Source organism: Natator depressus, chromosome 16, assembly GCF_965152275.1.
Source record: "Natator depressus isolate rNatDep1 chromosome 16, rNatDep2.hap1, whole genome shotgun sequence".
Classification (NCBI taxonomy): domain Eukaryota; kingdom Metazoa; phylum Chordata; order Testudines; family Cheloniidae; genus Natator; species Natator depressus.
The window spans coordinates 20,105,355-20,227,250 of record NC_134249.1 but is presented as its reverse complement, the minus strand read 5'-3'; the positions used below and the strand labels follow the sequence as shown (position 1 = coordinate 20,227,250).

Here is a 121,896-nt window from a genome sequence, read left to right as displayed (position 1 = left end):
CTTCTGGCCTGGGAATCTATGAAATGTTCAGGCTTGAAATTCCTCGACACTCTGGAACCAGAGGTTCAAATCATTGTGGAGTCAGCTCAGCTTTCCTCCTTTATGAGGTAGTTAACAGCATGGGATTTGATTTATTTGGGAGTGGCTCTTTCAAATGAGACCTCGGAAACTGAGGGTATGTCTACACTTAATACATGACAGCTGCCCCACTGTAATGTTTCGGGGTAGGCTCTCGCTACAGCGACAGGGAGGGTTCTCCCGTTGCTGTAGTTAATCCACCTCCCCAAGAAGCAGTAGCTAGGTTGAAGGAGGGATTCTTCTGTTGAGTGGCGCATCTACACCGAGGTTAGGCCGACATAGTTCCATCTCTCCGGCTGGTGGATTTTTCACACCCCTGAGAGAAGTAGCTATGCCAATGTAAGTTTTGGGTGTAGACTAGCCCTTAGGAACTCTCTACTAATGATCCCATTGCCCTTTTCAGAAGAGGAGAGGTTTGTCCCCAGTGTTCTTAGCCAAAATATCACTGTCCATGTTTGCATAGCGTGGTGTATGCTGGTTAGTCGCCTCCCTCTATCCCAGAAGCAGCTGCGTTTCATTGGCGCTGGATGGCTTGTGAAGTGCTGTGGGATCCTTTGGATGGGAAAGGGCTATGGAAATGTAAGATGTTGTTTCACTTATTCTTGTAATTAATCACAAAGACTCGGTATGGTAGCCTGAACATTTTCTGCAATAAGTACTGTGGAGTCCTTATTGCTCCTAAGGGATGCATTACAGATTCCTCTGCTATTTCATCAGTATGGAGGAAGCATTGCATGGGCAGCTTCTTGCTAGACATACTGCAAATATTTGGAAGAGACCCAGACAGTACTTTATATATAGATGTGTACAGACATATATAGATATGTATACACACACCCACACACTCTTCCCAAGCATTTGTTTGGGCAACAGAGTAGAAACGTCAATGTTCCAAGAGTTAACATGCTTATCTGATTTAGTAGTAGTTTCCAGTTATTGTAATAAATTAGGTTTCTATTTACATTCAGGTACTTTGGGACTTCACAGTTGCATTAAGAACAATACAGAGTTCTTATTGAAAAAGAAGAATTAAAATAACTGTCTTAAAGATCTAAACACAACATAATAGTCATGTTTGCTTTTTTGGTGAGGTTAGTTCACTGAATTTCATAGTGTTGGTTTCATTTTCAGTTCAAGGCTACGTTCTCACTTAACGAAGGATTTAGATTTCTTTTCAACTTCTTTACAATATCTACATTAGCAGCCCCACTTGTGGCCTTTTCCAGATGCACTCTGTTTTGGGTGTGAAGTGTAAAGCATTTTGCATTATTCAACACCATAGGGTTTGTTTTTTTCCCAATAGCCCATATATAACTAAAAGCAGCTATCCACCACTCACTCTTAGCTATCTTGTCTACCAAAAAGTTCTCCTAAAATCTAACCTTTGGGGTCAAGAGGGATTATTTTTCCAGTGGGAGAATTAAGAAAGCAGTTGAAGTTTCCATATAAGAAGCTGTTTAAAACATCTTCCCAGCTCTTCCCTCTTTAGGCCCTGATGTCGTAGCGGGGTCCTCATAATAGCACAGCTCAGGTAAGAGACCTCCTGTACAGATTTCACTGCAAGGTCAGGGCTTTACGCAGTAAAAGTCCCCTCCTACAGACCTTGCTCAGGCAAAACCTCCAACAAAGCCAATGGGAGTTTTGCCTGAATAAAAGCCTCCAGTAGCATTTCCTACTGGCCCAATCCAACTTCCACTGAAATCTTTATTGACTTCAACAAGAACTGGATTGGGCCTTAGTTACACAAACAATGTATTAAGAAGGCACCAGTGTTTCATTTGGAGATGCAGGATTTTCACGCAGCCCTCAGGTATTGATGAGGAGCAGATGTCAGGTCAGGCACGCTGGGGAGTTTGTCCACAACAATTCTACTGACACATGGCAAAAACATCATGTTCAAGTTTTAGTAAAATCTAGACGCCCATGAGCATCATTTATTGCAAATCAGTTTACCAAAAAATACATCATTTTTGCAAACTACAACTTTGCAGGTAGATAACTTTATTACAGAAGATTTTTTCGTAAACTACATTCTAGTTTATAAAACAGAGGAAGACAACACCACTTGATGTTTAAATCACTCATATTAGGGATGTCACAATACCGATGCTCCGTAAATGTTTACTAAGAGATGAGCACACAAGGGACTGCAGAAAGCCTTGTGCTTTTGAGAAATTTTAATCATATTTGGTTTCTAACTAAAAGGGATCAGGAATCTCTCCCTTTTCTTAGGTTTCCTTGATTGACTGCATTTTAGGTGAGTGAATGTCCTGTATGTAAGCATAGTGTTTGCTTTCCTTTCGCAGTCAATGAGTAAGCAATATTCTGACACCTCTAATAAGCATGATGTACTTAAGACTTGTTCATTTAGATTTTTGAAACAAAATCCACCTTTTAAAAAGAAAAAACTTATTTACAAACATTAAATCTGCCATAGGCTTATACTATATTTTATATGGTTGTCTCCCCCCACCTCCACAAAAGAGTGCGCACCAATATAAACCCGATGCATCACTCCAGACTAGCAAGAATCAAATGTCACCATTTAAACACATGGGCTCAGCAGTCCAGTTTCTGTCTGTGTCTCCTAATTTCTGCCCTCCTGGTAGAATAGGTCAGGGCTACAGCCGAACCTGACCTCTTAAGTTGCAAACCCAAAAGTTCAGCGTTTCAAAACCAGCTTGAATGTTATGGATTGATAGTAGACTGTGGTTGGGCCTTGTAATGCTCTGTTAACTTTCATTCAAGTTGGTTTCCAGTAACTGACAAATGCCTCCTTCAAAATAGGACGGGCCACCCTTAAATGAAGGATGTGTCTAAAAGTCCAACTCCTAGCATTTTTATTGTTTAAATTGTTATTCAGTCAATTGCAGAAAAACCCCGAGAAACCCTTCAGCACTGACTCCATAGCTATGGGTTTTCAACAGATTTGGCAAATGTTCTGTTTCTTTAGGCAGCAACAATGTTATGTAGATTTTTTATTTATTTTATTTTTTTTTAGCTTAGAACCTATCACAGGTCTGTAATCCTGATTTTTTTTTTGATATAGACAGCATTTAAATATATATAAAAAAGAAAGAACAAGAATTTCTATGTATTAAGATAAATGTACAACTATATAATACTGAAATTTTAAACAAAGATTCATGACTAGTACCATAAAATGTCCTCAGATAACACCCAAGAAAACATTTTAAAGTACATTTCAAAAATCGATTCATGCTTAATTTATAATTTTTTCAAGGGGTGACATTTGTAGCTAATTCTCCCCCCTTCCCCTCCCATTTTTTCTGGGTTTGAAAGCAAAATAAAATAAAAAAAATAAAATAAAAAAAAATCAATAAATAAATGGCATTTCAGAATCACGAATCTTTGCTTATAACTTTACAAAAAGAACCCCAACCCCTATCAAGTCAACATATTAAAAAACACCCCAAAAACAAAAAAAAAAATTTCTATAAAAGATCTAATAGTTTTTAATTCCTTGGCGCGCAACTGAAGTGTCTCATTTTGAGTTCTTAACAATAGAACATATAAATAAAAAGGCAGTGTTTTCATGTAAAATAAAAAGTACATAAATAAATACTAAAAAAAGATTAAACATTGTATTCTTATTTTGTATAAAAAACATAAAAAGGGATCCTTCAGTCAAAACAGTGTCCTTAGAAGAAGTTTTTAAAAGATGATCCTAAGTCCCACTGTGTCAATGTCTCTGAAACACCTTCTTTACTTGAAGGCTTCTGGGATGTGTCCTATCTGTGACTGCATACTCGTGGGAGGGCTGGAGATTCCCTCTGACCAATCAGATATGTTGGAATGAGGTGACGAGCTGGACCATTGGTCCGGTGACTCCGGAGAAGGTGTTAAGAAAGGGTGGTCTGGCACCTGAAGCTGGTGATTGGGTGTATTGTCCAAGGGGGAGGAGTAACTGTGTTGAGAGGGTGGAGTTAAAAACTGGGTGGTGGTCATGGGTTGCGTGAGGGAGGATGGTAGAGACGTTGATAGGATCTGGGTCTCTTGAGGCAAAATAGTGTGCACTGTCATGGTAGTGCTGCTCACCTGCTGCATGTCTGACTGGTTTAGCTCGTTACCGAGGAAATTTTGGCTAATGTGGGCGTTGGTGTTTGAGCTGGTATTGTGATGCTGCTGCTGCAGATTTTGCTGTTGCAGCTGCTGCTGCAAATTCTGCTGCTGTTGGATCTGTTGCAACTGCTGGGCCTGCATCAGATGTGGCTGGGAGGCCAGCCTTGTATTCGGCATGGGCTGGTAGCTCATCATCTGAGACAAGGTAGTGGTGGGCATGCCGTTGTGCAGGGAGGTCATCATGCCATGCTGAAGGGCTTGGGTTTGCTGGTGAGCCCCGGGCTGGATGTTGTTTCTCATTGGATTATATTGGTTCTGGACCATCCCATTCTGCAGCCTTGTTAGCCAGTCGCACTGCCCGGTCAGGCTGGCCGCTCCGCCTACGGTGAAATTCATCGGTGCACTGCTCATGACTGCGCTGGGGCTGGATACGGGAAGGTGAGAGAGACGCGGGGGCACTGAATCGAAGGCCATCCTGCTGGAGCTGCCCATCACCATATCCTGCTTTCCCGCCATGTTAAGATGGTTGATACTCATGTGGGCATCAGGCATGCCTGGCAGGTGATTCAGAGGCATGGAAGGGGACTGCTGAAACGGAGAGGTCATCAATGGAGGAGAAGCAACATCCGACAGGTACCCATGGGGTGACTCCAGGGAGTCGACTGGTGACAGCACGCTAGAGCTATCTAGAAGGCACCCTTTCCCATCCTGCGATTTTTTCCTCCTGGCTTTGATGTCTTTGGAATCTTTGCTATTGCAGCTCAGGCCCTTGGTACTTGGCTTCCTAGCTTTCTTCCCCTGGACGTTGGGTTTCAGGTTGCCGATGTAACTGCTGGGAGAGCAGAGTGGAGGAGACAGGGTGGGCGCCCCCAGAGGACCATTATGCAGTGGAGGGCTCCGTACCAGGTTATACTCGTCCAGCAGCCGCACAATGTCGTGGTGCATGCGTTCCTGCGCAATGTCCCGCGGGAGCCGGTCCATGTGATCTGTTATGTCACGGTTCGCAAAGTGATCCAGGAGGACTTTGGCAGTTTCGTAGCTCCCTTCTCTGGCTGCAAGAAACAACGGCGTCTCCTCCTAGAAACACGGGGGAGACAGTTTGTTTTAAAACCCCAAAGCTAACAGATTTCTCAAGCTGGTCCAATCCTGTTTTTATTTCAGATGTGAAGACATCACTCTTAATTAGGAAGCTCAGCAGCTGCACAAATAATTGCTAGGTTCATAAGTTCATGGAGTTCAACTTCATGCAAAGGTAAGGGGCAGTCTCACTTCCTTGCATAGCTTCTCTCTCCCCTGGCACAAGTGCTCAGGAGAAAGGCTGCTGGGGAGGCACAGTGGGGACAATACTCATGGGAAAGCTGGGCTCCAGCTAGTTACAGAACTGGGTTGAATCCTAGGCTGGGGGAGTTTTCGGTTACCCCTTTTTTGGTAAGGTCCAGGGAAAGACCTTGCTGAATGCCTCTGTGTTTGAATTCTGTGAGTTACCTCATCCATATCCAATATTAACCCGCTAACCACATGTGACCTTCACCTAAACAGCACAGTGAAGTGAAGTGAGCAAACACACACTTGTTATTTCCTCCTAATCCAACAGCACACAAGTCACTAACACTGCATACAGGGCCAACCCTTGGGCTCCGTATTCAAGCCAACTCCCATCCACTTCAGCTGGAGTAACAATCAGATGCGAACCTCACCATCTGGCAGCCAGGGTTACATTTTAGGCAAAAATGAGCCTCGGATTGACTTGTGCAAGGGAAATAATTGCCTTGCACCTGCTAGCCCTGTAGATCCATCCCTACCTTATTGTTCTGCATGTCTTTATTGGCACCGTTCTTCAGCAGCACCACGGCAGCTTCTACGTTATTCACAGCAGCTGCCCAGTGCAGTGCTGATTTGCCTGGGGAAGAAGGTGACATACAGCCTGCATTAGTCAGCAGTTAGAACAACAACAAATATTCCCTGCCTTCAGCACCTCATACAGCGGTGTGCGTTTTAGCAGGCTGCCATACCTAGGTCATCCACTGCATTGACATCTGCGTGGCAATTGATCAGATCCTCCAGCATGCCCTCCACAGCCAAGCGAGCTGCCAGGATCAGCGGCGTGGTCCCATCGTGCATGCGGGCATCCAAATCGGTCGCTCTGTTCCTAATCAGGATCTGCCCATAAAGAGACGAATGCATGGAAAACCCCCAACATTAGGAGAAAGACAGTGGATATTTCAGCGAGGTGTCCACATAACAAAACCCACCAGCCCTCTTGCTGGGAGCCGCTACAGAGAGATCAAGGTCTGGAAGGGGTTGTGAAGGATCAATTCCCCCTCTCTCTTGCCTAGAGTTGGTCCCTGCAGGCCAGGAGTGGCTCATATAAGCGGGGTAGCACTGGGGAGGCTTGCACAGTACCTGCTCTGTGACTAAAGAGGCGGCTTCAAGTCGCCAAGGCTTACATCATTGTACCTTTCCACGGCACTAAATGTTGGGTCAAATGCTAAAATCCTTACTCAGCAAAATTCTCATTGACATCAATAATGACTTGGCTGATTAAGGCCAGGATGGAGACTTTGGTATATGTTCAATTAACAGGGGCCACAAAACTGACTCCCAGTGGCCCTTTACTCTATAGGAAAGGACCACAGTAGGAAAGGTTGCTAGCTAAGGTTGATGTACCTGGAAGACTCCTTGAGCATCAGCTGACACAGCTGCATGGAGGGGCGTCCTGCCCATGTTGTCCTGGATGTTTGCATCTGCACTGGCCTCCAGCAGGCGTTTGGCAGCATCGGAGCGAGAATACCTTGCGGCCAGGTGGAGTGCCGTCTCGCCGGTTCGGTCTGTCTGGTTGTGCAAGCTGGCACCCTGGTAAATGAAATCCGAGATGACAGCGGGAGCATCCTCCTCCTCTTCGCTGTTGCCAGTCTCCAGTCCTCCTCCACTGCACGAAGCGATCATGAGCGGGGTGAATCCGTCTGGAAAACACAGAGCGACCCCATGAACAGCGAGGGACTCTTTGCCCTTCTGTAATGGGCGATTCCAGGGAGACCTTCTGACTTGCAGGGGCTACTTGTTTTCCTGGCACATCAAGCTCTGGTTCCTATGTACTTCCTGACATCAGAAACTAACACCCTTCCTCTGATTTTGGTCTGAAATTATTCCTCATTCAGTAGCTTCTCACCACTCACTGGCTTCCCTATGTTGTCTGCTGTCTTGGATTCAACTCTCCAAAGCATTTCAGGGCACGGTTTACATGGAAGACACTATGCGGAATACGGCTGCACTGTACTGCAGTTTAAAAGCTTTCCGTATTTGGTTGTGGAACAGTCTCCCAAGGGAAGTGGATGAAGCTCTGATGCTTGGGATAGTTAGAACCTGACTAGACAAGAAAACACTTGTAAACATCCTATAGGGATCAATCCTGCACTGGCAGGGAGATGAACGGCATGATCTAATGGGTATCTTCCCCCAACTCTAACCTCTTTGATTCTCTGACTTCCCTCTCTGTGGTTAAATCAGGAGAGATTTATGGAAAACAAAATGCCACAAAGGCAAATCTCCTTAAATCATACAAAACAGTAGCAATGCAGCATGGAAGGACTTCTCGGCGGGGCACTTCTGCGTTAGGTTACACGAAGACTGACGTGTAAATGGCAGCACAGCAATAGGCACATTAGAAATGCGACTAGATAGATATTCTTGCACTGTTCAATTGCAGAAAGAGAATGAGGATTATAGATTAAATTATGCAAGCATCAGAGCAAAGGATTCTCCCTTACCAGGACCTCGAACGTTGACATCCATACAATCTGCATCAATTTCACCTTGCGGTGGGGTGGGTGCCATGGAAGAGATGCGCAGGTCGGCTGCATCTAGGTGCTGTTGAGTCCACTGCCTGTGATCTGTCTGATCATCCGTGTCTGGCAGCATCGCCTGCTCCTCAAACTAAGAAAGGACAAAAGGAAGCTGAAAGTCAGACCTCAAGGAAAAGGCAAGAGAAGATATAAAAAAGCAGAGCTGAAATGAAAAGCTCTGTAAGACTCAAAGCTACATTTACATCACACACAGGTTGAAAAGGAGCCTTCAGAAGTTGTGATCAGCATGGTATGGAACCCTAAAAGCAAACCCTTGTGTTATGTCTCGTAGCACTGTTCACCTTACTAATGAAATAGCTCACTGCAAGCACAGTGTGCTAATGTTACCCTTAGCTTACCCTGAACTTCTTAGTGTCCAAGGTTTCTTCATCACCCCATTCATTCTGGTTGTCATCCATCAAGGTGCCATCAGAAGCATTTTTCAGGGGTCTTTAAAAAAAAAAAAAAAAAAAAGAAAGAAAAACTCAAGTAATTGGTTCTTTTGCAAAAACTGAGAGGCAATGGATCACATGCTCTACATGCACAAAACTAAATGAAGAAATACCTGGCAATTTACAGAACATTAAAAATCCCCCCAAAGCTAGGGTATTGTTCCCCCCTTGCAAAACCCTGAAAACTCTTCATAACCGTTTCCCCGGCTGTATCAGATCAAGCACTCAAGGAGAGAGCTTTAAAGGTTCTGGGAGAGTAGCACTGTCATTAGTAGCTGCACTCCACAGCATTTAACCGGTTAACAGTAAGATTACTCACTTCAGTCCCACGGAGTCCTCCCCAAGTGGTTCTCGTCGCTTCTTCTTGCTTGACTCTGTCACTTTGAAGCCTTCTGGGAACCAGAGCTGCCCATGCTCCCTGCGCCGCTTTCGAGATACCACTACTCCCACTCCAATGAAAGCAAGCAAGACCAGTGCAGCCACCACCACATACATAGGATACAACTGGGAGTTCCTCTGGGGCTCAGCTGTTTCACCTAAAAAAGAGCAGGGCGCATGGAGACACAGACATTAAGCTGCATATCAAACTGGTGATGGAGCACAAATGAAGTGAAATTAGTTAATAGAGGTACCTATGGCTGATCTAAATCATCCCCCAAAATAAGGTCATTTTATACGCTATTAATCAGAATTGCAAACTATCAGCAAATTCTCCTCTGCACAAGCCAGCTGCATCAGGAGACAGCTTTACTTTTTTCTCCTTTAAGGAAAAGGATTAGCAAACTTCAAATCACTGCGCTCTCATTGAGCTGTTAAGACAAAAGGATTCAGGGGGATTTCGAAGATACAAACTCCAGCTCCTCACATGTCACTGATTGATTGGAGATGGGTGTTTTTTTCCCCCTTTTTTAGCTGTAATGATTTTAAAATAAACCCAAACTAAGCAAAATAAAAAAAAAAACAAAACAGAATTAGTTTATTAATGTAGATTTAAAATCCACAAAGATTCAAGGTTATTAAAGCCGAACTGTCTCTGGATATAGCATTCTGAGCTCGGCTGGCTGATAATTGGATCACGGATGTGGGCTGGAAAGTTTCAATCACCTCCAATCTCAATCCCTTCTGCAGCTGCCAGGTAAACTTACTTTTAACGGCTTCTATTTTGTAGGGGATGTTCAGGTTACCAAGCGAGGCCAAGGCACCCAGGAAAGCCGCCACATCAGTTGCACTCTGAAAGCATTGCGAGGAGGACTGGATACACTGGCGGTTGTCGATCTCCAAGTATACGATGGATCTGTATGGAAGGAGAGCAAATGGAAATAGAGAACAATGATCAAACTGAAGGAGAGTCAAGACCTAGGTCTGTTCTCCCCATAACCCCACATCAGGGTAGATTAAGATGGTGGAAACAGACTTGTTTACTTATGCATGGCCCAAACCTGCAGACCTAAATTAGGCAAAGCCCCTGCTAATGTCAATTGGAGTTTTACCTGTGTAAGGACTGTAGGATTTAGCCCCAAGTCTATTTGTCAGCTGTTCAGTAACACAGGAATGTCTTTCCTTAGCAACGAAAGAAGTCACACAAACACGAGCAGGTAATAAATAACAATAGTACTTGGGGCCTGAATCGCTTTTCACACCAGTTTTACCCCATCGTATTCGCCACTGATTTTAGTGAAGGGACTCCTGACTTCCACTGCTCTGAGCAGGAGAAGAACTGAGCCCTTTGTAGCTATTCAGCACAAGTGTCTCAAAAGCACCTTACAACTTTGCAGTAATTGAGACTCATAACAGACCTCGACAGTCAGGAAACCAAGGCTTAACTAAGTGACTACCTAAAATAACAAGAGCCAACCTAGTTCTGACTGCCAGTCCCACCCCCCGAGCGTGGCTCCTAGCCAACACCTGGGACTCCATTAGCCATGTCAATTGTAGCCACTGTTCCCTCTAAACTGTGCGCGTGCACACAGATCCTAAACCCCGTGCACACGGTGAAACATCGCGTGCACAAAAATTTGCACAGAAGAAATTTTTTGCGCACACGGCCTGTCACAAATTAGAGGGAACACTGGTTGTAGCACTATTTTAAAAAATTTAATTCCAAACCATAAAGCAGCATTGACATCCCCTTCCCAACTTTTCTTGCATAAGAAATTCAGTCCCAGTACATATTTAAAACCAACATCTTGGTAAAATTCTCCATCCTGCAGCATTTTCCTTAGAGCAGGTTATTAATATCAATAGGGTACAGTAACTGCTGTTCAATGAAAGCCTTTTCTCTGCCCCCTCACCCTCTGATATCCATCTGATCCAGCTCTCTCCGCTGCCTTTCACCAACACGCGATGAGAGGGATGTCTTTATTGTGTTGAAGACAGCGCTGGGCATGTCTGACCAGTTCTCCGTCGACCTCTTGATGTGGTGCTTTTTCAGCTCCTCTTCATTGCCGTAGTATGGGAAGATCATGTACTCTCCCTTGGGGTTCTTCTTGAAGACCACATTGGTGTGAAGGACGCGGCTGAGCTCCCGGAGGAAGTTGAAGGAGTTGTTCTTCAGGTTCTCTGGGGTTATCAGGACCACCACTACCAAAGTGCCATCTGCAAGTTTCTCAGGCATGTTGTTGGCACAGTCCAGACCATCCCATTCACACTCAGCGTTGTTACACCCCTGATCGCAGTGACCATCTGAAAAGTGATCTTTACAGTACTGGTCATACAGAGGACTAGGGAGAAGGAAAAGAAAGGGGAAAGGATTAATTACACCAACAGCCACTCTTATTATCCATCTATTAGTATAGTAGTAGGAGTTTCAAGGACTTCTCTCCTGTAACAACAACACTGCTCACCCTGACATATCCTAAATTGCTGTATAAAGAGGGGAATCACTTTATGCAACACTGAAAAGCAACCACTTCTGGGGTGAAACATGGCAGTTATTAAACTATAGGTAGGAATTTAGGACAGAATGTGAAGACAATTACTTTGACCCAGGGAAGCTGAGAGAGGCAGAATACAATTACTCAAAACAGAGTTTGTCCAGGAACCGGAGATCAAATCCGTACAATTGCAAAAGAATTCTCAGTAAAAGCCAGCAAGTATTTGGCGGATCTTCTGAAAGTTGGTGCCATCAGCAGCACACCGGCAGGATGGCTTCAGTATCGGCCCACATGCTCAGGATCCAACTGATCGCCATAGTTGGAGTTGGGAGGGAATTTTCCCCCAGGTCAGATTGACAGAGACCCTGGGGGGTTTTCGCCTTCCTCTGCAGCATGGGGCACGGATCACTTGCAGGTTTAAACTAGTGTAAATGGTGCATTCTCTGTAACTTGAAGTCTTTAAATCATGATTTGAGGACTTCAGTAACTCAGCCAGAGATTAGGGGTCCATTACAGGAGTGGATGGGTAAGGTTCTGTGGCCTGCAATGTGCAGGAGGTCAGACTAGATGATCCTGATGGGCCCTTCTGACCTTAAAGTCTGTGAGTGCCGCCCATTGTAACATGAGCGCCACTTCCTATAGAATCCTGGCGATTTCTTGCTGATCTCCCACTAAGCACTAACAGTGCCAAACTCAACAAGGCACTGCTACCTATTGAGAAGAGTTCACCAAAGTGGTGAATTTCTATACAGGATGCTCCATCAGCAGAGATGCCTGAAAGGGAGCCAACAGGGGTGTAACATAATGGGGTAAGTAAGTCAAAGAAGGGCCAAACCCAGGAAGTTGCTGATCACCTACAACTCCCAGTGAAGTCAGTGGACGTTGAGGTTGCTCAGGATTTGGCCCCACCTGATATAAAATAGCATCTGGAGAAGCAAAACAACCAACCAAAGTTCCGCCGATAATCAGCAGAAAAGACCCTGGCTTTGAAGGGACAGCAATGGGGAGGAGGTTGCTTACTTGCATTGCCCTTCCACCTTCTGGCAGTCAAAGCCATCGTACAGACACCCAGCGTTGTTGCACTGCGAATCGCACTTCCCGTCGTTGAAGTACTTCCAGCACTGCAGCGACTGGGAGCAGTTCTTCCAGGGGTCGTTGAAGTTGAGGGAACAGTCCCCTCCATCCCAGCCGCAGGCATGGTTGTTGCACTTCCCATCGCAGATCTTGTTGCCAGCGAAACCCGCGCAAACGGGTATCTCACATTTCTCTTCAATTTTGGGTGGGGTGATGTCCTGGCCGACGCCTCCCCGGAAATCGAAATCCAGGATGTGGCAGTACAGGCCATTGAAATTTGCAGGGCAATTGCACTGGTAATATGGGGGAGCATCACTGAAGTATTCACAGGTGCCCCCGTTGTAACATGGGTTTGAATTGCAAGGGCTGCTGACGGGGTGCTGGCAGTCTGGCCCCGTGAAGGCAGGATCACACATGCACTTGGAGCTCTTGTGGATGGAGATGCAGGTGCCGCCGTTCAGGCAGTGCAGGTTCCCACAGGTGCGCGAGTCGTTTTCACAAGTGGCGCCGACAAAACCCTGGGGAGACAAGAGCCAGGGAGGCAGAGTTAGTGTCTCTGATGTTGCAGCCATCAGCCTTGTGAAGCACGGATCAGGAGGAACCAACTGATAGGGAGACAGTGAAAGCAGAAGAGCAGTGACCTAGCCAGGCTGGTTTTGTGCCCAGTTCTGTGTTAGACACTCAATTTTCTCATCATCATTATGGCCAGCCTGGCCACAGCTCTAGAACAATAACTGTAATGTCCTTTAGTAAATTACAGTCTAAGGGAGTTTGGTGCTTAAATCCCATTGAAAGCAATTGGGAATCAGGCACCTAACTATTATCAAAAATAATAAATCAGAAGTAGAGCCTTAACATTTACCTTGAAATTAAACATGGGGAAAAAATCTAGACGCTCCTCTACCATGCGATCATCCACCTCCAACCAAAGCAGGTCCTTCCCCATAGGATATTTTCTAGCGCTCCATCCAGTCCAGCTTTAAATGACCCATATATCAGAGCTTCCACCATCTCCACTGGGAGCCTCTTCCACAGTCCTAGCAGATCACACTGCTGGGCACTGTTCTCTTGATACTCAGCCAAAACCTCTTTCTGCTTGACATCCCCCTCTTGCTCCTCGTTAGGATAATAGATGGCATTCTCCCACTTTGGCTCACCTGCCCCAATTCCTCTCTCTCTCTGCCACGGTCACGGCCTGCACATGCTCACACCTGGCTACCACAGTCCCCTTGCTTTAATCACTCCCTGCAGCCCCCTAACCATTTGGGGCCAGACTGTAAGCAGTTACTGTCACATGTGGAGTCCCATGAACTGCAGTGGGATTTGTGAATAAGGGGCTCACAACCTGGCCCCTTTGGTCTGAGCTCCCTCCAACGTCCGGATTTGGAGGGTCCGCGTGATGTACTAGGACTCAGATTTTTAGGCCACATGGGACCATTAGATCCCCTAGCTTGCCCTCCTAGGAGCATGGGGCAGAAATGTTGGGTGAAACCTGGAAGGAGTTAGATACGTACCGGGGGGCATTTACAGATGAAGCCCCGGCCAGTGTTGCTAGCAACTGCACACGTTCCACCGTTCCTGCAGGGTTTGCCCTTACAGCCATCCACCACGGTATCACAGCGACGGCCTGTGGGGAGGGGGGCGGGGAGGAGAAAGGAGGCACCCATGAGCGTGACGTGTTACCAGCAGCCTCAGGGTCCTTCACGGGCTGGATGGGAAAGGCTTGCTCACCTGCATACCCCTGCCTGCACTCGCACTTGTAATCGTTGACACGCTGCACGCAGTTCTGGGTCCCCCGCGCATCACAGGGGTTGGACAGACATTCATTGACGTCCCCCTCGCAGCGCTCCCCCACGAAGCCAGGTGGGCAGATGCAGCTGTAGCCGCCCACTCGGTCTGTGCATTTGCCGTTGTTAAAGCACTTGGGCCCCAGAGTGACGGGATCAAAGAAAGGGCTGCAATCATCAACGTTGATTTCACAGTGCACCCCTGGGGACAGATGGGGCAGGGGGAACAGCCCATGTTTAGTCTGAATTTTTTTTTGTTTTGCCCTAGCTCTGGTCATGGACCAGGATCCCATTGTGCTGGGTGCTGAACAAACCCAGAACCAAAAGACAAGGGGCTTACAAGCTAAGTATAGGACAAGAGATGCAGACAGACAGATTGATGGGGGAGTGCAAGGAAACCATGAGGCAATATTGGTCAGCATGGCAGGCACTGGTCTCTGCTGATCATGTAAGACACTAACAGGGCAGCCAGATGGCGTCCCCCTCTGCAGCGTGAGTAGCTGCTTGCCAACCTCCCCTCCAGCCATTTCAGTGGGAGTTGAGGACACCTGGTCTCTGGCAGGAGGTGACCAGTAGCGTTACAAGACCACTTGAGCTCCTTGATGGCTGGGCTAACAAGCTAATGTAATCCAATATTCCTGCAGCTGCTTGCACCATTAAGACCAGCGTGCATACACAGGAGCTAATGAGCACATACTAAGGATTTCTGCACTCAGAAAAGTATTCCCCATTAATTTACCTTGAGTCCCTCTGGGGCAAGAGCATTTGTAGGTATTGATGAGATCGATGCAGGTTCCTCCATTCTGGCATGGGTGAGACAGGCACTCATTGATCTCCTCTGAGCAGTTAACTCCGTGATAGCCAGCAACACACTGCAACAGAAGAACAAGGGGAACCATTAGTTACATTCACTCTGATAATGAACCTGTTCAGTTCTAGTCTCGGGTTCCTATGCTGTTCCCATCACTGAGGTATCCAAGTGCCTAATCTCTTCCTTCAGTGGTCATGTGGGGGCTATTCTAGCCCTGATTAAAGGCCAGGATGTCCAAAGCATGGGCTAAACACTGCTTCCCCTCTCTCCCCAGCAATACCCGTGCCTCACTATTGCAAATGCAATCTACTGCATTTTATGCAACCCGGAGGCAGCCCAGTTGCCAATGAGGCAGTGTGGTTTGGAAGACGTTTGGACAGCTTTGTTTTTAGAAAGAAGGAAAATAATTAGCACTTAAAAAGCACCTGCCATCTGTGGATCTCAAAGCACGCTACCAACACAAATGGGTTATGCACAGGCAATGCCATTAATCCCACTTCACAGATGGAGAAGAGTGAGGCACAGAGAAGCCAAGTGTCTTGTCCGAAGCTGTAGAGTCAGGAGTAGAACCCAAGAGTCCCGTCTCCCAGCCCTTTGCTCTAACTGCTAAGCCCCACATGCTCCCCCTGAGTGCTGCTGACCGCAGGTAGTCTGGCAGCCAGCCAGCATACCTCACAGGAGTAGCCTCCCAGGTAGTCCGTGCATGTAGCTCCATTCTGGCAGGGGTTCGGGGAGCACTCGTCCACCTGCTCTTCACAGTAGCTGCCGGTGTAGCCGGCCTGGCAGCGGCAGAAGTGCGTGTTGCCTGTATCCACGCAGAGGCCGGAGTTCCTGCACAGGTGTGCCACGTCGACACCTGGGAGAGCACAAGGCCGGGGAGCAGACAGTGAAGCATACTACAAGGCCAGCGATGCATGGGCACATTTGTGCAAAATGGGCCTGTAAAGGGGAGGCTGCTCTTCGAGAAAAGCACCCCCATAGGGCACTATTAGAAGTGCCAGGTCTTGGCCCACGCTCTGGCTTCTTTGTGTCTCTCCGGTGATCTCTGGCCAGGACAGCAGCCACTGGGAGTTGTTCTGAGTCAATGTAAATCACAGCAGCCCTGAGGCTGCTTTAACTTGTGCCAGGGGCTGAACTAGCCCCCAGCAGCGCTAGGAATCAGGGAAGAGCAATGGAGGTGTACAGCCACCTTTGTCCCCGTTTCCTGGACCCAGTGCCAAACAGAGCTTGGCCCTTCCTTGGAAATCTGACCCTAAACCTCCATGAATTCACCAGGCCCCAGGGCGCTATTGCACAAAAGACAGCACTGAGAGCAGACGTTACCTTGCTGCTTCGCAGCCACATCACAGGATACGCTGGGGACGTCACAATACAGGCCCGTCCACCCGCTGTTGCACTCGCAGCGGTACAGGTTGTTGGTCTGCCAGCACTTGCCTCCGTTTTTGCAGGGAGAGGAGTCACACCAGCGCACCAGATTCTGGGGAGAGAAGAAGGAAGTTCATACTTTGCTTGAATGGAAAGGATTGTGCAGGACATAGCAAGTAGGGGAGAAATGAGACCTCTGGATCTGGGGTGCTGAGCTGCAGTGAACTTGGGGCAGATCCTCCGTTGGTGTAAAGTGGCAATCCTTCCATGGTGCTACGTGAGGATCTGGCCTCATGTGATTAATGGGCTGATTGTTCTTTACCTGACAGTTGAGGCCGGTGTAGCCCTGCGGACAGGTGCACTTGTAGGTCCCATAGCTGTCCTGGCAGGTGCCCCCATTCAAGCACGGCTTGGAGTCGCATTCGTTGATGTCATGCTCACAGTAGCTGCCCGTGAAGCCCGGTGGGCACACGCAGGTGAAGGTATTGATGCCGTCCACGCAGGTTCCCCCATTAAAACAGGAGCTGGAAGGTGGGAAAACAAACATTGCTTCCCAGTAAACAATAGTGACTATTGTAATGGCGTTCTCCATCCATGGATCTCAAAGCCCTTGTACCAACATTAACTGATTCAGTCTCAAAACCCCTCTGGGAAGGAGATAAACACACAGATGGGGAAACTGAGGCTTAGAAAACTTATGTGTCTTGCCCATAGTCAGACATCAGTATAGTGGCAGAACTAGAAACAGAACCCAGGAGTCCAGACTGCTAGTCCTCTGGTTCAACCACTGAACGGCATAGCCCATGGGTTGTACCTTTCACAAGCTAGCACCTAACACAAGGAGAGTTCATGGGAATTTTAAGAATCTATGCTCTTGCAATGTAAATCTACCATTTTAATGACTGGAGCAAAACCACATGGTTTGGGCCCAAACTTCATTTCCTGACTTTGTGTAAGGTATCTGCATGGCCCTATTCACTGTTATATCTGAGCCGGTCATGCCCTTGAACATAGTAACCCTCACAGCCCTGCTGGGAGGCAGGGATATACTAGGATCCCCAGAGACACTAAGCAACTTGTCCGAGGTTGCAGGGAGTCTGTGAGCGAGCAGGGATTGACCGCAAGTCTCCAGAGTCCCAGTCCAGTGCCTTAACACAACTCCAGAGGAAGCATGTGGGAGTTTTGGCTGGGAAAGGGCTGCATATAATAAAGCCCTCAGACACCGACTCATTGGCTTCAGTGGGAGTACAGCAAGGACCTCCAGGGCCTGATCCAGCTCCACAGAAATCAACAAGAGCTTTTTTATTGAAGCCAATGGGAGCTGAACTAATCCCTTCCTTCACCCTTTGGCAAGATTAGTTTAAACAGACCAGGCTCCTCAAGCAAATCCAGAGCGGAGAGGAGATTCCCCTGGGGAGACAGGATATGTGCCTGCCCCAACATAGCATCCTCATGAGGGCCACCTGCAATGCCACTGGCCAATGGAGTGAGCCCCTTGGGGCTGCTGGGACACTTCGCATTACAGCGACTCCCAGGCCCACCATCACCCCCGGTAGCAACCAGGTGTTCAGCATCCCAAGCAGTGCCCAACCCCGGCCAGTTACCTTTCTGTGCAGTCAGGTGTGTTGTTCTCACAGTGGATCCCACTGAAGCCAGAGGGGCAGGTGCACGTGTAGCTGTTGACACAATCCGTGCAGTTGGCCCCATTCTTGCAGGGGTTGCTGGCGCACTCGTTGATGTCCTCCTCGCATTTGGGCCCCCGGAAGCCTGCCAGGCAGTCGCAGAAGAAGGCGTCGATGCTGTCAGAGCAGGAGCCACCGTTATGGCAGGGATCTGAAAGAAGAGGCAGTCACGTAGCATTAAGATACAGCAGTTCACAGCCCCGAACACAGCAGTGAAGCCGGGCAGCTTTCATGCAGCATTAGCCCATAATGCTGCCACCTGTGAGCAGCCAGATCTTGCTGAGAAAACGGGGCAGTTCAGCCATGAAAAGAACCCAGCCCAAATTGAAGCTCTCTCTAGTTCTGGAGCTCAGCCGGCAGATTCGCTCACAGGAGTATCAAAGCAGCTGAGCAAGGCAGCGCTGGCCTGATCCTGGACAAGGCAGGAGCTGGCACTGAACACACAAAGAGCCTGATTCTCCATTCCCTGCTCCTTGTGTTGTCATTTGTGCCAGGGCAGGGTAGGTGTGAAATGCTGCCATTTCTGATTCACACCCATTCTGCCCTGCTCTAAATGATGACACTGGGTACAGCGCCATGGAGAATCCAGTCCAAAAGTTCTGATTCTCTTTTGGACAACGGCATGGGTACTTTTAAAAACCACACAAGGTGGAACAGGTGGCATTAAAAGGGGAACATTGTTTCCCACCCTAACCAAAGGGGAATCCCCAATGCCCCTGCAGGGGGAACTGTTGCAATTGCAGGCTTTATTAACAGCAGATCCTGTGAACGGCGAGCCAGGAAAACACTGCATCTCATTGGAATTTTTGGAATCTGCGTCATCATTACAGGTTGTAACGACTGGTTGCCCTCATCCTTTCACTGCACCATGTCCTGCTCTCCCTGAAATTCAAGCTCCTTTAAGGAGTTCAGAATACAGAATACGATTTTAGCACCAGCTCGGAGAGTAGATGCTCGGCCCAGCTCTTACTTGGCTTGCAGTCATCGATGTCGGTATCGCAGTTGCGGCCGGTGTAGCCTGCTTTGCAGTTGCAGCGGTAGCTCCCATCTGTGTTCTGGCACGTGGCGCCATTTCGACAGGGGCTTTTCACACATTCGTTGATGTCAATCTCACATGTTTGACCTACAAGAGAAAGGGAGGGAAAGCTTTAGCACTTTAACATGCTGGTAGAAGTCCTGCGATCACGGTTTCCTTTAGCACCAGCACAGATCACCCCTATGGTGGGGAAGTATCACTATTCCCATTGGGAAGGAGGCGGCTGCGGCACACGGACAGGGAGTGAGTTGACCACAGTCACACAGTGAGTCAGTTGCAGAGCCAAGGATCGACCCCAGAAGTCTTGGTTCTCATGTCCTTAATTTAACAACAAGGCCACTCTCCCACCTTTGTTCTGATATTCTCTGAGCCACATGGGAAAGGGAAGGCACAAAACGAGAGGAGGGTTCAGCATAACCTGGCTGCCCAGGAGAGAGGAGAGTGCTGAACTCGGAAGAGGACGGATCAGCGCACGCATCAGAGATCCCCTCCATACCTTGCCAGCCAGAGGGGCAGACGCAGGAGAAGCTCTCGTAGTCCTCCGACTCTCTGCACTCGCCGCCATTCTTACACGGACTGGCTGCACATGGAGCTAGCACATCCTCGCACGTAGCCCCTGTGGACAGAGCGAGAGGGACACGCGGCTGAAGCCTTGATGGCAGGCTGCTGTCCCAAGTCAACAAAAGGTGGCAGGGCCTGTGACATGCTCGCTGCATCCAGCCCGCTGCCCAAGAAGTCTTGGGCTAGTTCCAGGCCTTGACAAGACAAAGGGGCTCGTGCTTCCTCCGTAACCCACCAGGGTCATTTCAGAATTCCCACCAATTTCATGGAGACTGACACGCCTATGTAGAGCTGCACTCCCCACTCATGACCTGCCTCTTGGAGGCCTTCCAGGAGAGCTCCTTACTGGGAAGGACGGGGATGTCCCATCTGCTGGGGGGGCTTTGAATGGTTTTACTTGGTCCCAGTTCCCAGTCCGGAGAGAGCCTGGGCACCCACCTTTCAGATTAAAACTATGGAGACAATCCAAAACTGAGCCTTTATTTGACAGGAAAGTGCAGTTTTGGAAGGAGGGCTTTCAAATGCCCCTGAATGGTCGTTTTTCCTGTTTACACACTAGCCAAGGGCTAAATTCCCTCCAAAATGTTATCTTCCTTGTCAGCCGTTATCTTCTAAGTTGGCCTTTGCTATTTTCCAGAGCCTTCCACTCTCCTCCTCCCCCCATTGGTTTCCATGGCTACTGGCGAAGACAGGAAACTAGTCATGGCTTCCTACAATTGTGCACATGTTGCCATTTTGTGCAAGAGGAAGCAGGAAACTGGCAAACAGGAATCAGGTCAGCAGAAATTCCTCCCCCTACGGAATCCACAGCCGGTTATGCACCCCGACCTGCTGCGTATTTTTCCAAAAGGAGCATCAGTGGGTAAACAGAGTTGTTCCCAAAACAGACCCTGAACGGGGGACAGGGCTGAAAGCAGAGGAGACACGACATGCTGTCCTTAATAATCCAGCACCGGACGAGGAGGAGTACGGGAGCCCAGCGCCCACAAACCACATCTTCACTTCTGTATTCATTGGAAAGGGGCAGGGACGAAGCACAAGTTCAAAATCCTGCCCTGCCGCTTCCGAAAGCTCCTTGGAGTTTCCTTTTCTAAGGTTTGGCTGTGCCAAAACACTGCCCGGGTCGCCCCATAGCGTCCTGTACGCAGTCCCAGATCCTCAGCTCATGTAAGTTGGCAAAGCTCCAAGGAAGTCAGCGTTGCCTCTTCGGCTTACGCTGGCTGAGGATATGGCTCATGGCGTGTGCACAACAGGGAGGGAGACGGGTATTTTATGAATTATGGGCTAGACCTTGCTCCCACTGAAGTCAATAGCAAAACTCTCCTGCGGAGGTACTGGTGTGGTACTGCCTGAGAAGGGAGGGTGCTGTGCTGCTCAGTGAATCTCTTTTCAGGGCTGATCTCTCTTGAGGAAAGGATGCAGGACCCGAAAGCCCATGCAGCAGTTCTGCTGCAGTGTAACTTTCAGTACAGGCTGCTCTCTTACCTGTATACGGCAGGAGACAGTTGCATTTGTAGCCGGCTACATCATCTATGCAGGTTCCCTGATTCAGGCAAGGGTTTGAAGCACATTCATTGATATTGGTCTGGCAGTTGGGCCCTGAGTTAGAAGAACCAAACACACATCAGCAAACTCGGTGCAGACCATGATGGTGGTTTCCTCTGGCTCAAGAGGAATGGTATGATGGGAAAGCCAGAGAGAAGGACAGGAGGACGGGATGAATGAGGCAATGATGCACACAGAACCCACTGGTTACCTCTAGAGGCCAGTCCAGATAAGAGGTTAAGAGTTTACTACTGTTACCAGCTAGAGGAGTATCTCCTTTAGCTGAAGTTGTGGCAGTCAGCACTTTTAGTGCAGAAGGTCCCAGGTTCAAAGCCCAGTGCTGACCCATCCATTGTTGCCTTTCCCATAGATGCCCAGTTTGTGTTCCATGACAATAAATTCACCCAGAACTATCCACAGCAGCAAAGCTCCCGCCACTCAGCTATAAGAAAGTAGTGACAGTCCTTACCGCTGAATCCCTCCCGGCAGGTACAGATGTATCCGCTGGTCATATCCTTGCAGGTGCCCCCATTCATGCAAGGATTCGATTCACACTCGTTGTTGTTGATGTCGCAGTTTGTCCCACTCCAGCCTGGGTCACAATCACACCTGTAGCTTTTGTCAGAAAGAAAAATATAAAGCAGAGAGTCCAGTTGTACTCATCCCCCCAACCCCTTCAATCAACCCTTATTTTGTAAGGGTCAGAACTTATTTGAAGCACAAGCTCCCAACCACACTGAAGCAGAGAAAAGAGCTCACAGCTAGTCCTGGATGACTGAGCAGTTGGAGAACCGGCGCTTTAGAGGCTCCTTGATAGGACTGCAGGATTCCAGAATTGTAAGAGACCCGCATTAAGTCAAATACTAGATCTCGTTTAGGGCGGGGGGGGGGGGGGGCGGGAGACGACACACTACAGCTCTTCACACCTGGAATCTCCAGTTCAAATCTGGGTTTCTACAAGTCCCCAAACCACCATGGCAATTCAGGATGCTAGGCAGTCTTTGCTCAGTGGAAGCCAGGGGCTGCACCTAGAGCTAGCCATGTACACCAGCAACAGGGCGCATTGACAGAGCTGTATGTGGGAGCCTCTCTCTGGAATAGCAGGAGGGCTGCAGAGCAAGATTTGGGTGTCGTGGCAAAGCTGTGCTGGGGCCCAAAATTGAAATAGCGAAGGGTGCTGCTGGAATTTGGAAGGTGTATTAACAGAGCTGCGTGGACAGATACATGCTGTTGGCTTCCTGAAAACCTACCCATTGAGTCCGTCATTGCATTTCCCATGGATGCAGGGGTTGCTGTTACACTCATTCACTTCCAGCACACACATGGGATCGTGGTATCCCTCGGGGCAGATGCACGTGAAGCCATTGATGCCGTCCTTACAGGTTCCGCCATTGTGGCACGGGTTGCTGGCACACTCATCGATGTTGATGTTGCACATTCTCCCTAGGAGGGGGAAGAGCCAAAAAGCGTCACCTCCGTGAAGTATGCGAGGCATCCTGGGAACTCTCACCTGTCTCATCAGGGGAGTAATAATAAAAAGGGTCTCAGTGCAGGTAGGCAAGACTCCCACTGAGTGCAACGGACACCCAGCCTGCATAAAGGCCGGTAGGACGGAGTCTCCAAGTAGTGCTGGTTCTAAAGGTACATGCACATAACCACCAGCATGACTCCTCTTTGGTGGAAGGTGACTTAGCAGTAGCTGGCTTGCCTCTCTTCTTAATTAAATACAGTTGTAGGGAGCGAGGCCATCCCTGACATTACTTTGGCTGCAGGAGGAAACAATGAAGGGAAGCAATCTCAGCCTATAACCCTACCTGCTGGCAGCTTGGCAAAGAAAGGCCCTATTCAAAGCCCCTGGCAGCAGGCATAGGGCGGAGAGGCTCTGCAAGGCTACCGCCCCCACTGCGGGTGAGCAGGGAGCCAGCCGGGGTCTATGCGTATCAAAGGACGTACACATTTTCCAGCGGCAATCAAACAAACCAGTTAGACGAGGCAGCAACCCGATACCCATGGGATTTGATGGTGCGGGAGCCTAATAACCAGCTTTCGACTCTCTCTAATTATTGGACTCAGCTAAGTCACCCACCCGAGCCGGCAGGAGCCCCAGCCTCCCTTAGGGAGAGCGAATAGCTTGTTTCATAGACCAGCAGATGCTGTGGCGAGGAGGCAGGGACAGGGTCTACACTAGTGTCCAAGACAGGCTTCAGATGCAGCTAGAGCCTGGGCTAGGCTAAGCATGGAGCCCCTGAGACAGGCTGATGGAGACTGGCAGCGAAGGCTACAATTTCCAAGGTGATCAGAGACTTTGGGGCCCAACTGGAGACCAGCTGATGGGGCCGGCTCTCTTCCAAAGGACCAGATTTTTCTGAGGACGGGTGCTCAGGGAGAGTCTCGAATTGGGGCCCTAGGAACGGAGGCATCCAGGATCGCCAGCCACTTCTGAAATCGTGGCCCACATCTCTCTCCCGCTGCAGAATGCACAGCAGCAGGGCAGCTGCCTCACTCTGCGCAGTGAGGTTAAATCATGGTAAATTCTCTAAATAAATGTGTCTTCTGATGTGCACTCATCTCCTGCCCAATGTAGAGATGGCAGCTCTCTGGGGCAGGAACTTTTTTATTATATGGGTGTACAACGCCTAGCGCAATGGGGCCTTAATCCCTGATTATGGCTCTAGGTCCTATCATAATAGAAAGAATAATCCATCATTTCATAACCTCTTCTGCCATTACCTCCTCTTTGCACCCAGCCTCAGAGTCAGGGGAGGGACTCTGCAGGCCCCAGAGTCCCAGCCACTGGCCTCTGGCTCTGCATTCAAAGTTTGTGGGTGGGATTTAGGGTATTCAGACATCTAAATACCCGACTGAGCTTGCAAATCAGAGGGCTTGATTAAACCTGGGTGGGAAAATCTCACCCTACGATCATAGCGAGCTCCCCACTCCATCCTGTCCCCGGCCCTTTCTCCAGTGGCCAGCGACAGCTCTCACCTGTGTATCCTGGCTCGCAAGTACATTCATAGCCATTGATCTTGTCTAGGCACTTGCCATAGTCACACGGGTTGCTAGCACAGTCATCCAGATTGATTTCACAGTTAGGCCCTTGAAGAGGAAAATGTTACGAGAAGTTTACAGGCCTCAGGCCTCACTGACAAGACCAAATATAGTCAGAAGAGACTGATAATGGGGGTGGGGAACTGAGGCACTCTTCCCCCCTGAAAAAAGTCCTCCTTTGAAAACTCTTTCCACACCCCCAGGTGCGGAGGTGGTTCTAAAATAGACAGTCAAGCCCCGAGAACTTGCCCTCTTTATGGGAAAGGCCTGTGGGTTTCCTATGATCAGCCAGGCACTGGGAGACAAAGCAAGAGCGCAAATAAGCTCCACATCCCCTGGTTTTGTTTCCATGACCCAAACGTTCACACTCACCTCAACGGATCACATCCCCCCCACCACTCATGGACAGATAACTGGAGTCCTGCCAGAGCCCGGACTGCCCTGTTCACTGCTAAAACAGAGTCCCAGACGGGTGACTCCTCCTTACCTGTGGTGCCTTTGAGGCAAAGGCAGTTGTAGGCGTTGTTCCTGTCCTGGCAAGTCCCTCCATTTTTGCATGGCTGGCTCTGGCACTCGTTGATGTTGATGTCACAGAGGTGGCCCATGTAGCCAGGCTGGCAGAGACAGATGAAGGCAGCGATGCCGTCTCTGCAGGTCCCATAGTGGCACGGGTCAGGGTCACATTCGTTTTTGTCGATTTCACAGTGAGCACCCGCAAATCCTGGCACGGGGAAGAAGCCAACAGTCAAGCCAGAGCGGGAGCCTCGCATCATGCACTTGCCTCTCCTAATGCAGGGCCTGGTCCTGAGAGGCGCAAAGCATGTGCCGCTCCCCACCGAGAGCTGCAATGCTCAGAATCCCTTCAGAGCAGACCCATCATGCCCATGGCTCCCCTCCCCAAGCAGCTAGGGGAAAGGGGAGGGAACAGAGAGAGAATCTAAGTCCTAAGGAGTACCCATTTTTCCTTCAGCCATCCATAGACAACCTCACAGCCATTCCACTTCCACCTGAACATGCCTAGATAGCCTCTGGAGATACCACAGCAGAGTCAGACTACACACTGGCTCATCCCTCCACCCCCCCCCCGGCCCCCAGGGTCAAATGGGCTGGGACCAAGGTATTCCCCACAGCGATCAGCTAAGCACTGCCACTATGCCACAGAGCCAGCCTGTATGGCTCATGTGTGCCTACAGTCGCCGGCTTCATGGGAGAGCCCCGGTCCCAACCCTGCCTGACCTGTCACGCCAGCCACTCTGTAGGGAACATTTGTCCAGTCTAAAGAACCTGGAAATAGAGCCAGGCCGAAGGGAGAGTGGGTGAATTGCAGGCTGCAGAGATTCACAACCTGCTTCGGAGGTAGCCCCCTTACGTGAGAATGGGTTTGCAAATAGTTAGATGGAGGGAGGTGGCACCATTGTATCCAGCCTCTGGGTGAACTGGACAGTGGGCATGAGTTGCTCTTGAATGCAGTCACAGCGTTTTTATCTACCTAGGCTCTTGTCTGATCCCAGTGTTTCTATCTTGTCAAGCCCCTGTCGCTGCAGTATCTGCACACCTCACAAACATCACTGCATGTAGCCTCTCTAGGCAGCAGGGCCGTGCTATTATTCCCATTGTGCAGAAGGGAAACTGAGGCACAGAGCAGTCATGTTGGGAGTCTGTAGCAGAGCAGGGACTTGAACTTGGGTCTCCTGACTCCTGGGCTAATGCTGTAACCACTAGGCAATTGTTCCTTCCCCCTTTCCATTTGAGAGCGGTTCCTTGGCCTCTTCTAGCATAAGGACCCAGGTGCCCAATCCCACGCTTCACACTCCCTTAGTTTTCAGTGGGAATGGAAGCCTCCCTTGGGGAACTGGGCCCCAAGATGCCAAGCTGCATGGAGAGCCTGCCTATCTCTATCAGCCTTGCAACTGCTATCCCCTCCCCCTAATTAATAACCGTCCTCCCCTGCCAAGCTCCCCCAGCGCAGCGAGAGCACAAGCCCAGAGGAGTCAATGGGGCTTTGCTTGAGAACGTGGCCAGAGCGCACAGAACAAAAGCGTCTCCCCCGCACTCAAACGAAAGGGCCTTTCAGAGCCAGGAGCGCTGGGCTTTGTCCCGGTGATGCACAATGATCATCATTAAGCTGGCTCCGCGCAGGAGCCGGTGCCTCACTCGCTTGCCGGCCCCTCCGTGCATTTGTCATGGAATCCGAGGGGGGAAGGGGCGCGCGCACCCATAGATGATAACGCTCTCGCCATTATCCGGCCCTACTCCGCTCCCAGAAGTGGGGGGCGGGGGCGTGGAGGACAAAGTGCAGCTTTGACTATCCTCCATGAAACCCACATAGCAGCTTTTCATCGGGGCTTGGCATTAGCAATACACTAATTAGAGGCCATTCAGCTGGAAGATTTCTGGCGGGAGCTGCTCCACAAAAGAGCCACTGTTCGCCACTGCGGCTCATGTCATCGTCTGGGCCAGTCATGCCTTAGGTTTCACTCATCAAACCCACAGAGCCTTGCACCTTGTTTGGACAATAGAGGCTGCTTTATTTCCCTCCTTCTCTGTCTTACTAGCGTTTGCCGCGGAGGCGGGGAGTAGAGACGGGGAAGAGGACAGGCCCCAAACAACAAGTCCCAAGCAGGTGGGATTATATGTAGGGTTCATTATTGGTATAATGGTAGTTCCAACAGACCCTGACCGAGATCAGGGCCCCGTTGTGCCAAGCGCTACACGGACACACAGCGAGATCCAGTCCCTGCACTGACCGAGAGCAGGGCCCCGTTGTGCCAGGGGTTTCACAGACACAGCGAGAGACAGTCCCTTCCCCGAAGCTCCTACAGTCTAAACACAGCACTAAATCAGTTCCGATATTCATCGACTCCAGGAATCTGGCCCATTATTTCTAGATGCTGCCCTTCTATAGCACCTTTTGCCCAAGCAGCTCAAAACCCTTGACAAGCTTCCAGAACTCGATCCTGCTACCGTGGCATTCAAGCACATAACTCCCCACCAGAAGCAGGATCGGTCCCCGATTAATGCTTCAGCATTAAATATTCTTACCATTTTACAGAGGCAGAAACCAAGGCAAAGGGTGACTTATCCAGGATCTCTCAGCAAATCCATGGCAGAGGCAGGAAGGGGACCCAGGAGTCCCAGTTCCCAGCCTCCCCCTGTTCTAGCTGCCAGACAACACTCCCGCACCCCATTGTGACTGGTCAGCTAAAGGTCTCCCCACCTTCTGTGCACTCGCAGGTGTAGGTGTTGGGGCCGTCTATGCACTTAGCCCCGTTCTTGCACGGCGTGCTGGCGCACTCGTCGATGTCGTATTGACACAGGTGCCCGTTAAAGCCTGGAAGAGAATACAGAGAGAACGCTGATTTCGCACTGCCCCAGCAAGGCCAGCACTGGGACGAGCACTGGCTGCTTGGGAGCATTTCAGGGGCCGTCTCAAAACCTACCGGCTTCCGAAAGAATGGGACTAATGGGGCTGTGGGTGTTGAGAGGTCTGTACTGGGCAGGAGGTGGCGGGTAGAGCAGAGGAATGAAGAACCCGTGGCTTCACCCCAACAGCTCAGACACAACCTGGATTAACTTGTTCCCCACCCACTGCCTCTCTACCCTCGCCCCTTAACCAGGGCGCTTACTCCCAGCAAGTCTGGGACAATGGCTCCTAACACCAGCAAGGGGGACGGGGCAGAAGGCGAGCAGCCCTTGGGCTCGGCCATGGCAAACAGACAGGCAGCTCCAGCTAACAGATTCCACCAGTGGTTTGCCCCCTCCACCGCCCCAGCTCATCCGAGTATTTCCCAGCCCCACACATGAGGCCGGGGGAACCCTCGCTCCCTTGCAGGAGACGACATTTTCCAGACTGGGCTGCGGTTTCCATGGTGATGGCTGGATGGGGGGCTGTGACCCAGTATTGAGCACATCGTATTTACATCTCTAGAGGAGCGAAGGCTCTGAACTTCAAAACCTCCTTTCACAGATTAACCGTCTCCCCATTCTCTGCTCTACCCCCTGACTTTGACACCTTATTCAAACCCGCCAGCGCGGCCCCTCTGCCCAGCCGCCCCTCCTCCCCACACTGGGGCCTTTTCAAGTGCAAAGTTGGGCTTTTTAATCCTCGCTCCTCTCTCCCGCTGGCTGGGCAGGCCCTGCTCAGCTCTCCCGTTGAATGCCAGTGGGCTGCACTGCATCTTCCCACCCACAAGGCCCTGAGCCCGAGAAGAGCTGTGCTCCGGCTGAAGTGCCTGGGATTTGTGGGCGCTCAGCTCCAGTCAGGATTTGGCTCCACAGAAGGAAAGGGCTGGGGCTGCCGTGAAGAGAACCTCTGTGCCCCTTCTTTCACCTGGCCAATTGGGCCTCGCACCAGAAAAGGGCCAGATGCTGCTCTGGGATAAATCAGTTGCGCTCCATAGATTGCAATGGAGAGATGCTGATTTACACCAGTTCTTCTGTGGAGACTCAGGCCTTTGTGACTATCACTGCACTGCACACCGTTGCGCTTTGAGGCATGTGCCCCCATTTCTGGAGCTAAAGGGGAATCTCTTTACATTACAGGGCCTATGACACACAGGAGGGCAGCTCTTAGTCCAGCCAACAGAGGGCAGTGGAACATATACACCAGTCACCAGTTTACAGAGCTCACTACCTTGCGGGGCTCACTGAAATCATCTGCCAGAATCTCTCCAGCATAGGCCTTTGGGGATTCTTGGGTGGGAGAGAGGATCCCAGACCAGCTCTCCCCACACACTTACTGGGTCTAGGGGGGGGAATTCCCACTGGCGCTCCTTCCTCCCTTCCCGGAATGCGCCTGGTGCTCACATTTAAGTTTCCAGACTCATATCCAGGCTGCCAAAGCTAGGAGGCTTCAAACGAAAGGAGCGTTATTTCCCTGAGCTCCAGGGATCTGCCCCACTCTGCTGGGTTGAAATCCATCGGCCCAGCGTTGCCTCTGGGTGGTGGATTAATTCCAACTTTGTTTCCACTACAAAGGCTTATGCTGAAGGCAGTGCTATCGATCGCCCCGTACCTGTGGGGCACTCGCAGTGGAACTCGTTGATCTTATCGATGCAGTTCCCGTTGTGCAGGCAGGGGCTGCTGGCACACTCGTCCGTGTTGATTTCACAGTAAACGCCCTCGTAACCTGTGAGTCAGAGATCCAAAGTGCCTCTCAGAGTTTGCAGCAAAAGACCCACATGCGGAGCATTGCAGGCCTGCTCCGAGGGACGCCAGGCATGGATGGAGCCTGCCGTGTTTGGGGAGCATGGGACAGTGGCCTGCAATGCTCCAGAGCAAAAGCCAACCTGCGGCTGATGGGGGTCATCAGGAAGCATTCTCTATGGGCAAGGTGTTCAATAAATCTCCACCATGGGGTACTTGCACCTTCCCCTCGAGCAGCTGGGGCTGGTCACTGTCGGAGACAGGATATGGACCCCAGCCTGGTAAGTCCTATGTCTGTAAGAGGCATTGTATAAAAAGGGCCCGATCTTGCATTCTCTGTGCACGCAATGCCCTCGTTGGTTTCTGTCTCCCCACCGATCCCCAATATTCCTGTTGCCGCAGTATCGTCAAGGAAATTTAAACCCTGCAGCAGATTTTTCTCCTAAGCTTCATTCTCTGCCAAAACTCAGCCTCTCACCTCCACCTGGACAGACCTTCCCTGCAAATCAGAGCTCTGACTCAAGCCCACTGATGTCACTGGAGGTCTCTCCACTGACTGAAAATGGCCTTAAGGGCTCAGCTTGCTGACGTCAGGGGCAGCCGGGCTGGGCCTGTGGGCTCTGAGATTTAGTTATGGGTCTTCCAGCTGGAGGGTTTTTAAATGCAGGATTTCCCCTGCCCAAGGAACCTCCCTTGTCATTGTTCCTACAAGGTTTCAAAAACACTGATGGTAAGGTTACAAATAAATCACACTTCCATGCAAAGTAATCGCTCATTGCTAAGTGGTATCCACAATCCTGCCATCAGATCTGCATGCCCCATGGTGTCCTCTCAAAGTAAACCATGCTCCCCCCCCAGGACCAAGTCTCCTGTGACAAATTATGACTCTGTTTATTAGCAAAGCGCTTTGCCAATGCACCCAGATATGTGAGCCCCTCTCTGAGGCTCAAGCTAACTTATTTATACAAATAAGCCAAAGCCAATTTAACATAAGAGACAAAAGGAAGCAGAAACTGACAAATATACATACATATCTTATTTGCATACTAACGTTTACCAATCTCCTAGCTCAGTAGGAGCTCTAAGTTAATTAGTTTGAGGACCCACTGTCTCACACTCCTTAATGTTTCTCTTCCTGACAACTATATTTCAACAAACCCTTCAAGTAGCATTTCTTTAATGAATTATAATTTCAATATAATTCATTCTACTTTCACACCTGCCTGCACAGATCAGGATCAGGGTCTAGGAGAGAGAAAAGTGACAGCCCTTCTACTCACCTGGCATGCAGATACACTGGAATTCACCAATCTGATCCAGGCAGGTGGCATCGTTCTGGCACGGATTCGAGAGGCATTCATTGACATCTATCTCACAGCGGGGGCCCGAATACCCCTGGAGACATTGGCACTGGAAGGACCCTTGGGTGTTGATGCATTTCCCAGCATGCTCACAAGGATTGGCTCCTAAAAATGACAAGTGCTGTTGATAAAATCATCTAGCAGTCTCTACTAATGGTCCCAATGTCTGGATGCAAGGGGGTCACGGGGCATTACACAACCTCCCCGCCCCATTTATGTATTTTTAAACCAAAACTCAGCTTGGGCCTCATCCCCTGACATTTTCTTAGAAACAACCCCCAAAGCTGGCAGCCCCTGCGTTTACCTAGAGAGCACTCGTCTATGTCTTGGTTACAGGCTGGGCCCGTGTAACCCGAGGGGCAGGTGCAGATGGCTTTGCCGTTGACAGGGTTGGTGTCGCAGTTAGAGCCTTCGTTGCAGGGGTTACTGATGCAGGCGTCATCCAGGTGGCACAGCAAGCCTATTGAGCAAAGCGCACGCACACACACCTGTCAGGGTACAGCTGTGGAGGCAAGTCTCCCACCTCCGCACGAGCGGAGTGCTGAGAGACCCCAGCCAAGAGCAGACCCCATTGTGCCGGGCGCTGTACAAACACAGCGTCAGAGATAGTCCCTGCCCCAAAGAGCTCCCAATCTAAACAGACCAGACAGATGACAGGTGGCAGAAACAGAAACACGGAAAGGGGAAATAGCCTGCGCACGGTCAGAGCAGGCCAATGGAAGAGCCGAGAAAAGAACCCAGTCTCCAGGCTCCCAGTCCAATGACCGATTCACTCTTTATCCTGGGTGAAGGCAAAGGGCTAAATTCCCCTTGGTGTAACTCCACTGACGCCAGTGCTGTTATGCCAGAGATCAATGTGGCCCAAGGATTATAGAACAGAGAGCTATTAGATCAAGCCAGCTCCACTACCAGGGCAGGATATAGTCCCCAGAATGTACCACTGGACTTTAATCTGGCTGCACACACTTCCCTCCATCCCCATGTATCACACTAAACCTGCAATCACCCACCTGTGCGGCCATGTGGGCACTCGCAGTAGAAAGAGGCCACCCGGTCATGGCAGGTAGCACCCTGGAAGCAGGCAGCCATAGCGCAGTCGTCAATGTTCTCACTGCAGTCCTCGCCAGTCCAGCCGTTGACACAGACGCAGTTGTAGCCACCGTGGTTGTTGTGGCACGTTCCTCCATTCTGGCAGGCATTCGGCATGAGCTGGCACTCATCAACATCTTCAGTGCAATACTGGCCTGCAATGGGGAGGAATATCATAGTGAGTGAACCCAACTCTCATGCTTCAGGGCATGAGCTGGTCTCTCCACAGTGGTCAGGAAGGAATCTCCTGCTTCCCCTGCCACATGTACAGCCCTGCACAGTGAGATAGGTAGTAGGTACAGTGAGTTAGGTACTGGCAGTAACATCTGCCCCACATCTGCTCCCAATTCAGTCAATGGACCTTTTGCTACCTGCTTCATCTGCAGCATGATGCAGTCTGCAGTCTGCAGTCCCTGGTCCGTAAGCTCACACACCCAGTCCCCCATGCTCTCTCCACAGTCCCAGCTTTACCTGTCCACTCAGGAAGGCACTGGCAGTTGTAGGTGTTAACTCCATCCACACAGGTGCCTCCATTCTTGCAGTTGTTCCCAGGACAGTCATCAATGTTCTCCTCGCAGTTCTGACCAGCAAAACCTGGGGAAAGGAAACACCTAGGTCTACTCTCTGCTCTTGGCAATGGGGGCAAACAACCTGGCCCGGCCTCCGGAACGCCACAGAGCTAACTGGAGCTTGATCTCCCACACTCCAGGAATAGGCTTGGCTATCCACAGCAGGATGCAGGTGCTGAGGTAGGTACCAGCTGCCTCCATCCAATGTGACCTGTGCCAAACACCGGGGGTGTCTGGCTGCAGGGTTTGGGTTCAGCTCCGCCTCTGTTCCCAGCTGAACAAAATGCCCTCCTTCCTCTCTGACTCCCCGTTCCCCCTTCCCCTGGGACCATACTGCAACAAACTGCTGCATGCTTCACCTCTAGGATACACAGCTTTCAGTGCGACACTCTGGGCCCAATCCTGCAGCCTTTATTCCCGAAGACTAATTTAATGGTGTGAGACCAGAATCAGGCCAACGTTTTCTCTTCCATTCCTGATTTTCAGTCAGGCTTCAGTAACCACCTGGGCTTTGTTTATTGCAGCATTTGTAGCAGGGATGTGTCAGGTGGGGACTCTGTCTGCTCCCTAATGCAGCGCTAAGCTGTATGTCACTGCTACGGGGACACAGATGTTAGCTGGAAAGCCTCATCGCTGCTGGTTAGTGAGAAGTCTCCTCCCCCGGACTTGTGCAATAACGAACAAGAAGTCTTTTCATTCTGAGCCACACAGCAAGCCCAACCTGTGGCAGGTTACTAATTAACGTGCACCGACTGTTTGTGGCAGCTCTTCACCCTTGGCTTTGAAGAAAGCCGCACAGGTTCACCTCCATTCCCCTCTGCAGACTTATTTATGAGCTGCAGGTTCATTCGAATGAAGAAATCTCGCTCTGGAACTGCAGGAATCTTGGAGGCAGCAGCCAGGTTCCTCCCACTTGTTGTTTCACAGGACAGGGTCTGTTTTTCAGAGGCGCAGAGCACTCGCAGCTCCCGCTGGCTTCAGCGGAAGTGGCAGCTCCCTGGCACCTCTGAAAATGAGGACCTTGATTCTTCACAGGGAATAGGCGGGGGCCTCGCTTTGCACACCCCTCACTCATGAGTGCAGCCTGCTGACTTCACGGCACGCCCACGTGACCGAGGATCACTCACGGAAGGGGCTGCAGAATCGGGCTCTGAATCACTGCATTTTAATAGCCCATTTAATGAGGCTAATGGCCAGTATTTCCTCCCAGGGAAAATTCTTCACCACTAAGACTCTTGCAACATGAATCAAGGCTTCCAATGCTACCGAAATCCCAGCACTCTTCTTTGCACCGTCGGGCTAGGGCTTTTTTAAATTATCTTCATCCCAGAGCATGACACACAGGGCAACTGAATAGCTTTTGACCTTTCCCAGCTCCCCAAGATGGGCGGAACAAACACAAAGAGGCCAGGATCTTATCAGCAGATCTGTCAAGCAGGGCCCCCTCCCCTCCCCTGCTTGTTAACATTTTAAACTGTCCTTGTTACAGGGTTAAGTGATGTATTTACTGTAAACACTGTGTACCACAGACTGGCTCCTCTACAGCAGCTCGGCCAGCCTGCCGAAAAGAACATGCAGCAGACCAGGGCTAGACTGAAGCTATGGCTGGTTTGGGGCTACACTGCAGGTGTAAAGAAATCGCCGCTCACCAAGCTGTTTGTTCAGCTCTGTGCTCACCTAGTCAGCCACTAGTTGAAACCAGACACAACTAACTACAGAAACTACTGAAATTAACTGTGTGTCCAGATGGCTACGCTGCAGAGACCAGGAGGGTTATGCCTACACTGCAGTTACGGGGGCAGGAGCAGCTGCAGCTCACGTAGACACAGCCGAGCTAGCTTTAATCTGGATAGCTCACCTACGGGAGCAACACAAGCTAGCTGTGCAAGCAACGGTTCTGGGTGGGTATAGGTCATGCATGCTGAAGCTTGAGCTGCTGCAGCTTCACAGCTCCAGAATCCTTAGCTACTTTACAGCTAGCTGGGGCATAGGCCCATAAGCTGCAGTCCCCCCCACAGGACATCACTACAGACGTACCCTGAAACACATGCCACTCAGTTGGCTGCAAGAGTGGATAAGCCAGGCTGTGATGCTTGCAAACATCACAGGATGGGGACCCTGGAGCATTAATGAGACGTATACACAACACGGCCCCAGGTGAACACAGCCCTGTAGCATCCCCTCATGTGATCCTGGCCTCTCCAGCTCATCCAAATGTTTCGGCTGTCCCCAAAATATTCTGGATAATATTGGGTAACAAAGAAGATCCAGGTGTCTCGGACCCAAGGCTTTGGTTTTATTTCCACTCCTTACAGTACGTCTACACTGCAGTTAGACACCCACGGCTGGCCAACGCCAGCTGACTTGGGCTCGCTGCAGGGCTGTTTAATTGCAGTGTAGACTTCCAGGCTCAGGCCCGGATCTCTGTGACCCTTCCACTTAGCAGGGTCCTTGACCCCAGGACATACCTTCAACACTTTTAAAGGGCGTGATTTTCCACAGTGCTGAGCACCTGCAGCTCCCACTGGAATCAGGCCCCTCATATTCCACCCAACACCAGAGAAGTAGATTTAGTAACATTGTCCCCATTTTACAGATAAACAACCAGACACAGAGACTTTATGTGAGTTGCCCACGGCAGGTCAGAGGCAGGATTAGAACCCACGAGTACCTGCGTCCCAGCCATGTCCTGAGCCTCTCTCTAAATGACTGCCTTGTTCTCCTCCCACAAACATCAGCCCCATAGTGAATGAAAAGCAATAACAGTTATTTATGATTGCTGGTAGAAGTCCAAAGCAGATAATGTTGATTCATTCCTAGCTTTTAAGCTGCAGATCTGAGCCTGAATGGCAATAACTTGTAACGTCCTAGATACCAGGATTAACTGATTTTGAACCATCCGAATGAGTAATTAGTGCTGCAATTACTTTAAATTCAGGGTTAGGTACTAAGGCAAAGGCATGATAACACAGATTAGATTAGCTCGGCTGTAAAAGACTCTGAACAGACAGACTCTTTTGAAATTAAAAGAGGGTATTGTTTTAAAATGTGCTGACCTACAGACCAGCACATCAATGAGTATCTTATCATGAGAAATGGCCCTCAGTCTTTTATGCCTTGGCCAGAATAATCTGATACAGTGTTTACTTCACAAGACACATGCCTCGCCTGGCCTGATCCTTGCAAGGTGCTGAAGGGTCTCAATGGAGCTTGGCACCTGGCAGGATCAGCCTCAAATAGAGAAGTTACCAGAGCATTCAATAGCTCCAAGGTTATTTTGCATGTTAATATTTGGCCGTTGGACTTCATGGGAGGCAAACCAATAAAGGGTGCACTCAAACCCCTAGGAAGCAGTTCCCTTCAGTCACAGCTGGGTGCCAAAGAGCTAATGCTTTCCTCACCCATCCCCCTTGCAGTAGAGATTCTCTGAGATTAACAAATTTATTTGAGCATAAGCTTTTGTGAGCTCACGTCATCCGATGAAGTGAGCTGTAGCTCACGAAAGCTTATGCTCAAATAAATTTGTTTGTCTCTAAGATGCCACAAGTACTCCTTTTCTTTTTGCGAATACGGACTAACACGGCTGCTACTCTGAAATCTCTCTGAGATGACATTTCACTAATGCACAAGGCATTGTTTCTTGCAGGAAGCTGGCTAGTCAGAGCTAGACTTCCTTTCCAGTTCTGAGAGGGCCAGCAGGGCACCACAAGCCCTCTCCCCTCACTTGGAGGGCTGCCTTCTCTGTCACAATAACCCATACAGAGCTAAAATGGCCATCCTTCCAAGCAGCCACCAGTTAACTGCTAACTTCTGGTGGGAGTTCCTGACCCCTGCAGGTGACGCCTATCAGAACTCGCTCCCAGCTCTCATCAGCTTCGGAAGTTCATTCACTTATCTGGCCCAGGAGAAAGCACTGCTGTTCTAAGTCACAGGCAGCTCATCTATAGCTCTGTCGTTTTAGGTCATCTCTTGTTTGACAAACACGGATGACAGGGGCGTCACGACAGCCCTGGGAAGCTGGGCAGGGACGTAGTACATTGTGGAAAGGATACTGAACCTCATGCTCCAGGGCTAAAACTAATGTAACTATTAGAGATCAGGATGAGAGCTATGCCAAGGGCAGATTATCCCACATCTGCCTTCTGGAGGGTTCTTACAGCTTTCTCTGAAGCAGCTGGTACTGGTCACTGTCAGAGACAGGACACTGGCTTAAACGGATTTGGGGTCTGATCTACTTGGGTAATTCCCCTGTTGCTGTACAAATATCATAATTCCCATTTTACAGAGAAGGAAACTGAGGCACAGAGAGGCCACAAAGCAAGTCAATGGCAGAAACAGGGAGAGAACCCAGGAGGTCTTGATAGCGCACTCCCTGCTCTAACCACTAAGTGTGACTCCCGCAAGGGGCTGGGAAGAGAAGTAGGGGAAGCCTCAACACAAGTCTCCCACTCTAACCACTATGTCATCTTCACACCCAAAGTAGCCACCCTATCATGGTTTATCTGTGAAAAGAGGAGATTAAAAATTCTCGAGCCCTCTCCACCGCACAGAGATTTCCCAGGCAGCTTAACACAGCCGATAGCGTCTTTCCAACGGCGGGGTGACTGGGCAGATGCTTCCTCTCGCTGCATCTGCCTGAGACAGGTGGAGGAGGCCGGTTTGGGTGAGAAACCAGACTAATCCTCCTGAAAACAAAGCTCTCCTACTGTTCAGCCTCCTCGGCAAAGGGCCCGGCCTAACTGCAGCTCCTTCTTGGGGGCAGGCTGCTGACAGGCAGGAAGTTGGTAAATTTCGTTCCATCTGGCCACGAGCACCTCGCTGCCACAGAAGCCAGGGAGCTGTCTCACACCCACGAGCAAAGCTCAGCCAGTTCCACTCCAGCTGCTCAGGCTCTGACCCCAGCGCGCTGCGGTGAAAACCTCCGCAGCACGAGGGAACTGAAAGGTCTCCCTGAGTTCAGAGGCCTGGGTTCATCTCCCTGACTGGTGAGAAGTTAGCCCGACACCTGAACTCCACTTAAGTCCTCACTGGCTTAGACCTGGGCCCACTGCCTCTGCAGAGAGACGAATTTAACCCAGAGCGGGTAACCCCACCCCTTTCCTTCCCCTCTCTCGCTCTCCCACATTCTCCCCTTTCACAGTCATTTATTCAGCTACAGGAACTGATCTGTCTTGTTCCTTGGTTTGCCCAGCAGGGGCAGCAGAGAGCACGGGGAGGGTCTCCCTTCTCCAACTCAGGCCAAGAGGCCTGGCCTAACAGTGGCTTGTCTCCACTTGGAAATTTACCAAACTAGCTATTCCAGAATAATTGTGCCACTTTAGAAGTGGATTAAGCTAAATCAGAAAAAGGCACTCTTCGGCCGGAGTAAGAGTGTCTGCACGGGGGCTTCTGCTGAAATAACTATTCCAGATTACCTTCTGAAGTCAATTTCCAGCTGGAGATAAGCTCTGAGGTGATGTTTCCTGTCATTAGGGACTGCCACAAAGCATGCGCCCAGACTTACTGAGGACATCTTTGTTCCACCTCTGTTGGAGCTGGTTGTTCTCAGTCCCTTGAGTGGTCACTCCAGGTAGACTGCACTGTAGTTCCTTGGAAAGGTTTTGAATTTGCTGAGCTTTCTGCACCTCAGTAGTTCAGGGACAATAGGATGAAAATCAGTCCTCCAAAATGAATGGCAACTCGGACAAATCTACTGATCGGAGACGTTTATATGGCCCTCACCAATGTCGCAGCTCAGCATCTCACAATCTAACATGGTATTTATCCCCACAGCACCCCTGCAGTAGGGACGTGCTGTTATTGCCCATGTTGCAAAGGGGGAACTGAAGCACGGCGAGACTAAGGGTATGTCTACACTGCAATTGGGAAGTGTGACTGCGGTACGTGTAGACATATCTGAACTAGCACGGATTGAGCTAGCTTGCTAAAAATAGCAGTGTAGCTGCATCGGCAGGGGCTAGCCACCCTCCTACCCTCGACCCCAGGGTACATACTTGACAGCTACACGGATACTTTTATCAAGCTAACTCAATCAACCCTAGCTCTGTTACACCTACAGGTGCTGTCCCAACTGCAGTGTAGACATACCCCAAGTGACTTGCCCCACGTCACACAGGGAGTCTGTAGCAGAGCAAGGAAATGAACCCTGATCTCCCAAGACCCACACTAGTGCCCTCACCCCTGCATCGCCGTGGGCAAAGAGTAAGAAAGGCAGGCCGTACCTGGAAGACATGTGCAGTCATAGGTGGTGTCGCCGGTCTGACGGCAAGTGCCCCCGTTCTGGCAGGGCGAGGGGTTGCAAGGCACATAGAGGTGCTCACAGTTCTGGCCCGTGTATGCTGGCTTGCAGGAACACTGGTAGGTCCCGACCTCATTGGTGCAGCTCCCGCCGTTCTTGCAGATGGGAGGACTGGTGTTGCACTCGTTCACGTCCTGCTTGCAGTTGGCCCCATGGAAGCCCGCTGTGCACTTGCAGACGTAATGGGCTTCGAAAGGAACACACTGCCCTCCGTTGGCACAGGGGTTGGAGGCACAGGGATCTGCCTGCTGGCAGGTCTTACCTGGGGAGCGAACAAAGAGGGTGAGGCTGGAGATTGCAGCTCACCAGAGGGCAAATAGATGCAGAGTCCCTTGTGGGTTCCTGTGCTCCCCAATCCTGCCCCCTCTCTGGGATTCCAGTGGCTGAATGGTGCTCCTCCCCAGAGAATTTGCACTGGCATTCAGCCTGCACAGAGGTATGTTTCATTCACAATACACACTCCCCGTCTTGATAGCACCCCTCACCCCAAAGCGCGTCCCAGCTGTACACATGCTGCTCCCGCATGACGCCTGGCCCGCTGCACGCTAGCAAGAGGAGAATGGGACAAGCCACTCCACTAACCAAAGGGATCTTTCGTGTCCCCACAGAGCGGACAAGACAAAGGATGGAGTCGCTGTTGCCTTCCCTGGAGCCTGTAGGAGTTTCGAGGCTGGTTTCTAAGCCTCCCCCTTTCTACCCATTCCCATGGACAGGCACTGGATAGCACTGTCATGTAGGAGGCCCACACACCCATGAGGACGGCAACACACTCGCTGCCTGGGGACAGGAGGAAGCACCCCATGTTGCTCTGCATGGGCCCTCCTGCCCCTGACCAGCTGCAGTGAGCCCCCTTAGAAGACTGGATGGGGGCTGCTACGTGGGAGCAGGCTTTGTAAATGCTCCTCACCCTGGATTTCTAAGGCGCATCCTGGCTTTGGGGACTCTGCTCCATGCAGGGCATTACAACAATCCCACCCCTGTGTGTTGGGGATGGGGGCAGTGGGGCTCTCGGGGCTCCCCGACAGAGGTATGTGTGCTGGCCCCACCTGACCACCCTGGAGGGCACCGGCACTTGTAGTCAGTCAGCGTGAGCAGGTCGCAGGTCCCTCCATTGCGGCAGGGGTTGTTGAGGCAGGCGTTCTCCTCGGGCGTCAGGCACAGCCTGTCTGTGAAGCCCAGGCGGCAGGAACAGGTGTAGTCCACAGCGTTGCCACGGATGACTGGGTGGCAGGTGCCGGCGTTCTTGCACGGGGAGCTGAGGCAGGGGTTTGGCAGCTGGCACCGGTCACCTACGTGGGCACTGTTGCATCTGGAGAGAAGAAAAGACACCAAGTCAGAGTCAATCAGACCTCCCCACCATTCCCAAGATAAAGTGGCCCCTGCAGAGAGTCGGCAAGCGCAGGGGAAAGGGTTTGATTTGGTCCATTTCTCTTGTGTATCTAAATTCTTAGCTGCAGAGGCCAGTGGTGAGCTCTCAGACAGGCCAGCCGCATACACAGCAATGCAACAAACAACATTTCAATTGGTGCACATTGGTTCTGGAAACACGTGGCCCCAGGTGACTTAGTCCCCGATAGCCACCAGGCTACGATACAAGGGGATAAGGCCAAACTTTTAGCATCAAAGAAGCAACTTGGTCCCACCCCTCCCATAAGGGGGCATCATGAGGCTTAATCAGTGTGGAGGAAGTGCTGTGAGATCCTTCTCTGGAGCATGCTAGGTACTATCACTCACACAAGAGCTGTGGCAGTGAACTAGTTCCTACCGGTGCTGCGGTGCCCGCTCTGACGGCAGGGAAAAGTAAAAGGGGACATTTTTCTTCATCCCTAGGATGTTCTTCCTCCTCCCAAGTGCAGCCTCTATCCAGAATTTCACAGCCCTAACAACCACAGACAAAGCCACTGGGCAAGTCAGACAGCACCTAACCCCCTTCCTGCAATCGGATCTGTGCAGGTGGACCCCTTGCGTCTGTGAGGAGACTCACTGACTGGTATGGAGTCTGCCTGTGCAGACTGGATTGCAGGCGCCACATGACAGGGACCATGTAATCACATGATTGTACAGCACCTAGCAGAGGCTCTGACTTCCTGGGGGGGTGCTCAAAGCCTTGCCTCCTGCCCTAGGCCACGCCCCTGCTCCACCCTTTCCCCCCAAACCTCTCCCCGCCCTGCCTCTTCCCATCCCTGCCCCACCCCCCCCATGTTCCCCCTCCCGCTGCTCCCCCTCTTCCCCATCCCCTGAACTGCTGATTGTGGTGGGCAGGAGGTGCTGGGAGGGAGGTGGACGAGCTGATCCTCAAGGCTGCCAGTGGGTGCTGAGCACCCACTATTGTTTTCCGTGGGTGCTCCAGCCCCGGAGCACCCACGGACTTGGTGCTTATGGCACCTAGCACAATGGGGCTCCGATCCTGATCCAGGCCTGTAGGTACTACAGTAATATACAGGTTTATTAACTGTAATGTTTCTTCTCTGATCTGTTACCATTTGCCTTGTGGGGTGTGACCATCACACCGATGAGAAAATGCCAGGTTTAGTCTCAGACTGAGTTACACATTGATCATTAAAAACAAAGTAAACACACAGAGGGCAAACAGCAGCTCCCATTTTTGGCAGCTCAGTGCAGGCTGTCGGGGGTTAAATACACATGGTACAAGACAGCTAGGTGGATTGTGCAGGGGAAAAGAAAGGGAGAAGTTCAGTCTGTGCTAAAATCAGACAGAGAAGAGCCCACTTCCCATCTCAGATGTGTTGTAAAAAGGCAGTTAGACTAACACTGAGCATACAGATCCTGTGCTCTCAGCTTGAATAGGCATTTTCCCTCCTAAAGCCTGAGATAGGCTTCTGTGCTTGGTCCATAGCACCGGGTTGCTTTATCTTAGGACAATTTTTGCACATGTGGTTTCAGTTACAGCATCTGTTTTGGCTTCTCCCCTTCCCCGTCCTTTCATGGGCACCTTTGATTATCCCCGTGACCTGCTGTGGAGGAGAGAAAGGAAAAACACTCCCTGCAGCCCGCAAAGCTGCCAACTTCCATGCCTGCGTGGGAATCACTTTCACACACACCCTGTAGCTCCCATCCCTTGCCACCTGTCTCCAACATTTTCCAGAGCACAGGAGTGCCATAAATCACTGAGATTTCAAAGAGCTTGTGGGGCATCTTCCGACCCCCTTGAAGCACAACCAAATAACTGAGGCTTGGGATCCAAGCAAATTGCCTCTCTCAGACCAGCTGAGCAGAGGAAGAACAATCCCCAACCCCCCCTCCTGTCCCTAATCAATATCAGAGCTGTTGGGGTCTATTTCTTTAAGGGATGCCAGTCAGCATAGCGCATGTTTGCTGGAAATACCATTTTATTGATTTTTTTTAATATGCAAGTCTAAGGATCAAAGCGACCCAAGTGCTGATGATACGTGTGTGTGAGATATATTCACTCTGCTTGAAATTCCTCCCTGTATAGAGAGCGAGGACAACGGACCACTTGAGGCCTATTTTGAAGATTTACGTGGGGTACAGGCCTTGTGCCGGCTTCTCTGGAGAAGGGTGAATTTCACACTAAGAGAGAAAGGAAGGAAAAAATGAAAGAGAAGCATGGAACATATGCCAGCCCCAGCCGGGTAGCATGCAGAGACCTGCAAAATAATAACACCTGGCTCTCATGTAGCACTCATCATCAGTAGATCTCAGAGCACTTTGCAAAGGAGGCCAGCGTCATTATCCCCATTGTACAGATGAGGAAACTGAGGCACAGAAAAGTGACTTGTCCATGGTCACCCAGCAGGCCCGTGGCAGAGCTGGAAATAGAACCCAGGTCTCCTGAGTCCCAGTGCAGTGCTCTGCCCATTAGGCCTTTGGATGTTTAACTAAAATGCCACATTGCAATCATACGACGAAGTCCCTCTAGAGACCCAATCAGGGTTTGTGGGACAGCAGAGAGTATTCTAAACAGTGCTAGGAGGTCTTTGTACCCACATGCTTCTGGATAGATTCCCTCGCCCTCTCCTAAACAGTAAGCCAGATTTGATGTTGACAGGTCAATTTCCACCCCTCTGCCCTGAAACATACCGCTGGCCTTTCCGACCATGCTCTTAATTCCACCACTTTGTCTCAAGATCTTGGCCACTTGCAACCTGACAGCAGAGAGCTTAAAGGGGTTGCATGCAAAGTGCCTTCAGAATGATCTGCGATCAGGGGCCCCTTTGCATTTTGACATGTGCAGCAGCCAAAGCCTCTAGTCTAACAAAGCCCTTGAGCATGTGTATAACGCTAAGACCTGAGTCATTTCCCTGAAGTTAATGGGACTATTTATGTGATTAAAGTTACTCGTCAGCTTGAGTGCTTGGCTGGATGGGGGCCTAAAAGGGCCACAACGCTCATGTAAAGTGCTTTGAGATCCTTCTGGCTTTATGTAAACTTTACAGTATTACTATTTCATCGACAACTGACAGCTTCCCCAACTTCCCTGTCTTGCAGAAATCAGAGTCAAACATATCTCAGCATTGGCAAACAAGAGCTCAGCTTTAGCCTGGATAACAGGTGTGGCATATTTATGCTTTCTCTTACATTACAGTCTTCCTAAACAGTTGCTCAGATCTTCCTTGAAGATAAACGCTTTCCAAAGCGGTATTCTCTCCAACAGTGGGAGGGGGCCAAACAAACACATGCCTGATCCTTATCTCAGCATGAAGGCCTTTTAAAAAAAGACACATGAAATGGCCACTGGCCCAACCATCTGTTACCAAAAGCCAAAAGGTCCAAGCCAACTGGCTCATGAAAAAACAAAACCAGGTGATGGGAATGGGTTGCAAATGGGGAGTGTTTTCTGACCTAACACTTATGTGCTTTAACATAAGCCAGCCTTTCAGGGATGATGGCAGGGAGGAAGAGAGGAGGAAGAAATAAGGGCCAGATTCTGCCCCCCAGCGTAAAGACACTGATCTCCTTTATAAAACACTGAGATCTACTCCTGACAAGCGTGCTATCAAAGCATGCATTGTTTTTATTACCTTATTCTGCACCTAGCCCCACTGAAATCAACAAGATTGCTCACGCGGTAAAGGGCTACTCAGTAACGGGTGGAAGGATCTGGCCCCAAATAAATATGGGTAAAACCCAGCAGAAAATGGAAGCTGTGAAACGGTGACCTTGCGAAAGGGCTGAGCAACTTCAACCAGCACTGAAGTCGGCAGGAGCTCAGGGTGCTCTGCAGCTTGCAGGACCAGGGGATTGACATGCTATGCACGGAATAAATTGTCATTCCTGACTCACAAACAGTGGTTGCTTAAGTTTGCTTTGTGGTATCCCCGGTCCTCCAGTAACTGACCAGGCTTAATGCTTCGAAGAGATTCCCTTAACCCCACACTCCCAAATCCTCCCAGCAAAGATGAATCCCCTGCAATGAAGTGGGGTTCGCCCTTATGTCTGCGCCCAGTTGTTCTCTTTGATTCACTCATGAATTAAACAAGAAGGGGGCGGGGGGAGGGGACAACAATCGGATTTCAATGCACCCCATTGTTGGGAACGACCCGACCCGCAGCAGAGACCCCTCCAAGCTGATGACAACAGGAAGGGGGAAGGGTGGGATGGGGAAAAACTTTCAGAGGCAAGAGGGAGGGCACTTGATCCTCAAAAGAAGGTTCTGGAGACAAGTCTCGTCAACACCTCTCTGGCACAAATCCGCCCGGCTCAGCACCTTTTGTTTGGCCTTTTCAACACAAGATGCTGTTTATTTCGCTCTTTGAACTGGGATGCTCGCATTACTGCGCTTCAAAGGGAGCTTTACTCCATTGCCTTGGCCCTGCCAGACTCTGATCAGCAGCCTCCCCAGAAAAGGAGCGCATAAGGAGTGAAATGTGACGGACATGGTCTGGATCCTGAGCCTGGTGACGCAGCTGTAATTCCAGAGTCACTGTTCTGCAGACAGCGGCAGGGTGACCTGGCATATCGAGGTATTCCAGATTTACACAGATGTAACTGAGAGCAGAGTTTGGCCCACCCTGTTAAATTCTCCTCCAGACATTTGCCTATTTCACATTATTTGGCGACCATCAAAGCTGTAACTGGGGGAAATGAGTTTGGAGAAAGATTGTAGTGAGTTACGACGAGGCATAGTTCTGTAGCTCTTGGGCCCTGATCTACAGCCCGTTGAAGTCAATGGAAAGACCACCACGGACTTCAACAGGCACTGGATCTGGGCTCTGGTCACATGCTTTTAACAGCCACATTCAATAAAGCTACTCACAGTGGGGAGCTGTGATCAGAATCCCTCCTGCCGTTGCCAGAAATGTTAGCACTACAGCTCAGTAAATTGGTTAGAGACAGAGCCTCAACTAGCATAAGTCCCCATAGCCCCACCGACATGACTAGAGAGATGCCGATTCACACCAGCTGCGAATCTGGCCCTGAAACCCCCTTTTTTCTTTTTTTTAATTCCCCACTTGTCAATATTTAAGAATTCGATCACCCTTCAAACTCATTCAATGCTTTCTTTTCCCCACATGACCAAATCTGCAGATTTGCTGACAAGCTACTGGCTGTGGGTAGTCACGAGTTACACTTTGCGATTGGTCATTCGAGGTCACAGTATTTTTTTGCACTCGTGACTGGATAACTTAATCCTTTTATAAAGGAGGAGGAGTTGGATAAGCTATTTATGGTGCAAGCATTTGTGCAAATATATTTGCACGAGGACTGGAGAGACTTCTGCTTTCCCCAACTTCCATGTGAACAGCGGTGGCAAAGAGTCACTTGTACAGAAGTTCATAGAAAACAAACAGTGGCTGCTAGCACCACTGATGTGAACTGAGGCCTTTAAGCCAGCACAAGGCTTCTTTGCCATTTCACCCTGCCATGTTTAGCAGCAAAGAAAAAATTACCTGGATCTTTAAGCATGAGATGCCTCTTACTTCACTTCCTGTTGGCATAGCTCTACGAACATCGTTAGTATGAGTAAACACAGCCATGAGGCTAACTCAGGTTATGCAAGTGGCAAGCTGAGCCTTCTGTTCTCACATGCAACTCTGTTACTTCATTGTGATCTCATCCTCCCAACAGCTCCCATTTGTGTTTTGTCCATCTGTTGGGTCCTGTCCTATTGTGAGCTTTCTAGGTCAAGGACTGGCATCTCTGTTCCTTGTCTGTGCAGCACCTAGAACAGCAAGGGCCGGATCCTTGCTTGAGGTGCTTAGGTGTTACCGTAACAGAAATAAATAATATGTGCATATTTAACATCTGATCCTCCAAGCGGCTGAGTCCTCAGCTCCCGGAGGGAACAGGATCAGAAACACACTGAGCTGAACTATCTTGATTTTCTCTAATGAATACTTCGCCGCTCCACAAAGCCTCGTTTCAAACCTGACACTGGGCAATACTGAACTGCTTCAGAAGTGTGAGGTTCCTGTGGTCCCACCCTGATAGCCTGCAAACCGCCAAAGAGTTTACAAAATGCCGAATATTATTAAGCCCCAAAGGGGCAATTCTTCCAATGAAGCATAGCAAGCGTAAAACCCAGAGGCATTCCAGCCTGTGCTAAAGCCACCAAAGAAGCAGGTTGCAAAAAGTTCTACTGGGAGATGAGAGAGGCAGGAATACATCTAGGTCCCGTCCCCCCTCCTCCCACAGCCAGTCCCCCCCTTTTTTTAACCTGATTCTGATTTCATTGTTGGGGATTGTGTGAGAATTTGTCAGGATTCGGAGACATTTTGAGTTAATGAGATGGCATTATCCAGGCCCAATGAAAAAGAAAATGTGTATAATAATAAATCAGGGCATCTGCTGGACACACAAAAGGCTGTGGGAAGCAGGTGTGCATGTTAATGAGGGGACGGCAGCTGCCGTGTACCCTGCCGTCCAATAAACTTCAAGAGCTGCACAGGGTGGGCGGGGGGCAGCTTCGGGGATGGGGAAGGAAGTGGACTTCTGGGTGGCTGAATTGCATCCCTGCGTTAGGGAATTCAACAGGCTGGTTTTGAAGCCTGCTGTTCCTATGAGAGAGGCCATTGTGCAGCGCACCCCTCCTCTCCGTCCCAGAGGGCCAGCGAAGGCACGCCGGCTGTAAACTGCTAAAGTGTGCAGTCATCTGTTAAAACCACCATTTTCCCCCTTTTTTTAAAAACAATCCTCAGAACTTTCACAGTTGCTTGCAATGAGAACGTCACAAGATTCTCACCCGTCTCCATCCTAGAGAGAGAGAGAAAGAAACAAAAAACCCCAATGTGCCGTATTAAAACCAAACCAAACTGGGCTCTGCCGTTAGGAATACGCTGTGAAACCGTCTTCAGCTCGCTCAGTGGTGCCTTCCTATGTAGCCTGCAGAGGCTCAATGGTTTGTGAAGTGAGAAGCAGGGGCGGAGGAAGAGGGTTCTGTATCCAGGGATGTACTGAATTGCAGTGACATTATAATCTTGGAAACCACTCTCCTTTTAATATCAGCCTCAGTTCATCTGGCACTCAACCATGTTCTAGTGGGAATTGAATCAAAGGGAACTGGGACGTGGTGGGTTCTTAGTAATTCCATAATTGGAATTCAGATTCATGTGTGGTGGGGTTTTGTCGGGATTTGAAATAAGGCTCACATGGAAACTGCTGGGAGTAAAGCCCACCCACCCAATTAGTTTTCGGACCATTTCCAATTTAGATTCTTGTTAGCAGCGTTTTAAGATTCAGTGGCTATAGCTCAATCAGAAGTTATGGGCCTGATGCAGCAATCACAGAGTGAAAGTTCCTGGCCTGTGTTATGCAGGAGCTCAGACTAGTTGATCAAAAAAGGTCCTAAAAGTCTATGAATATATGATCATGTTAAAGGGTCTCTAAATTTACAAATCTTATTTTAAACAAACCAATGTCCCTGCCTAGGTCATCAGTAACACTGCAGAACATTAACAGCAAAAAAAGTGTTAAGATGCTATAAATTGTTATGCTCTGTGTTTACTTTTTGCATTTCTCACACCTTGGACAAGGAAGCCACTTTCATATTTGTTTAGAGTCAGTTTCCCTTTCAGTTTCTTAGTGCAGCAACCTACAGCTTACAAGCACTACAGGCAGCTGTTTTAAAATAGCTGTTGGGTTTGTATTTTTCTTTAGTTTCACAGAAATATTTTTGTTGCTCTTAGGTTTTGAAAAGGTGGTTTTGTAGAAATTCTGAACATTTGGGGCCAAAATTCATTTGACAACACTGCTTATAGGCCCCAATTCAGCAAAGCATTTAAGCATTTGCTTTGCTCCATCCCTATTTAGCGGAGTGCCTAAGCACAATGCTTAATATTAAGCATGTGCTTAAGACTCACTGGAATATAAGTAAAAAGAAAAGGAGTACTTGTGGCACCTTAGAGACTAACCAATTTATTTGAGCATAAGCTTTCGTGAGCTACAGCTCACTTCATCGGATGCATCACTGTAGCTCACAAAAGCTTATGCTCAAATAAATTGGTTAGTCTCTAAGGTGCCACAAGTACTCCTTTTCTTTTTGCGAATACAGACTAACACGGCTGTTACTCTGAAACCTGGAATATAAGTATGCACTCAACTGATTTGCTGAATCAGGGCCTAAGTCCTGACATCTGGAAGTTCGGAACACTCCTTGGGAGAGAAAACTCTGGCCATACCAGACAGCAAAACTATTCTGAAAGAAAGGGAACTGATGTGTGCAAAGGATGCAAGACAAAAGCGACTTGAAAAACAACGAGGAGTCCGGCTCGTTGTTTTTGTGGATACAGACTAACATGGCTACCCCTCTGATAAAATGGACTTGGTAATATTAGCACCTTTAGTTTCTTTCTTGAAGGAGCAGATAAGGGCAGACACAGAAAGACTGGATAAAATTTACTATTAAAGCAAGTTTTAAGCAAAAAGCAACCGAACAAAACCCACCCGGCTTTATTCCTGTTGTAATCAATGCAACACTGCAGGCTTATATGGTACATTGACTAAGACCCGGCAGGGCTCTGCACAGGCTCCAGGAGCCACCTGCACAGACCCAATTGCAGGATCACGGCCCCTAATTCCCTGCAACTGCTGAATTAGAACCATCAAAACTAGAAAGAAAGGAAAGAAAAAGTGTCCGGTGTCTCTCTCTGCTATGCACTCAGTACTGGAAGCAATGGGATGTCATTCCCACCTGCCATTGGGGAAAACATATTCCTAATCCAACTCTAGGGAAATAGCTACCATCAAATCTCACTCTGTGGAGCTCTCCTTGCAGGTTCACATTAATCTGATTATCTTTTCAAAACTATGGAGTGAGGGCTTCCTCTATCCCCCAGCTGCGGGCATGAATATTGCCATCTTTGCAGAGACAATCAAATGGTTATCAGTCTCATCAGGAATACTGAACGCTGACACCAAGCAACTCCTGCACTTAAGCTTGTTTTTTCCATGCTCGTAAGGCATGGAAACAAGATAACTAATAATATCTTATACGTTTCTAGCACTGCCCACCCTGCAGGATCTTACAGCTCTTTACAAACAAGAATCATTTGTCATTAAAAACCACCAACTTCTGCAGTTCATGGGCCCGTATTTGCAGACACACAGGGGAGTAACTTTACTTGTATGTGCAAGTGGCTGAGGGATCCACTCTTAGAACAGGGAGTGAAGGGTACTGTAGTTAGTTGAAATACAAAGAAGATTCCACTGAGTGCCAACTTTTGCAATTTTATTGCGAGTCTGACACTGTTTGGTGTTTTAATTCAAGCCCCAGCTCTGGGAATCCTGTGATTAGCTGACAAGCTCAGCTTTCATTTAAAAAAAAGTTTCTGGTCCTTATGGTTGCAGAGAAAAGCTCAAAAACATGATCCATGTGACACCTAAAGGCTCAGAAACCAAAGGCAAATAAAAAGAATCCAAAATGTATTATTTTAAATCTTCTGATTTTTAAATCAATCTCATGATTTTAGGGCCTCACTCATGAATTTGGATGCTTGGGGCTGACAATACTGGGATTCAGGGAAGTGAAATGTCACAGTCTGAAATGGAAATTAGCCAAGGCAACTAGAGGATTCTGAAAATCCCACCAGGTGCCAAAATACCTTTAAAAATCCAGCGCTCAGTTCCTTGGCTAAATTCCTTTGAAAATCCAGCCCTAGCTCTTGTGAAAAGTGCCACGGGATCTTTCCTGATCACAAGTGGGGAGATCTTTCAGACTGATCCTGTCGTCAGTTAACCTTGGTTTTCACTGAATGCAAAAGGACAGCATAGCCCCTTCTAGCACCATGATGCAGCATTTATTGGTTTTAACTCAGGCCAGATGGAAGAAGGAAGCAGTGTTGGTAGTGCTCTTCCCAGGTTTTTCTTAGCTGTCTCCCACCCCATCCAACTACTAACCAGACCCAACCCTGCTCAGCTTAGGAAAGCAAACAAGATACAAGCTACTGGCAACAGCTCAGTGAACTTTACGGGGTTTTGGTCCAGGATAGTGTGACTGCCCCGGGACCAAAATGTTTTAGCAGGGCGTTTAGAGACAGACTTTTAGCCCTCCTAGCCTCATTCACCCATGTAGCCCGATCTATGAATCATATATTAATTACATTGATTCCGTAAGAATTCTCAGTTATCACTTTGAGGTTTGACAGGTTCTTGTCCTGAGATCAGGCCCAGTATTACTAAAATGACTGTATAGTTGTAAACCTCGATGGGCACAGCTGCAACACTCACACTTTAGGAACCCTGGTGTATTTGTAATAGTTTATTAATACAGTTAGCAACGTCACAAACACTCTAACCTAGGTAGAGATGCAGAATGTGCATCTGAACATCCATATACTCACACCACCCCTTGCACAACAACCTGAAGTGTTAGCCATTATCTTCCTCATCACCATCCTCCTCATCACCAATGGCCATCATCCAGGTACCTCCCAAAGGCTAAATCTCTCTCTTCTCCTGCCCACAGACTGGTGTACAACTTCTTTAATATGTTACACTGATGCTACTATGTTTAATGCATATTCAGTAGGGGTTTCTCCCCTCTTCCTTATTTGTATGTCCTCACCCTACTAACGTTGGGCTGCATTTCTCCTATAAGTTAGTATATTAATGATCTCGGCTTATTCTCCAATATGTCAATTCATTCCATGGAACTCTTGTGGTCAGACATCTGCAAACATGCCCATCCTAAAATATCCCAAAGGTGGTGTTAGCTCATGTTCCTGTAGCTGGCTGGTGTCGTTATGGACAAACGTCTCCCTTAAACACTCTACGCACAGTTCCCCAAAACTTAGGGGTGACCGTTAGGCCACTGGTCTGTGCCTCAAGCCATATGCTAACTGCTGAAGCCCATGTCTTACAGGAGACAGGCTTGTAGGGTCCTTGCATTACTGCTGAATTAAATAAATGCAGCAGCTAGCTCTATGGGCTACACCAATCCTCCACATAACAAATTCCACCCTTAAGCAAACTGCCTTTATACAGCAGGGCAATCTGAGCTGAATAAGAATTTGCACTAGACGTGTCAAAGATACACATTCGTTTTCATTTGCTGACAGGCAGAATATAGGCAAACCCCCTTGCATCACAGAGTTGATCTGCTTTCTCCCAAACCGCAGATTCCCTTTGAAACAACCAATAGCTCATGCCAGAAATCAGTTCCCAAGGCAGAAATCCCAACCCATCCACAACCCGTTTCCAAAGCAAACAAGAATGGCTAAAATATCTGTGTTCTCCCTGCTGGGAAAAGCTTCCATTTATTCATTAACCTGGCGATGAAGTGTCAAATATTTCAACTGCAAAAAGAAAGGATGGATAGAAGACTCCAACAGGCAAATGACACCTGAGCTCAACACCTTTCACCAAATACTTTCCCTTGCACCCACACTGACCTCGCTAAGTTATTTAAGATGCTGCCTGGGTGGGAAAAGGTTGAGTTAGCACACTAGGAGAGGACGCACCGGTGACAAAGTTGCCTCCTGACCCCCAAAATCCCCTGCATTTTTAAGATAACATTTTCAAAATGATTTGACTCAAATGTGACTGATACGATCAGGTGAGATCTTGCACAAAATGGGGATAAGACATAACAGAATGCCGATAAAGCAACCGGTTTCCGACATGTGCAGATACACAGATACTGGGCAGCATTCTCAGCTGCTGTACGTCGGCTCATCCCAATGGAGCTATACCGATTTACACCAGCTGGGCTTCTTGCTCTTTACGCTCACTCTGACGTCCTTTCAGTTTAGTGATGACACAGGGAGGTTGATGGGTCAGCTCCCGTGACACCACTGTGGTGGGTTTGGCTTTTTTAAAGGTATGTCCCTGCCAAATTTTCTAGTAATAAAATGTAATATGGTTTTTAAAAAAAAAAAAAAAAAAAAGGTGGCCGGGGAGGTTCTAATTCATAATCCTTAGCATTTCTTTAGCACGTTGTATCCCCAGATCTCAAGCTGCTCTGCTAAGGTGGGGATCATTGCACGCTGCTCTCCCTTTTATAGATGGCGCACCAAAAGGTGAAGTGACTTGCCCAAGACCATATTGTGAGTCACAGTGGCAGAACTGGGAGTAGCAGCCCCCAATTCCATGCACCGGCTGCTGGACTATGGCTGACTTGAAATGCTACGTAGTATAGTCACTTTCATCCACTGTGTCTATCCCAGGCTCTAACAGATTACAACACAAATATTAGAAATATTAGGGTGCCCAACCAGTTCTACATCCATGGATTGTATAAGTGTGTGTGTGTGTAAACCACACCCCCACACATGCTCGTATGATTTGTGGATGTAGAGTTGGTTGGGTACCTGTTCTAATGTTTTTACATTATGCACACCCAAAATAAATTCATTTCCTGCGTGCTGAGTGTCTAAGAATATGGTGTACTCAAATATGCATTTAAAAGAGGTAAATACAATGTAAATACCCAGGGCCTAGTGCAGACCAGGTATCTTCCACTGAAGCCAGCTGTTCTTCCCTATGTCTGGTCTCAGTCCGGCCTCCAGAGTATCACACAGCTGATTGCAAAGAGACTAGTATAACTGCGTCCTAAGACGGGGCTGGTGAGATAGGGCACAGAAGCGCAAAGTGCCAACTCGGGGGCTGACAGCGTGCAGGGACGGGGAGAACGCATGCCAAAGGCTGGCCCGTGTCTGTTCAACAAATAGCGCCTCCCCTTTTGTTCACTTATTTCAATATTTCCACTGTGCAGGGATTTTCTGTCAGCTTACCAGCAACAGGTTCTGTCCCTCATACACTATAGAAATGCAGCCACTGAAAGCATCCTAAGGCAGATGTTTCTGTGACCTTTAACCCAGGACTAATTCAGAGTGTTGCTGTTTTCCTTTCTAAGCTAAGCTCCCATCTGCCACCCCAGGGACAGATGACAAGCCAACTGCCCTCCCCACCCCCAAAGCAAAAACGACTGACGAGAAACCCAAGACCACGCTCCTACGGGATGTGCAGCACATGGTGGGGGAGAGCAGGCGAATTCTGGAGAGCAGCAAAGCCCTCACAAGACAGACATGGTAACACCCTATGCTATGAAACAACCAGCATTTTAAGGGCTTCTTGCAGATGAGGTTATTGAAAAGATGCCAGGTGTGTACAGTAGAATCAGCACTCATAAACAGAGCCAGCCTGCATTTCCCAGTTAGCATCACACGAGAGTATTACTAACCCATGAGCTTTCAGCCGCAGACACCCCACTTAGGTTTTCAGGGTGGCAGGAGGAAAACTCTTGTCATAGGAAGTGGGTGTTTTCCTGGCCAGCGCTGGGCACTGTTGCCTCCAGTGCAAAGGGATAAAGCCACAAATGAGAGTCAGTAGGGCTCAGAACAAAGCCTGCGTGGGGCATAACATTAAAACTTCCTAGTGACAACTAAGGTGAGTCAGCATGTGGCTCCTGTGTATTCAGGGTGCGAACTCAGGTTGAGAGGAGAGAGAAGGGCAAACAAGACGGTATCACCCACAGAGCTCCAGCAATCCTAGGACCATGGCATTCAGGAGGCGGAGTCACTTATTGGAGATGGGGGTGCATGGCAGCTGCTCTAGGAAATAGCCAGAGGTGCTTGTAATCCCACCTAGCAAGGCTAAGTACATGCCCCAGGAAGAAAATGCTGGTGGCCTGGTACACCAGCCTGGGGGCTCCCTTAAGACTGGCCTTCTGGTGGGGTTAGGTTCAGTGAGGAAGAATCAATAAAAAAGGTGTGGGGAGGGAAGGGGGGCGGGGGTGAGTTTGGAACCAGCACCTCATACCTTCTAGACATCCCCACCAAGTTTACACTGACCTGCTTATCTCAGGCAGGAGCAAGTAACTTCTTCCTAACTCTCAGCTGCTGGAAACAAACGGCCATGTTTGTTTTCCCCTAAGGTAAAAGCACCTGTGGGAAAGTCTCGGAAGGAAGGGTCATGGCTTTCATTAGTCCCCCTGCCTTTGAATTAATTAATGGGGCCCGTAGTTTCCCTCTGCCTCCTGAATAGCAGTCAACACTCGCAGGTGAGAGTGCTCTCAGCTCCACAGCTGACATCTGCCACTCGCACCAGCCCCAGATTGCCAAGCCTTCTCCTTGCATTTCCTGCATTCCCTTCGCCCCATTGATTACAGGTGTCGCCCTCAGAGATTACAAACCCTGCTGTGCTCCAGGTGGTGTTTTATGGACAAGTCCCTGGTCTCACATCATAGGGATTATTTATTTATTTACACCAAATGCCTGGGTTCAAAGTTTACAGCTATTCATCAGCCAGTGGGTAATGTCGCCAGCTGACAATAAAAGCAGCACTTTATCATCTGATATGTCAGATGATATCAGAGCTTGGAGAGGCAGGAGCTAACCTCTCCATGTTAGAGATTAGACACAGGGCCTTCTCCAGCCCCCATATGGCTGGCAATACAAGAGTGTTCCCTACAGTAAATTCCCCAGGGGATCTGTGCATTCTCAAGAGACAGGGCTTCTAATACCTCCCTGGGGATGAACCTCACTGCTGCATAAAGGGACAAATAGGCTGAATCATGCTGTCAATTTTTAGGCAGACATCTTCAGTGATTTCACTGGAACAGGGATTTCCTCCCCTTCATCATGGTAATGGTAACGATGTGGGCACATGAAAGGTGCACCTACAGATGTAGGGGCTTAACACCTTTCACAATCTGGCCCCAAACATTCTCATTCGTTAGCATTCACAGCATTTGTGTATGTTGGCGAGGCTTGAGAGGGAAAGATGGAAAGAGCAGCTGTAAAAGAAAAAATACTTATCACAAGATCTGGTTGCACAGCGATAGATCGGAAAAAGAAACTGTTGCTTTATGGGGAAGAAAGATCTTGTGGCTAAAGCACAGGACTGGGAGTCAGGAGTCTGGTTTCTAACTTAGTTGTGTGGTCTTTGGCAAGTCACTTCACTGCCCAGTGCATCCATTTCTGCATCTGTAACATGAGGACAATCATGCTCCCCAAACCCACAGTGTAATGTTTATAAAGAATGTTAGGACGAAAAGTCCTACACAAATGCAACCTATGCTGAATGTGCGTAGAGCACACCCCAGCAGTAGCCACGAAGCGAATCTGTTGTTCCACAGTATTTGTGGCCTTTTAGCAATGATCCTAGATAAGCCACCTGACCTGGTGTCTGAAGAGCGCCTGGCACAGCATTCTTTCCATTGCTCGGAAACAGCACAGCAGAGGAGATGAAAATCAAATCCATGAGGTATTCCCTCCGGGGCTTCACGTCATACTTCACCATCCTAAAACATGCCCTTTCCCAACAACAAACTAGCGCGTGGACCTCACTGAGCCTTAAAGGCAACTTCCTCAATTTGGTGCAGTATCTCAAAGCTAAACAACTATCTTTGTGATAAAATATATGTAGCATGTGCTAAAGTAACATCAAACCAAATGTTTGGACAGCCTTGTCTCTGCTTTGATCTCCTCATTCTCTTGGCCCCCTCCATGGGGCAGCCATTTTGGTCTTGACGAAAAGAGAACTCAGAAATCATGTTCATGGCAAGCTTTAAATTCCACTGTAGCCAAATGAGCCAAAAGATCATCCACGCACCATGCAATAACCCGACTCCCTGTGTAGGTCAAAAGCAGAGGTGTTGCAACACAATTTGGACCTGTTCACCGGCCAAATTCCAGCAGAACCCTGACTGGCCAAACACTATCTGGATATCCCAATAGTGGAACATTTACCAATGACCATCAAAGAAAAGGAGACTCTCCTTGAGTTGGATGCACTATAAAGGATATGACACAGCTGAACAATTTCTGATTCTAAGCAGTAGAGGGCAGTGGTGTACAACCAGTTCATTAAACTATTTTGCAGCATTTATAGGGGATAATGGTCATCTCCATGCAGATAAACAGGAACTAGAACTGTCTACCTCTTGGGCAAGTCTTTAAAAAGTCCCTTTATGTAAACAAAATACATGTCTAGTAACTCAGTGGTTGCTTGAAAACAACTGTCAGGTCTGTTTTTACTGTTAAACTCCTACACAGAAGAGTTTATTCACCTAGTTAGATCACTGGTTTCTATTCAGCTGAATTCTCGCTGGAGAACATAGGCTACAATCAAGCCCATATTTCTTAGTTTAAATTAAATGATCAGCCTTTCAGGTGTGTGTTTGTACAGTGCCTAGTGGGATGGGACCCTGATCTCTGCCTGCAGCTCCAGGCCCTACCGCAATACAAATAATAATAGCAAGGCCCATTGGTAGAGAAAAGCTGCTCTTGGGGACACAGAGAGAAAGATTTGCTTCCCGTATTCCAGCTGGTGTCCTGGTTTCATTCACGCACTGAAAAATCAGTTCATTTGAGAGCAATTAGTAGATCCTGATTTCCACTTAGAGGCATAAACTCATGGAAGCTGCTCTCCCTGAGTGCACACCAGCCATGGTGGTCACCGCAGAATTCCTGTGAGGAGCGTTGCCAAGGATTAGACATGAAAACTAGTGTCTATGTGACAGCTTAACGTCAGGGCATCAGCCTAGCTAACTTTGGAAGCATCCCATCTACTTAATTGCAACCTGGAAATGGAGGTGACAGCAAGATAGCTTGCATCTCTTGGTCTAGTGCAGTACAAGCTAAGGTTTTCCTGCCATGAGAGAAGACAAACAAGCATGGAAAATTGGTCCCTGTGGGAACGCAAATAGCAGGAGGAGTCCCAGGTCTGTGCGCTAGCCAGAGGTATACTACAGTCTCTCTTTCAGCCTGATGCATCCTTTCTTGGACTGCCTTCCCAGTGTGGCTGTGTGAACAAGTCACCAGATGTTCCAGGCACAGCCTAAAGGTGGAAAGGAAAGACAGCTTTGTCCTGTTGGCCATCTGCCATGATTCCTCAGGGCTACCACGGGACCATTCCATGTTTTAAACTACTTTCTCCTCCAACAGGGCTCTGACAAGGAGGTTGTTCCAAGGCCACCACAATTCGGGGGAGGAAGGATGGTCTTGTGCTTAAGTCACCGAGTCAGAAGACCCACGTTCACTTCCCAGCCTTGCCACATACTGCCTGTGTGACCTTGGGCAAGTCCCTTAACCTCTGCCTCAGCAGGGATAAAAATAGAAACTCCTTTCCTTTATCTTGTCTATTTAGATTTTTAAGATCTTCAGGGCAGGGGCTACCTCTTACTTGATGTTTGTACAGCACCTAGCACAACAGGCATCTAGGCACCACTATAACACAAATCACCATCACCACCACCACCTGGGTTATGGACAGGCCACTGGGAAAGGTCCTCCTCCTCCCGCAAATTAAAGGACACCTCTAGTGCAACAGATGGATTGGGATGAACGAGGAGACTGCTCTCTGGATCAGACATTAGAAAACTAAAGCAGGTTGAAAAATGGGGACAGGGGAAGGCAATCACAAACATTTTTCTGACAGTTTTTCCTGTTTTCTCATTGAAATTTACAATTTTGAATTCTAAAGAATGTTGACCAGCTCTTCTAGATACAACTCAATTATATTCCTGGGATTCTGGATTTCCGGAGTGTCGGGGAGGCTGGGGGACCATGGCAAAATGGAGCCCCATGATCTGTGCTGCATGCATCAAACAGTTCATGTCAAAAGGGGTTAAAGAGCACACACAACCTATATAAAAGTGGGAGTTTTCTCAACATCAGAATGATCAAAGTCTTAACCAGACCGGCTCTACACTCCCCAGGGAGCCTTCGGCAGAACACCTGCCTGTCTCATCACCACCTTCTGCTTCCAGGAGGTTGTGTGCGTGTGAGCATTCACATTAGAGGAAGCCTTTGTTTTTAGGAAGCCTGCTCCCTTTCAGATTTTCCCCGCCCTCTGGTTGTTTGTGCTTTTCCAACGCCAAGCACACAGGAGAACCTTCAAACCCCCCCGGTGGGCTGAAAGTGGATCATTGTTGGGGGGCAGGGGGGAAAAATCACCAGAACACCCACGGCTGTGTTCAAACGAGACGTGAGTTACTTCCAAACACCTGCCTCTTTAAAAAACAAAACAAAAACCCACAAGACGTCTGTTCAAGCCAATCTCTCCTCTGCAGAGCTTAAGGCTCTTCCTAATAATGAGGATGGCATGGGGGGTTTAGGATCAGGTTACTTTGAAACTACACCTGCAGTTTCTCACTGTGGTTTTTGGCATATGCACCCGTTAAGAAGTTGAATGTTTCATAGCAGTCACAATGGGTTCCCAGGAGAGCAAGAGAGAAGTAATGGGGGGGGGGGGGGTAAGCGAGGTGGCAAAAGAGGAGGATCAAGAGTTAGAAGCCAGTTCATGGCTTTCCAACACACACCTGGATGCTGGACACTTTTAGAAGCAGTGAAGACTTTCAACGACCACTTAAAGAACAAAGTGCATTAAGAAGAATAATTGGGGAGAGGAGAGCAGAGGGTAATGGGATACAGGGCCTTTCACTCCTGGGTCCCTGGTACAGATCCCACCCAGCTAGCTACAGAGTTTATGCTTTCTCTCGGCTAAAAGCCGTTAGCCTCTGAGGGGGGGTTCAGTGGTTTTCATGAAATGCGTTTGGGGGGGTCCTGTCCTAAGCAAGCAGAGATTCCCACCTCTGACGGGGTGTTCACCCAGAGGATCCCAGAAAAGACTTAGAGGGGGTTAAGTAACTGGAGAAGCCACACCTGTGGGAGAACTAGGCTGGATGAGCAAGTACTGACTGAGGATAGCACCCAGCTGGGCAGGACCAGGCGGGGCTGGTATAAAGCCAGGAAGTATGCAGCTGAAAGAGGGCTGCAACATGGAAGCCTGCAGTCATTCTCTGGGCTTAGAGAGGCAAAGGAGGAGACCCAGGGAGAGAGTAGAAGCCCTTGGCTCCTTGCCCTGAAACAAGGGTGGTGGAGCAGAAGCCTGATGGGGCTGGAGTAGGAAGGGCCCAGGAAAACAGCAGCAAGATTTGAGATGGTGCAGCCCATGGCTGCTGATTTGAGGGTCCTTGAGCTGGAACCTGGAGTAGTGATCTGGAATTGGAGATGATACCCAAACAGCGAGTCCAGTGAGACTTTTTTACCCCAGAAGGGGAGGCCTGTTTAGTGACCTGGCCAGAAGGCTGGGTCATGAAGCAGGAGCATAGAATCATAGAAGATTAGGGCTGGAAGGGACCTCAGGAGGCCATCTAGTCCAACCCCCTGCTCAAAGCAGGGCCAATCCCCAACTAAATCATTCCTGCCAGGGTTTTGTCAAGCCAGGCCTTAAAAAAAAATCTTTAAGGATGGAGATTCCACCACCCCCCTAGGTAACCCATTCCAGTGCTTCATCACCCTCCTAGTGAAATAGTGTTTCCTGATATCCAACCTAGACCTCCCACACTGCAACTTGAGACCATTGCTCCTTGTTCTGTCATCTGCCACCACTGAGAACAGCCTAGCTCCATCCTCTTTGGAACCCCCCTTCAGGTAGTTGAAGGCTGATATCAAATCCCCCCTCACTCTTCTCTTCTGCAGACTAAATAAGCCCAGTTCCCTCAGCCTCTCCTCATAAGTCATGTGCCCCAGCCCCCTAATCATTTTCATTGCCTTCGCTGGACTCTCTCCAATTTGTCCACATCGTTTCTGTAGTGGGGGGCCCAAAACTGGATGCAATAATCCAGATGTGGCCTCACCAGTGCCAAATAGAGGGGAATAATCACTTCCCTCAATCTGCTGGCAATGCTCCTACTAATGCAGCCCAATATGCCATTAGCCTTCTTGGCAACAAGGGCACACTGTTGACTCATATCCAGCTTCTCATCCACTGTAACCCCCAGGTCCTTTTCTGCAGAACTGCAGCTTAGCCAGTCGGTCCCCAGCCTGTAGCAATGCATGGGATTCTTCCATCCTAAGTGCAGGACTCTGCACTTGTCCTTGTTGAACCTCATCGTATTTCTTTTGGCCCAATCCTCCAATTTGTCTAGGTCACTCTGGACCCTATCCCTACCTTCCAGCGTATCTACCTCTCCCCCCAGCTTAGTGTCATCTGCAAACTTGCTGAGGGTGCAATCCATCCCATCATCCAGATCATTAATAAAGACGTTGAACAAAACCAGCCCCAGGACCAACCCCTGGAGCACTTCACTTGATACCGGCTGCCAACTAGACATCGAGCCATTGATCGCTACCCATTGAACCCGGCGATCTAACCAGCTTTCTATCCACCTTATAGTCCATTCATGCAATCCATGCTTTTTTAACTTGCTGGCAAGAATACTGTGGGAGACTGTATCAAAAGCTTTGCTAAAGTCAAGACATATCACGTCCCCTGCTTTCCCCATATCCACAGAGCCAGTTATCTCATCATAGAAGGCAATCAGGTAGGTCAGGCATGATTTGCCCTTAGTGAATCCATGTTGACTATTCCTGATCGCCTTCCTCTCTTCCAAGTGCTTCAAAATGGACTCCTTGAGGACCTGCTCCATGACTTTTCCAGGAACTGAGGTGAGGCTGACCGGTCTGTAGTTCCCTGGATTCTGCTTCTTCCCTTTTTTAAAAGATGGGCACTACATTAGCCCTTTTCCAATCGTCCGGGCCCTCCCCCGATCGCCACGAGTTTTCAGAGATAAGGGCCGATGGCTCTACAATCACATCAGCCAATTCCCTCAGCACCCTCAGATGCATTAGATCCGGCCCCAGGGGCTTGTGCACGTCCAGCTTTTCTAAATAGTCCTTAACCTGTTCTTTCACCACTGAGGGCTGCTCACCCTGGCAGACTGCACCAGGCCAGCCGCCCATCTAGCTCAGCACCCTGCCTCAGACCGTGGCCATAACCAGCTGCTTCAGAGGAAGGTACACAACACTACAAATTCATTCCACAAATGAAAAGGAGGATGGTCAAAGCAAAGCCAATACAAAAAGAAAAGGAGTACTTGTGGCACCATAGAGACTAACCAATTTATTTGAGACTAACACGGCTGCTACTCTGAAAGCCAATACAATTACTCTGCCCTGCTCTACACCCCATGGAGAACTGTGCAGGCTTGTCTGTCCTTCATCCGCTTCTTGTTGCAACTGGGTTTGAGGAAGGAGTTCAGCGCTCACACACCCGGCACATCTTGGATAAAACACAAGGGCAAAGATTTGTTCCTATCAGCATCAGGTCCTCAAGCAAGAGCTTGAGGAATTTCCTCTTGCCAGCATTCCTTCATCTCCCCCTCCTCTCCTAACGAGACAGCACTAGAACTGCGGAATCACCGTGGGAACCACTACAGCCAAACAGTGATGCTAAATTAAAAACAGCCTGTTTCACTTTAAACTCCTGTCCACACCTGAGTTTATTAAACACCCCAGGACACCGGCTAGAAAGGAACAGTGGGTGGGTAAGCAACAGGTTATTATGAGTGACATACAGTTAATATAGCAGACAGCTGCATCTGCAATCTTTGCTTAATTTAAAAAAAAAAAAAAAATCAAATTGCAATCCAAAGTCTTCGATGTTTTTTATACCTAGCCCAAGCCATCTACGTGAGATTTTAAGAAGTAGGTTTTTATCTGAAAGACAACAAAAGGAATTCCCCAAAGCTGGAAATGCTTGTGTGAGAGGGGAGGTTGAGGGAAGTACAGGAACTCAAGCTGCTGCTCTTTCTAGCAGGGAGGGGGCAAATCTTGTATTGTTTTGTTGGCAGAAATATCTGGACAATTTTGGAATCAAAGTCCCCATTGTAATGAAACACAATATAATCCCATCACGAAGTGAAACAGCCCGGACTATTCATCAATGATGGTAAATAGCTACACGGAAGTAACTGCCTTTCAATGGGATGATGAATCCCAGAGATTCATTCACAAGAAAAATGTAGGATGAGAAATGAGGAGGCTAAAAGAAAAATCATTTAATTCCCACCCTCAGAATCCAGGCTGCTAACTTTTTCCTGTTGATTTTTGCATTCGTTTTCAACGCCACCTCTTCAGCTGGTGTAGACCAGCATTGCGCCACGGCCACAGAGCTATGCTGATTTACACTAGCTGAGGGGCCAGCCATCTCTTGCCAGAAAGTACTTTCAGATCCATCTGCACTCTGCCCTTGTTGATCGAAGGCCTAGAGAATTCCCTGGCTATGTTTAATTGAAGGTTACATTAATTTCCTCAGGGATCCTTTACTCCCAGACATTATCTGAAACAAACATTTCTGGCACTTCAAATGTAACCGATACTTCTAAAGCAGTCTCATCCCTGAAAAACAGAATCCAGGCTTAATGCAGAGTCATGCATTAATTCCAACAGGTCCACTGGGCTGTCCAAAGAGCAAGGGTATAGAACACTCTGTGGGTTAGTTCATAAGGATCTAAGGCCTCCTACTCATGCAGGTTGTCCCCATTGTGTTACATTCTTGAGTAAGGACAGCTAGCATGAGTAGAGCTTACAGAATCAAACCCACAATTTGATTGCAGGTGGTCTAACTTCGATGTACCCCTTGGGAATCCAATCCACACAAGCCTTCTACATCAACTGAGTACACGTCCACTGCACTTTGCATATTAGCTGCAAATGAACATGGGTTTGACCTTTTCCCAATTTGGATTTTGCAATGAAACTTCATTAGAAATTCGTCCGAACATTTTTTATGCGAATTTTCACTTAATTTTTTGATGTTCAAAATAAAATTAAAAAATTCACCTTGTCAAAATTTGGGGGGGAAACGATGACATATTTGACTTTTTTTTTTTTTTTTAAATAAAGACCGCTATAGAAATCATTAACCTTGGAAATGCTGGTGTCATTGGAGAGTATAGGATGTGACTTTTTTTGGCCTATGGTGCCATCTTTCAGTACCACTTTCACAGCAAAGTTAAAGCTCTTTTGTTGACTTACAGTAAGAACGCTGCATCGTGTGAGTAAATGTACCTCTGCCTTAACCATGTGGTATTAGGCCAGAATTACATTTGATAAACCGTGAAATTTTGGCATAAACTTCAGTACCAGTGAAACCATCATGTCACTAAAGGATGAATAAGACTTACCAGTACTTCATTTCTTTCTCAAAAATCACCTCATTCATGTTTTGGCTAATCATTTAAACTACCTTATCTCCATATATGGGAAAGTCCCACAAGCAACACGTTCGATCCATATATCTACATTACTAATCTTGGAAATAAAACCCAAGATTAAAGTCTGAAGATACCAAGAGTTAAACAACCTATATTCAGCCCTGATTTATAAACAGAATGAGGACAGGTTTCAGAGTAGCAGCCGTGTTAGTATGTATCTGAAAGAAGAAAAGGAGTACTTGTGGCACCTTAGAGACTAACCAATTTATTTGAGCATAAGCTTTCATGAGCTACAGCTCACTTCATCGGATGCATGCAGTGGAAAATACAGTGGGGAGATTTTATATACGCAGAGAACATGAAAGAATGGGTGTTACCATACACCCTGTAAGGAGAGTGATCAGGTAAGGTGAGCTATTACCAGCAGGAGAGTGGGGGGGCGGGGGAAACCTTTTGTAGTGATAATCAAGATGGGCCATTTCCAGCAGTTGACAAGAACATGTGAGGAACAGTGGGGTGGGGGGAAATCTCCCCACTGTATTTTCCACTACATGCATCGATGAAGTGGGCTGTAGCTCACGAAAGCTTATGCTCAAACAAATTGGTTAGTCTTTAAGGTGCCACAAGTCCTCCTTTTCTTTTTGAGAATGAGGATAGGATTTTGAAAAGCTCATAAATGACTTAAGAGGCCAAAATCCCATTGAAAGTTAGTGGGATCTCAGCTCCTCAGTCACTTGGATGCTTTTGAAAATACTAACCTAAAGTATTTCACTAGTTGCACTACGGTGAAACAAACGAGACCGAAAAGAGGAAGAAACAGACAGCAAGAATGAAAGAGAAAGACAGGAATAGTGATGGATCTAACTTGTGTCTTCCCATAAAAAAATACACAACCCCTCTGTAGCTTAAGTAATAAAAAAAATCCCTTAAAATAGTTTTTTTGCAACAAAATTCCCCCACTCCAAAGTCTGAGATTAAAAAAATACATTTGAGCAGACAAATATTTCCTTTGAGCCTGATATTTTGGTTGTTAAGTTTAACCAAGGAAACAGCCAGTGAGGGGGAAGCCTTCTACACAATGCAGCCTTCTACACCTTTCGCCTGCAAAAATCCCTGTGTCAACATGAAGCCTTATTGACTGAAAGCAGACAACAGGGGAGCCTCTGCCCTCAGGCCGCTATCCCACATTCTTCTGCAGTGTTCCTTAGAAACCCACCTTTTATGAAGAACAGCAGGCACGGTGAAAGGGCCGTCTGTCGCCTTGCCTTTTGACTTTGAGGCCTGTGTCTAACATTTTAATAGCAGCTAGGGGCCAGGGAGAGGTTGGGTTTTCTTTCCCCTCTTCTCTTTCCTCCAGGGTCATTCCATTGCAGGGTCGGTCATTCTCCCATCCAGCAACTGTCACTATCCTTTTCCTCTCTAGCCAACCAAACTAACCGCTTTCTCGCCTGAACGTTCAGACAGCGAGAGGACACCAGAGTTTTGAGGCTGACGGATGCCGGCAGAACTGCAGAACAGAGCGATTCCTACCTTTACCTGCATCGTCCTCATGACGAAATATTACAGTACTAGGCCTGCCTGTTACCCATAACCACATGCGTCCGCATGCCCCAAGTGAAGCTATTGCACTGTTTAACTAGCACTGCATCTCTCTGGAAGAGCCTTATCCACATATCGTAAAACACTGGCACCCACGCATTATTTAACTGTAGCCTATCTGCATAAATCTACTTTGTGTCTAATATTGATATTTTAAGCATAGACACACACACACACAAACCCCTGCCAGATCTAAAACAGTCAGTTCTTATAAAAACAAAATGAAACTGTGCATAGTCAAAGTTCAATAGCTCTATGCAGCAAACACTAGAAGAAGCCTTAAAGTACTTTGGCTCTTGATCTTACAAGGCATTAATACTATTAGAAGAGATTCTAGTCAATAGCACAACCCCTTTAATTACGACCACCATGGCAGGAGGGCACAGGACTCAGGATGGCTGACAGCGTGAACAGCACAAATGCTGAAGTCTTCTTTTGTTATCCCTCCTGGGGACCGTCTTCGGTGGACACAAGAAGAGCCATATTGCAGCCTGAGCGGGCCTTGATGGATTAGCCTTTCATTCTCAGGGTCACAGCACGGCCCATAAACACAGTCAAAGCATCGTGCCACTAATTCTGGCGCCTGTAATATTATACCGTAGGATGGAGGTTTGGTGATTGGACTGCGCTGATGGCTCAGAAGTCAGAGGCTGTTGTGCCAGAGATCAGCGGGCCTGGGAAAGAACGATCAGCCCTCCAATGTCTCGGAGAGCATCTGGGGGGTAAAGATACTATGAAAGATGCTGTACAAAATGAGGCCCAGTTCCCCTGCTCCATGGCAGCTATCCCGTTCAACTCCATGAGACTACTCCAGGCAGTAAGGGTTTGCAGGATCACCCCTGGAGCCCACATGCCACCCATCTGTCAAAGAGCTTTCGGCTTCCAGGCTGCCAAGTCTCCATTCACAAAAGAATAAGACACTTGTGAATGAAACACTCTCCTGTTCTGCAGGAGCTTAAAAACTCTAGCTCCTGGCCCAGCACTGGAATCAAACTTTCACATACAGCCTGATTCTTCAGGTCCATTCTTGCCTTCAGCTACATCTCTGCAACCTTTTCGGCTTCCCAGAGTTAGCTGTAAGGCCTGTTCTAAAACCAAATTAAGGTAACCAGAGTCTTTCTATCAACTTAAGCGGACTTTGGATCAGGCCCTAGGTGACAGGATAGTGAGACATTGCAATATCTAAACTTTATTAAACTGGTTTCTTTCCCCCAGGTCAGAGCAGCAACATGGCATCATAAATCAAAGCACTTTAGCAGACTAACCTCCCAGCCTTCCTTACGTGCTGCAGTCGTACAGTCTATTAAAGAGGGGAGCAATTATGGCATCCTTAACACTTACAAATCCATTTCACATCTAAATACCATTAAGCCTCCCAGAGTTTTGGGAAGGGAATTAAGTTAAAATCTTGTTAAAAAGAAACTGATTTATGTGCAAATAAATTTTGCAACTTGACTGAGCATGAAAGTTTCCCATTAAATTTCAGCTCCCTTCCCGCCAACCCTCTCCACCGCCCCCCCCCCATTTGCTGAAGGTTCACGAGGGCTTTCAACCAGTGCCTAAATGTTAATTGATTAACTGACGTTGCCAATATTAACTTCAGACAGCCTTGAGGATGGAACATCATGGCATAAAAGCTAGAACAAAATGTTAACTCTTGTATGGGGAATAACGGTCACAAATTACAATACTCTGCCCTCGTTAGGTTCAATGTTCAAATCATTGCTTGCTCCAATGGCACCAGCAATTAGGCCCTAATTTGGCAAAGCAAATGGGCTTGTATCTAATTCCAACTGTGAATAATCCTCCCAATTTCAATCAGTTAGGCATGTACTCACTTACCTGGCTGAATCAGGGCCAGAGTTAGGACTGCTGAGTTAAAAGCCACTCTGGTTACTTTTGATTTTAATGAAAAACACCAAACCAAACCACCTAGAACAGTGATGGAGTTAGAAAATAATCTAATACACATCAGCCACATTATAGCAGAACTCTTCCCCTCCTGCGGTGGGAAGGAAAAACTATTCAGAACTGGGCTGTGCCCCCAGACACCTCAGTTACACCGGAACCACACACTTATCCTAAGCACTGTTTACCCATGACCCTGATCCTTCTTCCATTCACGTCAATAGGATTCTTGTCACTACAGTCTCAGGGAGTAGGCACCGTATCTCCTGTTTCATCTGTATAAACAGATTCTACTGCACTGTGTTTCTGATTCAAGAAGTGCCTAGCAAGAGATGCACAGTGCTCTATGCATCATATAAGGAGAGTTTTCAATGCACAGGGAACGTCAGGGGGTGGGAAATAGACGCGGAGAGGTTAAGGGACTTCCCAATAAAACCAGGAGCCCTGACTTTCTGCCCAACCTTCTAACCACTCAAGAATGCAACTTCCATTTTATGATGGGTAGGCAGATAGCTAGGGAGCGTATCTATTACAGCTGATAGAGAGAAGATTAGATGGTAGCCCGCTGTGCCCATTGCAGTCAACGAGACTGAGAGTTGGGCTAACCGCTTCCATTGCAATAGTTAGTCCAATGCTGAGTGCTCTGGAAAATCCTGCCTATAATGCACATATGTACATAGCTCACAAAAAGTATATACAATGTTTTACAAATAGCATTTTTATATATATGCCCCAATCAAAGCAGGCTTAAAGCACAGTTTTAATGAAAGGAAAAACTCCAGCGTGGCAGACAGGACCCCACCAACGCCGCCTCCTTCTCCTCCACCATCCCCTGTACTGCTGCACTTCCGAGCTGTGGGCTCTGCTGATGTACCTGCAAGGCAGATAGCTGGCTCTGATACACAGCAGAATTTTTCACCACTCTGTAAAGTGCAGCCCTGCAATTAATTCGCTCCAACCTGACCTTCTCAACAGCTCTTTCGTTTCCTGTCGTTTCCATAAGGAAGGTCCAACCAAGTTGTTTATCCGAATGACTCTTCCCACGTCTCCTTACAGTGATGGGTTTCAACCTTTTTTTCATTTGCGGACCCCTACAAAATTTCAAATGGCGGTGCGAACCCCTTTGGAAATCTTAGGCATAGTCTGCTGCAGCCCCCCAGGTGTCCACGCACCACAGGTTGAAAACCACTGCCTTAGAGAGATTTATGTACTTCATCCGTATGGTCAGTTTAAAACAGCGCTGAATACTCTTACTTATAAGCTTCAAAGAGGTGTACTTGAAAGAGAAAACTATAAGTGGTCAGGTATTTTAAACCACCATTGGATATTGAGCAGGTAGGCTGGGGGATGAGGGGCCTGGGTATGGTCTTACCGAGATCTACCAGAGAATGCTGCACAGACACCAAAATCACGTCACAGGAGGCTAATGGGAATTCTGCTATTAGCTTCAATGGGAGCCAAGAATGAAAGCTTCAGAGCCCCCATTCTTCACCCTGAACACTGTGGTTTAGAGGTGTGGGAGGGAAGTATTTAGCATGCACACAGCATCACCTCTGGATACACAAGCCTGAGATGGTAGGGACATCTACACAGGATTTCCCTCGCTTCTGCTGAAACTGGAAACCTCTAAACCAAGAATACCCAGGCTTAATCCATGTGGTTTTTCATGATCACAGAATGGTAGAACTGGAAGGGACCTCAAGAAGTCGTCTAGCCCAGTCTCCTCCACTCATGGCAGAACTAAGTATATTCTAGACCATCCCTGACAGGTGTTTGTCTAACTTGCTCTTAAAAATTTCCAGTGATGGAGATTCCACAGCCTCCCAAGGCAATTTATGATATGAATCTATTCAGTACCAATGAACAAACCCCACTCTAATCAGACTCTCATCTCAGCTATGAATGGGAAAGATGCCCATTGACTTCAGTGGGCTTTGGAGCAAGCCTTTATTTTGCGCATTGTCTTCCATACTATAGGCCAGGTTCTCATCTCAATTCCACCACTGTAAATCTGGAATAACTCCAGACTTCTCTGGCATTACACCAGAATTACAACAGTTTTGCCAAAAGGAGAATCTGATCCTCGGATAAGACAGCCTGATTTCAAGTTCTGATCCTAAGAGCCACGGAGTACAGATGTCTAAGATGGCAGAGAAGCATAAATGGAGAAAATAAACTCCACAACAACACATTTCCCTGGTTGGCCCCAATCCCCAGCTGGTGTAAACTGAAATAATTCAACTGAAGTCACTGGAGCAACGCTGATTAACAATAGCTGACAATCTAGCCTACTGTCTCTGTATCGTTCCTTGGAAATTAAATAAACAGTCACAAACCTCGTGTGTGAGAACATGGGAGCAGAATTCTTTGCAACATGATGGTTCTATGGGAAACCAAACTCCTGGACCTGCAGAGAAGGCGCTAATATTAAACTGACCTTCCTCAGGGAGATCTTTAACGTTATGCACCACATCGGGCCTTCCTTAGTGAACTTACAGTAAATGCACATTTTTATTGGTCTATTCCAGTGGTTCTCAACCTATTTACCATTGTGGGCTGCATATGCGGCCCAGAATGTGTTACGTGGGCCGCATCCAATGCTACCTGTATGGCCCTGAGGATGTCACATGGGCTGCAGCTCTGTGCTAATTGGGCCGCAGGTTGAGAACCACTGGTATTCCCGGTGTGCAAAAAATCTAACATTCAAACAAGTGCAAAGCTTAATAAGCGAGCATCAAACTAGAATCGCTACACTTCTGTCACTTGGGTTATTGTAAGCTGTTTGGAGCCGTCTCTTTGCTCTGTGTTTGTACAGTGCCTAGCACAATGGGGTCCTCGCCTGTTACTCAGACTCCTAGACACTGCCGCAACACTTATAATAAATAGTAATAATACCATCCTTCTAACAGCACTGCCAGAGTATCACGCAGGATCAGGCTCTTACCCAATAGACACGGTGCCCTGAATATCACTGCTAAAGGGATGTTTAGTGACTGTGTTTCAAAAGTTGTCAGTAGTGAAGCGGGACAGCCGAGCATCAAATACCATTGACAAGCAGAGCAGTCCAGTTAATGGGACTGCCGAGATTTGTCAGATTCCCCAAGGGGTTTGATGGTTTTAAATTAGAATAAAAGCCAATGTGCACCCAATCCGCCTGCCATTCATCCCATTGACTTCAGAGGATTTTGCGGGATGCAGATCAGGGGAGAATTTGGCTCTTAAGGCCAGATTCTGTTCTCAGCTGGCTCCAATGGAATTACTCTGGATGTACAATGGAACCGTTTCCGGATTTACACCGGTGTAACGGAGCAGTATGTGGCCCTCAGCATTGAAAGTACAATGGACGAGTTTTCAACACCGAGGGCCAAATTCTCCTCAATTACATCAGTACAACTGCTGCAGTGATATGCGGACAGCCAGCACATGGTATTACAGTTGCCCCGTTTACCGACTCCAAACGTGGGTAGGAGCACATGGCCCTGGGGCTGCACAGGGGTGTATTTACCCTGAGAGAAGAGAATTTGTCACTTCCCCCCACACCTAGCTATGCTGCTGACAGTTCTGGCTGTCCGTTTCACCGTGTCGCATGGTCACTCTCCCTTCTACCTTATGGCCCACAAAGCTTTGTGCCTGTAAATAAGGAATACACTACAGGGCTTGCTCCTGAAAACGCTGACATATGCAGCCCATATTCAAGCAAAGTCCTCCCGAGGCTAAGAACTGCAGCAGTTGGCATTTGCGTGGCCATGCTTTGACACCCTTGCCCACACAGCCCATTGGAATGAGCGGCTCAGCTTTTCCTTTTTTGCCCTGAAAACGCAAAAGTTTACATCCCATGACCTTCCATTTGAGCCCTTGAAAGCTTCCTGCTGTTGGACAGCCCATTACACTCCAGGAATGCCATTCCATTGACTTCCTGCGTTCGGCTTCAGCTCTGCACACCTGCTCCAGGGACGCAGGACACCGACTGCCAAAGCTCCATGTTAGTTTAGCTACAGCCAAGTAAACCATTTACCTCCTGGCGGTTGTGGCACTGCACTGAACCGTGCAGAGGTCTCCAAATACCCACACTTCCAGAGAAACGAAACTGCCCCGTGTTTAGATGTGGCAACAGAAGCAGAATTACATGGAGGAATCACAGAGCCTGTGGTTCAACTCCAGTGGCCAGGAGCAGACATGAACAGATCCTAAAAGTCTCAGCATAATTCTTCCTACACCAAACACAACTCAAGTTGTTACTGCTCAACAGGCCAGAAAGTAGAGCGAGCGCCATTAAAAGATGGGCAGGTACCACCCGCAGGCGTATACCACAGGGTGTGGGGTGGGGAAGTACACCCCCTTCTAGGCACAGGGGGAAAAACAGCCATCTCCTAATGGTGCCCAGTGTGATGAAAAGCAAGAGGTGCCATTTGAAAGGAAGGCTCCATTAGTCTGGAATGTGCACTGGACTCTTGTTTTCCACTATGCACTTAGATCCCTTCAGTGCCTAGGCCTGACACAAACAGGCTTTGTTTGGTGGATGTGGGAGTGGCACAAAGGTGCCCTTTGCACTTCCCCGATCTGGTGTGCCAGGCTGGTCCCTTGGTGCCAGTTAGAGGCCAAAACCCCCTCCTTCTGGGTCAGAGGCCTCGTTCAGTGTCCAATCCCAAGAGATGCTGAGCATCCACAAATCCCACCAAGGTGAGTGGGAACTGCTCATCACCTGTCTGGATATGGCCCTCAGACAGGTGGATGGATTCCTATCTAGCATCTAAGCCAACCACCCTTCCCATCAAAAGTCTACTTTGCTTTGGGAAGATGTTGATGTAGGATCCTGCAAGTAAATGCAGGCTCCTCTACCCCCACAGACTTGATTTATGGCCCTGAAAAACTGTACCCATACCCTGGAGATAGCTTAGCCATGGGAACTCACCATAATGACCACACGTACACCAGCCTACGGTAATTGCACCCTGAGGCTACTAGTTGGTTAAATATGTTTATGCTCTATAAATTTCACATTCCACTCACATACATACACATTACCAGTCAGCACGTCTATGAACATGAGCAAAGTGAGGGTCAGGGCACCTCCAGGTCTGGAAAGAGAAAGTTAATTTACAAAGGATGTTAGTTTAAAACTTGCTAATTGCTTGCTGATGTATGTTATTCAGTCCTTTAACTGCCAAATTGTTTGTTTCTAATGTCTTACAAATAGAGGGGCAAAGAAGGTGGGGGAAAAGTGGAACCATCTAATGCAATATACAATAAACTATAACAGCCTTTGGGCCAGATCCTCAGCTGGCAGAAATCAGCAGAGCTCCATTGAAGTTAACGTAGTTATGACAATTCACACCAGCTACAATTCTAGCCCTTTGAGGTCAGATAGTTCTGACAGGGCAAGTTCAAGCAATGAAGGGGGAAAAAAAAAAAAACAAAAAGCCATAACATACGGCCAGATCCTCCAAGCTGTGTAGCTACACCTGCCATCATGAGTACAGGGTGTTCAGTAAACAGGATCCCACAAGTTCTAAGGCTCTTCTTTCTTCTAAGTCTTGCTCAGAGTCTCTCATGGCATTTAAGGAAAACAGAGTGATCAGTCGCTGCATTAACGATTATGCTCCTTCTGTTCCCAAGCCCTTGGCCAAGGGATTGGAATAACTCAATGTGTTTTTGTGGAGGCAGAATCTCAATCAGCTGAAGGTGGTAAAGAGGGATTTCACCAAGGCCAGACTCTCAGTTCATCAGCGTAACTCCGCTGACTTCAATGAGGAAACACTTTGCACAGGCACCAGGCAAAAGGCACTGGAGAATGAGCCCCCCAAACCCCTGTTCTGAAAAACTTCCTATTAATGATGTTTAGCAGGGAGGCGGCAGGGCACTGCAACCAGATTCTTGCACTGAGCATGTGACAAAAGCTATATGTAAAGTTCAGCCATGAAATCACTTTTCCAATCCCTCTGCTGACTCTTTGAGAATAGAAGCCACATTGGAATGGGTGGGGGAAAAGTAATATATTAAAAAATCCCTATAAACCAGCATGAAATAACACAAGGGGCCAGATCCTCGGCTGGTGTGAATGGATGAAGCTCTGCTGACTCCGGGGGCAGTGCTGATTTATGCCAGCTGAGGATCTGGACCAAGATTCTCCTCCACTGGAGGCTGCAACAGGGGATGCTGGTACTTTTGTATTTTTAATCTCCCCTCTTCCACCAAGTCTCCAGGCTCCAACCATGTTCCTTCCGAAAACATGAGATCAGACTTGAAATGACCACCCAGGAGTCTCAACGAGGCTGAATCACCATGAGACTGTTCCTTTAAGAGTTTCCTCTGGTTGATTGTTTCACACTCCACCCTCTTCCTGTCCAGCATGGAGGCGACGTTTTTTCTTTGTTATTATTTCATGGAAATAACGTTGGGCTAAAGCACATGAGAAATATCAAACCAGAAGGAAACATCCGTCCTTTAAAATGAGATAACAATGACCGAGCAGTTGAATAACTCAGAGGCCACAAAGGACTGCAGAATGAAGACTGTCGCTGGAGCTTTCTGGTTGTCGCCACAAAATTATTTTAATCTAAAATAATAATCTCTTGCTTTTTAAAAATCGAGGTTTAAACAAATATTCCCCAACTCCTACGGGTCAGATCCATTGGCCACTGCAGTTTTTTCATTGACCTCCACGGCCTTTGGATCAGGTCCTATATCCAGAAGTTGAGCCATAAGGCTGCAGAGATTCATAAACAAAGGAAGTACTTTAGCAAACTGACCTTTTCCTCACTGCAAACCTAGTGGTTAGATTTAACCTGTTCCTTCGCCTTAACAGCTGCTTTGCTACACAGGGCCAGATTCTCAGCACGTTGGCGTAACCCACTGCTTTCAGTGATGAAACACAGGTAGGACTGAGTTCGTAATTCAGCCCCCTCCCAAGCCATCCGCTTTTAACTAGTGGAACGGGGGCTCGCTGGGAATAAAATTCATGTCACAACAATCTTAGATCAGTCCTATTCATTTGCGATGGTACCAGTCCAAAATAATTAGGACCTATCACCGCAAGTCAAAGTGATCCTCAGAAAAATCTTTTCATCTGATCTGGGAACATGCTTGATTCAAATGAAAGCCTATTCCTTAAAGCCACAGTTAACACACACCACAAAACCACACTTGTCAGTGCTGTTGCAGTCAGTGGCTAGCATCACCGTCTGCTGGTACAAGCTTTTGCAAACCAGGCTTTTTAATGTTATAGATCGAGGGCAAGAGTTTGGTGTTGGGTTACTTTTACCTTGAGTTAAGTTCCTCACAAGATCCCATTAGATGAAATATCACAATCATTTTTCTAGCCGTTTGCAAGATCATATTGTTCCTGCATAGGAACTCGAAAGAGACAAGGTGGGTGAGGTATTATCTGTTATTGGACCAACTTCTGCTGGTGAGAGAGACAAGCTTTCGAGCTCACACAGAGCTTTTCTTCAGGTCTGGGAAACAAACTCCGAAACCCACAGAAGAGATCTGTATAAGCTTGAAAGCTTGTCTCTCTCGCCAACAGAAGTTGGTCCAATAAAAGATATTACCTCCCCCACCTTGACTCTTTAATGTCCCGGGACCAACACGGCTACAACTACGCTGCATATAGGAACTCTAAAGGCAATTTAATTAGGCCACTTCTGTTGCAAAACCTCTAGCTGATCAAATGCCCAGGCCTCTTCATTCAATTAGAGCTCTATGTACACAGACGGACTGGCAAGGAGACATTAAGATAAAGGACCAGGAGTTTTAGGAAATGTAGCTGTAAAATAATAAAAGTAAGTGAAAGCTCATCATTTCACCCCAGTGATTTGCTTTCCATAACAGGGCTTATAAATTGATAACTCTGAAACCAAAGTCACCTTCAAGTAACTCAGTTATCTCTCTGCTGTAATGAGTATCCACAACAAATGCAGAGATACTTCTCCACTGGAGTAGCTTCTCCCTCGTCCACTATTTATTTCACTCCACTTTCTAATTGGATTTGTGGGGGAAGCACAAAGGGGCTTTATGGCCAAACTGTGTTAAGTGCCAGGCCAAACGGAGATGTGGCCTCAAGCCAAAATGGTATGTTTCATTCAGGCGCCAATGGGAGGTGCTAACTTTTTCCACTTCTGCTATCTGTGCTCTTAACTTTGCTTTGTTTAAGGGGCTTGGAAGCAAAACTCCTAGTAAAGAGATACTTAGAGAAGTCTGAAAAATAAGATCTTGCTAACCCCATCTGCTACCTTGGAAGTTACATCTCATCCAACGTCACAGTCCCTACTAAATTTGCCTTCCCGAAATCATCATCCATTAAAAGTTCAACCTACACAGACAGCATTCAATATTAATGGCTACCGAAACCTTAGTTTTCTGCAAAAAACAGCTCACACATTCGCAAGCAGCTCTGTATTCATGGTTAAGAAGATAAGTCACTTGCGGCTGCCAGCAAAGAAATTCTTCAAAGATACCAAAATCTCTCTTTTTCTCTTAAAAAAAGACAGATACTTTGGAGGCTTTTCCTCCTTTTAATAGAGCTTGCACACATCAGATCTAATTAGATTCCACTGCCATCTGCACATGCAATGTAAATCGGGGGAGTTGCAGGGAGTTGGAATTTAAGAGAAAGACAGACAGACAGACAGACAGACCACAAGGAAAAGGAGGGGTGTAGGGTTGGGGTGGGGGATGGAAAGAGTTATGCATTCGGGGAAGCCATACATGATTAGTCACACAGCATTAATCTGCCTCCCTCAACAATAGCTGCCGAATTTCGACCGAATCCCAGCTGTCGCTCTTTGAATGAAAGAAAACAAGATTTAGAGCGTCAAGCGTTGGTAAGGGCTTCTGCAAAATAAAAAAAAAAAAAAAAGTGGCGTGCATTCATTAGCAGCTCACAAAGGGACCCAACTTTTGTCCATTAAATTGTTCATGTGCCTGATTAATTTGCTGATTTTTTTTCCAAGGGGGGGTGGTTTGGATGGAAGGGATGGGGGCAGGAGATGACAAACTGGGCAGAATAACCCAAATGAAGCAAACACGCAAACCTGATCTTCCCCCTCCCCACCGAACGTTGTTGAGGAAGATTTCCATGCCAACTGTTGAATGGCAATGCCTTCAGGTCCCTCTGCAGAGGGGAGCTCTGAACTGGAAGTCTGGAACGGACAAGACTGTCTTCTTGGCTAGCCCTGACCTCGCACACGCTTAACAGGTGGATGGGGGAGGCTGGCTGGAAAACAAACCCATCCGGATTTTGTTTATGTAACAGTGGGAAAAAAAAAAATAAAAGACTGGAATCTTATTCATTTCTCTTTGGTTATTATTCCTTGGAAGGTTGGAGTGAATCACTCATCGCTGTGGTGGGTCAGTTAGTGAGTCCTTCAGGGAATCCCAACATTTTACACATCAGTTGGCTCCATGATCCAGGATTGGAGAAGGCCGGTCAGAGAACCGTCACATAAAACTATCTTGCAGGCAAAAGGTGCCTCCCTCTTACCGAGTGAACCATGCATTCTTATGAGCCTAATCCTGCAACACAACATGGGCCATATCCTTGGCTGGTGAACATCGACTCCACTGACTTCTATGGAGTTATGCTGATGTGCCATAGCTGAGAGCCTGGCCACAACCGCCTTCAACCCCCATTGACTCTAATGGGAGATGGTGGCCCCTTGTCACATCCACTGAAATCAATGGATACCTAAATGTCTGTTTATTTCAGTGGCAGCAGAATCAGAGTCACGACGTTAGGAAGATCACGCTCTATTGTAAATTGACATTACAGTGCCCACAATTCAAGAAGCATGTTGATAAATTGGAGGCAGTTCAGAGAAGAAGCAGGAGAAGGATTAAAGAATTGGAAAACATGCCTTATAGCAACAGACTCAAGGAACTCAACCTCTAACAAGGAGAAGGTTAAGGGATGACTTGATTACAGTCTGTAAGTACCTATATGGGGAACAAATATTTATTAATAATGAGCTCTTCAATCTAGCAGAGAAAGGTATAACACAATCCAATGGCTGGAAGTTGAAGCTAGAAAAATTCAGATTTAGAAATAAGATGTAAATTTTTAGCTGTGAAGATAATTAACCACTGGAATAATTTGTCAAGGATCTCCATCACTGGCAATTTTTAGATCAAGATTGGATGTTTTTCTAAAAGAGCTGCTCTAGGAATTATTTTTGAGAAGATCCATGGGTTTGCTATATAGGTCGTCGGATTAGGTGATCAGAGTGGTCCCTTCTGGCCTTGGAATCTATGAATCTATGTCATTGGGTTGTCACTGAGCGTGATCTCTGGCCAAAGGGTAGGATAAATAATAGGATACTCTTAAAATGCTTGCTGAATTTTTTTGCAGTGGACATTAATGCTTTTTACAGGCCCAGCAGCTGGTCTCCAAAGCACAAGATTCTGGGGCCAGAAGCGGGAGCTTGTCCTGGAATGAATTTAAAAAAACTGAATAAGGCTATCAAGAATCTCCCTTAGAAGTTACTTATTGGTCCAGATGGTACTAAATCCTGCTCCACTGCCTTCAACAGGGTGACACATTTGGCCCTGTCTTGTATTTTCCCCCAACCAGGACACCACGCTTCATCACACTTCCACTGAGGCCAAAGGCCTGACTTGCACTGACTCCTATGCAAGTAGTACTGGGACCTAATATGGCTGCAAATTACTCTTGCACCTCAAATAAAGAAAATGTTTTTCCTCTTTTAGAATTCAGTCCTTCAAAGCAAAGTCAACTTGATGGCAATGTGTTCGTCTCGATAGAGGAAACTCATTGGCTCAGTTCTCTTTTATACTTACAGGCATACCCCAGTCCCATTGGAGTAAGTTTCACACTTTCCCCCATTCAAGCAGGATTCAGCAGGCTGTGTACATCGTAAACCTGCAAACAGAAGATGAGAATTAACCAGGAGTTAGGCCATGTCTACCCTACAAAATTACATTAACTGTTGGCATACAGACACCTCAATAATTACATTGTGCGTGTTGATGCTTTGTTCCTTGTGTCAGCAGTGTGCGTCCTCAGCAGGAGTGCTTGCATCAAGTGAACTGTCAGTGTGGGGCATTGTGGGACAGCTTCTGAAGGCCAGTAACAGTCGACGTAAGCAATGTAATGTCTACACTGATGCTGTGTCCACCCAACTACATCAACCCTGACGCTATGCCACTCGTGGAAGTGGAGTTATTAAATCAGCGTGGCAAGGCAGTTCTGTCAGCAGGAGTGAAATGTTAGCATAGACCTAACTATGGAAGTGTCTAAGTAAGTTGCCTTGCGTTGACCTAACTCTGTAGTGTAAACCAGGCCTTCGACACCTCTATTAGCCTAATCCCCAGAGAGAACAAACTGAGTCTTTTGCTGATTGAAGGCCTTCTCTTACTCAAGTCTATGAGAGGTGGTCTTATACTTCACTTGTAGGTGAGTGGCAGGTCCATGGTAAGAAGAGCCTGCATATTAGTCTATAACAGCAGGCTCATAGAGACGCTAGCTCTGCTAAACCTCTGGAGGCGATGGGCTCTCAGTAGAAGATGTCCTCAAATGATGAAACACATAAAAATGCATAGCTAATTGCAACGGGTGGAGCTGTGACCAGTTTCTAGGCAGCACGTGATTCCAAAGGGGGCTGGCATAACTTTGCCCAGTGTCTTGTCTTTCATGCAGGGAAAAGCTGGCCTGAAAAGATAATTTTTGCAAACTTGATGGATTTTGGACTCAATCATGCATTCTTTATTCAGTTAAACTCTGAAGAAACTCAATGGGAGCACTGCCCAAGTACGGAGTTGGTCAGGGCCTTAGGATTCGGGTGACATGGGCTATTCTAAAAACCTAACCAAGGAGACAAACAGGTAATCATTACTCATGGGAGTAATCTTTATTTAAGTGAGCAGTCCATTGAAGGCTCCTAGGGTAAGGATTTCAGGATCTGGTCCTTTGGGCCAAATTCTGCTCTCAGTTCCCCTGGAATTACTCCTGATTTTACATCTCAATCTGGCCTATTGATTGTAAATTTTTCAGGGCTAGAGACCCTTGGCCAAAATTGACTCTCACATTGGGGTAAAACCAGAGTAACTTCAGATCAATCAATGGGGTTACTTCATATTTAAGAGTAACAGCCGTGTTAGTCTGTATTCGCAAAAAGAAAAGGAGTACTTGTGGCACCTTAGCGACTAACCAATTTATTTGAGCATAAGCTTTCGTGAGCTACAGCTCACTTCATCGGAAGCTTATGCTCAAATAAACTGGTTAGTCTCTAAGGTGCCACAAGTACTCCTTTTCTTTTTACTTCAGATTTACACCAGGGTCTCTTCAAGCAGAATGCATCCCTGGGTGTTTGGTGTGTCTGCAAAGCCCCAAGCATCTCTACAGCACTGCATAAAAATAATTCAGTAATAATAATTGCAGATAGGACTCTTAACCAATAAAAACCAGCAGAGGAGCCACTGCAGTGGCATGGGACATTAGTGGAATGAAGGCTGCCCATGACACAAGTTGTTTCCAATATGCAAATGGCAGCATACAATGGAATGCCACCAAACATATGGCGACGTGCTAGCAATTCTCTAGAACAGCTTACAGGGGAAAGGGGGCTGCCACCGAGCTTTAAAGAAAAGCAGTCACAGAGCACCCTGGGCTGCTTTCACAAGGCAAAGTTATCTGCAAACTTTAAGTTCAGATTTCAGGGCAGGCTCCCATCCTTGTTCTCAGCCACCTAGCTGGGTTTCTTTCCCCCCACCCCCTCCCCCCCATACTGCTACTCTCCTGACTACAGAAAACGCTCCTGAAACTATTGCTGAATTGTCTGGCTGTTCAGATATTCATGATAAAAAAAAAAAAAAAAAAAGGACAAAAAGTGGCTACAGACTGTCCTACAGAGGGAGAACAGAGAGTTGTAAAGCCACAGACACACACTCCCCTCCTTGCTCGTGGGAAAATGCAACAGCTGCAGAGCAGAGCTTTCCCTGATTCCTAACAAAGGGGGAAATCAGAGCTACCCATTGTAAAACGTTAAAGACACCTCTTGTTACATTATTTACTGTAGGGCAGCTCTCAATCCTGTATCCCCCTTGATACTCAATACCTGCTGCCTGGAAGATCTGATTGAGTCAACTAACAGCCCCCCTACCTCCTACCATGCCAACACACTGCAGCCTGCTTTCTCTGGGGAGGAGAGAATTAAGCCAGCCTGGGTCTCTCCTCAGTTATGCAAAGTGAAGTGAAACCAGACAGCGCAAACGTTACCTAAACGGGGCTTTTTTCCCGGAAGGCTGTGATGACACCCTTACTATGAGTAAGACTTCTGACTTTGTATCATAACTCTGAAGTACGCCGGGGAACCCTACGCTCCTTAAGGCACAGAGCACTGCTCAGTCCTACGCTCCCTGGTCCAAAAGCTCCAGAAGAGAAACCTCAGTCTCTCTCCTGTTTAAAAATCGTTGCTTTCAGGACAGATGCAGCTAGGCATCCCTTTTTACACACACGAGAGGTGGCTATACAGGCTGGCTGAGCATGGACCCCTTTTTCTCTCTTATACACCAACACGGTGTCTCCTGGTCAGCTCCCTTGCTTGCATCAGTCGCACTGGTTTCAGTGGGAGTCAGGGTGGCAGAATCCAACCCCCTATGTCACAGCTCGCTTCTGTTTGAGCCAAAAACACTAAGGGCCAGCTTCTGCTGCCTTTTCCCGGAGTAGCACTTACTCCGCGTTAGCAGGCCCCAGGCAGTAAAGGAGACTACTCGCGTGAGTAGGTGCCACTCCTGCATTTATACTCTTACAGAGCGCTTTTCAAAAGCGCTTCACAAATCTTTATTTTTTTTTCCAGTGTTGTGAGGAGAAAGGCAGGATCGAAGCGCTACATTTGCAAGCGGAGGTTATTTCTGCATGTTCAGGAGAATTTTTTTTTTTTCTGAAAGCATCTTCCTACTCATTTCTCTCCCCTTGGCGAAGCTTATGCATCTTTCAGTTTAGGCCTTTTAGACTAAAAAAGAATCGCTGCACGAGTTTCCATTTGATGGTTTCCCCACAGGTTACTGCCCTGTGCCGAAACAAAACGGCCTCTGACATCCGCCCCAAAACTTGCGAGGAAAGGGGTTGAGAGAACAAGAAATCTGACGTCGATTCGAGAAACAGGAAACAACGAATGAACCAGGCTTTCAAAAAATAAAAGCCAGTCTCCGGCCTGAGCTTGAAAAGAGCACAAGGGAAAGACCTTCTCTCTGAGCTTTGCAACATGAAATATTCCACTGCTGAGAAAAAAGAATTCACACCAAAAAGCCCCCCCACACCACACCCCATTGCTATCCTGAGATCGGTTCGCAAAGCTAGCCCCCTCCCACCCACCCCCAAACACACACGGGCTTGGGTTGTGTCATAAAGCCAGTCATGCTTTCCAGCCCTGGTGATGGCAGCTTTTAAAGGCTTGCTCCTCTCAGGAGAGCTCGAGAGAGCCAAGTTTGAAGAGCACTCAGCTCAACCCACCCCACTCTTCTCCGCCTTGGATTTGGTTGAGGGCTGAAGGTCTGCCACCTTGTGAGGCAGGATCAGCTCTCCCCACGGACTGGTTTAAAAGCGAGGGGGTTAAACACACTGGATTCCCCGCCCTGAAGCTATGCCAGCCACACACCCTCTCAGGTGCGTTGTGATCTTTTAAAATCAGAGGGGAGTGGAGAGGAGAGATTCCCTCTTGGAGGGCAGTTGGTAGCAGACGGCAAAGGAACACACACACACACACCCAGAGCGATTTCACTCCGGATTGCTCGTTTCCCTGATAAGAGCAGAAGTTTTCAAGCCACAGTCTCTTCCCCTGCAGCCTGCTCTGGGCTGAGCCGCTGCCCGTCAGCCCTTCTTTCACTTTGCAAAGGGTTTCACCTGCCTCAGCGTGAGCCCCGGCCTCTCCCCCGCTAGGACCCCCCCAGCAAGGAGCTCTCTCCTCTTCTCCAGTCAGCAGGGGAAGAAGGGAAAGACACGGGCGAGAAAGTTTCCACTTCGCCTGCGAGGGGAGGCAGGACTGTGCTGGGACACGCCGGAGCCCAGCTCCAGCTCCCGGCCGGGGCGCCACTTAACTTCTGCCCCGGAGCATCAACTCTCTGGCGGCCACAGACGTCCCCCCGCCCCGTCCCAGCCTCTCCCTTTCCCCCAGGCCCAGCCCTGGCCCCTACCTCGGCTCAGCGCGGGCAGCAGCGACAGCAGGAGGCTCTGCACCAGAAGCTGCTGCATTCCTTCTCTTCGAGCTCCACACGGGCGTCTCTCTTTGCGCTGGTCCTGGCCCCCCCTTTTCAGAGCCACATCGATCCCGGGGCGCCCCCAGCCAGCCGGCGGGCATGCAGGATCCTCTCCTCCCCCCCAAAAAAGGACCCCCAAACTCAGGCGGGAAAAGGAATCCGCTCCCAGGAAGAAATGCCCGGTGCCCCCGAGAGACGCAGAAAGCCGCGGCGCCCCGTGCAACCTCCGGCTGCAAATCCCCCGGCGAGGAGAAGGAGGCGGCTCTGCGCCGCACTCTCCGCCCTTTTCTTCCCCCCCCCCCCCCGATCCTTCCGCCCAGGTGCCCCGGGCTCAACCCAGCCAGCCGAAGCGCCCTGCCAAGGGGCAACAAGGAGCCGGCCCCTGCGCTGCAGAGGAGCAGGTGGGGGCGGGATCGATTTGGGGAGCTGCTCCCTGTAAGCCCCTGCGCTCAGGGGGAGCCTGGGCAGGGGAAACTCCTTGGCGTCGGGAAGTTTCCCAGGCTGCTGGAAGTTTTGTGTGTGTGTGTGTGTGTGCGCGCGCGCGCGCGCACGCGGAGGGATCCCTGCGCTGCTCACCCCCAAGCGGGGTTGGGGTCCCCCCCCCGCCACCCCCGGGATGCCCTGCCCGCGTCCCAGCCCAGGGCATTCTGCCCCCGGGCTCCAGGAGGGGGCTGGGGCTGGTGGAAGGGTAGGAAACTCTGGGGAAGTGTGTTTGCCCCTGGGCAGCAAGAGGGGGACTTGAGGCTGCATGTTGCTGGGGAACCGGGGGGGGGGCAAGAGCTGGGTGCTGCTAGAGGACAAGTTGTATCCACTATTCGGGGGATGGGAGAGAGTAAACCCCCCCCACACACACACAGGAGGTCTGTGGGGAAAGTCATTGATAGCCAGGCTGCAAAACCTGGGGACTGGTGGGGAGAGAGGGGGGCAGTATTCAAATACTGGCACAACAGATGCACCCACAAAAATGTGTACTCAACCCCTGCACCTCCCAGAGCCTGTGTTGTGCATGCAAAAGTGTGCACCTGGATCGGGTAACCCTGTGGCTAGCTACCTATCAAGGCAGGTAACTGCGGGGTTTTGTGAGAGCAGACAGGTTTGCCTGCCTTTCTGACAGGCCAGTCTGGAAGAGGAGGTCTGTTCAATTGTCCAGGTGCAGATGGAGAGGATGCATTTTCACCAGGGCAGTGGATGCAACCTGCATTTTTGCAGGTGCAGTGTGAGCAGCTCCAAGTTTGGCAAGTGAACAGGTGAATAAACAGGTCTGTGAGGTCACCTTTTGTGTCTGCCTTGAAAAACCTGCCTCCCTCCCTCCCCTTCCCCCCCCCCCCCCCCGAGTCCCACAGTCCCAGACACCTCTGGGTCTCCAATGTATTGACTGTGTGATTGACTTTTGCTCTTGGAATGTGCTTGGTTACACAAAGTGAGGTGACTTATCAAAACCATCCCTATAAAGATTTATCCACCCCCAAACCCCTGCATATTGGGAATGCATTTTTACCTACTCCTAGCATATATATTCTGCTCCAGTGGAAATAGCTCGAGTGGGGTCTGTTTGTGTATTTCTTTTGTGCTATAAACTTCTGAACTTTCAGCCAAAGCTCTGGCCAACAATAAAGAAAGAAATTAGCTAACTAAATAAAAGAAGGCCTGGAAGCCAACTCTAGAAGAGGGAGGAAAAAAACCCAAACTTGAGCAAACGCCTAGCCCAGACACCTGCATGGGCAACATTAAACGCTGGCTGCTGCCATGTGCTGTAGCTACCTCTGTATTTTATTCTGGGCACCCTGTTCCTCTAGCTCTCTCCTGTTAGGCCGGCTCCATCCAAGGGCCCAGTCCTGCAAAGCAGAGAGCTGTCTCTGGAGTCAATAGGATTTCTGTATGTGGCAGGCTCGCAGGATGGATTCCTAAATGTGACTACCGCTAGGAACTTAACAAGGACAACTAATTGTAGTTACTAATACAATCACATGTACAAGGCCCAACCCCTCCTGCCCCACCTTGGTGCTCCAGCATGGCCTGAGCAATTACTATATAATCCCAGCAATTAAAGCTGAACTGAAATCGGCCATCTGTCTAGGTGCCTAAATATAGATTTAGGTGTCAAATTCGAGGCACTCGTGTTTGAAAATCTTGGCCAAAGTCTGCACCTACAGTGAGCTTTTTCCTTCACTCTCCCGCTACTGCACAACCCGTGATGTAGCACCAACAATGGCATCAAGTGTGGGAAGGCTCGTGTACTATCTTCTTTTCCGCTGTGTCACCTAATCCTGCGCAGATGGTAGCAAAAAATGCCAGTGCCTTGCCGACATGAGAGCACCCTTTTTTGCTACCACCTGGGTAACCACATAATCGGTTAGTGCAACAGTGGGAAATGTGGAGAAAAAGCTGAGTCTGTGCAAGGCCTAAGGGATTTGCCCAAGGTCACACAGCAAGTCAGTGGCAAAGTCAGGAAGAAAGCATAGACTTCCTGGCTCTCATCTCAGTGTTCATCTCACTAGTGTACAGCTGGCCCTGCTAGCAACCTGGCACCTATCTTTTACTGGGATCCACCAGCACAGGCTACGACTTCTGCACATGGGTCTGTGCTAAGGCATCCTGTGGGCCCCTATTTGCAAAGCGTTTCTGCCGTGTCCTGGACCGATCATCGTTTCAGGGAGAATCCAAGTGCAAACAGGACAGATGAATTGTCCTGAGCCAGCTGTAGCTGTTTTGTCCCTCCTTTGTCTCCAAATGGTTCTGTTCAACCTCTAGTGCTTGCTAACAGGGAGTCAGAGTCAGGGAACGTGCCTGTCCAGGTTAGTGTGCGTTTGGTTAAAAGGGGGAGGGAGAGGGAAAGAGAGACCAACTCCACAATGGGTATGAGAAGAAGTGACACCTCTCACTTGTCCCTTGTCACAGGTATGTCTCTCACTTCATCTCCAAAGGCACCTCCCATCCTACACAGAGCTGGTGTTACCCCACTATTTCCTGCTGTAAATTATTTCCAGAGCGAGTGTGAAACAAATAAAAAAGCGGAGGGGAAAGTCTCTGTTCAGCAGATCAAAGGGAAGAGCCCCTCAGCATCATTTCTCTGTTGCATGCTGTCTTCGTTTTCTTTGTGTCTTTCGTCCTTCAAAACAGGCCTCTGATGTAAGTGCCCCAGCCTGGATTTAGGGCTGTGATTTTCCAAGCGAGTTGGGCGTCCCTTTGAATTTAATCACCTGTGAAAATCCAAGTCTAGGTACCCAGCTTTAGGCACCCAACTTTGGAGACTGTGGCCTTTGCCTCCGCATGCCGGTTACCCCCACCTCGTGAAATGAGGCTAATATGAAGTAATTTATCCACCTTTTTCAAGTGACTCAAGGTCCATGGGTAGATATTAAAAACAATAACCACGATGTACATTCTGACTCTTATTGGCCCTGATCTGAAACACCCTGAAGCCCAAAGGGGATGTTTCCCTTGACTTCACTAGGCTTTGGATCAGGCACGTTATGGACCGACAAGAAGCAAGCGGGAATGTGAGCATTTACTTAAGTGCCTTTTATGCTTTACTGCTGTCAGGCCTAGAGTGTTTGATTTAAACACGTAGGGAGGCAATGGTGACATCTGACGATTTCATGGTTTTGTACGTGCCCTGGGGTTGATAAGCCGACAAACTCTAGCTCTAAGCAGTAGCTGTTGGCTGGTAGGCATGTTTATGTTTCTACCTGAGCAGATAGCTTTAGTGCATCTCTTTACATCTGTTATTTTCCACACTTGGACAGGGAAGGAAACTTCCCCCCTGTGTTTTCCTCCCTTTTTCCTGCTCTCCAATTTGAATGGATCACAACAGCAGCTAGGGGAGAGTGAAGAAGATAATGCGGGTAGGGTTATAAATGCTGCCAAAACCCAGAGGAGGGGACATCCTCGCACCTCGTTAACACTTAGCTGCTTTGCCCTCATCTCTTCTTTCCTAGTTTTCTCTTTGAGATTATAAAACATCAGCCCCATTCTGCACTGATTGGCACTCCCACTGGCTACAGCACTAGGACTCCTCTCTTGTCACTGGGGCTACAGAGCAGAGCGGAACCGGCTTTGTGCATCTGAGTATGAGGTTTCTCCCTGGCAGAGGCAGATCTAGAATACTCCTAGGTATTGAGTTTCCCTCCGTTTTCCCCATCTTGTCCATTGTGTTTGCACATTCATAAGCAGTTAGCAGGAGCCTGCTCTGCTCTACCTGCTTGGAAATACCTATGTTCCCTTTGCCCGGGCTTGTTCTCTGAGCTGGGAAAGCACTCCACGTGCAGGTTAGCTGTATGTCTCCTCGGGTTGTTCCCTCAAGAAACCTGTCATGAGGGGTCCCACAACCCCAAATATGGCCTTGTGGAAGGATTCCAGACTCAAGGGGCTTGGAGCGGCGAGGCAGAGTGGGACTCAGGACCCCTGGGATCCCTCCCTGACCTTTCTGGGCCAGTCTCTTGAGTCTCTCTGCACTCCAGTTTCTCCAGTGTTGACATAGGGGTAGTGAAACTCTTGTGAAAGGCTTTGAGGTCCTCAGAGGAAAGGTGCTTTATAAAGTTCAGCCACCGTTACTCCTGCTGAGTAATACCTTACTCCACACATATAACCCCATTGGAGGATGTGGTTGCTAGCTGGTTCCTATCTAGCTCATGCTGGTAGTGAAAGCTGTTTCCATCAGCTGTGTCCCCCTCCAGCACTCTTTTAATGGGTGACCATAGCACAGAAATCACCCCAAGTGGCTTGGTTTGGGTAGTCTCAACAGAATCCTTGTGGGGACTGGAGAATGAACTGCCATTTCACCCCTAGGCAGTACAAGTAATTGTGCCAAGACCAGTGTAGACCAAACAGTCGGAGCAGGTGAAGACACATGCTGAGGTGAAATCTTGACCCCACTGAAATCAGTGGGAGCCTTCCCATTGACTTTAACAGGGTCTGCATTTACAATAACAGCACCTGGATCATTTAGAGTTCTGGTCCTCTACAGATCTCAAGGCACTTTACAAAGGAAATGGGTATCCCTATTTTACAGATGGGGAAACTGAGGCATAAAGCAAGGAAATGACTTTCCCAGGATCATCAAGCAGTAGAGTTGGGAACAGAACCCATGTCTCCTAAACCCTCAGTTAGTGTGCTCTCTGTTGGTTAACACACTGGTAGGCATTGGCACCTTGTCTACTCTTCTGCTCCTATGGCTGGCCCCACCTGTGGATTTACACGGCTGATAGCGCAAAGATGGGGGAGTTTGAGAGAAATGCCTGTGTCGACACAAGCCTTGGCAATGGGCCTGATGGCTCAGAGTTTAGGGAAACTGGGCGAAGTTTTCCCCACTCTCTCCATAGACAAGGAGAATGAACGCCCAGGAGATGCACAAGAATGGGATGATGCCGCTGTGTTCCCCTTCCCCTCCACGAGCGGTCTGCGAGGTTTGGGCTCTGTGTTTGGACGGGGTGGGACCGGGGGCAGTCAGGTATAAGAACAGGCAGCGAATGAGCATAAAACACCCAAGGGGATATTTCTGCTGTGGGGCTCAGCCACTGCTAGGGACATTCAACTTCCGCTGCACATTACAGGCCAAAGCTAAGTCAGGGTCAGTCGCACCCGGAACAACAAGGGGCCCAATCCTGCTCCTGTTGAAACCAATGGGAGTTTTGCCACTGACTCCGCTGGGGATAGAACCGAACTCAATCCGGTGCCCACTGAACCCATTGGGAGTGCTTCCACCAGCTTCAGCAGGCACCTTAGCAGAAATGCTACAGCTATAATGAAATGTCCCTTTCTCTGCTCAGACACATACAAACCTAGTTTTAATCTGTTAAAATAATTTACCAAAAGGCTGATTATCCTGGCAGAGGGATCTTAGCACAGGGCTGCCTTTCATTTGCTTGTTTCAAAACACTTCCTATGAAGACTGTCCCATTTTTTTTAATAAGAGGCAAATTATAAAAATAAACCTTTTGTACTAAACTGAAGAAGTTACACGAAAATAAGACACCAAGCTGTTTATTTTGAGTAGACTTTCTGGGTTAAAATCATGGGATTTTAGGTAGTTTTCCAAATAACAATCATAAAATGGTTTTAATAGAAATAATGGAAAGTGTCCATATGATGAGTTGTTCAAAAAAATCCGGACACATTTAACATTTTTAGTAAGTTAAAATCAAATGGGTCCGAACCTGGGATTTTGGGGGGGTTGGGTTGTTTGGGTTTTTTTTTCTGTTTTTGTTTTGTTACTTCAAGCTAGGAAAATTATGTTCACAAAGCAAAACTTCATACAAATATAATCAGGTAGTGCACATCTGTAAATTATTTTCATGTCTCCAGGGGCTGGAAAAAAACCCTAAGTGAGACCAGCATTCTTCTATATATTTTGCCTTGACAGCTCAGGAAAAAAATTGCCAAACCCCAGAGTTAGAGCACTGGGCTGGCGTGGGAAAGTTGGTTTAGTGAGAAATTTGCCCTAGGCTATTTAAATAAAAACAGGCATTTTTTAATGGCAAATGCCTGTTAAACACAAGCAGCAACTGGTGTGTCTATTTCTTCATGTCACTGCCATCTCTTTATCATCCCATTCGATATTTTGCACTTAGACATTTGGTGCAATAAAAATAGCAATGAAAAGGCAGACAACAAACTGGATTTTACTTCCTTTTCCCAAGTCACGTTTAGCTATGCATTCCAGTGCCCGCCATCGTTTGAAACCACAAACAGTGCAGAGCTTTAGCTATTGTTATGATCTGTTAAATATAATCTGGGGAGATCATCCTGGAAAGTCTACACAAATAAAAATACAGGCAGTTGCTTATATAGGGGCTGCCGATGTGAAACTATCTTCGCCAAAGCTGCTCCATAGTGGGACGAGACTGCAAAGGGGAAATGGGGGGCAAATCTGGGGCAAAGGGGAAATATGGCTGGACTCGCAAGAATGATCTAAATCCTGATTTATTTTTTTTAAAAAGAGCTGACTGGTGGATTGAGTAGGCACAGTCATAGGATGAATTGCACTGTTCACACTATTTCTCTGCAGCGTCGCTTATTAAAAAGACATTGAAAGCGTGTTTCCTTTGATAATTACTCAGCGATGGAGGACTAGTCCTGCATCCGGGGAAGGAAATCATGGCTAAAGGGGTGAACATCTGGCAAAACTTCATGCACCTAATCTCCCTCTTTCTGCAGACAGTAACAGGGGATGAAGGGAAAGGAAGGGTGGGTGTGTAAGATCATTACATTTTTTATACTCAGGGCTATATTGTGGCTGAGCCACAGCCCATGTTGGGGTGGGGTTGGGACATGTACAAAGGCTCTGCTCCAGCATGAGTCCCCAGAGTCATTCTGGGTAATGCAGCCAGAATTGCCTGAAGGGCTGCACAACCCTGAGAAGAGGCCGGGACATTGGGTGCAGAGTGTGATCACCCCCTCCCCAGCTCAGCTGTGATGCCCAGTGCAAAAAGTGGTCAGGGCTACGACCTTGCTCTTACCCTGGTACACCTCTAGGAGGAATCTGTGCACACTTGTTTGTTATGGTAGGGTTGTTCCTGATTCCTGGGTCGCACATGCTGGTTTGTTATTGTAGGGTTGCTCCCAAATGCTGTTTCTCCATGTGTAAAATGGGGATAATAATAGTTACCTAAGTGATTAGTGGCAGGGGCTAGAAGGGGATTTAAATGGTGCAGAGGGATGAATGTCACTGCAGGGTTGGTACAGTGTTTGGAGACCCTGGATGAAAGCTGCTGTTGAGTGCAAAGTACTATTGTTACTAGCAAGTATATGCTGTGTTTAAAATAACCTGCCTTTAGCTCAGGAGAAGGAGGGGAAAGCAGATATTTTCCAGCCATCGCTTCAATAGGTCTCTTACCTTTCTGCGCCACTGGCTAACTCTCGTTTACATCAATAAAAGGGCTGAAACGTTTGCTGTTGCGTAAATAGAGGCAGAGATCCTAAACAACGTTTGTCCTATAGCTCTGTTCATGTGAACTACGCATCGGAGCAGGTTTATCAGTGATCGTTTCTTCCATGCCTGTAGGGTCAACTCCTTTTCTAAAACCAGCCTCTGCGTACGGCCCACACACGCACGTCTGCTGTGCAAGAGGCCTGTGCACTGAGGTTGTGCATTGAATTTGGAGATGGGTTTTGCAGTAATTTTGTAGAAAATTACAGCACCCAGCGTTGGGGGTGCACGCCCCATTGTTATATGTTGAACTGTTTGTGGATTCAGTTCTTCAGCAACTTTGTCTTGCTAATGCTGGTAGATAAGGCACCAGTCTGGGAGTCAGGAGACCTGGGGTCTATCCTGAGCTCTGCCACTGTCTTACTGTGTGACCTGGTAAAGTCACTTAACCTTCTGGACCTCAGTGTGCCCACATGCATGGTGCTTTTGGAATGGGGGGACCAGTGGTTTGTTTATATTTATGAGTGACACCGTGCTTCAGGGCGTTGACCTGCAGGGTTAGGAAGGAATACCACCCCACATACTAGACTAGCAAATCGGCAAGACCCATTATGGTTTTCTCCCCACCTTCTGCTGAAGGCAGCTACCAGATCAGACAGGCCCTTGATCTGTGCCAATATGGCCTTTCCTCTGTCCCTGCATCAGAGCACTGCCCTCACTTTCCCACAGTTGCTTGCCGCATGCCCCTGTCTGTGCGCAGACCTGCTGTATCCTCTGGATAGCTGTCTGACTGGTGCTACCTGGTCTTTGCTAAACCCCTGACTCCACCTCCGCCGAGAGCTCAGAGTAATGATCAGAGGGAGCCGGGGAACAGGACATTGCACAGTTTGTATACAGAGTGAAAAGAAGGAGCCGGGGCTGGGAGTCTGGGGAGGCGCTGGCTCCTCCCAGTGCAAGGCCAAGAAAACTTTCCCAGAGACAGCCAAGCCATTAAATCAAGACCTGGCCTTTCCACAAAATGCAACCAACCAACAAACCCTTCTCCAGTTCCTTTGGGTTTTCAGCTGCTGTAAGAGACCCTACACTGACCCCTTCACAAGCTCCAGCCTGGGGGCCGTGCTGGGGTGGCTGGGTCCAGGGTGGCAGGAGCTGGGCGTGTAGCCAGTGGCACTGTGGAGATGCTGGGGGATTAGAGTAGCCAGGGCTGTAATTTATACTTGGGGACCCTGTGATCCCTTGGCCAGGCCAGAATCTAGAGGGCACCTGAGCCCTTTGGCATCACATTCGATGCTGTGCCTCCCCTCAAGGCACAGAACGTAACAGCACCTCTGTCTTTCACATCTCTCTTCTTTTCCAATGTTCTAGTTGATTTTTTCTTCTAAAATTTTCTTTCTTTGAGGCTTTTTTTATTTCTAATGGGTCTTTTTTCTCCCTATCTATTTCTTGGTGGTGTTTTCTCTCTCTCCTCCCATCTCAGTGTCTCTTCTACCCTTCTGCTCCCGCTGGATTAGGCAGGACTTTTGGGCTGGGTAAGAAATTCAGGATAGGGCTCTTACGTAATAGCTACTTTGAAAAATATAGATACTTGAAAATCGTTGCTGGCAGCAGCAAAAAAACCCAACAAAATGATGTGTGATTTCATGCCATACATGTCTGGGCATGTAGCATATACTGCATATTTCTGGATTGTGAAGAAAAGATGGATATTTCTTAGTTATGCAGGTGTGATCACAGCTGAATTCTACTTCAAATGAGCTGCATGAATGTAATTTATATACAGCCTCCCTTAAGGCCATTTGACAGTCAAGAAATATGTAGTATAACATGGATATTTTGCTGTTGTTAGTTTATTTATTTTAAACCAGTTTATGTCTCCAGAGAAGGGTGCTCCTGGGAATTCAGAAATATACATTCTAGCTCACACACGTACTCTGTAAGAGGTTTGGTTATGTAGGTTACTTAAAGGCCATTTTAGTTAATAGGGCAGCTTGCCTGAGTAGGTTGGATGCCAGCTTGTTATTAAAAGCAATGAGTATTTAAGATTTAGGAGTCTTTTTGTAGCACGACAGCTGGCTGAAATGTTCATTTGCAATTTTTTCCAGAGAAAATGGCCTTTTTTCCCCCTCCAGGACAAAACCTTTTGTTTCATTTTAAATTTTCTCTTTCTCAAGGAAAAACCAAAACCTGAAATTATTCAGTTGAAAACCTGGAAGATTTCAAAAGAAACGATAGGTTTCATTTGGACAAAAAGGCCATTTTTGTAAATCAATAAATGGAACATTTCAAAAGAAGCTAAAGGGAAACAGTTTGTTTCTTTTGAAATTGTTGGACGGAAATGCTTTGCATTTTCCAAGCAGTGCAGTACCTTTTGGTTCATGCCTCCTGGAGTCAATGGCCAAACTCCCGTTGATGCTGATGGTGGTAGGATCTGGCCCCTTTCTCTAGCGCCTTGGAGAATATGACTCTGGAATCGCCTGCTTTTTGTTCTGTACATGCATCCATGGGGGTGACTTCCTGGGTCTGTCACTCTGCATCCGGAAAATGTTCAGCTGCCTCTCTGACAAATGCCCCCCTTCCTCCAGGCCCTACTGAGGATTCTCCCTGGTACAGGAACCTGCATAGTGGGAGGGGTAGTCTGGGGGGAGGTGTGATTGTGGGGTGGGGCTGTGTGAGTGACACATATCCTTCCTCCAGATACCCAGCAGAAGTAGCCCAGGACCTTCCAGGGAGCAGGGGCAAAGTCCCAAGGAGCTCAGAGCCAATGCTGAGGCGTAAGGCCACCCCACAGTTGGTCCATTTCTCCCTGGCACATTCCTGAGTGCTGCATGGACTTGGGGGATACCATGGGGTTTGTGGGCTGGGCCCTCACATTGTGAGGCAATCCTTTCTGCCTGGATGGGAGGATGCAGTGGCATCTCCCAGAGGAGAGTGGCTGGGTATTTCCACCCAGGGCCACAGTCCGGCTCAGCGCCATTCAATCACCCTGGGGGATTCACAGACACGATTCCATTTAGGGGACAGCTTTGACACCAGGCCATAGGAAGTGGGAGCTGTTCACTCCCAGACCGTTCCAAAGCCCTGTGCTCACGTGGGGCCTGGAGCTCTGGTGGGCTTCGACCGCCTAAGGCCAAACATTTCAGTAGTAAGAGTCGCCCTCTGCGAAACCAGCATGTGAAAGGACTTGCTGCCGGAGAGAGCTTCCCACCCATTTCTGACCTCGGAGCCTCCGAGCAAAAACACTGCCTGGAGAGAGGCCAAAAATAATAGCCAATTCCTTCTACTCCCTTCCTTCCCATGCAGACCACATTATTGAATTAGCTTCACTGTGGAATCAAAGTCCAACATACGAAGCTGAGCACCAGGAGAAATCAGCTGAAAGATGCTGTTTCCTTTTGGCGCAGCCCGGCTAGGAGAGGCCGAAAGGTATAAGATCTAATAATAATCCCATGGGTTAGACTGCACTTTATTACACACACTCTGATTTCTGGTAAGGATGGTGCACTGCTGCCCTTTAAGGGAACTTCAGAAACATATGGGACTTCCCCAGAAAGCCAGAACTAAGTCTGACAAAGAGAGAAACAAAGAGACAGATAGACAGATGGTATTTTGCTTCATCTCTGGATTCCTTAAGTGCTGACAGCCTGGCCCAAGCCTTATGCAAAAATGGTGGTTTGGTGGCTTCTGCTTAGCAGCCTGGAACCACAAACTTTGTCTATATTGTTGTTTGTTTGCTTGGGTGAATATACAACAGCGTCTCTCAGCCCCACTGGAAGGAAAGACAAGAAAACGGTGATACAGAGAAGCGAAGTGACTTGCTCTGTGAGCCAGTTTCAGAGGGGAGGATGGAACCCAGGAGTCCTGCCTCCCATACTGCCTGACAATGGGAAACTGAAAGGAGGGAAATTTTCCTTGCTGCTCCCACCCAGATTCTCATTTCATTTTGACACCAAGAATCTTGGCCTCCATTTGATTTTGTCAGAATTAATCAAGTCACTGAAATATCCCGTTTGGTGGGACACCGGAATTGTCTTCTTTGTGCGCTGTTTAGATAGCATGTCAGCAGTCCCTTCCATAGCTGCTAAATCTAGGCCAGGGTTTAAGGCAGCCCTGTGTTGTGACACTGCGCAGCGCAGGGTGTGTTTATTTAATATGGGAGCTAGAGAGAACCACCAATTCTGCATGTGTCCAGGCATCCCAGTAAAGAACCCCTTTAGATTAATTAGAACCGAACCCCGTCTCTTCTTCACCATCAGGGACACTAGTGTACTCATCTCTCTGTTCCCTATTGTGAAAGGGTGTATCTGTCCTGTAGCGCGCCCTGCTGGCCGAGCATGGCTCTGCCACTCCCTGCCTCAGTTTCCCCTTCACTCAGCCTCCTGAAAGACAAGACCCCTTCTTGGGGCCTGGTTTATTAACATAAACACACAGCTAAGTCTCTGCTACCCTGGTCTCACACTGGGTACAGCCCCTCCTCACTGAGGTCTGTCTCTCTTCAAGTGTCCACGATGTCCCCAGCCCTTCTGCCCTTTCCAGGCTCTGCTCTGTCTCTCCCTTCAGCCTGCCCTGGGCTCCTTTAAATACTCCCTGTTCTCATCTGAGCGTCCGCTCTCAGGCCTTCTCCCTTGGGTCTAGCCCCACTCTGTACCTCTAAAGCAGCTTCCAGGCCTTTCTACCTGCAGTTTTTCCACTGCAGGATCCTATGTGCATCCCAGTGGGCCTCAGAACCCTTCCTCTGGTCAAGGCTTCCTGCAGGAGCTTCCTTCTCTCTGCAGCCTCTGCCACAGTTGTGCCTTGCAGGACCCGCCCCTCCGGAGTCGAGCGAGGTCAGTGGGTAGCCCTCCTTCCCCTGCTGCTGTCTCCCCCTTTATAAGGTCCAGGTGCTTTCCCTAAAGCCCAGCTGGGCAGCAAGGTAATCTGTCACTGGACCTCACTGCTTTTGAGGTGGGCCAGTCCTACTGGGATCCCCCTTGATTCAGGGTCACTTGCGTGACTGGAGTGGCTTTGAGCATGGTATCTTCAGACCGCCCCGGCCGTGGCTCTGCTAAAAGTCTTGTGATGTTGGAGCCAGTCATCGGAAGGCCCCTGGCTCAGTCTCAGACCCTGGTGTTAGGCCTGTGGCTCCCACTTCCACTCCTCTAGCCACCAGGCCACACCCAGCACCAAATTCTGGGAGTCCGTGGAAAATTTGGCTCCCGGTTTAAGGCATGTAGGAATCCCTGGTTTTTATGGATTCAGGACAGACCTTGAATGTTGTCCAAGCGTGGTTCTTTTGTGGGTGACAGAAAAGAGGAGACAGGTTTGCAGGAGGAGACCCTGCCCCCCTCCTTATTTGCCAGCCCTCTGCTTCCCAACCACTGGGCCCTGGCCAGAGAGGTGGCCGAATCCTCCCAGCCCATGGGCAGAATTAAGGCCACAAGGCTCTTCTTTCAGTTAACCTATTCTTGGGAGGTGGGGCTTGCCAGGGAAACAGGGCAAAAGCAGAGCAACTGGTTCCTTGGAACCAGGAGAGGGGTGGGAACCGAGAAAACCGTGGCCCAGAAAGCAACCCCATGACCGCTGTCCCCATGGCAGGCCAATGGCAGCAGGCACACCTTGCATTGCGGCACAGCCAGGACAGGTTAAGTCGACCCAGCTACGTTGCTCAGGGGTGTGAGAAATCCAGATGCCTGAGCCATGTAGATAAGCCGACCTCACCCCTGGCATAGGCAACGCTAGCTGCCGCCTCTCGTGGAGGTGGATGAGCTGCAGCGACCGACGGGAGAAGGCCTCCCATCGCTGTAGAGAGGCTGGCAAGCAGCTTGAGCATCAGGGCTGATATCCACAAACTCCCTGGCCCGGGCCACAGCTCTGAGAGAGTCATTGGCACGGCCCCCGTTCACACTGGCTGAGGAGCCAGTTGGCAGGTTCAGAGCCCAGCAATATAAACTCAGCCTCTTGTCCCCAGGATAGATTTTTCCAGGGAGGATCCTCTGGGTCTGGCATTTGGAAGCCATTAAAGATCCCATGATGCACTTGAAAAAAGAAGGGAGGTTGCCCTCATGGCCCCTTGTCAAAAATGTCATCCCAGTGTTACACTGTGAACTGACTCGTCCACCGCCCCAGAGGTGGCTGCATTTCCAGTGCGGAAAGAAGCGATTGTCTTCTGGTGTTGGCGAGGGAAGGTCTCTAGCAAGTCAATGTCGTTAATATTGTCTCATTCTTTCCGTGTGCTTCCCTGACTCTGTCTGCATCCACTTATTGTGTGTAGACAGCGCTGTGTCAACAGGAGAGTTTCTCCCTCCGACATAGCTACTGCTGTTCAGGGAGGTGGATTAATGACACTGACAGGAGAAGCTTTCCCATCGGCAGAGTAGCCTGTAGCACTGTATGAGCAGACAAGCCCCTAGACTGTCCACTCTTTGTGGCCGGGGACATCTTTTTGTTTGGTGTTTGTGCAGCACCTAGCACCATGAGCTCCTGGATAGTACAGAAATACAAGCATTGAATACTAATAATAATTAGGGGATGCGGCAGCTTTCTGTCAGTGGACTGTGACCGCAGCCATTGAGCTGGTGATATGCTGGGCATCCTGCAAACAGTTAATTACAAGGAAAATAAAACGTTCTAGACTGTTTCTGTGCATCGCAGGGCGCTGGTGCTTCTGGAGGCAGCCCAGCAGAGAGCTGTTTGCCGGGAAACAACGGCAGAGGGAAGGTGTGAATCCCTCCCCTTCTGGTCCTTGAGCCAGTGACTTCAAAGCCAGGGTGATCTGTTAAATGCGCAAGCCGTTACATCAGCAATGTGTCTCTCAGACACAGAAGGAAATGTTACACAGGTGCCCCTGTGCTGGGGAGAGCTGGGCTGTGTCCAGAAGGCAATTGGTTTTCTTCCTGAGCTGTAAGACTATCTTACATGGATACTGCACCTTTAATCAACAGGGATGCTGAAAGAGCTCAGCAGACTTGACAAGAGAGGTGATTTCAGCTACCTCGGGGGTGGAACACAGCAACAGTTTAGGACAGGAGGCGTAGAGGTGCCCATCCAGGGAAATGGGGGAAGAGAGTAAGTGCTAGGCTGGAATCTGGCCAAGGAAATGAGACTGACACCTCTGCACTTGCAGAAAGTTCCAGGGGATCTGTAACGCTCACAGGTTTCAGAGTAACAGCCGTGTTAGTCTGTATCCGCAAAAAGAACAGGAGCCCTTGCGGCACCTTAGAGACTAACAAATTAAGCTCATGCTCTAATAAATTTGTTAGTCTCTGAGGTGCCACAAGGACTCCTGTTCTTTTTGTAATGCTCCCAAGCAGTCACGATGCTGCTTTTCTGTCCCTTCCGAAAGACAACAGCTCTGCCCCTCATGCCGCTCTGGGCTGTGGGTTCAGCGCTGATTCTGGGAGAGGCGAGCCTACCACTACGCGACTGACTCCTCTTTCGGCTTCACCTCGGCCCTCCTTAGCAGAGCTGACCCAGACCACACCTGCTTAGCCTGCAGGAGCAAAAGGGCTCATGGCACAAGATGCAGAGCTGCAGGAGCGTTCGGTGAATTTCCCCCGAAGTCTGAAGATTGTTCAGGCTGCCCCACTGACTTTGGTGGCTTTGATTCAAGCCTATGCTCAAGCATACTTCCCCGAGTATACAGGTTCTGTCTATCTCTGGTGTTTATTATGTGCTTAGTGTTTAACACACAAAAAGGAAAGGCCGTTCTTCACTTAATGCTCATGTGTATGAAGACTCCACCCCAGCTACTGATGGACTTCTGAGTACATACCAGCCCTGTCCCCACTCCCTGTGTGTATAGTTATGGATAGCAGGGCAGTTGAACCTGCTCTGATGATGTATGCTAATGCAAATAGACCTGTACAGTGAAGGCAAGGAGACAGAATGTAACAAACCAAGTTGGAATTTAGCCAGGAGCCTGTGGCTAACACCCTGAGTTAACCAAGTACTTGTGCATAACAATTCTCCACCAAACACCAGTTGTCTCAAGTACCTGTGATCTTAATAGCACCTAACAATACCACATCAAAAGCTACGGTGCCTACCTGTGTTGTTTATACATATACTTAGCTCTAAATTTCCTTCTAACAGCAAAGAGAAGTGTTAAAAGCCCAGTGATTCAAGTGTCCTATTTGGTTAGATACCGAAGACTGAATGGTGCATAATGGCAAACTACCTTACTTGTACTTCTCCTGCTGCTGATTGCTCTGGAAAGTGTCTCTATGCCACTGGAGTATAGGTAGGAGTGAAAATGGACTCTGCTTTCACATTACAGGCAACAACCTCCTGTTCTCCCAGGGACAGGCAACAGCAAAAATACATCAAAGCCTGTCTGACCACAGAGAGTAAACAGGAAGGGAAAAGAAGACAAACATAGCTACTCACAATTGTCAAAAAGAGAAAAACAACAGGATCTCCAGGAAAGAGAGGACTAGTTATCACAGAATTCCAGCTGGTCGAGTGCCCCACTGCGGAGGTGGCTCAAGGACCCACATGCTACAAAGATCACCAAATACACTGTGGCTAGGAAACACCGCTCGGGTGCGGGGCTGATCATAGCCTCACTTGCAGGGCTTTAAAGCCCACGTGCACTTTCTCTGTCATTTATACACTCTGATGGGTTGGCAGAGGCAATCCTGGGGCTCCATACTCCCTGGTTAGACTCTGCTCCCGCTGTCCTCCGTGGGATCAAAATCAGGCTACATGTGAATAGTTCCCATGGACTCCAGCAGGAATTACTCATATCCTGCAGGGAGATAACCAGGCCCCAGGACTTTGGGAAAAGGGTTCACAAGAAGAAAATGCAGAATATGGCTGGAATTCCCCATGCACATCAGTTCTGTGCAGCTGCTGTTTATCTATGGGACTTATGCTTGGCCCCCTTTCCTGTAGTATCTGAGCCCCTCACAATCATTACTGTATTTAACCTCACAACACCCCTGTGCCACAGGGCTGGGTTGTGATCTCAAGGCGTGTCTCCATTACAGACGCTACAGCAGCCCAGTGTTGGCGCTGCGGCTGTGCCTCCCTAGCACTGTAGTGTAGATGCTTCCTACAGTGCCAGAAGGGGTTTTCCCGTCGCTGTAGTTAACCTATGTCTGATGGAAGAGCTCTTCCTTTGATGTAGCCGCATCTGTACTGTGGGGTTAGGTTGACCAAATTATGGTACTCAGTGGGGTAAATTCTCCACACCCCTGAGTGATGTAGCTACGTCAATCTTTTTCAGGATAACCAGGCCTAACTGACTTGCCGAGCTCACTCGGTAACACTCTAACCATTGGACCATCTATCCTCTCTCTCCTCTATTGTGGGGGCAGAAACAGCCTTTTGTGACTCAGTGGCTAGGTAACTACCCTTTCCCTGAAGGGAGGATGATCTAGGTTGGCTTTAACAGGTCCACCTCATATTCCCTCTAGAAAAGGAAAGGCAACAATGCCCTGTCAGTAGATATCACTGGGCTAGCCTAGGAGTAGACAGGGTCTGCACAGGCCTCATGGGTCATGACAGATGGAATCATAGAATCGTAGAACTGGAAGGGACCTCAAGAGGTCTTCTCATCCAGTCCCCTGCACTCAAGGCAGGACTAAATATTATCTAGACCATCCCTGACAGATGTTTGTCTAAGCTGCTCTTAAAAATCTCCAGTGGTGGAGAATCTACACCCTCCCTAGGCAATTTATTCAGTGCTTAATCACCCTGACAGTTAGGAAGTGTTTCCTAATGTCCAACCTAAACTGCCCTTTCTGCAATTAAAGCCCACTGCTTCTTGTCCTATCCTCAGAGGTTGAGGAGAACAATTTCTCCCTCCTCCTTGTAACAACCTTTTATGGACTTGGAAACAGTTATCATGTCCCCGCTCAGTGTTCTCTACTCCAGACTAAACAAACCCAGTTTTTTCAATTTTCCCTCACAGGTCATGTTTTCTAGATCCTTAATCATTTTTGTTGCTCTTTTCTGGACTTTCTCCAATTTGTCCACATCCGTCCTGAAGTGTGGCCACACGCTCAAGACGACACATTCTAGCTGACGGCGATTCTTCCCAAACGGTTGCCTACGATGCACAAGCCATTTTGGAAAGTGATTTACTCTTCCGTGGTGGGCCATGGGGCGCTGTTGACTTTTGGCTCCCTTTCAGCCAGGCACTGGAGCATGTGCCTACAGGAACGCCGAGAGCAGTCTCGCTCAGGTCAGTGGGACTGTTCCTGTGCTTGTGGGGAGACACAGGCTTAGAGTCACCGTGGGTCGCAGGCTGGACTCATTTCAGTGGGGAGTTCTTAAGAAGTGAGAGCATGAGCAGGCCCAGCAATCAATTGCCTTTGATACCATGCCTTTGAACAATCCTTGCTGCAGTGCGGAATTTACAAGTCATGGCTTCAAACCAGCATCCGAGCTGTAGACTCATGGGCATCACAATGGAAACAAACCAGAGAACACACCCTCAGGGGCTTTGTGCTCTCCTCCAGACCGTACGCTCTGTTGCTCATGGGAGGCATGTCCGTAAAGAGAACAGAGCATTGCTGGGAGTAAGATGTAGTGGGACACTAACCCCTGCCAGCGGGCTGCAGCCGTGCTGCGTGGTCTTGCAGGGAAGGCTGGGCTGTGTCGCATGTCAATGTCTACCCCTTAATTTTGTCACTGTGTTAGTGTTGCAGCCAGGCTCAGTTTCAAATGTCGCTGCCTTGTCCACGCGTACTGAACGCAGGAGGGCTGGATGGCTCAGTAGCTTGGTAATGGGATTACGGGGTCTCCCGCCTCCAGGTCACCAGCTCTAATCTTGTCAGGAGGGGAAAAGTCAAATCTGGACAGAAGGCAGCGCTCTGGGGTGCCTGGTGCCTGGCCTGTGAGTTGCTGACCTCAGTCCAGTGCCTAGTCGGCAGGGGTCGGCAGTGCAGGCACCTCTGCTCCAACGGACAGCATGTCCCAGTCCCAGTCAGAGCTGCCATCTCAGCCCCGGTGGAGCCCCCCTCATCCCAGCATGCAAATAGGGGAGAAGCTTCTCATGCTATTCCTGTCTTTTGGATAAACAGAGTCTTGGAGCCTCCCCATGCTGAGAGACCGTTTGGGAATGACACTGGCCATTCTGGGATACAGCCAGGGGAATTAGGGGAATTTCACCCCATCTTGCTACAATTCCCCTGCCCTGCTGGAGCTAGCTGGAGTGGACATTTCCCAGAATGCAGCAGGCCTGGGGGCAGAGCCCAGAATCCCGGGTTCCCTACCCACAGGGCAGAGGAATGCTGCACAGCAATCACTGCAGTACAACACTGTGCAGAGGCAGGGTGCACAAGCCCAGCTGTGGGAACACACAATCAGAGGGAAATGCATTGCTTTCATACACTGCTGTGGGTTACACCAGGGGAGCTGTCTAATGCAGATCAGGCCTCAGTCATCAGCTGGGCACCAATTTGGAAAGGGAAGATTTGTCTGAGCAAAAGAATGATTAAAAAACTGAGTTTCAGGATTAGACCCAAAAGGACAAATATAAATAAATCTCAGACATGACTGGAATCCATAAAATAAGAGAGACCTTATCGGAAAGCCCTCCAGAAGGGTTCAAGTTGCTCAACAATGTTTCATTAAAAAGAAAAGGAGTACTTGTGGCACCTTAGAGACTAACCAATTTATTTGAGCATAAGCTTTCGTGAGCTACAGCTCACTTCATCGGATGCAACTCTCACGAAAGCTTATGCTCAAATAAATTGGTTAGTCTCTAAGGTGCCACAAGTACTCCTTTTCTTTTTGTGAATACAGACTAACACGGCTGTTACTCTGAAATGTTTCATTAACTGGCCCACAACTAACATAAATTCCAATAAGGTGAATACAATTGACATGGTGAGAGTGACAGGACTGGGAGTCCACTTGTTTATCCCAGCTGTGAGAATGCTAGCATGAACCTGACTCTCTGGCCTGCTTCACTGAAAGGAAACCTCATTGTTCCGAGAAGGTTAAAGTAGGAACCCCCTGGAAATCTCTTTTAGAGCATTTTCATCAGGACTTACAGGGCTTCCCACTGCTCATCTGGCGAAGGTGAGATGATTAGCCTCCGTTCTGCTTGGACTGTCTGCTTTGAGTTGCTTAGCTCTGCTGCAGCACTTACTGGTGAGTTATTGGAACAACTCTGCTCAGGACATTTATGGGATGACTTGATTCATCAGCTCGGCGGCAACTGGTGTCCAACGAGGTTTCGGTGAAATCCCCAACTAGCTGCTTTGCAAAGAAACCAAATTGCAGCTAAGCCCGTGCGCGTCCGTTCAAGAAAAATGTGTATTTTGTTTGGTAACATTTTGCAGCTGATGTTTCTATGGAAAACAATACTATCCAGAGTTCCAATAGTTAATGTTAAAAATAAAAAAAAACCAAGAGGTTTGGAAGGATCAAATTCTTCCTGCTTCAGAGCATCAGCTAACCTCAAACTCTTGGGAGGTAAGAAAGACACTTCCTCAGGTGGAAGATTAACCTCAAACTGCTGACTGCTAGCTTCTAGGGCTGCCCACTCTCAGAGACAGGATAGCTGCACCCTTGGTCTGGACCAGTTTGGCAGTTCCTATATACATACTGCATCCTGGTGGGAACACTGCAGTGGACAAGTGTGAGAAGTTTGCTTACTCTGCGGAATCCTGCTGGGAAAGGTTGCAAAGCTTGTTGCATCTTATGGAAATCCCCATGATGTGGCATCACCTCTGTCCTGAGGAGACTGTAAAACCCTGCCAGGGTCAACAGGAATTGGGGAGCAAATAGAGGGGGCTCAAGCCACATCTTGCGATCTAGGGTGTTGATTCTGGCCCATCTCCAGTGGCAAGTTTTTAGCTATTTGAGCGTTAGAAGATTAATATGTGTATTTGTGTTGTGATAGTGTCTGGAGCCAGGGACCCATTGTACTATGTGCCGTACAGACATAACAAAGAGACAGCTCCTGCCATAAGCGGCTTGCTGCCTGAGTCAGGAGACTCAGCATCGGCAGCATGAACCTAATGAAACATTTCTTGAGAAACACCTTTTTGAAACTTTTACCTTAAATATATACAGGAACCACTCTCCCACCCCCCTAGAGATGCAGCTTCTTCTGGGGTGCAACATGACACCGCAACTACTGCACAACACTTTAGGGCAGGAGGTGAAGTAAAACACCATCCATTGATGAATTTCTTGAATTTAACCTTCTTGCACTTCGCTTGCCGTGTTGAATATTTAACGTGAAGGTGATTGCCAGTGTGAATAGGTAACCAACTGTAAATAATTACTTTTATCCTCAGAGGAAACTCATGAAAGTAACATGCTGCATGTTCAAAGGCAGAGCAAGACTGTATCATGTTACTTTTCCCTATAGCATGTCAGGGTGTCTAGTTACTGGCTCTCCAAGTCATCACAGCTGGAGCCTCTTGAATGAGATGGGACAGGTTCAGAAATTGAGAGACACAGTGTGACGGGCTGGATCACAGAAACCCCCTTGGGGCTGCTAACTGATGTGCCAAGACTACTTCTTCCCCTGCTTTCTCTGCCAGCTTGGGACTCCAGCACGCTGTCTTGCTAAGCCAGACATGCCAGTCTGCTCCAACACAGGCCCAGGGTCTGAACCACGTGCCCCAAAGCAGCAGACTTAACTGAAAGCAACTTAAGAAGTGTTCCTGTCTTTAACACTCAGATGCCCAACTCCCAATGGGGTCCAAACTCCAAATAAATCTGTTTTACCTTGTATAAAGCTTATACAGGGTAAACTCATAAATTGTTCACCCTCCATAACACTGATAGAGAGATATGCATAGCTGTTACCCCCCCCCCCGGGATAAATACATACCCTGGGTTAATTAATAATTAATAAGGGGGGAGGGATAGCTCAGTGGTTTAAGCATTAGCCTGCTAAACCCAGGGTTGTGAGCTCAATCCTTGAGGGGGCCATTTAGGGATCTGGGGCAAAAATTGGGGATGGGTCCTGCTTGGAGCAGGGGATTGGACTAGATGACCTCCTGAGGTCCTTTCCAACCATGATATTCTATGATAAGTAAAAAGTTATTTTATTAAATACAGAAAGTAGGATTTAAGTGGTTCTCAAGTGGTAACAGACAGAACAAAGTGAATTACCAAGCAAAATAAAATAGAATATGCAAGTCTATGTCTAAGAAAACTGAATACAGATAAAAACCTCACCCTCAGAGGAATTCCAGTAAGCTTCCTTTTACAGACTAGTCTCTTTCTAGTTTGGGTCCAGCAATCACTCACACCCCCTGTAGTTACTGTCCTTTGTTCCAGTTTCTTTCAGGTATCCTTGGGGGTGGAGAGGCTATCTCTTTAGGCAGCTGAAGGCAAAATGGAGGGGTCTCCCAGAGGTTTAAATAGACTTTCTCTTGTGGGTGGATACCACTCCCTCCCCCTGTGTAGCAGTCCAGCTACAAGATGGACTTTTGGAGTCACATGGGCAAGTCACACGTCCATGCATGACTCAGAACTTACAGGTAGCAGCCATGGTTTACATGCTACCTTGAACGTCCTCATGTAGACTTCTTATGTGGATTGGAACCTTGCAAGATCCATTGTGTGTTAAGTGCTTCTTGAGTGGGCACTTAACTTGCAAATTCCTTTCTAAAGAAGCTGACCAAATGCTTTACTAAGGCTACTTAAAAATCAAGCAAGTACACAGCCAATATTCATAACTCTGAATACAAACATGATACATGCATACAAATAGGATTAATAGATTCAGTAGATCATAACCTTTACAGAGATATGTCACATGGCATATGTAGCATAAAACATATTCCGGTTATGTCACATATACATTCAAAAGCATATTTCCATAAAGCCTCATGGGGGGCACCATCACAACAGGGGCTTATAAAGCTCGCTTAATATTCAAGCCACTCCTCCTCCTTTCTGAATTGCTATGCTAGTTCGTGAGGACAGTAGAGGAAAACAAATCTGGCAAAATAAGACCTGTTTAATAAAATCCAGTAGTCACTAAATAATTTTTCTTCTGTACGTGATTCAGGCAGCTGTGTAATTGTTAATCACCCTGATCTGAGAATAACACTGAGGTAATGATGAGGACACATCACAAGTTTAACTGGCTTCTTTCTCCCTGATTAAGCTTTTTTGGTGAATACCTGTAATGGAACGTGTCACAGCAGGTTGTCCTCAGCAGAGGATTATTTCATCTTGTCAGGTGCCTATATATAATATCCTTCCTATGGATGTAAATTAGGTGCTATTAGTTCATACCCACATACTGTTTAAATCTCTGTCTTTCCTGCTCTTTCTTTATTCTGAGTTATTATTACCCATTGCTAAGAATATGCCTTTTGCTGAGCTATGTTAGAAAAAAGTGACCGTCCTGTGACTGAGATCTTGCCTACACAGGAAAGTTGCACTGGTTTAACTTAAACTGGTACAAACCTCTGTGTGGAGGCTCTTATTTTGATTGACTTAAACAAGTTCCTAATTGACTTAAGTGAAACCAAAACCAATACTTTCCTTTCATACTCGCAAAAGAACACTGTACCAGACAGCGTTGGCCCGAAACACCCCACCCTATCAGCAAGCGTTGATCCTCTTGGGAAAGAGATAAGTGGGTTCTGCTGACTCACTGTGTCAGGTTCATCATCATCTCACCCGGACATATGAGGGCTGGGAGAGGATATAGAATGTGGGCTGAGCAGTCCTAAGGGAGGAGGCCTAGAAACAACTGAGGCTGGGGAGAAGGTTACAGCTGAGCTTTATGTTACTGGGTTTTTTTTTTGTTTTCCAGACCTCAGGAAGGGAGTGAGTCTGAAAGTGTCTCCAGCATCTAAAGGGGGAGAACCCCAAGGTTCATGAGCCTGCATTTTACCCTTTCTCTGCAAGCATCAGTTGGGATGAGTGAAGCCTGCCCGGCATCCCTCCGTGCCAAGTGGCTGAAAGGCGCCTGGGTTATTCTAGGAGAGGAGGGGACATGACTGCATTTGCATCTCCAGCCTTTCTCTGAAGCCTTTCTGTTTTTCCCAACCACGAAATGAAAGACACTCCGGTCTGTAAAAAGGTATTTCCTCTTCTCATCACATTTATCTGCTGACTCCCAGCTGCCCTGTCCTTTTCCTCTTGTCAGGCTGATGTTAGCCACAAACTGAGCATCACCACATCCTCTCTTCTCTCACCCGGCTCTGAGCATGACCCTGAGAGGGCGGAGGCTGTGCCTGTAGCCTTCCATGGGGTATTGCAGTAACACGAGTGCTGGGTTTGCAAAGCAGCTACTCCTTCCCTTCATGAAAAAGGCCTTCATGAAAACCAGAAAGCTGCAGCAATGGGTGAGCGAGTATCTGGGCCAGCCGCCAGGTTTGGGGACAGACAGCGGCGTATTAACGCCTAGGCCGACAAGGCCTAGGCCTAGGGCGGCAAATTTGCAGGGGTGGCAAATTTATAATAGCAGCCAGAGGCTGCTTCCCCCAGCGCCGGTTCGCGCCCTCCGCCCCTGGCCCCGCCCCAACTCCACCCCTTCTCAGCCCCCATTCCCTGCCCCTATTGGTCCCCTTCCCCAAATCCCTGCCCCAGCGATGCCTCCTCTTGGGGGAGGCAATTATTTCTGGGCCTAGGGCGGCAAAATCATTAATCCGCCACTGGGGACAGACAGAGGTGTTACCTGTCAGCTGTGTGTTCTTGGGGAAACAGGGCACAGTACCCAGCCTGTCTGACTCACAAAAGACCTTCTCCCCCCACTCCGCAGCCGCTGCTTGAACCAAAACCGATCAGGAGAAAGACTTACAAAAAGCAATGAAAAGGCAGTGGGAGACCCAGCCCTGGGGAACCTAGGTCCTGCAGCATAGCTCCACTGGGAGGGAACTTGCAGCAGGGAGAAGTAGAGCTCCTTATGAGAACACAAGTGACACAAGCAGTAACCCCGAAGAGTAACCCTAATAAATGAGCATATCCCAAAGTAATGGGCAAAGCTGGTAGCAGAGGGCAAAACCCAGATTAAACAAGGGAATGGGCTGTAGAAGCCAAATTCTAATGAAGTCTGCAGTAGGTTCCTGTAACTGACGCCGCCTTCTAAGATTCTTTTACATCAGTTTAAATCAGGAGTGAGTCCAGTCGGTGCAGTTGCGTCCATAGCAAAGCAGTTTGAGAGACAAATCAGGTCCTCTTGTGTAAACTGCACTAACTTAGAGCCCAATTCTCCACTCACATGGGTGTAAATCTGGACTAACTCGATTGAAGTTAATGATCCCGACATGAGTTACGCCAGTTTTACGCCAAGGTCAATCCGTTGGATTTGATGGAGTCACACCAGCATAAAAGTGAACATAAGAATGGCCACCCTGGGTCAGACCAAAGGTCCATCTAGCCCACCAGCTGGCAGCAGCCAACATCAGGTGCCCCAGACGGATTGAACAGAATGGAACAGGCAATCACCAAGTGGAGTAATAGAACGGAAAATCAAGTCCAGTGCAGTTACGCTAGTGTAAAATCAGGCCCTTGGACTCTGGTAGATGCACTTTGGGCCTGATTCTGATCTCCTTTTACACTGGCATGACTCCATCGACTTCACTAGGAAATGCACTATTGGCAAGCACTGAACTATGGCGGTGTTAGGCTTGATTTGAGAACCTGAATAGAGGAGACGAGAGCTAGTTCTGATTTACGTCAGTGTGTGAGAGAGGAGACGCAAGCCCTGAGAATCCTTCTGTAACTTACACTTCCTCACACGTCACTTCTGAACTTGGACCTGAGTGTGATTTTAAAAATATAGTCGAGGCTCTCAGCTGGTGTAAAGTGAAGTAGCTTCCTTGAAGTCTATGGAGGATCTAACCCATTCTATACAATTAAATGGTGCAGTTCTGGCTGCATAGGAGCTGCATGCCTGGGGCTTTGCAAAGTGACCCAGGTGGGGTGGAAAACGTGCACCCGACTCTCTTGCATGCATGGTAGATCATGAACAGCCTCCACCAAAATGAGGGTACCCTGAGAACTGAGGCATGGGACAGTCACAGCATTCACAGAATATTTCAGGGGAGGAAAAATCCAGCAGAGCAGAAGCATTATCAGAATCACAGACTGAGCATGGAGGGGGGGGGAAAAATTAATGTTGACCTTGGGCATCAGCTTCGCAAAGATTATTGTGTTCAAGAGACATTCTTGAAATACTTCATTCCCATTCGTCTGTTACAAAACGTGCTTGCTATACAAACGGGAGCGGACGCGCCCACAGGCACCTATCGGATGTAAAACCTGGGTAGGGCTCTCACAGCGGAACTGTTTGCATTGTCCATGCCTGGGATGTGGTTCTTGCTAGGCCCACTTGTCTAGCAGTTAGAAGAGGAAAACAAGAGAAAGGAGCATGTCTGAAGGTGCTGGTAACAACTGTGCAATTAGGGTGCTATTGCTTTTCCATTGCTGGTTTAGAACGGTTATTGCATTTGACTCCCCTTAAAGATAAAACACTGGATATTATGGAGATGGATGCACCGGAAAAACCTTAGATGGGTGGATAGATTAGATTAAGATTTAAATTTAAATTAAAAGGACGAGGCATTCAGAATGTTGGCTTCGTTATCCCCCCCCCCGACCCCCCCATCTCACTTTGCCAAGTCCAGTGAATCCTTTCTGTGTGGTTTTCATTGCAAATCACCAACACGCTTCAAATTAAACACAGCAGTGCTGAAGACCCTGCAATAACACAGCTTGCCTGCATGCCAGAACATAAAAAATGTTTTGGATAATGAAACAGATTTCAGTTTAATGCTGCCCAAGAGTGATGTGCAAACAGTGAGGGAGGGAACTGAACTCGGTAGCAACCCTTGCTATATCATAGTAAGGATACATACAGTTTATGGACCTGAGCCTGAACCATTAAAGTCAATGGGAATTTTGCTTCTTACAATAATTCAATGGGAGCAGGATTGGAGCCAGCATTGGTCTGCAAAAATCTCTGCAGGATGTGGCGCGGCTATTGGTCATGTAGAAGGCCAAGTGTCTATTTCCTTTGGCAGTCAGTGCTGAGAAAGGATCATCTTGTGGTTTTGGCAGTGAGTTGGGATTCAGTCGAGCTGGGTTCAATCCCTGGCTCTGCCACAGATTCCCCTTGTAATCTCGGGGCAAATCACTAGTTAGTTCCCATCTGTAACATGAGGATAGTAGAACTTCCTTTGCCTTGATTATTTAGATCACAGCTCTTTGGGGGCAGGGGCTGTCTCTTACTATGGGTCTGTGCAGGTCCTATCACACAGGGAGCCTTCGCCTTGGTTGATTTTCTTTTCTTTCAGTGAATGGAAGGAAACATAGTTGTTTCTTCACAATGAAGCCTCACCTGTTGCTTTAGGTCCTGATCCTATGTCTGTGGGAGGAGTGGAAGCTCAGGATCAAGCCCATAATCTGCAAAGAAAGACGGTAAATGTAGCTAGTGGGAAAATATAATTTTAGACAGTGACATTCCGGTAATGCAGCCACACTCTAGCTGATGGGCCTGCAATTTGCCTTTCTGTTTTGTCCCCCTCCCTGGGCTTGATCATTTTGCAGTGTTGTTATCTTATCCAGTTCTTAGAGCTTCAGTGAGGAAGGGAAAAATCAGCCGGGTAAAGCAGTGTTTAAAAAAACCAAAACCAAAAAAGCCCTCGGCATGAACATGAGAGATCCCTGCTGCATTGAGAATCTGGTGTATTTACTCTGGCAAAGGGGGGACAAAGGGACTTAAAATAAAATGGGTCGCATTGATAAATCTTGGCCCAAACTCCCTGAAATAGCAGCAGCAGCTGGGCAGGGCAGCTTGAAATATCACCCTCTTTCCCGCTGGCACGAGTTCTGCTTCATGTCCTCTGAGAGCTCTACATGCTAGGAGTTTACTGTATTCATTTAGTTACTTTGTTTCCTTTCCTCGTTACTGTGTGTGTCTGAATTTGCTGCTTATTAAAACGGAGGACACGCAGCTTTGTCGATGCACTTCCTTCCTGACCTGTAGTACGCACCCTGCTGTTCCAGTCCAGGGCTCTCCATGCAGATTGGCCATTGCCTCTCAATCCTGTCCTGCAGCGTGTCTGCCGTTCCAGTCCCGGGCCCCCCCACAGCTCTCTCCATTCAACTCAGTTCTGACCTGTGTCACCTGTCTAGTCCAGCCCTGGGCTGTCCTGGGCACAGCTCTCTCAGTGTTGATCTGCAGCACTGAGCCATTGTGAAAATCTTCTTGCAATGAGTTTGTAGGTAAAGATGCCCTGAGACATTTGGGGACTGGTCATAGGGAGAAAATTACTATTCATGTGGCTGCTGGTTTGGGCAATGCTAGTGCTCAAAGGGTTAATGAGAATGCTGGGTGCATTGTCCCTGGCTCACATTCCGATCTCATTCACACAAGGACAATTTGCATTGACTTCAAAGGGAGCTGCCTGTCTCTGAGGAGCTGAATGCGTGATCCGGCCTAGTACAGTGGACCTGAATCTGCTCAGATGGATGTGTCACCAGTGATCCCCAATATAGCGTGGAAGCGATGGATGCTCTCATTTTCATTTCCTGCTTCCTGCAAATAAAAATAGACCCCCTAGGAAGCCCTGTGCCTCAAGGCCCCAGGTTCCTGTGTATCTTGTGTATTTATAGGATCTGCATTGGAACGTGAGCATGTTAACATTGTATCTGACTCTCACCTGCATTTAGGGAAGGAAATATCATGTCCCTTTTGTGGGGGTTTACTGAGCTTCTTTCAAACCCCCCCCCGCCAAAGCCTTGACCCTTTGTGGCAAAGTTCACTCCAGACATAAAAATAAATGTGATCGCAGTGGCTTGAAATACGTGCTCGTCTCCCTTGGTGTGTCATTAATGTTAGAGGGCTCATGTCATGGAGCAGGATGGAAGAAGGTACAGCTCTTCAGGGGGTTATTTTTAGTTCCTTTATTGGGCTCCTGGTCTGTTTCAGTGGGGAACACTCCAAACTATGTTTTGGGGATGTTACAAGAACTGAAACTTACTTCTCTTCCCAGAGCTGAAACGGTCATTCCATAAAGCCAGGGACCTTTCCAGGAGCACCACGGTGGGCAGCAGAAATATAGACGGCTGCTTTCTCTTCAGCATTGTGCCCAAAGACTTAGATCCCCATTCGTGTAAATCAGTGTGGGGTGCTTGACTTCAGCTGAGGCTCTGGCCCACAACACTCCTATCACACTTACACTGCTTTGCTCTCCAGCGCAGGATTACAAAGAGGCCGCAGTATATACCCATGATAATCCCTGCAGAAAGCAGCCCAGCTGGCCTGCTAAATTCTGCAGTCATTTGAGCCCAGCTGAGGGATGCCATGCCTGCTCTTTGTGACCCACACATCACTCTTGTCGGCTCACCTCTCACTGAAGTTTCTGCCAGGTTCGTTTGGGAATCATGCTACAGCTGCTCCGAGTGTTAAATATCGATGCATACCAGCATGGGCATCACAACGCCTGCTATGGGGAGGGCGGGGAAGAAGCTGTCAGCACCAGGGTGGAAGGGTCATGGGATGTTGCACTTCAGAGGCAATGCCAGGGCATGCCGGAGTCGTTTAACTGCAGCGAGGTGGCAGAAGGGCAGCCGTGTCCTGCAAACCCGCAAAGCTGTTGCTCAGGCCTAGGGAAGTGAGGATAGTATGTGATTGTCGTTGTAAGGGCCCTGTGTCCTGGGCTAGGCCTAAAATTGCTGTCTGCTCGGACAGTCTAGAAAATGACTCATCTAAGTCGCCATTTGTTTGTCTATCCACCGCTCCCTGCCCATAGCGCCCCTTGGTTAATTCAGCCAGCCAATGTAACCTCTGTTTTTCTTGCAGGGTCCAGAGGGATTTAAGGCCAGGCAGGGCATACATGCAAACTAATCAGTCTCTCCTTCCTGTGCTCTTCTGCAATACAGTCACTGGGACTCAGCCTTTCCCAGGCACAAGCTTCTGACTGACTTGGGTGGGAGTGCTGGGCCTGGAGCGCAGGAATGGGCCTGGCATGGACCAACCACCTGATCCAGTCTGGGAGAAACTGGCTGTCTCAGTGTGGACAAAGTTCTGCTCTCACCTCTGCAGGGTGGCGTTCGGGGCTGGTATTTTCTACGCTCTTGAAACTGTTGTGTGGACGCCACACACAGTGTGTACCCAGTGCATGAGCTCACCACATTCAGCCCAGATCCTCAGCTGATGTAAATCAACATCGCTCCATTGGCTTCAGCGAGGATATGCCTTTTGACAGCAGCCAAGGATCTGGTCCTATCATGTCTGACTTGTTTGGGAGCTATGTGTGTGTGAATGGAATGGTGTGCAGCTGATCATAATGATCATAACTTGTCGCTAGTCATTACCATGCCTGCTCTGATGCAGTCCACAGCACCTTGGTACTGAAGAGTCCTGGTTGTGTTTTAAAAAGGGAAAGGCATGAATTGCCCAAGATTCCCACTGCCACGTCAGAGTTTGCAGAGCGGTGGTGGAACCGAAAAACAGTACTTAGATGTGCACAGGAAGGGCTAATTCCATCATAAGGAGACCTGAAAGCTTCTTCCAAGAAACCAAACAAAAAGCCCTACAAAGCTCAAATTCTGGCAGAATGCTATGAAATCCAGGGCTAAATTATCCTCCATGTTTCACCCACGCAGTCACAGTGAGACCTAGGTGCTGAAGTCCAACTGCCTTCCCTGAAGTACGAGAGTATACATGAGAGCAGAGTTTGTCCTTCGCAGAGCAAAACTGGTGCAATTTACAACCGTCAGGGATGAGTAGGGTTTATTTTTTTAAGCAAACCGCCAAGATACCCACAGAGGCCAAATGTATATTTTCCAGTAGAGTCCCAAAGGCAGCAATAGTCTGGAGCCGAAAAATAAATCATGTTTCATTACACTTGGTACAGAATTAGATTGCGTCCAAACAAACTGCCTGTTTCATTACCTTCCATATTTAGCCATCAGAAAGACTTCTAGCAAAGCCACACAAGCGATAATGTGCGTATGGAATACATCATGCCATGAAAATGGGGGTACAGATGCCCCATGGACCTCGGCAAACTGGTGTCCTCGTGGCCGCAATATGGGCTCACTTGTTCCTGTCTCCTTCAGAATGCATGTTTGGGAAGTGAAAAGTTGACTAGCCAAGGATGGGAAATGCCATGCCATGTTGTCCTACCGGAGAAGTGAAAGAGGTTAATAACTTCTGCACTATCAGTTGGCCACTGTTGAAGTGAAATCCAGCAAGTCTCAGGGGTCAGTTGCAGCACTGCTCTCTGATCCCTAGCATGCTCCTTCCTTGCTCTCATTCACTCCAGTAGTGGAATTCAGATTGCCTAATTCCCAGTGCCATGCAGAGCTGGGGCTTGGCCCTGGAGTCTCAGCTCCCATTCTGCTGACCTCACTTCGACCTGCTGACGCAGGTAACAAGAACAACAGAGACACGTGGGAACGGTTTGACTCCTGCCTGCAGGAAAACAATATTCCCTCTGTTATTGTCTGAAATCAAGGTGAAAAAGAAGCAAGAGTTGTCCCGGGAGCAGTTGCGGGAGCATCTCCTGGATAAAGAAACACTTCTCTAGTCAGAACCCAAGGGGTTTCACCTCAACCGCAGCTAACTGCCCTCCTCAGCAGGGCAACATGTCCAGGCATTCTCCATCCCTTTGCAGTTCCCCACCCGCTTTGGTCTCTCTACCTGATAAACAGTGTGACAGATCCGACAGGAGGTTCACTGGGGACCCAAACGCCAGCCTTTAGTTCATCATGGGATTGTGAGGTGATGTTAACCCTCTCTTCCCTCCAGGGCAAGAATGCCAGTCGGACAGAGACACTTGGTCTAAACACACAGCTTTAGTGCCTCAGGTGGTGTAGCTTCATTGAAGCTGATGTTGACAGAACAACGCTGATCTTCACCAGCTGTGGCTCTGGTGCAAAGTTGGCATTTACCAAAATATCTAGCAGACTTGGGGTCTTTCTCCAGGCTTGTCCCACTGGCTGAATTTCTGTAGAGCACAAACTTTGCATCTATTTGAAGAATTTTAGGCTAGCACCTGGACGACCTGTATGGATCTAATTTGCCTCTCCGATGCTGGCAGAGCTCTGTTCACTTGGATCGGAGCCCTGGGGGTGGGAACGTTGGGCACGTTCCTTTCTTGAACATGTCTCTGATAACTGTGCTCAAAGGCAGGAAAATGTGTGATCAACAAGGAAAAGAGTCTGCTGTGACAACATGAGAGAGGGGTGTGGTGGGTAACTCTGCGGAGCGGCTCTCTCATTATAAACCAGGGTGGTCTGATGGCTAATCATAACCCTGGAAGTCAGGACTGCTGGGTTCTGTTCTTGGCTTTCGCGTTGGCTTCTTTTGTGACCTTGGGTAAAAGGTCACTTATGCTGACAGAGTCTATAGTGGCCACTGACCTGCAGTGCTTCTATTGCTGTGTGCCAAACCGGGGCTGATTTCCAGAGGCTCTGAGCACTTCAGTCTCCTACAGCACAGCTGCTTTAAGGGCTTGGTTGGCCCCTAGATTCCCATCTCCGCCTGCAGCTCTGTGAGACACGTGACGAGGTGCATAGGGCACAGCAGCACCCCAAGGCGAGCACTGATAGTGACCTGTGACCCCACTGCCCCTGGATGTACAGCCGATCACATGCAGTAGCCCCATGTCTCTAACAGCCTGAGGGGCCACTGTTTATGGAGACTGAGTAGCTGCAAAATGCTTGCAACTGTTGTTTACTGACAGCCTTATCTGATGGAAGGGCTCCCATTTCAGCTGAGTCTAAACCCCAGCTCCAGCCTGCCTTCCCTCTAGGTACCTCTCCTGTGTTCCTGCTCTGTTGTCTACTTCCAGCCCAGCCTCGCTCATATCCACACTGACAGGTTTCAGAGTAACAGCCGTGTTAGTCTGTATTCGTAAAAAGAAAAAAGAAAAGGAGTACTTGTGGCACCTTAGAGACTAACCAGTTTATTTGAGCATGAGCTTTCGTGAGCTACAGCTCACTTCATCGGATGCATAGCATATCGTGGAAACTGCAGAAGACATTATATACACACAGAGACCATGAAACAAAACTTCCTCCCACCCCACTCTCCTGCTGGTAACAGCTTATCTAAAGTGATCATCAAGTAGGGCCATTTCCAGCACAAATCCAGGTTTTACCAGGTTTTACCTGGATTTGTGCTGGAAATGGCCCTACTTGATGATCACTTTAGATAAGCTGTTACCAGCAGGAGAGTGGGGTGGGAGGAAGTTTTGTTTCATGGTCTCTGTGTGTATATAATGTCTTCTGCAGTTTCCACGATATGCTATGCATCCGATGAAGTAGGCTGTAGCTCACGAAAGCTCATGCTCAAATAAACTGGTTAGTCTCTAAGGTGCCACAAGTACTCCTTTTATTTTTTCTTTTTACATATCCACACTGTGCCTTCTCACGGAGGTGCCCAACAGATAAGGCCGCTTAGGCTCAAAGCCTCGTTTTTTGGCTCAACAAAGGGACATTTCTGTGGCTTTTCTCGAGTTCTTTTCTGCTCTGGTTGAAAAACTGGTGTCTGCTAAGGGGCTGAGCCAAAGCCTTTCAGTTTCCATTTACTTCAACGGGCTTTGGATCAGGTGCCAGGGGAGCCGGTTAGCCACAGCTGGGAGGCTTGAGGCTGGATTCTCCACTGTCCGCTGCCTTATGTCATCAATCACACCCATGCAACTTCTGAGTGAGCCCCTGCCAGCAGTGTGAATGCAGAGCTCCGATTGGGTGGTGTTTTAACATCGTTATAAAAAGGGTGACACCAGCTGCAGCTCAGTGGAGAACTAGGGCCCCATCCTGCATGACGCTGAGCAGATTGGTGAGGCACTGAGCACTCTCAGTGCAGTCAGTAAGAATTGGGGCTCTCTGAACTTCACAGGGATGCTCCGCACCTTGCAGGACAGAGCCCAGAGCGCAGGAAAAGTGCTGGCAGATAAATAACTCCGAGCTCGCAGCATTTGGCCTAGGGATGGATCTGCTCAGATGTGGCTCAGCAGCTGTCAGAGGGTACAGTCCTCCTCTTCCACTAACTTCTCCAGGGTGGGAGGGTGCGCAAGCCACGCTTATGGCCCTGTTCTGGAGACATGAATAGGAAATGCCGACTTTTCTATAGGTTCTTTGGCCCCTCCGACAGAACTGGAGACAAAATTAGCTCATCATCGTCAAATGGACATACTCTGCTGAGGACTGCTGTGCCGGTCAGAGCGACCCTGGTTGGTAGCAGAATTAAAGTCCCCCTATGGAAGTCTTTAGGATGGTGCAAATGCTCTGTAGAAAAGGACTCATTCTTTATTCAAATCTTTGGTTTTTAGACTCATTTGTATGGAATGCTGTTATATGCTAATTGCCATGGCACGCTAGAGATTTAGTCCCTAGGATTTTTCCAAAGAGTTTCACAGGATGCGTCTTGGAAGTGGCAAATTTCACAGTCAAAACATTGATCGTGTACATCACACTAGACATAGGAAGGGCTCAAAGTGCTGTACAAAGGTGGCAAGAATTATTATCCCCATTGTATAGGTGGGGAAACTGAGGCACAGAGCTGTGACGTGCCTCACCCTGAGGTGAGCAGCTCCATGGCAGAGCGTGGAGTAGAAGAAGCCACATCTCCTGACAGCGAGAGCTGTGCTCTAAGCACGGCAGCCTGCTCTCAGAAATGACAGCTCCCTCCCCACTGAGCACAGCTTGTCCTTGTCATAGGCCTCCTTAGGAGTGACTGTTCTTATGCGGAGCTGAAATAACTTATTTTAAAGAAAGGGGGGAGGGGGAGAATAGAAAAAACCCCAACCCTGTAAAACTGGAATTGAATCACTATTTCTCCCGAGGGATCCAACGCCTGCATATTCCCATAACCTTCTCATAATGCATTGCTCATGTCAGACCTCGGGAGAGAAAAATTAATAGCTAACAGCAAGCAGGCAGGGTACAGTTCCCCCCCCCCCCCACGTTCCCAAGGGCATATACATTCTAAAGATACTTTTCCTTTACATTCAGTCCAAAGAATTCCTATTTAAAAATACAAAAAAGACCACAGACGAGTCAAAGAGGGTTTGTGCCAAACAGGAAATATTCAATAAATGTTTATCCCCCAACACAATGGTGGGTTTTCTAAAGCTTCAGTTCCGTTTTTTCCCCTAGGCTAAAGGCACCAAGGGTCTGCTCCTCAGTCCCTCCCACCTTTGGACGAACAAGAAGCCGGTTGGGGCCGTAGCCACAAATTTTGATCATGAACCCAAATGTGACCTGCTTCATGCTGGAACATTGTGAGGCAACAGCAGGGCAAACGGGCCCGATCCTGGACCAAATAGCAGTTGTGCTATTGATTTCAATGGGAGCAGAAGCAGGCGCATTAGCAGAAAGCAACACAGCATCAGTGGTCTAGTAGCTAGGCCACTAGCCTAGCACTTGAGAGAGCTGGTTTCAAGTCCCTGCTCTGCCCCAGATTTCCTGTGTGACCTTAGGCAAGTCACTTAGCCTCTCTGTGCCTCAGTTTCCCATCTGCACCATGGGGATAATGGCTCTGCCTCACAGAGGTGTTTATAAGGATAAATATATTAAAGATTGTGAGGTGCCCACATGCCTTGGTAAATACCTCAGATAGCTGGCTCACTGCATCCCCATGCCATTGTGGGATGTGATTGTGTCTGCTCTCATGAGCTAAGTTGGTTTGAGTTCAGTCAGGGCTTGTATTGGTGATTCCTCTTCAGAACAATAAAGGATCCTGCCAGGAATGGTGCTAGTGATTCAACAGTCAATATTCAGCCAATGCCGCATCACGCTGGAAGAGAGGCCATCTTTCCCAGGCTGTGCAAAACATAAGCTCTGATCACTAAAGATCCTATTGCACTTTTTGTAGGAGTAAAAGTGGTGGCCCCAGTGCCTGGACCAAGTTCCTGCCCGAATCTATTATGTAGTAGTGTTGCTTTATGAGGTTAAACAGACACTCCATTCAACTCCAGAGGTGGCTGCATTTCAGGGAGATGACATCATTCCTAGGTAGGCAGAGAAGCCCAGAACTTCAGAAACATGTGTGCAATTGTCATAAGTGGGTGCTAACCATGCACACAGATTAGGCACGACGTCCTGAAAATCTGTGCTGGAAATGGCATAAATCCCATTCTTGTAAGTTTCCAGTGAACGCATACCACATAGGGTAGGGCGTGCTAGTAAAATTGTTGTCAGTCCTCTAAGAATTGAATAGAGAACTCCAGGGCTCCTCAGTCTCTGGGGAGAAGCAGCTGCCTACCTGTATCAGTTTAGGTCAGGACATTCTTGGCCAGGCCCCAACATTACTTTTAGGCACTGAAGAAATAACCAGCCTCCAAAAATTGCCGTCACATTCCCCCCCGCCAGAGTCGCTGCTTCTTTCCAAGGTCAGTTCCCCTGCACCTCCTCCCTCAAAGAAGAGATGAAAAAATAAATCCATCTGGATGATGTTTCCAACCCAGGCACCAGGACCCAAGGCTGGGAGCCAAGAGGAAAGTGCCTGTGAAACACAAACGTGGGAGTTTGAGAAGATCTGACGGGGAGGCTGTGAGAAATGCTTGAGACTGGCAAAGCTTCCGCCTCTGTGTGAGCTGCTCCCCCCGTTACATGACAACTACGACGCAGATGAGAGAGTTCATGGCTTTTCATGAAGGCAGTGTTAAACGTAAGCCATAAGGGAGGGTGTAAACCAGGGCCGAGGATTAGCAGAGAGAAGGAAATTAAGGGCAGAAAGAGAAGGAAATGATGACAAATGAACAATTCTGGCAGCCAGTTTAGGGACAAATCCTGCCTGGCTGTGGGATGGGAAGGCTGGCTGGGGGCGGGGCACCTATGGAGCACGATCACTGTGCCCCTCCCCTGGCTAGCAGAGGGAACCATGTACCCTAGAGCTGAGCAAGTTTAGGCTTTGGTCACCACTGGCCCTTGGCCAAAAGGCGATGCCCCCACTCCAAAAGCTCCCATGACATTATTGTTTTGTGGCAGGGATGGGCCTGAGCCACCCGCTTTGGAGCCAGATCGGACATGTCCCAACGTCGCTTCAACCTAGCCTGTTGCAGCTGTAGACCCTTGTTTTCAGAAGTGCTGACCGGTGGGTGCCTGCCTCTCCAGTCTACGCCAATGGCCGCCAATGCTCATCACCTCTGAAACCCAGGCCTGTTGTTGGGATCAGCGGCAAAGTAGGAGACCAATTGCTCTACAGTTCAGGAGTGCGTTTGGCGTGGGGGGCGGGTTTGGAGCTGGGCTCATCCCTTCTTTGGAGCAGTTTTCTGCTCTAAATATCCTCAGGGTCTAGATTTTGCACCAGCAGTAGGGGCAGTCTGTGAAGTCAGTGAGTGTTTTTGCCCTTCACCTCATTGAGAGCCCGCTCAAGTGCGGAATCCCTTTACCCAGCACTCCCTGGGATTTTACAGTCCCCGTTTGCGGTGGAAGAGACGGGTGGACTTCCTGCTTCCCAGGCTCCCCAGGCCAGGGAACGTTATTTACGACCCTCAGGTTTTCAAAGCAAACGTAAATTAAGGTGGGGAGGGAATGGGGGAGAAGACAACTCCCACTCTGTGTTGAAACTCCACTTAATGGGCTCTTGGGCAGCAGGAAACAAGACAATTAAAACCTGGCACCGAGGGAGTTAACCTTCAGGGTTTGGAGAAGCCATCTCCATCCTCAAAAATACAATTGACCAGGAAATAAACAAGAGCTTGTGTTTGTTTCATTGCACAACTGAAAAATAAAAGGATTTCCTCTGGCTTCAGGGAGCCATGGGCTCCCTTGCCCCTCTAGAGAAGGGGTTAGTGCCATAAAACGAGGGCTTTTCTATTGTTGTTTGCTGGAGAAATATTTTATGCCTCTGGTTTATATTGTCTATTGAAAATATCCGATCAGCTAAAACAGTAGAAAATGATTCCCTGGGATACCACTAGGCAATTCCAATTTGTGCTGCAGTAGCAGCTACTGGCCTCATTTGGGATGGGGCACCACTGTATTCAGTGAATTACTAAATACATTGTATCTCCTGCCCCAAAGTGCTTGCACATTAAAGCTCTGATCCTGCAATGAGCTTTGTGCAGGTGACCCCTATGCACCCAGGCCTGATTCCATTAGCCTGTGTGGGAGCAGGGATCCAGCCATGCAGAACGCCAGGGGGCCTAATCTCAGTCAAGACACAGCAAGTGAGTGTAGCAGCAAGAGGAGGGACTAGAGGAGGGAGGATGAGAGTCAGCTGACTAGTAAAAGAACCCTATTTGTGAAGAGTGTTTGGTTTGCTGGGGTTCGTGCATCAAATTGTTGGTGATTGGTGAATACTGAGGCAGCCATTGATTGGTCAAGTGTGAATGTTTGCAAATCCCCAACATTTCATAGATTTAATTCCCAATTGGTATTCCTGAGAATTCCCAGCAGCAGGCGCATCATTTGCTCTTAGTTATACTTTGGCTTAAAAAATTTCAGCCAACCAATCAGGGAGCATAAAAAAATTGCATATGGCGTAGGTGGCCAAGCATGGTATACAAATAACAAAAAGCCAGAAGGAAGAGTTTGCAAACAACCCACTGTTTGCAAATTATCCGCCCAAACTATTTGCTCAGTGCTCCTGAGTAATAAATTCAGCTGCAGAAATTTGGACTGGTTGGCAGGTGATTTGCTAGTGCAAAGGAACTACCTTTGTAAAGCTCTTGGAGATCTTTGAAGGACACGTATGGAAAGGTGAGTTCAAAGTATTATTACTAAGCTATAGTGCTTTTGTCTATCAGTGGTATTTACACCATTTTAAATCTTGTCAGAATAAATAGGGTTGCCCTTTTTATCAGTGCAGTCTTACTGAAGTTCATTGTGAAAACCTCAGATTCCCCACTGTTTAATGATGTTTGATGACATTAATGTCAAAACAATTGTACCCGGATGAGTGGAAAGAAAATAAATGCCAGGAAAATCACTATGCGAAAAGTACCTTGTGACTCAAGTGATCTGCTCCCTGGGAGTCTTTCAGTCACATCTGCTGACTGTGCTAAGATCCAAAGATCAAGCAAGCAGCACTCCCAGTTACAAAAATCACCTCCTATATCTGCAAACCACTGAATGAGAATAACCCCCCCACCACGTATGTTCTCCTGACACATTGCTGTCACTGGAAGCAACAGGCTTCTCTATCCACCATGTTCAAGGATCGCAAAGTGTTTTCTAAAGGTGAGCCAGGATCATTGCCCCCATGATGCACACAGAGGAAACTGAAGCCCTCTGAGGTGCAGAGGAGATGTCATTTCCCCAGGGTCACACAGTGAGACATCAGAGATGGGAATGAATCAGTACTCGGGGTAGGTTTGGTAGGGCTAACATCTCATCAGCTGCTTTGAAAGTCGTCATGTCAAGTCAGGTCTGGGCTAGAAGCGGGAAATGTACACTGGGTAGCTTTGGATCTAACCTCAGACAAAAACTGCAGGGTTTGCAGGTCACAGGGTTTGAAACTAAAACTTTCCCACCCACTGATTTGGGGTTTCTGCTGGTAACTCAGCTTTTTGTTCTGTTTGTACAGTGCCTAGCACAACAGAGTCCTGCTTCTTGATTGGAGCTGCTAGACACGACTGCAATGAATTATTAATTATTATTGTTATTAGTTAAAACTATGCACTGTATACTTTCCTCTGATAAGAATTCTTTTACATTTAAAATTGATTATGGAAAAAACCCAAGGAGCACTGTCAGAGCATTTTACTTGGGTAGGTCAGATGCCAATGCTTGTGAAGGATGGTCTGAGCCCTGATACAAGGCTTTTGGTTGTCATTTGAAATAGAAAATAAATTAATAAACTAAAATAAACAAATGTCTTTTCAGCAATAAAGTGGGTGTGGGGAGAAATCCACACTCATTGTTATGCGCTGAACAGCTCCATTTGACACCTTTCATTTCCCTGCTGCAATGGTACCTTCAGAGTCTGGTTTCAGACCCTCAGCTGGTATCAGCTGGGTTAATGGAGATGCTGATTTGGCCCTAGGTTTGTGTGTCTTTAAATGCTGCTTTAAAAATCTCTGGAGTGTAGCTGGTTCAATCCTGCAATAAATGGAGGGTGCTTAGCACTTCCTAGTATTGGGCCATGCACTGATATGAATGCTTGACACTTGTGGAGTGTCATCAGGAAAATCTCTGGCAAATGCCTTTTTTTTCCTGAGTTTCTGCAGAGATTACATTGGTAAATGACAAATCCTTTCCTTAGTGCTGGGACAGGAAACCTTTGTTAGCAGTTTATTCTACTTTTATTTTGTTATTAGTAAATCTGTGTATGAGGGGTTCTACTTTCTCACCAGGGGCTACAATCTGTAATTGTGTTTTAAAATGTTCACTAACACCATTGTAAATTGCAGCATGAACAAGAAATAAACATATGTTGCTAG

General features: G+C 48.2%; 1 protein-coding gene across 1 annotated transcript; it reads right to left on the bottom strand.

The window, feature by feature from the left end:
- Positions 1–1,999: 1,999 nt before the first annotated feature.
- NOTCH1 (notch receptor 1) lies at positions 2,000–81,818 on the bottom strand. The gene is made up of 34 exons (XM_074974004.1): positions 81,715–81,818; positions 77,362–77,443; positions 39,746–40,008; positions 38,623–38,961; positions 32,304–32,426; positions 31,754–31,987; positions 31,048–31,203; positions 30,663–30,848; positions 29,252–29,365; positions 27,455–27,568; positions 24,725–24,958; positions 24,175–24,285; positions 22,440–22,632; positions 21,659–21,804; positions 21,130–21,243; positions 19,580–19,699; positions 19,018–19,170; positions 17,970–18,198; positions 16,688–16,889; positions 16,324–16,477; positions 15,672–15,856; positions 14,929–15,061; positions 14,134–14,391; positions 13,917–14,029; positions 12,349–12,920; positions 10,747–11,175; positions 9,601–9,749; positions 8,775–8,991; positions 8,363–8,453; positions 7,929–8,094; positions 6,829–7,124; positions 6,174–6,321; positions 5,964–6,061; positions 2,000–5,238 (listed from the first exon to the last, which is right to left on the bottom strand). Exons 1-34 carry the CDS (start codon positions 81,770–81,772, stop codon positions 3,805–3,807), a joined length of 7,614 nt encoding a protein of 2,537 aa, XP_074830105.1. The 5' UTR covers positions 81,773–81,818; the 3' UTR covers positions 2,000–3,804.
- Between the last annotated feature and the right edge of the window lie 40,078 nt (positions 81,819–121,896).

What these genes read in the sequence shown, in the direction of transcription:
- NOTCH1 (XM_074974004.1), bottom strand. Translation starts at nt 81,772, where the DNA reads ATGCAGCAGCTTCTGGTGCAGAGCCTCCTGCTGTCGCTGCTGCCCGCG. An exon ending in CACCTGCGAGTGCACAGAAG is followed by an intron (nt 24,959 to 27,454) that starts GTGGGGAGACCT and finishes TCCCCGTGCCAG; the next exon opens with GATTTGCGGGTGCTCACTGT. An exon ending in TCATCTGTAAATGCCCCCCG is followed by an intron (nt 12,921 to 13,916) that starts GTACGTATCTAA and finishes TTGTCTCCCCAG; the next exon opens with GGTTTTGTCGGCGCCACTTG.